The sequence below is a fragment of the Equus caballus genome, chromosome 30 (genome assembly GCF_041296265.1).
Source record: "Equus caballus isolate H_3958 breed thoroughbred chromosome 30, TB-T2T, whole genome shotgun sequence".
NCBI classification, from domain to species: domain Eukaryota; kingdom Metazoa; phylum Chordata; class Mammalia; order Perissodactyla; family Equidae; genus Equus; species Equus caballus.
Genome location: NC_091713.1, coordinates 34,739,242 through 34,883,420, shown reverse-complemented (window position 1 = coordinate 34,883,420; position 144,179 = coordinate 34,739,242). Strand labels below are relative to the sequence as shown.

Sequence of the window (144,179 nt, the reverse complement as noted above, 5' to 3'; positions counted from 1 at the left end):
AGAAAAGCCTTTTTGGACTTCCCTTGTTAGATCAAATCCTAGGTCAAATTCACACAGCATCATTTACTATTTTTTGTTACAGTACTGACTTTATCTTTTGTGATTGACTAATTTTTATCTCCCCCCACCCCCACCAGACTGCAGTTTGAATGGAGGCTCTCTTTCGGTTCATTGTTTTATGCCCCAAGATTTACAATGGCAGGTGCTCAATAAGTGCTAGTTCACTGACTTGACTGACTGACTGACTGACTGGCTGAATAAATAAATATACAATGTCTTTAATAGCAATTCTCTATGACTAGAGGTGCTCAGAGACTGGAAAGTCACTTGTTGGGACTACTATAGAAGTGTTGGTGTTTGAACTCAGTGGACTATTCATTCCGCCATTCAGTGCATATGTATTGAGCATCTGTTACGTGCCGGGGACTATTAGACGGGAGAGACCTATCTAGAACTCAGTGAACTTGCCATGAATTGCCATCCTTGCCCTCATCTCCTGACCTCTGCACTCTTCCTTCTTCCTGGAACACTCCTTCGCTCTACCTTTTCTCTGACTAATTCTTAAAGATCCTAAGAGTCCCAGCTTAAATGAATTTCTCCTAGGTAAACTTCCATGGACCCCAAAGTCTGTGTTAAAGGCATGGATCACTGAGCATCATTGATGACTGTAGCTGTCAGAGATTATAGGTTGGCTGACAAGAGGTGTCGCCGACTACTACTGGTCACCCAGTATCCGTTCTTCACTCACCTATGACAGACTTCTAGCTGACCCCAGAGCCAAGGGTTAAAGGTTAAAGGTTAAAGACTACATTTTCCAGCCCTCTTGCAACTGGGTGAGCCATGTGGCTACATTCCCATCAAAGGCATGCGAGTAGATGTATGTCTGATCCTTTCAGGTCTTTTCCTCATATATAATTGTCCATGATCTTCCCTGGTCTCCCCCGGTGATCTCTCCCTTTACATTGACTAGCAAATAGCAAAAATTGGAGCAGACTCCTTGGGTCTATAGGTGTTGAAGATGGCCTCACCAGTCTATGAAGTGGTACAGGGCAGAAACAAACATTTTCTCATTTTTTTCTCTGTACTGTGGGGTCTCTTTGTTACAGAAGCTTAGCCTGTACCCTGGCTAGTACAACAGAGATCATATTTATGGAGTTTACCTTTGTATCCTTAGCTTTTTCACAGGATCTGGAATATGGTAGGCATTACTAATTACTATTTATTGAATAAGTGAATGAATGAATGATTATCAAAATAAGTGGTATGATCCAGGCTGGGGAATGGACCATAACCTGGTGAATGTTTGAACCAAGAAATAATGATTGGACTTGATTATCCCCTGAAAAGACAGACATATAACCTGGAGATTATATATATATAGAGAGAGAGAGAGGGAGAGAGACAGCTAGAGATAGAGACAGATACGCAGATGTAACTCACACATATCTATATCTATTATTTTTCCCTAGAGGAAATCAGTTTATTATTTAAGGGTTGAGAGATAAATGGGAGTAGTTGAAATGCCTAAGTCCAAAGTGGGAGCAAAAAGCAGACTTTAGCAAGTTATTGAAGTTTTCCTGTTTGGTTATCTTTTTTTTACGTGTAAGCTCATATTTCAGTAAGCTTAATTTGTACACATCTTGAAGATAAACAATGAAGTTTCTTTCTTTTGTAGATAATTTGTGTTTTCTTTGCCCTATTTGAGGCTCTTGGCTTAATTTGAGAGTCCTGTATCTACCTCCCCAACTTGGCAGCAGGACCTTGTCTCAGACCCTCTAACCTGGAGCCACGATTGGGTATGAGCAAATGCTACCCAAACAATGCCAATTTCCTTCCATTCTTATTTAGACTTAGTTCACTCTCTAATTGTCTTCTATTAAGTCCTTTTGAGCCCAGGAATGTTTTTAAGTGCGTGCATGATTATCCAAGATCTAGTTAATACTAGCAGGAAGGACTTCCAGAGTATCTTACTCTTCAGGTTACTTTTTGTCCTCTAAATACAGATTATTCATTCCTGTCACCTTTATGTTCTCTATAGTCTGTATTTAGTGGCGTTATTCTTTCCACTGGTGGTCACAACTACTTTTATGCAATGACTTCATTTATCAATCAATCTGTTACCTTCTTTGACAAAAAAATCTTAAAATGGTTATTCAGATCTGGGCAGGGTGTTACCGCAATGTGACAGATACCAGACTAGAAAGATGCACAATTCACCATAGATGCTGAGTGTTGGGAAAATCCTTGCTCTTCCCTGAGAGGTCAAGAGAAGTAGTCTTTGCTGAGGTAGTATTATTTGAAGGGAAGTAAAAGCTGTTAGGCCTCCTAAGGCCTGGGCTTGGAAGTCCCCAAACCTCATCTCCATCCCAGGTTATTAGTGGAAGCCAGTCACAAGGTCAGCCTTGATTCCAGGGAGCAGGAAATACGCTTCCCTCTTGATGTGAGCAGTGGTACGTGCAGAGAGAAGAGGGCTTGGTGTGCATCTCCTCAGACTGTCCACCACACACAGAACATCCAAGACATCCAGAAACTCATCTCCCACTATTTCAGCAAAATGTGCTTAAATATCAATTCTCCTTCATTTCCTCTTTATTAATCACATTTTTTTTTTTTGTATATTGGCTTTCATTGTCTATTTTCTGTAACTATCCTTTTTCATATTACTTGAATTATTTTAAAATACAGATTTTTTAACTTTTATTTTTCTCTCTTAAAATTTCCATCTGTGTTCCTCATTTGATTTTCAGCTTCTTTTCCATTTTACTTCTTGACGGCTTTATTTTCCTCCTTCATTTACTTTCTGATGTCTGCCAATTCAACATTTAGGTGTCATTTTTGTCTTCAAGATCTACTTTAAACAGTAGTTCTAATAGACATTTCCATAAATCCCTTCGAGTTATTGAGGAATGACTTGGGGTGTACTATCCAACTATTTCTTAGTGGTGATATTTTTCACCTCTGTTCGTCAACAACCACTTTCTTTTGCCATTCCTTGTGTGCTCTCTCTCTCCCTCTCTCTCTCTTTTTTTGGCGAGGAAGATTGGCCCTGAACTGTCATCTGTGCCAATCTTCCTCCATTTTGTATCTGGGATGCTACCACAGTATGGCTTGATGAGTGGTGTGTAGGTCCACACCCGGGATCCCAACTGGCCAACCCAGGGCTGCCAAAGGGGAGTGCACGAACTCAAGAGCTACGCCATGAGACTAGCCCCTCTTGCTCTCTTTTTTTGGGGAATATTTATGTATACATGTTACATGGTTTCCCTTTTGAGAATTTGAGTGGACTATCAACTTTGGGAGAAGATTGTGAGAAATTATCAAGGCATCAAGAAATTTACTTTGCTCTCAGTGGCATGTTCTCTAATTCAAGGCTTCATGTCTACGTATCTGAAAATTCATTTAAACATTCCTAATATTTTCAGCTGATGAAGATCAGCAGCTGCATGTAGCTTATAAATCCCGTAATCTCCACCCTGCCCCTCAGTTGCACAGATGACACACCTACACTCCTGCTCCCCTTGTGGACGTGCACTTCCTGAGTGCACACTGCTACGGCTCTCTGTCTCCTTCTCTCCTCTTCTCTCTTCCTCTTCCCTCACCCTCAGGTTTCTTCTTTACCCTCAGGCTTCTTCCACTGGCATCAGCATGCCCCACCCCCATCATTGCTACAAACAGGAAATCAGTATTTTTAGCCCTCAGGGACATGCAAGGCACTTGGAGAAATCCATTCTTTTCCATTTTTTTTCCTGAGCGTCCTCTTCCAATATCTTCACTCACCCTGATTGTCTTCATATAGACAGAGCTTCCAATTTCTTCCAGAATCAGTGAGATCAATACATTTTAAGAGCTCCAATTATTTCTTTAAATATTGCCGGTTACAACTTAAAAATAATTCTTGTGCTCTCTCCTGTGTGTATATGTATGTATATGCATATACATTACATATACATTTATACATATTACATATACATTCATATACAAATTACTATACACACACACACTAAATATTTAATGTAAACAAAAGAGGGCACAAATGCAAGAGTACAATTCAAAGAATAATAAAATGAGGGGCGGGGCCAGTGGTGTAGTGGTTTAGTTCTCATGCTCTGCTTCAGTATCCTGGGGTTCGTGAGTTCAAATCCCATGCATGGACCTACACATCTCCCATCAAGCCACACTGTGGTAGTGTCCCACGTACAAAATAGAGGAAGATGGGCACATATAGATGTTAGCTCAGCGACAATCTTCATCAAGCAAAAGGAGGAAGATGGTAATTGGGGCTGGCCCGGTGGTGAAGCAGTTAAGTTCGCATGTTCCACTTCTTGGTGGTCCAGGGTTCGCCGGTTCCGATCCTGGGTGCGGACATGGTACCGCTTGGCACGCCATGCTGTGGTAGGCATCCCGCACATAAAAAAAGTAGAGGAAGATGGGCATGGATGTTAGCTCAGGGCCGGGCTTCCTCAGCAAAAACAGGAGGACTGGCAGTAGTTAGCTCAGGGCTAATCTTCCTCAAAAAAAAAAAAAGAGGAAGATTGGTAACGATGTTCACTTAGGGCCAATCTTCTTCATCAGACAAAAAAAGAAAAAAGACCAATAAAATGAACACCTAGTACCGAACATCCAGCTTAAGAAATAGAATATTAGCAGAAACCTTGGTGTCCTGAAAGTTGTATCATTAATTTGCTCATATTTATAGAATATATGCATGTATGCATAGATATATATATGTATACAAATCCATAAACTGTGTATTGTTTACTTTGACCTGTTTTTTGTCTTTATAAAGAGGAAAGGACTGTAAACGCTCTTCTACAGCTTTTGCTTCCTTATTTACTTTTGCTCACCTATAGGTGTCATTCACTCATTTTCATTCATTCTATAATTATACAAGAGTTCCTCAAGTCTATACGATATCACTGGGTTATTGAGCATGTGCATCTTTGAATTTTCATATTTAAAACTAAGTGTTCATCAAAACAGTTGCAGCAAGGCCCACCCAACAGGGGGTTAGGGTTCTTAATCCTCACCGGCATCTTGGTCATAGCTTTAATTTCTGTTTTCTTTTTTAGGTATAAGGCTAAATATCCTTGCACACGTTTAGAAACCACTTTATTTTTCCCCTCACTAATGTAGAAAACCTGCTCAACTCTTTCATTGCTTTTTCTTTCTTTATCATCCCGTAAGACTTATAAACATGGATGAGTACATGTATGTGTGCGTGTGTATCTGGATGTTAATTATACATAGATCATACATGTTACAAGTATATACTCCAAGTTTGTGACTTGTCTTTTCACTCTTAACACAGATTTTTTCGAAGAACAGAATTTCTTACTTTCAATGTAATGAAATGTATCGAGTTTTTTTCCTTTTTGACGGTGCTATTTGTATCTTGTTTACAAAATCCTTCTCTATCCTAAAACAAGAAAGTTATTCTTCTATTTGTTTATCTAAATTTTTTCCTTTCGCATTTAAATCCCTATAAACTAAATGGAATTATCATTTGTGTGTGCTATGAGGCAGGAATACAATTTCATTCTTTTCCATTTGGCTATCAGTTGCCCTGGTAGCTTTCCCCACTGACCTGCAATGCCAAGTCTATCCTGCTTTATGCTCCCTACTCACTCACAGGTCCCTTCTATTGGTCTGTTCTTGGTGCCCTGCCACACTCTATTAAATTGAGTAGCTTTCAAATATATTTGTATATCTGGCAATACAAGTTCTTTGTTTGGTCTTCGTGTTGATCACCTACCTCCTCCATCTTTGGGGTCGTCCTTACCCTTCTCTCCTCTGTCTCACTCTCTCTTGTTCCCTTCCCCTCCTCCACAGAGCCCTCTTTTCTCTTTTCTTCTCTCCCTACAGTCTTTCTGCTTCTCCTTCTACTTCTGCCTCTTCATTCCCTTCTTCCCATTCCACTCATCTATTCCTGAAATGTGTAAGAACTCACTTGCCACTCACATAAACTGTAACTGAGGAGGGGGATAAAAATGCGAGTGGGATTGGAGTTGAGGCGGAAATTACTTCCAAGAGGGAGAAACCCAAAAGGAGAGGTAAACAGGGATCCAGAAATGATTCTAGTAGTGGATGGCATTTGGGTTAAGACTGAAAATGACAGCTAAATTTTAGCGTGCATGTTTCCAGGGTCAAGGCCTTCCAAGCAGGGGGAACACACTGGAATAAGTTCTGGGAACATAAAAAGGGAGAGGATAGTTCGCATGCAGAGGGTAGACCATTGAGCTAGCGCACAGGGTATAGATAGTAGGGTATCTCAAGTCAGTGGGGGAGAGCAACCTTAGTGACCTTTCCTTGTGAACCATGGGAGCAACACAGAAAGATAATGTTTTGATTAGAGATGTATAACAGGAAAGTTACTTGACAGCAGTGTGTGGTATAAACCAAAGATTGGAGCAACTGGAGTCCAGGAGGCCGTGAGGCAGTATTAACATGGTCTAGTCAAAGGCTTCTACCAGGGCTTTGGCAGCAAGGGTCAAAATAATGGACACCTGCCAAGCCCTTTGCAAAAGGAGAATCAACTGGTCTTGGCGATCCTGGGCAGTGAGGGACAGGAGTCAATCAAAAAGACAGCACTGAAGACTTGAGTCTGGGCCACTAGGAGATAACAACTCCTCTTACCAGGACTAGATGGGACTACCCAGTAATTAATTGAAAATGTCAGTTTTGTCCCTCAGAGGAGTAGCTGATGCCATCTATGTTGGTTTAGAGGCTATGTATGTAAACAAGATACAAATAGCACCATCCATAAAGGAAAAAAATTCATACACTCCATTACAGTAAAAGTAAGAACTTTTGTCCATTGACTATACCATGTTAAGAGTAATGCTATATTGCAGAGGAGGTTAAGGAAGAATTCACCTCATCATTGAATGTGGTCAAAACTGAAGTCATCACTCTACAATTAGGAATAGGCCAGCAGGACCTATTGTCCTTGGAGAAATCAGTGTCCTTTTCCTAGGTCTAAAGCTCAATGCCAGGCCATGGCATTGGAGAGGGGGCTGTGGGCTGGCTGCTGATGTCTCCAGGTCCAGGTTAGTGGGGGTCTGGGGTGGGGGAATCTGTGTGCATAGTGTCACCTATTACAGAATTCCAGTAGCACGAAGACTAAAAGAGATCACGGAATCTGATAATCCGAAGGTTATCACTAAGTTTGGAAAGACTAGTTTCAGGAGTGGGTTTGGGGATAGATGCTGGATTTCAAAGATTTGAAAAGTGAATAAGGAATGAGGAAAGGTCAACAGCTGATTTACGCTACTATTTTGAGAATTTGGAGTTGATTAAGAGGAAGCTACGATGGGATGAGGTAGAGAGAACGGCAGAAATAGAGCATTGTTTTTAGAATGGGAGAAAACTTGTCTGTAGCTCAGAAAGATCAAGAGAAAAAGCGAATTTGAAGAAGTAGAGGCTGATAAAGTTGTGGAGGGCGTGAGGCTGTGGAACCAACACGGGTAGAGAGGCCTTGTATGAAAAAGGGAGAAGCGACACTCATTCTCCAGGAAGAAGGAGGCCTCAGGAATGAAGACAAAGGGATTCTGAGTTAGGAAAAGGCTCCCCAAGGAGACACCTGGACCCATCCTGCTCTGAGCGAAGCATAAGGAAGAGTCGTCTGTTTAGTGTGGTGTGGGGGCTGCGTGGCTGTGACCACTGAGAATCCCAAAGGCTTGAAGACAACAGCTTTGCAAAGTGTGATGGAGATTTAATCACTGCTCTGCGGCAGAATCCACAAGAACACATCTATTTCTCTTTTCTTCTTATTGTTGTTGTTTTGCTGTTATTGTCACATTTTTGCATAATTTCAGATTTACTTTCCTAAGAATATTAGCCCTGAATAGCCGAGGGAAAGATTTCAGTTTTCTGCCTCACTGCTTATAAAATATGTTAATAGGCAAAAATAGAAATCAAAGCCATCTCTTTTTTTATGTGAAATTACAGAGTACACGTTTAAAAAACAAGTTTTCCTTTAACTCTAGAGGCAGACCTAAATCTTGAGGGGTATAAAAAAAGGTTTCACATGGGAAGCTGGATTTTTAGGCTTAATGAATGCAACTCTATTTTTGATACTATGCTGTGTGTTTATATAAAATAGAGGATCATTTTAGGCCAATTAGTGGCTTGCAAACCCTATACTTTTTCCAGCAAGGGCTAAGCTTGACGAACTTGAGAAGTTAATACAGAAAGGCGTTGGCAGGGAACCATGCGGTTGGCTTGATTCAAGGCAACAAAGCTTTAGCATAAATTAGTTTTTATTTGTTAAAAGAAAAACAAATTCTGTTTGTTTTTGTAATACAGTTTGTTAGTTCTTTTAATTTGGGGGAAAATTTGGGGAATTCCAGTCCTCAGAGAAGTGAGAGGCTCAGGCCAGCATGAGCCAGGCCCCCGCTCACAGGCCCTGTGTAAACACCCACACGCATCTCCCTCAATGCACCTCGGTCAGAGGCAGCAGGGCGGGCCTGTTATGCCTGGACCTCAGCTGAACCGAGAGTGCCAGCCAGGCGATGACTGGTGTGTGATCCACACTAGATTATTCAGACCACCAAAACGGAGCCGCTGGCACTTCCCCAGCAGCCTTTCGTCCTGACTTTTATGGAGTAGCTCTGGAAACCAAGATTCACAGAACGCTCTTGCTTCCATGGCATTTAAAGATCGTTGCCTCCTTTCCCTTCATTGTGCAGATAAGGGAAGTGAAGATGGCACATATCGTTTGGTGTAGTCAAAGCGGATTACTACAACAGTTGACAAACCCAACGCCCAAGTTGAAGGCTCTTGGCTATAAACTGCACCATGGGCAGCCTCCTTTGTTGGATGGCCCTGTGAAGGGAACGGCAGGAAATGAGAAGATTTTTAACCCCATTCTAGAAAAGAGGACACATCTGAAAATGAAATACTCGCAGCGCAGCTCACGGTAAAATCTTCGAAATTCAGAATTCCTGTGAACGTTTTGCGCCTCACTCAGGCCTCAGCTGCAATTCCCAGCTGCAATGAAGCTTGGTGCTCCTGGGGAAATTTGCTGGGATTGTTGCTACGTCTTACTTATTTTTATGAGTTGGTGAAATTTCGAGATTTGTGGTGCAAGGGTTTCCTTCGAAGCAGTCTGCAACTAGAGTTACTTCAGTGCTTTTTGCTTAGGGTTCATAGAGCTCTCTCATATTTACAATGCACTTGACCCTCGTGACAATACTCTGAAGTGCTGTGGCATAAATGGCCAGTTGTCTCCAATTTCTATTTTCTTTTTCTATAGCAATAGAATTCCTTTATTTGTTAGGGTTCTCTGGAGAAACAGAACCAATAGGATATTTGTAGAGAGATATATGAAAGATTTGTTATAGGATTTGGGTCACGAGGTTATGGAGGCCAAAAAGGGCCATAATCCGCCATCTGCAAGCTGGAAAACCACGAAAGCCAGTGGTATAGTTCAGCTCGAGTCTGAAGGCCTAAGAACTGGGAGTTCTGGTGTCCGAGGGCGGAAAAAGATGAACATTCCACTCAAGAAGAGAAAGTCACTCTTTCTTTCCCTTTTTGTTCCATTTGGTCCCTTAATGGACAGGATGATGCCTGCCTGCACTGATGAGGGTAGATCTGTTTACTCAGTCAACTGAATCAAACACAAACCTCTTCCAGAAACCCTCACAGACAACCCCAGAAATAATGTCTTCCCAGCAATCTGGGCATCCCTTAGCCCAGTCAAACTGACACATAAAATTAGCCATTGCAATCCCTAATTTTTATATGAGCACAAAATAAAAACTCTATCTCCCAGCCTTCCTTGCAGCTAGGTGTGGCCATGTAACTAAGTTCTGGCCCACGGGATGAGAGTGGTGTAATGAGACATGGGTAGACTTAACGTGTGCTCCTTCTGGATTCTCCCATTAAAGGACAATGGTGGAGGCTGGCCTGGTGGCACAGCAGTTAGGTTCCTGTGCTTGGCTTTGGTGGCCCCAGGTTCGCCAGTTCGGATCCTGGGTGCGGAGGTACACACTGCTTATCAAGCTGTGCTGTGGATAGGTGTCCCACATATAAAGTAGAGGAAGATGGGCACAGACGTTAGCTCAGGGCCAGTCTTCCTCAGCAAGAAGAGGAGGATTGGTGGTTGGTGGTGGATATTAGCTCAGGACTAATCTTCCTCAAAAAAAAAAAAAAAAAAAGACAATGGCACACTCTCCTCTCCTCACCTTTCCACTTCCCACAGGAATATAGCCAGAACAGTACCAAGGTTGAGAAACTTTGTTCTAGGTGATTTTGATATATCAATGAACAATAAATGTCAAAGATTGTTGTTATTATAAATGTTAATGATTTTGTGACCTTGGGCACATTTAGTTAATCATTCTAAGTTTGTTTCCTCAATTTAAATTTGAGATTCTAATAGTTGCCATAAGGGATATGGTGAATATTAGAAGGGATGTATATATATAAATTGCCAACCACAGTGTTGTCACTATTGTTAGCATCAAGCCCAGCCTGGTTTTGTGAACTGCAGAGTGGGAAGGACTGGACGGGAAAGGTCCACCGAGGGGCTGGGACTAACAGGCTGTGGTCAGCATCCGAAGACTTTCCTCTCCTTTGTGAGACCACTGCGGGGGTTTCCTTAGTGAACAAGACAGAACTCTGTGGTTGGAGCTGGAACTCTTTGTCCTGAATTCACAGTAACAGGAAGAGTGACTCAGTGTCCAGTCTCAAAGGATGGAGAGGCTGAGTCTGGTTGGGAACTTCCTCCCTCCGGTCAGGATTGGTCTGGGAACTAGAAGAGTCGAGCTGCATGTTAGGATGATTCATGGTGGAGATGGGTGGGCCCAGCTAAGGCCGCGTGAGTGGGAGATGAGGTGAAGGAAATGAGAGGGCAACAGGAATTCTTATGAGCCTGGTGGTTTGAGCTAAGGTTTTTGTTTGTTTGGTTGGTTTTTTGAGGAAGACTGGCCCTGAGCTAACATCCGTGCCCAACGTCCTCTACTTTTATCTGTGTGACGCCTGCCACAGCACAGTTTGAGAGTGTATAGGTCCATGCCCGGGATCCGAACCAGTGAACCCCGGGCAGCACAAGCAGAATGTGTGAGCTTAACTGCTGCACCACTAGGCTGACCCCCGAGCTAAGTTTTAATAGATGATGGACCTAAGTTTGAATCCCAGATCTACTACTTAGCAACTGCTATTGGTACCATTTTTGACATCTCTAAAGTGGAGGGAGTAGCTACCTTTTGAGGACTGTTAATAATAGCCATCATCTACTGAGTTCTTAATACGTGTCAATCACACTTGTAAACATCTTTGCACATTATCTCAGGTACTCTTCACAACCAACCTGGGAGGTAATAACTCTTATGGTTTCCAGGTAAAGATGAGAAAACTGGGGCATGGAGAGGTCAGAAAATAGGCCAGCCATCACACCCCACTGCTTGGTTGCTTTTCACTTGAGGATTAAATGAGAAAATCTGAAGTGCTTAACACAGTGCTGGGGTTATTGCCATGAATAAATGGTAATTTTTTAATATTATCCAAGTTTTAGAGATGAAAACATTGAAGCTAAGAACAGCTAAGTAACTTTCCCCAAATCCTATGACTATGTTGGTAGAACAAGGCTCGAGCTTTCGGCTCCAAAGGCTTCACCTGTCCCGACATTCTGCTTTGCACCAAAAGGACATGGATGCGTTTGGCAGCAGCCAACTCACCCAGGACTGAGAAGCCACATTCAACCAGTTCTCAGAGGTCAAGACGAACCACCCACTTCTTAAGAACATGGCCTTATCCTCCTCAGAGAGGATGTTTTTGTTGTTTGATGCATCTTAAACACGGCAGCCAAGAGCAGTCTCCGTCCCACTGCCCCTGCCTGCCCCTCCTCTCCACAGCTCCAGCTGCCTGGAGCGCTCGAGTCACATGATCTCTCCTCACTTCTGTTTATGGAGTTTCTCAGCCAAGAGGAAAACCATTAGGTGTCAAATTGCAAGTAGAAAGCATCCAAGAAGCTCCCTATTCCAGCACAAGTTCCTGCCAAAGAACCTTAAATAAACTTGGTAGAGGGAAGATGTCTAAACCCATTCTGTATGCAGTATATTTAGTTTGTTAGATTAATACATAGAACTTGATTTCATCTAATTAATTAGTTCGAGTCCTAAAAGCAGATGAAAACAATAGCATTTTTTCCCTTCTGGTTCTCTTTGTGGGATTCTTTGGGGTAAAAAGTAGTCAATACACTACTCAGGATAAAAGAAAAATCTATGTAAAGAGTTAAGTAACTCTTTATTTATATGTTTAGCCAAAGGTGAGAGATAAAGTCGAACAGTTTCTCCAAGAATCCATGGCTGTATACAGCAGGAATACAGAGAGAAATGAAGACTTGAACACCTACGAAGGAAAAATCAATACAGTTAAGAACTAGAATTAAACACTTAAGATGTCTTACCGCCATTTTTAAAAAAGTCTACTGTTTCCATACAATGCTTTCTGAAGGAAAGTGAACAGTTTTGCCCTCCTTTTAAAAATCATTGTAATAAGGTAGAATCCCCTTATGTTTTATGCGACTTAATGGATTTCATGCCACCTGATTGATTTCCCCAGCACAAGGTGCATTTGTATAAATGACGCTCACTAAGCAATGGAATGCTCTGAGGTCCTCGTTAGAGAGAAGAGTGTGAAGAGTCAGGCAAGTCCAGTTCCCAACAGCTGAAATGGAGGAGAGTTGGCCAGGAAGGAGAAGAGAACAGGATTTGAGGTTTTACCTTTAAGCAAAATTCATTTTCTCAGAAAAAAATTCGCTTGGGAGAGACAACAGGTGTCTTCTACACGCAGTTATTTAAATGCTTCAGGAATAATTTTTGGAGGGACCTGGGTAGAGTTCAAGGCAGATGCTGAGGTTTTCTGGAAAACCAGAAAGTAGTAAGAGATAGTTTAGTAAGGAAAGGTCAGAAAGGCCAGAAGGAGATGCTCCAGGAAGACAGGGCAAGAGTTAATAATAAGAACAGGAATCATGCGCAAAAGTTGAAAGTTGGATGTTCACATGGTCAGACGTCAGCGTGTGGAGTCAAGAGTCAAGCACTGGACAGATACCTGAGTAAAGAGCGGGCAAAGGGTCAGAAGGGCAAATAACACTCTAAATTAAGAGGGAGAAAAGTTGCAAACATAAAAGCAGTGGAAAGTCCAAAATCCAAGCTGTGAAATCAGTTGGTTCACGGTGCCAGTCACAAATAGTGCCTCCAGGAAATCTTAAAGTACTTACGATTGATTAAAAAAAATTGCCCTTTCCTGGGACAGCAGTGGTTTGAAAAACAGAAAACGCATTTGTTTAAAAAGCAATATCATTTTGCCTCTTGGCACGAAGCTGTGGAAAAAGAGAGAATGTTTGTGAAAGAAGAAAAGAAGAAGACCTGAAAGAAAATGGTCTCCCTCTCTAGGACTTGCTTCTCCTGGTGGCATCTCCTTCCAGCCTCAGCCTGGGGGCAGCAGACATAGAGGAGAGGCCACGGGCTCTAAAACACAGGATCGGCATCTTTGGGATCTATAAATCAAGGAGGCCATAGATATGCGACGATGGGTCCAAAGTCAATACAGGTCATAAGGACAGGTGGATTGATCTTGTTAAGATGCTCTGCAGACCACAAACAGTTGACCCAATGATAAGTGACCATGGGGCTAAGGAGCCACATTCTCTATGGTAGTGCTTCCAAAACTTGTTCACCCTAAGAGCACAGAGTCAATGAAAGTAGTTAAAAGGCACATTGGAATAAATAGTAAACTGGAGAAGATGTAGTTCTTAGATGAGGCTTCTTATGCCCGTGGATGATCAGTCTCAAGGTTCTTGCAGCTTCAGAACCCTGTGAGGAAGATGGGGAGCAATGCAAGGTAGACCTAGGCGCCCAGCTCACGTGGGTGGATGCTTGCCTTGGGGGATGATTTGAGATCTCCTGAGATAATTACCCTTAAAGGCAGGTAGCCACACAGTAAAACAAAGGGATACAAACAAACATCAAAATTAAATAGAAAGCCCTAACAACTGCTGTGTAGAAAAACTGAGCCTAGCCCAGACTAAAGTGATGTTTCAAGTGCAAAGTATAACATAGCAAGAGAAGTCATTGTTTCCCTGAGTAAAACAGAAGACATTTTCCTCTTCCTCCTCCTCCAGTTCACATCTTCCTCCTCCTGCTCCTCCTCTCCTTCAGGGTGTAGAATTTACAATGTATAAATGTGAAAAAACAGAGGCAGATGAAGAGCAGAGCAATCTAGCAGACCAACAGCAGCAGCCTCATGCAACAAAAACAGGACTGGTAAAACGTAATGCAGAGATGGCAAGTGTTCAGGCTGCTGGTGTGTTTTGTCAGGCCAGGGCCATGTTTTATAATAATTGAATTTGAGTGCTTTTAGGTAGGGTATGCATTTTCTATGTTTTTGAAGCTGCCACCACTTATTATTTTATCAAGCTTTTTCATTCATTTTTGTTTTCCTAACCTCTGAAGATATTTGAGTTTGCCAGCTCCAGCTTTTGAGCAGTTCTGGGGAGACCTTGAAGCCAGCATTTTTAGAGGCATAACCTCTAAAGATGATAGCTCAGTGGAGATAAGTTTGGGACTCAAGGAAAGAAAGGTACAAAAACAAGACCACAACTAGCGTGAAGACAGAAATGATTTCTAGTAATGAAATACTGTTGCTCAGAGATAGCCTAACAGCTTCAAAATTTTTATAATAAAAAACACATACATATTTTTCTAAAATTCATATTTTCTAAATTATCTTATTGAACATGTATCTAGTTTACCATCATATTTTGTTATTCAGTTCCCCTCAATTAATTCTTTCATTTCAAAAGGTATCCAAAGAAAATGATGAAGTAGATGTACCTAAACTTACGTGAACTCAATCTCCCATCTGATAAATACCTAATTACTTTTGCAGAAAAGACCTTTGATTGAGTCTTCCAAGTAGCCCAAAATGCATTACACAAATGGGAGTCAATAGATGGATTTCTTTCTTTCTTTTTTTTTTTTTTAAAGATTGGCACCTGGGCTAGCAACTGTTGCCAATCTTTTTTTTTTTTTTCTGCTTTATTTCATAGTTGTATATCTTAGGTGCAGGTCCTTCTAGTTGTGGGATGTGGGATGCCGCCTCAACATGGCCTGATGAGCGGTGCCATGTCCGCGCCCAGGATCCGAACCCTGGGCCCCCACAGTGGAGCGCGTGAACTTAACCACTGGGCCAGGGAGCCGGCCCCAATAGATGTATTTATATATCTGTTAGATACATAAGGCTTTTGCAACATTGTTCTGATTTGGAGCAAAGAAAAATATGACTCAACCTGGAGCTCCTTATATGCTTTTTCTTAGAAAAGAGCTAGTTTCACGCGGAATAGATAAAGGGATATGTTTATAATGATTCGCAGTATGAGATCTACATATGGAAGCCCTGACCCTAAAGAGAACTCATTTCCCAGGGGTTCCTGCTGTCAGAGCCCTAAGATAGGAGTGGATTTCTATAATGGGTACGAGGAGATATCCGGCTGGTCCACTTTGGGAAGATTGTATGGAATGTGACCTGGAAAAAAGTCATTTTCCATAGTAAGAACATGATGGATTTATCCTAGTAGTACCATTCTTAAGTGTGAGTAAGCTCGATGATATAAAATATCAGCATGCACACAAAAACCTGTAAAGCAAGCATGTATGAATGTACCGTGACATTTATTGACATAACACACATGTTAGTTGTAGCATTGAGAGGATCTACCCACCCCTCCCCCCACCCACCACCGCCATCAGAGTAAAACCATTGCAAAGGTTTTAGCGCAACCTGGTGGTCATTCTACGTTGTACAACAAGATGATGAAATGCATTCATACACATCTGTGTAAAAATACTTCACTATAACAAAGTTATCCCGGAGAAAAGGCAAATCTTTCCTATGAAATTTATGATTCTGTATAACCTCATAATAAAATATGAGCATAAATCCGTAAAATAAAACATACATTTTCTCAAATTTGTTTTTATTCTGCACTCATTCAGAAAGGAAATACGTATATTTTGATGAAAAAGTGTCCTGGGCTAAAAATATAGTCTTTATAGACTTTTTTTTCCTTTTTCTCAGAGAGTTAGTTATTTCCATAGAATTAATTTTAAAAATTATTTTTAAAGTTAACCATTTGGTCTTAGTCAAAGAAAGGAGAAGTTGGAGTTTAAAAATAAGTTAGTGATGGGGCTGGCCCCGTGGCCGAGTGGTTAAGTTCGCGCGCTCCGCTGCAGGCGGCCCAGTGTTTTGTTGGTTCGAATCCTGGGCGCGGACATGGCACTGCTCATCAAACCACGCTGAGGCAGCGTCCCACATGCCACAACTAGAAGGACCCACAACGAAGAATATACAACTATGTACTGGGGGGCTTTGGGGAGAAAAAGGAAAAAATAAAATCTTTAAAAAAAAATAAATAAAATAAAAATAAGTTAGTGATAATTTATCTATACAAAGAGAAAGTCTTAGGAAGTCCAAATTTAAACACTGATTATTTATGTTTGGTTTCACTAATAAATGAACATTCCATTGAGGGTGATAAAAAAAAAATAAAGCAATAGTATAACTTATTTGTCTGGTTTTCTCACCCTAGCATACACCCCACTGAATTCATTTATATTGCATATGAAGTTTATAAGCTTAAAAAAAAGTTTTCTACTTCTCATAAAGCAAGGGGTAGAATGTCCAATTTGGCTGAAACAGGGATCAAGCAGCCAACTAGGCAAAATTTACTTTCCAGGGAGCATTCAGGGACTTATTTCCTCTGACATTTTAGATTCTAAATTATTGACGTCAGAACTGTTTAAATCTAGGACTTTTGAATCTTCTTCCAAGGTTTTCTTTACAGTTTTTGAAGAAAGTTTTTTATCAAGCAAAGGGATAACAAAGTGCAGAGTTTCCACATCATATTTATTATGAACCCACAGCCATATCTCTCTGTTAATCTTTACATTTTCCTTAAAGATGGTATGGTTTAAATATTAGCTTTATTTCTAAATTAACGAATTAGTGTTACTCTTTGAGTCAGTAACCCATTAGAAATTACTATTGAAATATGATTATTTCAATAATTGAAATATGACTATTTTACTGAAATTGGGGTGGAACGTGTACTTGTCTCTCTACCATGGGCTAGCCCAATGTTGAAGATCTTCACACAATGGACAAAAATAAAGCTTCTTTTTTTTAATACTGCAAAGAAATTATTCTTTCCCTTGGTAGAATTCACTTCTTTGCGAGCTTATTTCTGTGAAAATCATATATTTCATTCTCATAAATGATTCGTTTATTAAAAATACAGATTGTCATGAAAAAAAATTCACCAATGTTTTAAATGCTTAATTACTAATAAAGTCACTTCGCTGGGACTCTGTAAAATTCGTGAAACATTACTTTATCTGCACTATATCTTGTACTCCAATGGGGCTGTCTGTCGAGTCAGGTAAAGTGGAATTGCTAAACAGGCATTCATATGGAAGTTAATCGTGTATTTGTTTTTGCATGTGTCTGATGGAAAAAACTCCAGTTGCTACTTCTGCGCCATTGTTTGTTATTAGCCTCTTTAAAGCAATCCCCTTTTCTTATCTGAAAACTTGATAGGTAGAATGGGAAATTACTTTTAGGTGAAGTGAAAAAAACAGGCAGACAGAATCTAGAACCAGATGCTTCCCTCCAAGACAACAATTTCCAAACAATGCTAAGTATACTTAGATTAGTTTAGTCACTCCTTCAAGTTCCTCTCTCAGTTCTCCTCACTGATTCCTCCCCTTCCTGGCCAATGGCGGGAAGATCTCCCCACGGTTGCACGCCACGGGGATGCATGAGCAGTTAAGCTCTGCTCTCTGGATGGGGTTTATGACAGACCACAGAATCCCCCACAAGCTCACTTCCTTCCACTTAATAACACTTTCATTAAGGCGTCCCCAGAGCCTATCCTGTGTGAGGTGCTTGAAATACAAGTGACGTGCTCACTGAGGCAAGAGCTCCGTCGAGGTGAATCATAGTGAAAAAGGACACAGGGGTGAAAGTACGCAATGAAGGAGGTGTTGGAAATGATCAGTGGTGGTGGAGAACTGAAGCAACTAAGAATTCTAGAAGCTGGGAGAAGAGAACTTTTCTTATAAAACACAGAATTTAATGTGAGTGACTTGGCTGAGGAAACAGGATAATGAAGGCAGAGATCATCTATAATAAATATTTTACTTGAGGCTGATACAAATTTATACTTAAAAAAAGTTATGCTCGTGACTGAAACAGAAGTTGACTTATTCCAATAGCATTTAAAACACGCTAGTGACCACTCTCTGACGTTCTCGCTATTGCAAGTTGCTACAGAAAGGATACACAGATAGGTTCAGACAGAGTTCCTGATTTGGAGGAGCTTGGTTTCCTGAGAGAGACACTTGTAAAAAAGATACAATGGGATATGATATGTATACAGGGTTATAGTCACCTTGCTATAAGGGTAAGAAGAAGGGAGCAATAAATTCTGGCTTAGGTAGTAGGAAGATATTTACAGGTTTAGTGAGATTTGGGATGGTAGGTTTAGTGATGTTTGTCTTAAAGCCATAGATGTTCACCAGTCAGTGAAAAGATCTCAAGTTGTCTCATCAGGAAAAGATAAAAGTCTGGAGTTGCACAAAGGAAACACAGAGACAGAGACAATACCTGGGAAAGGAAAAAATTATAATTAAGATGCTCAGAGAATTATTCCCATCATAAAGCATCCACATGGGTGATTAAAAATGAAGACCCTGAGAATAAATAAATAAGAATTTGTAAATAAAATTGTATTTTAGAGGGAATAAGACCAAAAAAGACAATGAGATTTTAAAAAGTGGCAGACTAAGTGATGCGGGGTCGGTGAGCCGAGGAGTCGAAAGAAAGATTTCTTAGACTCTCAAGATCTGGCAGTAGTGCTCTTTTATTTAGAGAATAGTGTGGAATAGCATGGGGACAGGACCCATGGGCAGGCAGAGCTCCTGCTGCTGCCCCCGCTGGCATGGGGACAGGACCCATGGGCAGGCAGAGCTCCTGCTGCTGCCCCCGCTGGCATGGGGACAGGACCCATGGGCAGGCAGAGCTGGTGCGTGGGGACAAGACCCACGGGCAGTCAGAGCTCCTGCTGCTGCTTCTGCATGGGGACAGGACCCACGGGCAGTCAGAGCTCCTGCTGCTGCCGCTTCTGCTGCCCCCACTGGCATGGGGACAGGGCCCATGGGCAGGCAGAGCAGCTGCTGCTGCCCCCGCTAGCATGGGGACAGGACCCATGGGCAGGCAGAGCTGGTGCGTGGGGACAGGACCCACGGGCAGTCAGAGCTCCTGCTGCTGCTGCCCTGAGTTGAGGGTTAGGGCTTATTTTATAAGGCATGGGTACGTGACTTATTTTTACTGGAAAAAAAAAAAAGAAAAGATGATGTAAAAAGTCATTAAATGATTTCAGTGCAGATGGGGTCTGGTTATTGTGCGGTCATATAACTTTAGATACGAATCTGGCCATATAGATCGGCATGTAGGTGAGGATGCCCTGGGCTTCTCTCCCTGGGGCGGTCCTAATTCATACCATAAAAAAAGTCCACTGGGTCGTATAGTTTGGCATGTAGGCCAGGTCACCTTGGGCTTCTCTAGCTGGGGCAGCCTTAATCCACATCATAAGTATAAGAAAATCAGGGATTTTGGAGATTCAATACAAAAGAGAGGTAATTCTCATCTGTCCCCAGCCCCCATACACACACAAAAGGATGAACTGGGAGGGGTGGGAGGAGAGAGAGAGGAGAGATTGACAATTATGGGAGAGAATGGAAAGGAGAAAGGGAAGAAATCATCAATGATATAATTTAGGGAAATTTCTCCAAGCACAGCAATATTTGTCACCATATGAATGGGTCCGCCAAGAGACTAAAACAGCGACATCAAAAACCAGCCAAAAGAACCTGCGCCCATCAAGGTACCAGATTGTGAAATTTTCAAATATTGATGACTAAGACTAGATCCTAAAGATCTGAGGAAGAAAAACAAAAACGAGATCAGAAACCAGGTATCAGGAACTGAGTGGCCTCAGCCTTCTCAGAAGCAACCGTCAGTGCTGGAAACAAGACAGAGATGCCTTCAAAAATCTGAAAGCATCCGATAGATGTTGATGGTTGAAAAAGTTTCCCTGAAAGAAACCAACTACACAGAAGAGAAGTTCAAAGATAAAGCAAATGATTAAAATCATGAAAACATTAAAATCTGAACATAAAGATTGAAAGTGCACGCTCTGTCCCGAGAAAGACTTCATAGAGTAGATCAGCACTAAGATTGGGCAGGATGAGTTTCTGAACTTCAAAGATCAAGAAAGAATCATGAAATTATCCAGGAAGAAAACGAAATTTAAGGTTTAAAAGAAGAAAAGTTTGGCTTGGCTCCAGCATTGCGCAGCAACAATCAATAATAGAATCCAGTGAAACAAATTCTATAAAATTCTTTAGGATCAAAAATGTTACTCCTAAATTTTATACCTGCTGTATGCTATCCTTTGAGTGTAAAGACAATTGTAGGCATTCTCAAGTATCAGATCAGAGGAAAACAGCACCATAAAGAAGATCTGATAAGACCCACTTTGCAACGAAATCAAGCAATTCAGGAGTGGTGAAGCCCTAGAAAGGATTCTAGACGCTGACTCAATTTAAACATAGGTCTAAGGCAGTGCTAATCAGCTCAACGCTGTGAAATTAGCAATACAAACAGAAGATCACATCAAGAGGTTCAGAGAGACAATGTTGGAGGAAGTATGTATATGACAAATCATTATCTTTAGTAGCAAGAAGATAAATAATGGTAAGTGAAGTTCAAACATTTTGAAGTTTTTATGATCTTGGTTTGTCTTAAATTCAACATGAAGACATTTAAATTTAGTATGTATTGTAAAAAAGAAAAGTGTAAGTTAAAATATTTTTTTAACTCATTCAAGTCCCTTTTTCTTTAGTAAGTTCAACTAGAATAAACATAGTTCTTTTTTAAAAACAAAATGAAAATCTATATTGTGACATGTTTTCAAACTTTTTTGCTATCCTAAATTTTTCTACATTTTTTCTAATCTAAAAAAATCATTATTTATTTTGGCCTTCTTCCCTATCTACTATCTGTCTTTCCTTTTTTCTTCCTCCTTTCCTTCCTTCCTTCTTTTCTAACTTTTATATATAGAAAAATATTCACCAAAATCTAAAGATGTTTATATCTGAAAGTACGTTTGGGAACTTTTAAAAATTTAATTTTTTTAAACAGATTATAGATTCACAGTTTAAATTCAAAGAAGTACACTAATTTCCTACCCATGTCACCATCCCCCACCAGCTCTAACTGGTAAGTACATAGTATTTCACTGAATGAGATTGCCTTAGTTTATGCCTCCAAAAGCCTATAGATGGACATTTGGGTTTCCCATAATTTCCTATTTCAAAGAAAGACGTAATAAATGATTTGTATATGTGCCCTTTTGTAACTGTGTAGGTATTTCTAGAAGGTAAATTGATAGATGTGATGATTCTAGATAAAAGTGGAAATGCATCAGTAAATTTGATAACTATTGACACATTACCCCCTGTAGGGTTGTTTATTTTGTACTGGCAAAGTCACAGAAGTCCTTATTCCCCCCACAGCCCTGACAACATGGTGTGGACAAGCTTTTGTATATCTACCATGAAGAACATTATCTCAATGTAGATTTAATTTGCATCTCTCTTATGTGAGTGAGGTTGAGCATCTCTTCATGTATTTGGGGGCTGTTGTGGCTCTCCTTCTATGAACTCTGTTCTCCTTTGACCAATTTTCAATTGGGTTTGTGATGCTATTTTACTTTGTCACTGATGCTTTCCTGTATTACTTGCTTTTATATAATAAGAATGTATCAGTTTTACAAAACGAGACTTACTCTAAAAATCATAAAGACCATAGATGAAGAGTTTGTCCTCATAGGGTGTAAGCAAACCTTTTCTGAGAGAGGACAGGAAAAATAAGCATAATAAGGTAGGAATATATTTTAAAATGGACAGGAAGAAATTCAGGCAAGTGACGTCTGTTTATTTATTTATTTATTTTAGTGAAAGTGTCCACGGCATTTGATGAAAGCAGTAGCCATGGAGATGGCTCAAGTTTGGATGGGCAGTAAGGAGGATGGTAAAGGAGATCAATGTAGAACAGGAAAATCATCCATTCACCACATCGAGGTCCTGAATCAAGTTTGGGATCGGCCAACAGGTAAGGTAAATTTTTTAAAATTATAGTAGCTCCAAGCAGAGAAGCTGCAGGAGTGCAAGTGGAAACAGAGATGGAGAAATCTAACACAGGCTGAAGAGTCAACAGGCAGCAGTGGCAGTGGGTCAAGGTGGTGGAAGGAACTGAGGATTTGTACAAGTGTTTAGAGTAGGGGCACAGAAAGCAGAGAAGAATCCAGATGGGAAGAAGGATGAGAGTTCTCCATGGACTAAATACAAATTGCAGACCAGACCCAGTTCTTATTTCTTTTGTTTCTATTTTCATTTGTAAAATTATCAGAACATGTCTTATGCTTGTAATCTTTTCAGCGGCTACATAAAGTCACAAAACACAAATCACAGATAATATTCCTGGAGAGATATCTTACATGTAAATCTCCCTAGAATTCTGTTAAATAATGAATAGCTACAAAGCATGTCACTTGCAATGCCAAATAAGATTAATCTCTCCCTTTAACACTGTATAAATATAGGGTTGATTTTATTTCTGAAATTCATATGCCCTCTGAATGACTACAGGGCATTGAACTAAAACTTACAATAAAATTTTTTACAGAGAAACTTAGTGGGTTTTAGTAATTTGACTAAGCTTGTCAGAGATTTGACTGATTTTGACTTTTTTTAACTTCCTGCCTTTAAATTGTGAACAAATATTTTGCTGCATCTTGAAAGAACAAATAGAATTTATTTCCCACTGACTCTCATCAAGGAGAAATTTGACTTCCATGATTTAATGCTACTTTAAACAAAGAGAATGCTGCCAAAGCATGTTTTATTTACAAAATAACTTGTTTCATTTAAGAAGTCATTTTTTAAAACTAAAGCCGACTGTGAGCCCAGATGAGAAACACCAGACTCTCTTAGAGAAAAACCTACACACTTGCATGCACGCTGAAAACTCCAGCCAGCCTAAAGTTTACTGTGAATATATCACTGGTATGTATTTTTCCACTTAATTCACCCAACTTTACCTATTGAAATAAAACGCTTCCTGCATGTTGAACTAAGTATAATCCTTTATGATGTACTTCCGGAAGAGGGATGCAGAATTATGTAGGATTACCAGATATTCCAAGATATATGAGGATCCAAGTCAAGATGCAACTTCTAGGACAAAGATCCAATGGATTATTAGACTTATAAGCAAGTCAGAGTGCATCCCTGTGGGAAAAGAATAGTGCAGGGGGAAAAAAGCATATTTTTAAAAGATGATGCCAAAATAATCATTGCTAAAGTGTTCCACAGAGAGTTACCTTAAATAGCTAACTGCTTTTTCCTATTATCTATAAAGATCCACCACAAGGTATGAGAAATGACAGGAGATTTATTGACCGAGTCAATTCAAAGTAACTCAAAGCAGATGCTAGCTGCCCAGTGAGTATGTTAGTTTATTTCCATTAATTATGACAAAAATATCCAAACTTTTAGTTTTAAATCTTCTGCATATTCTTTATTTTCCATCTGTCTTTAGGTTAAATTGCCCATGTCTTTAGGTTAAGTTGTCAATGCAATGAAAGCTAATAGTTAAATATAAATGGAAACTCCTTTATAAAGGAATTTACTACATGTCAATTTTTTATAAATATAATAATCCATTTCTCTCCTCTCTGTTTTACGACATAACCTATAACAAAAGCCATGAAATGTAATTCATTAGGGATAATGTTGTTTGAATTAATGAAAAATTTGAATCATTGATTACCAATAAAAATTCTCAGTACACAGTTGCCTAAGTATACCATGAGGAAACCCCTACGTCGAACCCATGTTAACCAGAGGGGGACAGGTTCTGTGGGTGATCCAACTCTATCCCACCTTTTAGCCCATGAATTAATAGTGGGCATATTTTTTCCTTTCTAACGTCACATCTTTTCCCCACTTCACAGAGTGTGCATGAAAAGCCACATAATCTTACACAGTCCATGAAAATTCAAGACAATATTTTTATTCTTTGATATGTAATCATGACTCCATGGATCTGATTTGTCTGCTATACAAGAGAGATATTATTGAATTCAACACCTTCTTCTTTTCTGGAAAACTAAGCATAAGCGTATCAGAGGTCCCAATTTAATATGGTAAAAGGGTGCATGTTAGTAAAGAAGGCAATGATTTTTCTAGAGGAAAATACGTATGTTCTTTTACAGAGAAGTCCACTGCTAGCTCCCTGGCATTTGCAGTTTGGGGACAGCTAGGTTAGAAGAAGCAAGCCCCCTTGGACTCACCCACCCGAGAAAGTGAATGAGTCATATTCTCTATAAACGCGGTTTGCATTTTGTGTTGCCCTGTTAATTTGTTTCAAACCCTGATTGATGGGTCCTCTGACAAACGTACTGAAATGTGATCCAAACAATAAGAACTTGTTCTGATTACCAAATTGAGAGACAATGGAACAATGACATTTCTGATTTATTGGTGTGTTTTATGTCCTGGCACTCACTTGAGTGATGAGGTGATCTTTGTTTGTATGTGCATTACGAGAACAATACTTTCCCAGGGATGTTTCAAGAGTGTGTCTATTTTTGTATAATAGCTCCAGTGTTGTGAGTTCAGCTCAGCTTGCTGTGCTGTGCAGTGTTGTTGAGTGCCTATATTACACGCGCTTTGGTTTTGGTTTTGGTTTTGGTCGTGGGATAAGGAAAAGACAAAAAATAAATTCAGATAGTTTTCTCCACTAATTTTTCAAAACACATGAACAAAGTTGATACTCAGGAAGGCGGAAGGGCAGAGGGGTATGAATACAGGCTCTGGTGCCAGTAAGAGCTGGTTCAAATCCTGGTTCTGTCACTTACTGGGTGTATCAGAACAGGCCAGGTACCAAACTTTTCCAAGTCTCAGTTCCTCATATATAAAGTGGAGATACTGAGTATGTGCTGCCTAGAATTCGTCTTGAGAAACAAATGCAGGTAAAACAATTAATAAAATACCTGGCATGTATTATGCCTCAGTAAACGTTAGTTATTATAATAACAATTATTATTTTTATTTATAAGTAATGATATAGGGTGCATACCCTTTGAATGGGTTAGTATTGAACAACGAAAATTTATTAATCAAGAAAATGTAAAGGGAAACAAAGAGATTTACAAAAGCATGATTACAGAAAATGGACCCTTAGCAGAAGATAGCTTTTTTGTCTTTTTTAAGGAAGGTTAGCCCTGAGCTAACGTCTGCTGCCAATCCTCCTCCTTTTGCGGAGGAAGACTGGCACTGAGCTAACATCCATGCCCATCTTCCTCTACTTTATATGTGGGACACGTGTTGCAGCATGGCTTGCCAAGTAACGCGTAGGTCCACACCCGGGATCTGAACTGGCGAACCCCAGGCTGCTGAAGCAGAAGATGTGAACTTAACTGCTGCACCACCGGGCTGGCCCCCGCAGAATATATCTTTGCACCTGAAATAGGAAATGAAAAGCCCAACTTTGAATACGTCTCTTTGAAGAACCTACAGATCTTTCCAGCTGTAAAATTTGTAGAAGAGAATGAAAGCACGGTCTTTTCTATTTGTTCTGACAGATATTCTTTCCCTTTGAAGTTGTGCATTTGAAGGTCTTCATATCAAGAAACATGTTGCAATTACCCAAGGGCAATTCCCACCTACTTATTTGACCTAACATGGTGATATGAGAACATTTTATAACAAATCTCCAGTGCAAATTAAAAATTAAGATCAGTTCCAGGTAGTTACAACCAGTAATCATCTTTATATTCAATGTTATAGGAGGAAAAGAGCAAAGTCAGATATGAAAAATTCTCTGCACAAGTATTAGAGCTCTGAGTAGCTTACACTTTTAAAATTATCACTGCGAAAGCATTCAACTAATCACTTCACAGTTTTACCATTGCAAGGAAATATTAAAATGCATTTCTCTTTTCTGCAACTATTTACTTGTCACTATATAAAAAATTAGCAGCTTAGGATTTGAATTTTATGACTACTGCATGTATCTTTTATTTCTGATGATACCAGAAATAAAATAAACAAACTTTAAAAGAAACCTAAGAGAGTTTCTTTCTGCCCTGTAAATAAACAATGGAATCCAGAACCTTAACCCCAAAATGGAGCAGGCTTTAAGTTGGAACTTTTTGCTTAATTTTCTGACTAGGGTCTCGAAATTACTAATGGCAGTGCCAAACTTTAGCAAATGAGTCGTTTATATCTCGTGACAGATCCCTTAGGAATGCAACCCATGGTCATAGATTTGGGTCTATAATTCACATTTTGTTTTCTTTTCTAAGATAAAAATCATAGACATATAGCTCCATGTTCCTGTGGAGTGGGCCCGTCTGATTGATACACATTCTCACAGAGTAATGACCTTTCTGACTCACCGCTCTCTGTCTCCTTTTACCACAGTGTCTCCTATGCAGAAGAAAAACAATGCTTTCAGCTTGCTTCTTAAACTAATAGAAAAGAAAATGGCTCTATTTTCTAAGTACTTACTTTGTATCTTCTCGAATGGATAGACTTTAGTGGTAGTACTTAAAACACACAACATCCACATGTGGAAGGTGTCACTTGCAGCCGAAACCTCTGAATAAAAACTTTACTTGCAGATTATTTAAAAGTTAGAACTTTTTGTGATTTGTATTCTGAAGCAGCTCACAGATTAAAAAAAAAAAAAGACACCTGTAACACTAGTCTACTGAACATGAGTACTGCACATTTTAACCACATTGTCTAGTAAATGGCAATTGATCAAGTTTCAGTTGGAGAAACTGAGGCACAAAAGTTGGAGTGACTAATGAGAGAAGTGAAAGCAAGTTCTATTTCTTTTTGGTGCCCATAATTAATGATTCCCAATCCCCCTTTTCTCATTAATAAGTAAAGAGATAGTGAGTAAACAACATAAATTAGAAACTAAGTGGGCTGGCCCTGTGGCTGAGTGGTTAAGTTCGTACGCTCTGCTTTGGCAGCCCCAGGTGCCCAGGTTCTGATTCCGGGTACAAACCCAGCACTGTTCATCAAGCCACACTGAGGTGGCATCCCACACAGCAGAACTAGAAGAACCTACAACTAGGATAGACAACTAGGTCCTGGGACTTTGGGGAGAAAAAAAAAAGAGGAAGATTGGCAACAGATGTTAGCTCAGGGCCAATCTTCTTCACCAAAAAGAAGTGATGGAACTAAAAAAAAAAAGGGGACTATTACTTCATTCTAAAATTCACTTCTTTTCATATGTTAATGACAAAACTCCATAGAATAATGTACGGATTAATTGCTCATTTTGCATGTATAATAATAAAAGAATTAGGAGGATGAAAAAATAAATGCAAGTTGAAGGGAAAGCAATTGATGGTGTATAATTAAGACATTAAAAATTGATCAGGAGAGTAAAGATACAGAAAAGCAAACCAATTTAAAGCTAGTACGTGACTAATGTAATAGCTGATGAAGAATTCAATAAAAAGGAGTCGTGTCTATTACTTTTTGAAAACTATCATTTTTCTTGAATTTTTCCTAGATGCTAAATAATCATTTGACTACAGATCTTTAAAAAAAAAAGTGGAGACCTGTAAAATTGTTCTACAAATGTTAATTGCATAAACCTATATTTTAATATGTGCTTCCATAAAGCAAATGTGAACATGTAACATACTTAAAATATTATGTATGACAAAAGATAATGATTGAATTTTATTATGATTATTGATATTAATTCCTGATAAAAGCAGTCTCAGCATTGAGAAATTCAAAGTGAATGCACTTCAATGAAAGTCCAGGAGGACATTTAACATGGAAAATATGGCTATGTAATATTATACGTCTCACATCAATGCTTTATTCCATAAAAATAGCTACTTGAGGTTTATATGTAAATATTTAGCACAGATACATTTACATGATTCTGTTTTTATCATATGGATTTGATATATATTGGGTTTGTTTAAAGATCTTTATTTAAGTTCAACTGTAACAAACATAATTTTGGGTCAAAAGTATCAAGCAATGAATTTCACATATTATACAGAGAATAATCCACGTTGCAAAATTGTAAACACCATGTGAAGATGATAAGATAGGGTTGCTTGAAAATTTTAAATTAGACTAAATAAGGCTAAAAAGATGTTGGAATAAATGCTAACATATGGAATAGAAGGTTTCCAAATGTTAATTTTGCTAACTTTCGTGTAGTTAAATATTCACACACAAACTACTTTTAAGTCTATTTCTAGAGGTAAAATAGTAAACTACAAGATATAAATGAGTAGAACAAGGAGGACATCTTGAGGTCATTGTAGAAATGTACATGTTATTCTTAGAACCCACACGCAATTTATGATTTAAAACAGATCCTTTAGGCTAAGTTAACACTTTCAGTAGAAAACGTTTTTTCTTCAAAAAAATAAAAAGGCCAAGTTTCTCAAAAGCATCTACATCCACCTGAAAGAATTGTCTTTCTCTCTCTCTCAGACACACACACACACACACACACACACACACACACATGCAAAGACTACAAAGAAGTTCTATTTTGCCGAGGGATGGGTAAAATTTTAGAAGAAGCATAAGACTGTACAAAATGTTTTAGCAAAACCATCTTAAATATTTTTCTACAACAGTAAAAAAAGAAAGCTTCCCATAACATTGTTCCAATGCAATTCATTAATCCACTGTGTTCCTATTTCGCTCTCCTACTTCTAGAAAAATAGAAATAACGTTTAATATGAGGTTTTGAGTTGTCCCATTTACGTCTTTTACTATGCACTTTGAGTTAAAGCTGGACTTGCTGGACCATTGGCAGAATGTTCCGGCTCCTCGGGATCACTCGTGGGTTTAGAACCTTCATCCTCTTTATTTCCTTCTTGGACCTTATCTGGGGCATCAAGTGGACTAACACAATTAGCATCCTGTTTTTCTTTGTCCACTTCATTATCAAATTCAATTTTATCTTCTTGACTGTTTTTCTTTACTTGTCCATTCTGGGCAGGATAGGTGCTAGCTAGGAAGTCATACAGGAATTGGTACTGCTCCTAGTAAAAGAAAGAAGCAAGAAATTAGATAAAGGAAATTTACATGATTATTTTATATCAGATGAAGATTAGCGAGAACTAATCATTGACATGTGCAAGTCTTGGATAATAGAAAACTATTCTTATGTGTTTTCATAAAAAGAACATTTTAAATGGCTTACTCTCCTTACAGTTCTACAGGATTCACTGCAGGGTACTCTTCACAACTTGCCTTGTGGCCACACCAGCTGGTGTTCATTCCTCTCCCAGGTCATGTGGTGTCGCATTCCCAGGTCCTTGCCCACGATATCCCCTCTTGTGTTTATTCTCTTAGCTAATCATCTAAGAATTTACGCATCTAGGTATCATCTTAGTATCAGAGAGGGGGGTCATTTGCTTCAGGAAGACTATCCTGACCCCCAAAAGTTCAATTAAGTGCCCTCATTCATGTCCCTATCATTTCTTTGTCATTTTACTTACCACTCTCTTTAATAAATATCTGCCTTTTCCCCACACTATAAAGTGAGTCTCTTCATGACAAGAGCATATAGTAGGCACTCAATACACTTTTAAAACCGATACATGAAAGCTCAGTGGCATACACAATGAAAAGCTGCATATATTTGAGTGAGTAGCTATGTTTCTATTGAGACTAGTTACTAATTCCAAGACTATCATCTATGGTTACTACCACTTAGAGAGGTCACATTTTAGATTGATTTCAAAAAGGCCCCTTATTATCCTGTCTGTACCCACACCTCTTGGCAACGTGACTTTGCAGGCCCTTTCGACAGAAGGTGGAGTCTATCTCTGCACCCCTTGCATCTGGGCTGGCTTTGTGACTTGTTTTGCTAACAAAATGCAGAGGAAGACATGTCACGCCAGTTCCAAGTCTGCGTCTCAAGAGGTCTTGCACACAGCTGCCCTCCTGCTTAGAACTCTGCTGCCTTTCTGTGAATACGCCTGGGCTGGTCAGCTGGATGAAGTGAGACACGTAATCCACTCGCCCCTGTTGTCACAGCTTAATGTTAACCAACCACCAAGCTCTTGGCAGATGAGGTCATTTTGGACCAGCCAAACCCCAGAAGACACATCAGCAACACTAGACGTATGAATGAACCTGGTCCAGATTGGCTGAGCTGAGCAAGAAGAGCAGAACTATTCAGCTGATCAAATAGACTATTGAACTAAAATAAATGTCATTTTTTTCAGTCATTAAGTTTTGGGGTGGTTTGTTACACAGAAGCACAAATTGATACAGGATTAAAGGTGGGAGAAATTAGGGAATTCATGAGCACTTAAAGAAATGTTCTTCATAAACTGTAACAACAAGTTGCTGGCAAGCTCTAAGTAGGTCTCTCATTTATATTGATAATAATTCTATTTGAATTATTATGTAAAAATGGAAGATAAAAAGGAAAAATAAAAAAGTAAATGGAAGAGAAAATAAGGAAAAGGGAGGGAAGGAGAGGATGGGGAGAGAAGGAAAGTGGAGAAGCAATTGTTAAAATGAAAATGCAAAACATATTAAAAGCAGTGGTGAGATATGCTTGAAGCCTGGTACTTAAGGGTTACTGTAAATATTCCGTAAGATAAATGGTTACTCTTCTACCTTGTTCCCAACACAGCCATGGATGAAAAGAAGTTAGTACCCACATAAATCCTGGATAAATAACCTTAATCCCCATTAGATGTATTCGCTGAGCCTAAATGCTAGATTCGCAGCCCAAGCGTAATTGTAGCTTGCTAATATGCTGTTTTCTTGTCCAACCAGAGGGATGACTCAATGGTCACGAGGATTTATCAGCTTGTTTTGCAGAAGTAAAAGAATACCTTTAAGGAAGCTCTGACCGCTGGATGACCTGATCCCAGCTGCTGCTGACACCAAGATGTCTAGTAGCTCAAAGTCTTATCTGAAGTGAAAGAAACGTGGACTTCCCCTTTGTTTCCCAGAAACTCCTCCTCCCAAGTCCCTTAGCCCCATAAAGACCCCCTTCTTTCTTCTTTGGTTAGGACAGATCTGAGAGAAGCTGCTCTCCCACCTTCTCATTTTAGCCAATTTGAATAAACCTTTCTCTATCTCCAAGCACCTGAGTCTCAGTGATTGGCTTCTACTGCGCATCGAGCATGGACCTGAAATTAAAAGGTTTGGTATCATACTTACAAATGTGGGAATCATCCCAGGCCTGGCTTTGCGTAGAGATTTTACTACTTGAAAAACATCTATCACTTCTTCTGTTTCTGCGCTTTCCAAGAGATTCAACAAAGCACAAAATATTCCTGTTTGCTGAGATCCATCTCTATAAAAGGAAGAAAAGATCAACAAAGAGAAAGTGATATTAGACTGAAAATGGAATGAGAGAGGCAGAATACATTCTTTACTTCATGTTTATTGTAATTATTTATTCCAATCTCTTAAGAGCAAAATAGTTCTGTTAAATGCAATTTTTGGACAAAACATTTTCAATTTGGGAAAAGAATAATCCTATAGTTTAAAAAATATTTGTCTTAGGCTAAAAAAGATACTTTCTTCTCTTTAGTACTTACAGATTACAATAGACTTTTATTTACATTTGAAGTTACTAGGACAAATATCAAAATGCCAATTTGATAGATGAGGACATCAAGATTTAGGGAAGATAAAGGCATGACTAGAAAAACTGATGCTAACAGAAATACTGAATCTGCTATTTTGCAAATTACCAGATCTCATGCTTTTCTCCTTTTCTCCTCTGCCTCTCTACCACTTTTTACAAATGTTTACCCTTCTGCATCAGTAGAAAAATGATGCCTGGTGGAATTATTCATTAAAAAGAGAGCAACCAAATGATTTACAAAACTATGAGAGGTATGTTACATTTTCACAAAGCTTCTTCTTAATATATTATTAGCAAGACTTTATTTATTGTATATAACTAAAGAACATATAGTAGGCATGCAACTACATCCCAAGAAACACATGTAGGTTAAAGCCTAAATTTCCCCTCTTCAGCTTTCTTTCCATGTAAGTTTCACCTTTGAAAACTCAACAAATGCTGAAAAATAGCATATCTCTAAAAGATTGGTTCTAGTATATGCAATTCTAAGAATAATAATGAGGTTTTCTCAAATATCCTAAAAGCATTTCACTAGATTTACATTTCTCATTTTACGTCTCTATTTTTCATTTCTCATTTTCTTTATATGTTTATGTAAACATTTTATATTATGCATCCTTCTTTCAATATCTCTTATTTAAAGTCGGTATGTAGGCATCGATCATAGGTGAAAGTTAAGGGCTTCCATAAAATTAATAAAATCAAGTACTATTATGTATATCATTAAAATCTTTCCCTTTTGGGTCAGTTTAGAAAGTCAAATGATGGGTTTCAGGTCAAAGTTGCTAAGCATTGAGATTTGAGTTAATACATAACTTAAGATATGTTTATCGAAAGCAAGGCATTCAGTCCTCTGGATTCTCTTAACGCCTAATACAGTGGATCACTGCCTATAAGCATAAACAAATGTAATATCCATCCATCTATCTGTTCATGCATCCTTCCGTTCATTCACTAATTTATTCAGGACATATGATGTTCCAGGTTCAATGTTAGGCCCTGGGGAGTCAAAGATGACATGACAGTAGTATGAAGGAACTCACAGCCTAAATTTATTGCACTATAATAGTTTCTATTCTATTTCTAAAATAGTTATGTGATGGGAGCATGACAGAGAGAGTGACTCCCTAAAAGGCCTTATCTGTGGTGATGTATTTCATATATCAGGATAAATAGGATTTAACAGGAACTTTGAACCAAGAAGTCAAGTATTCTGATAATTTTTAGAGCATATCTTATCAAATCTCACCCACCTGCAGTGAATGAGGAGAGGTGCATTCTTGTGATGCTTATTTCCTTCTGGGCCATTCTTCTTGGGAAGTTTTTGTTTGAGACTCTGAATCATAGAGATTAAGTCTTTGGGCTCTGCAGGAAGCTCTGCCACAGTCCAGCTATCATATTGGTACTGGTACACAGTTCGAGGCTCTTTCCTCTAAAACCAGAAGCGAAGGGACATTAACTCAAGTGAAGTTCAGCTCATTTAATAATTTCATAGTCACGTTTTCTCCACAAGAACTTTCATTCAAATCATTTAAAGATTTTATTCTGAAAATATTATATAGATAGTTGCTTTGCTTTCATAGAGTAATTTCTATTAGTTTTTCTATCAGACCAATTACATCAAAGATACATACTTCTGAAATTATTTAAATACCTTGGAATGCCTCAGTTCAAATACACGGAGGGTATAAGCTGCAGATATGTTGGTTTCTTTCATATCAACTTCTATTTCTCCATATGTTTTCTTCCCTTCTCCCCAGTACTGAGCACAGGCTTCCTAGATAAGAAAGAACATGATTCAACAACTTCTATAAGTGTTCTATTTGCTTTTTAAAGCCTTCTAAGAACCTGTCTCTCTGTCTATCTGTCTTTCTCTTCTTCCCTCTGTTCTATTAAATTGAAATTATTAATTGTGTTCTAAAATTGAAACCTACCCATAAAACTCTAAAATCTATTTTATGTATGTTGCACATCCATTCGACCATTACTTGGTGTTTCCTTGTGCAAATCAAGGGAACCTTGGAATAACCAACATGGCCGGGACACCACAGGAACAGCTCTGTCATCCCCAGTGTAGGTCTTTGGGACTTGTTCCTCCCTTCCTTATCATCACCTCCCTTATCATCACCTCTTCAAAATTTGTAGATTGAGCTGATGTCTGTCATGACACCTGCAGTAACTGAGGTTTCACTGTCCCTCCAGTGGTCCTTGAGGAAGGAGCCTGCATGTTTGGGACTTTGTCTCTGTATGCTGATGACCAACCCCATGAGCAGCTCTATATAAGTTAACTGAGAAGTCTAAGTAAAGGGTCAGATGGAAGAGTAGATGAATCACAAAGGCATGGCCTCCCTTTGCAAATGGTTCCCCACCGACTACAGTCCCACAGTTGCTGACAATGACTGGCATTCCTGCCTGCACTCCTGTTCCATTTCCTGGCTTTCACACTTTACATGAAGAAAAAGATTTCTGGAACTCCATGTGGGAAATTTGAACATATATTCATTAAAAAAAAAAAAAACCATAAAAATAAAAAATAACTTTCTATGTGCAGTGGTAGGGGACCAGGGAAAAGAGAGAGAAAGAAAAAGCATATAATATAATATAATATAACATAACATAATATAATATAATACAATTGCATGCTTAGGAGAGCATTCATTAAATAAGCTTTAATATATGTCATATAATGTGTTGAGTGCTAACACAAGGTAAGATTGACTGTCACGGAAATTTTGAGTACTCAGGGTATTGAAGAAAGGATCAAATACACATCACAGGTATTAAGCAGGAGATCAAATTAAATCTCAGGTTCACTTCCAACTCTAGAATTTTATGACAATAAATATTTCATGAACATAAAGAAGGCAGGATTTAGATAATTTTTTCAGGAGTTTTGTCTTGCTAGGAGAATAGAATTAAAATGGGAAGAGAGGACACATTTAGAAATACAGAATGTCAGTAACTTGAAACGCAGTGATGAAAATGCAAATGGTGTGCTAAGATTCAGTCAGTAAACCTACTTGTCTGGAATGGAAAGCATGTAAAACACAAAAATATGAGGAAAATGGAAGGCTGTTTGTTGTATTTAGCAAGGGGTGACCCTGGGATTACTATGCATTAGATGATCTGTGAGCAGTGTGCAAGACTGGTGGGGGCAAAGGTAAGAGACTGTCAGATCCAGACACAAGATGTTGGAGGCCAACACTCAGATGGAAGATGTTAAGAATGAACAACTGAGGGACCAGCCTGGGGGCATAGTGGTTAAGTTTGCGCTCTCTGCTTCAGTGGCCCAGGGTTCATTGGTTCAGATCCTGGGCATGGACCTACACACCGCTCATCAAGCCATGCTGTAGTGGCATCCCACATACAAAATAGAAGAAGATTGGTACAGATGTTAGCTCAGGGACCATCTTGCTCAACAGCAACAAAAAGAATGAACAAATGGAACTGTGTGACAGAGGGATCAAAAAGACTTGGGTATAGTAATCAAGTAATTAAATGAAGAATGGAGAATGATATTTTATAACAGAAAGATTTGAAAAAAAGATTCTTAAAAGTACAAACCTGGTCTCCACTCTTCAGCCCTGTCAGCATAACAATAGCTTTGACTTTTCTTTGGAATATCATCTGCCAAAAGTCTCCAATGGTCTCTTTTAGTGGCCCCTGAGCAGCAATCATCACATCAGGTTTCCAGTAACTCTGTAAAAAAAAAAGTGGCACTCTGTTACTATTGCTAACGGACGAGGAAGCAGTGGATTCTTAAAATAACCATTTGGAAATATAGTCACTTAATTTGACATCAATACTCTTATATAAAATTATTAAGACCTAAAATTCTTGGGTCCAAGAAACAATGTGTTATCTATATGTAAAATACTTACTTAGCTAATGAAAATACTTAGCTAATAATGTGAAATCAAGTTTAGGACATATTATCTTACGAGACTAACGAGTTTTCCCTTCCAAAAATACCTTTTTTCGCTGAAAAGCTTAATGTGAATATAAAAAGAAATTGCATAAGTATTTCAAGTCATCTTCATCATGTCTCTACTTTATTGGTGCCTATGTATTTTTATTATATCTCATAATTAAACTAACATTCTATGAATGTGTGCTGTAGGAAAATTTGGAAAAGAAATCCATTTGTGTGTATATGCAAAAAGTATTTACTAAATGACTAAAGTTTCCTTGTTTGAACTCTCAGTTTACTGAAAAAAAGTATGTGACACAGACTCACCTAATAATTCAGATACTCTGAATGGAAAGTTTCTAACTATACAAATATGCAAATTTGGATTTGCTTACAATTTGGATATCTAAGTATAAACATTTTCAAATCCTTTGATTTGCTCAACATTTATTATTTTGCAAATTAGTATGATTACAGTCATATTTTTCATAAATTGTAACTACTAGCATTGTCTTATTTTGTAGCAATTCATCAGGTTTTAACATCTTTAAGTCTTTCAATAAGTTAAAATATAGTATTGAAAATGGAAGCTTTGGTCTTAATCAATATATAGTTATGGGAAGCTCATTATCATTTTATGAAACGACTTAATGAATGTCCATTATAACGTGGATATATTTTTTAAAGGGTTGGATCCTGACCTTTGGAAATCTCGGTACCCACCATTATGAAAGATGCATTGATGTATTTGCTGGTTTCCTCCGAGTCACTGTCATCATCAGATGATTCATCCGAATCATGCTCACTCTCTTTGCTCACTTCCAATTCATGTTTAAGTGGCACTCTGTTAAAGTCATCTGTGTAAAACAAATGAGTAGTAAGTCTCCCTTTAAAAAATGAAATTTCTGCTTGATTGTCATGTGGAAATTAGAAAGTAATTTAGAAGTGACAGATTGCATTAGGTAAATTGATTGATCTACATGGAATGAGATCCTACATAAAATTCAATTCTTATCGACTAACAAATTATAAAAAAGAAGTCTAAGAAAAAGAAAGCCCTAAACAGCTCCAGGAAGAATCATGGGACATAACTCTACGTTAAACAAGAAATAGATACCATAACACTCCATATGATTATTCAATCTTTGATTCATATATTTTAGTTTTCCATGAATATCACCATTCTGCTTAAGTTAAAAAAAATACATTCGTAAGCTAATAAAATACCTAGCTTAGGTAAATACCTAATTTTTCAACTATATCCTATTAACGTTAAATTAGCCAGCTTAGTTAAATAGGTAGCTCTGATAAATTCTCAAGAAAATTATTTAGTCCATAATTTCTCATTGTTTCTTAATTTCTTTAATTTCTAGTAACTGATCATATGATCTGGTTAGCTCCATCACTATCAATTTCATATTTTAAATGACATTCATAAGGAATCCTTCAGAAATTAACTAGGTCAACCATGCCCTGATTCAATTTATTTCTCTGTCTAGTTTATTAGCTTGGGTTATATTTTCTCCTTGTTAATGTTAGTGTACACAACTGAATAAAATTATAGTTGTACCACATGTGGTCCTATCAATACACTTAAATAGCAGAATTCAAGTCTTAAAAACTGTGCATATTTTGATTTGTTAAATTTGATGATTAACAGTTTGTGGAGTACCCTCCACCTACATTCAACCTCCCAGATATAAGGAAGGGGTGAAAAGAAAGCAGAAAGGGAACGAGGAACATAACCTTTGCTATTTGGCAATTACTCTGGAGTAAATAACTGAAGTAAACTAAAGATAAGAGAAATTGGTAAAGAGGACTTGGCCTTTTTTCTCCCAGCTTCACAGGTTACATCTTTCTGACAACCCGTTTCTGAAATAATTGGTAGAAAGAAAACATTGTACATAGTTTATCCTCCAAAGCCTATTGTGAATTTTGGGTTTGAAAGTGTTTGCTTTAACGAAAATTTAACTAGCCTATTAACTATTCTCCACTGTTAACCTAATGTTGAAAACTTGCTTCAGGATCATTTGTGCGTGTGCGCGTCTTACGTTAAATGAATCCAAAAGAGAGCTTAACTTTATCTGACACAAAAAATAAAATAAATTACATACATGGAATGATGGAAGAATTCCTGTTTTTACTTTTATTTTCTTCTTGGTTTCCAATGTGCTGTGCCCTCCAGCTTCTATATGTAGGAAGTCTCTGAGGGGAAAAACAAATAGAATAGAAAACTCCTTTAAAAATCTCAGTATTTGGGGGGCTGGCCCCGTGGCCGAGTAGTTAAGTTCACGTACTCTGCCTTCAGCGGCCTGGGGTTTCTCCGGTTCGGATCCTGGGCGCGGACATGGCACCCCTCATCAGGCCGTGCTGAGGTGGCATCCCGCATGCCACAACTAGAAGGACCCACAACTAAAAATACACAACTATGTACTGCGGGGATTGGGGGAGAAAACCAGGGGGGGAAAATGTCAATATTGGCTTAGATTATTATTGCGGCCTAAGACGCTCCCTGAAGAGAAGCATTTCATCAAGCTTTGTGAAATTTGCATACATTCCCTACAGGTCACAATTTTTAAGTTTGCCTCTGAAGTTTTCCTTTTAATTGCTCAGGCATTTAGTGTTTTTGACATGGTGAGTTTGAACTAAATAGATACAATTATATAATAGAATATGCTTTCTACTTAGGAGTTCCTGGAAAGCAAAATAGCATGATTTGCTCTTGTATACGTTGAAAGTACTATCCAGATGTTGATCATTATCCATCTTGCAAACGCAGTGGTAAATTATTTTTTTAAAAATCCCAAATAAACCCTCCAGATACAGCACTCACAGAAGACTTGGCTCGCTCTGAATAGTTGATACTCGCTTGCTCACGCCTTCCAGACCGCTTTCCCTCTCACGGGGGCTAACCAGTCAGCAAGACCCATCATTTCTACTGGCGAGGCTCTCAAATCCTTTTACTTTTCTCTCTTTCTGCTTCGTCCGGTCCACTTTCATTTCTCACTTGAAAACATCAACAGTTGCTTACCCAGCCTCTTTAACTTCAGTCTCACTTGCTCTAACCCTTTTAAAACACCAAATAGAGCAAGTCCCTGTCGAGGTCTTCGGCAGCTTCCCGGCACTGCTCAGAAGCATCTAACCTCATAATAACAGCACAAAAGTCTTCAGGAATATGCCCCTGACTGTCGCTCCAGCCTCATCGTCTGCTGGGCCCCTCACGCTTCACCCAAACCAACTTCCTCGATTCTCGGCAAGGCCAAGCTGTCCTTTCATTCTTGGCAGCCTCACATGTGTGTTTTCTGCCTGGATCACCCTTTTCCTTTTGTCACTCTGCTAACTTCTACCTGCCCTGTAGGTATCAGTTTAAATGTCGGTTTCTTTTGGAAGATCAGTCTGCCTGCAGCCCTCTCTTCCCCTAGTCCTTAAGTAAATATTTGTCAAGTAGATGAATAACCTAAATGGAGAGAGCTCATGATGTACAATTCAGCAGGATTTTATGTTTGTGCGCGTATGTGTACATATATATATATATTTAATACAGTGCCTTCTCTCAACTACATATGGCAACGTGTTTCAAACCCCATTGACCATAACTGAATGAGTGAAAACCTCATCATTGACTACCAGTTCACTTGAACACCATCATGAGCTTCATGGAGGCAGACGCTTCAGAAAGCATCACAACACTTGTTGCTCCTGTGGGAACGGTCACCCAATGGCCCCTGCCTTCTAGCCAAGACCCAGGATGATAGGGGAAACTAAAGGCTCATCTTTGTCTAAGACGCAAAGGATTTTTCATACCTCAATCCCTGCTTGTTCAGTTGCTACCACAAGTCTAAGCCTCCCAGTGCATCCATATTCCCCAGAATTATTTCTAAATGATTACCTGCATCCTTAAATACAACTCCATCTCATGTCTCACCAATCAATGCCTTTCTCTCTGCCACCCAGTGCTCATGGTCTGTCATCAACAAACTCCCATCCATTTGAATCCTATTCTCCCAAAGGTCCTTTCACCTTCTTATTGGGCGGGGGGCACCAAGTGAAAACTGGATGTCCCTTGAAGACATCACCAGGAATTTTGTAGCTCTTTTTAAGAAGCTTTCCCCCCTCACATTCCATTTGCCTCACAGGTAGAAGAAAAGATATGTGCTGCCTTTGCTTCCAGCTTCTACTCGCAAACCAGTTCTACACATTTCTCCTTCCAAAAACCCAACTACTTTGATTTTCCTGCCATCGTACTATATTCCTTGCCTTTCAGTTGGAGGTGTCAGGTACCAATTTCTGGATCATCCCACCTCATTTAGTTTTCAACTTGGCTAATTGTGTGCTCTTCTCAAAATATGTCATCATTCTTGGTTACTTCAGCATTGACAAGGACGATCTATCCAACACTCTGGTCTCTTCAATTCTTAGCTTCTTTACCACCTATGATCTTTCTCTCCACTCCTCAGCATCCACTTTCTCCATTCTACCTTTGTAGCTTCATTCCAAACATTGTGTCACCTTAAAAATTTTGATTTCATCCAACCCTGTTATTGACAATTACCTCTAGACTTCCCAGTCATTTATTTTGGGATCTTCAATCTAGCCATCTGGAATTCTACCAAAGCCTCCAACATATTGTTACTACTTTCTCTATGCACCTCACATCCATCTGTAGCCAATTTGCTCTTTATCATTCACCACTATATCACTCATTTGCAAACACCCTCAACTCCTTTGACTTCTGACTTCCAAATAGTCACTTTTAAAGATCCTAGATGGGTTTAACCCAGTAATCTGCATACACAGGATTTACCCCTAGAGAACTCAGTGTTGCTGTAGAAAACAATAAAACCAAGTGACTGACTTCTCTTTAAATTCATGACTATAAATTTTGAATGATCCACCGGTAATGTCTGGCAATCCTACTACCTTGGCCTGGAGATATTGCTTTTCTACTTTGATATAACTGTTTCATAGCCTTTCCCCTTCCTCAAGCATAAGCTCTTCTTTGCCCTACTCCCTACTGTCCCCCAGAAATCCCAACTGATGGTCTTGCTTCATATTTTCTTGAGAAAGAAAAGACAAGTAGGCAAGAACTATGACTTCTCATCAACAAACCTTCCAACCAACCTACATCTTTACTCTCATTTTCTGTCTTCTTTTATGCTTAGATGGAATAATTTCACTGTTTCTATCAGAGTTATGGTCATTACCCATCCTCTGAGTCACACTCTCTCCTCATATCCACTTGTAAATCACTTTGACTCTGGTGCCCAGAATTGTACTTGGCACAGAGCAAATCATACTTGTTTCAGTGAAAGAATTTACTCTCTTTTTTAGTGAGTTTACATATGAACATTTAAATTAAATTTATAAGTGTTTCCAAACAGCATATGTGTCTATGTCGTTTAGTAGGGTTAGTGTGTTGAATACATTTGATTTATCAGCTCAAAGAGCAAGAAAACAACAAGAACGCATCTCTCTGTTTAAGGCTAGCTGGTAGCCTGCTCCTTCTTCCAGTGTAGTGCGGGTTTTCTGGAGGATTGGCTTACTTGGTGACTACCACATGCTCCACCCACACCCCCACCTTCACCCACTTGGATCCAAAACGTTAAATGGTTCTGCATGTGATTAAAAGCACATTCCTGGCCTTACCATGAAACTCTCTAAATTGACCGGTTTGGTAGTTTACAGAAAGGTTCAGTAAACTGGAAATCATGGGTGAAAGAGAAAAGTTACAAAACATTCTTTTTGACACCTGAGCAATTTGGAGATAGCTATGCCAACGCTCTGAAATCACAGTGAACTATATCCTTGGTTAGCTTTCAGAGTAATTGCCTAATAAATAGGTTAGGACATATGTATTTATCCTTCAGTTTCTGTCTACCAGCTCCAGCCAGTTCAACTTCCTAAGTAGTCATAAACTCCTCTAATTATTTCCTTTACAAACCAAAACCAGATGTCGCTTTTAAAGGTGAGATGCGACATTGCCTTTGGCGAACCGATTTTGTGGCTATATACTATTATTTTGACACTTTATTTTATACCAGCTTAATGAGGAATGGTTAGAAGTGTTGGCTGTAGAATCAGATTTCTAGATTTAAACACGTCTCCTACGTAATGGTTGTGGGGTTTCAGGCATTTCTCTTAACTCTCTGTGCCTTCGTGTCCTCGTCTGTGCTTCCTTGGGTATGGTGAGGCCCAAATGCAAGAACTGTGTCAAGTGCATAGCACAGCAGGGGAAAACAGAAGCACTCAGTGAAAGTTGTCTGTGATCATTATGATTGCTACTGTTATTAGTACCTGGAATTCAGCCTCCAGTGGAGATGGCTCACTGGGTGGATCTCTCTTCTTCATGTTGGGCAGATATGAATGTAGTTCAGACAAGTTCACTTCTGTTTCTCCAAACTGATTGTATTCCACCAAGGCCTGATGGATCAAGATGTACTGTGCCTGCAATTTCAAGGAAAAATACAGATAATTAGCTGATAACTTACCTATAAGTCACATTTAAACAAACTACATATTCCCATAATTTTGTCTTATTGGGACAATGTATGGAAAAGAAAACTGATATCTATAACATTTATCTACTTTTTTAATTGAGGTAATATATCATTTAAATATTCTGGAAGTTGGTTCTCACAGTTCTCTAGAATATGAGCAAATTCCATCTCAAACTATTTTTCAAGAAAAAAACCATAGCTTGCTAAATAGATTAGGCATCTACTGAGTGATGCATAACTTTTATCTTATTCCTAAAAATTAAAAAATAGTATCTATTACTTCCTTCAATGAGTATATTGAGTCAGGTCAAGTTACTAATATATAAACTATAATAAGTTTCACTCCATATCTGAGAGGAAAAAAGCAAGTTAATGTTTCATAGTCTTTAAAAAAGACATGTTAGACCTAAAAACACAATATGCCAAACCCAGATTTAACAATTCCTAACCTTTTATCACATTTGAATGGAGTTTTTAAATAAATTTTAATTTATTTTAGATAAGTGACATGTTTCTGATAAAGTTCAAGCCTCTTTAACCACCCCCTCCAGTCCTCTGAGTTTCGTTGTATCCTTCCACTCTATTTAACTTTTCCACAGAAAATAATTTCTTTTTTTTCTGGTTCACGATCTGTTTTTAAACTTCTACACTAACATCTATGTATCTGTAAACATTGTACCTTTTTGTATGCTTTCTTAAAAATTACATAAATCGTACCCTATAAGCTTCATTTGGTGACCTTATTCACTCATTGTTTTCATCTGGGCATCTAACGGCAGCGACAGATGCAAACCTAGATTATTCCTTTCACCTGCAGCATCACACATGCTGTACAGCGTCCCATGTCCACATTTTGTTTGCTCATTTCCCCTGTTGATACGTATTCAGGGTGTTTCCAACCTTTTTTTCTATTCTAGCAAGGCTGAATGCAACGAACAATCTTGCACATGTTTCTGATTGTGTGCATTGGCAAATGCTTCTCTTGGGTTTCTCCGTACATGTGGAATTGCTGGATCGAGCGCAGACATTTTCAATAATAACCATCACTTACAATTACTGAGTACATGCATGTGCCAAGGAGTGGTTTACATGCTTTACTTGGATGGCCTTTTTCGTCATAACTCTGAAAGTTAAATACGATCATTATCTCCATTTTACAGATGACTTAACTGAGGTACGAAACATTAAAAACTTGCAAAAGGGTGCACAGCATTAACAATTAGAGGCAAGATTTGAACCTTGGAAGTCTAGTTCCAAAAACCAGGCTCTTAATCACTCTATATTCTGTTCCCTAATTTTAATTTTATGAGATATTGCCAAACGGGTTTTCTGTGTTTCTATTTTTTTCACAATCCGATATTTTTAAAAATACATTTTATAGTCATCCTTCCACAGTACTTTCAGCTGCTCTTGAAAAATGCTTCTGACTATGGTTGGTGATTACCGCTTGCTTTAGTTTTCAGGAAATTAAAAGAGAACTATTTTCACCCCCTGTTTGAAGCTGAGAAGAACTGGGATTTCTTTTAAGATCACAACTCCCATCAGAAAAAGATTTAAACCGGAAAGCAAAAATGAGAATAGTGGCTGAAAGGTAGAGCTTACCTCCACTTGCACCATCAGGCATCTCTGTCGCCTCAGCTTGACGACGTAACCGTAAACATCCACTTTGTTCTCGGCCTCCAGGCCTTCCAGCATGGCGTCAATCCCGATGTAGGTGCCTGTGCGTCCGACACCAGCGCTGACATGACAAACAAGAAAGTGAAGGCATGATCGGGCAGGGAATGAATGGAAAGCCAGCCGACAGGGGGGAAGCAGAGAAAAGAATATAAGTTTCTTCTCATGGACCGTTTCCCAAAATGGCAATTGCCAAGGGGAAGGATGTCCCCAGAAGCCCGAGGCATAGGTGCTGGCTCTTGGGGCTCTTCCCTTACCTGCAGTGCACCACAATGGGGCCACTGAAGAAGTTGCTGAACGCATTCACTCTCCTTCGCAGCTTGAGGAGCAGGTGAGGGTCTTCAGGCACCCCGTGGTCCGGCCAGCTGGTGAACTGGATATGAGTCACCTCTCTTCCAGTTACTTTTTCTTTTCTCTAGTCAAGAGATAATATTTTCTTTGAGATGACTGTTTTTTTCAAAGCAAATGACTTGACATAAATAAGTAGAAGGGAGGACCAGTACAGAACACTCCTCATGCACGGATTTTCAGCTATGATTACACTTTCCTTTCCAATTAACAGCCAGTCCTTGAGGTGCCATGCAGGATTGACATGCACTAACCAGTATGCGCTAACTCACCAGTAAGTAAGATATGGTAGGTGTAGCTGAAGCTGCTAGGAACTTTCATGCTGCCAAGCCAAAACCAGACAAACAGAAAAACCGAAACCAAAACCAAACACACAAAAAAAATGAGGGTTGGTGGGTGGGTGTGAAAAGATATAAAGTAAAAGCCATTCTCACAGCTTTTTGAAACACTTCTTCTTGGTAGGCCAGCAAACAGGACTATTTGTCACGTGAAGAAAGACTGATTAATTAATCAAATAATTATTTGATTAATGCTATATTTTTGAAGCCCTCTCATATTAGAAGTGTCAACTCAGACAGTAGAGAGAGAGCTGAGGAAAGTCAGTCCCAGATTACAGTTCATGTTTCTTCCAGCTCCAAGGAAACCACCAGAAGATGCATAATTCCTAATTTTCTGACCAGGTTTGAAGGAGAGCCACCTACGTTTAGACAACAGAAGAACCAACAAAACTTGGTTGGTTGTAATTTTTCAGTAGGAAATAACCGAGTTAATAAAGAACAATAATGAAAGACAACTCAATGCACCCAGATCAACTTCGACCTTTACGTGTCACCCATATCTATCGATTGGGGCCTTTGTGGCTTATCCATCATGAATTTAGCCATGAAACATTGGTGGAATTGTTCCACAGCCCTCCATGGGCGTAGTGGCTAGTGATGCCATGAGAACTTTGGAAGGCCTTGGGAGAAATACACAATTGGTGTTTTTTTCTTGCAGAAAATGTGTCTGGATCACATGGAAACATGATTTAGATTCCCAAACCCCCCCAATAAATGGAATTCAGAGAAAATTTCAACTCTGTATATAAAGACCTCCATTTTCTAACAGTTTTATTAAGACATTTTTCATATACCATAAAATTCATTCAAAGTGTAAATTTTTTTATTATACTAAGAGAATTGTAAAATCATCACCACTCTCTAATAATAGGACATTTTCATTACCCCCTAAAAAAACTCATACTGATTAGCGGTCATCCCTATTCTTGCTCCACTCGCCTCAGTCCCCAGCAATCACTTATCAACTTTCTGTCTCTATAAATTTGCCTGTTCTGGACGTGTCATGTAAACAGAATCATGTAATAAATGTGAAGACCTCCATTTTAACTATTGTTTAAGGCCACACTGACAGTTTTCTTTTCTGAACTAAACATTTTCTCTCTCCTGAATAGTTAGAACTTTAGACTTCTTACACTAGTCTCTAATTGTGCCATTTGTATAAATATTCTTTCCATAAAGATAATAAAACTTATTGAGAATAGGGGCCATTTTATCATCCATTCAATAATTCAATCATTTGTTCAACACATTTAATGAGTCCTTTTCTTTATACTTCAAGGATCACAGCATTGTAAACACTTTTGGTGTGACCTGGACAAAAACTTGTGACTTGACCTGACCCTCTTGTCTTGTGTTATTGTTCTAACCCAGCTCTTCCTCCTGTAGGTCACCAAAAATAATTTTTCCCACGTGAAATTTAATTAGCCACATTTAATATTTCACAACTGTACTTTGACAAACTGTATGAAAATAAAAATTATGCAATAAAACAAACTCACATTAGTAATGTTCAGCTTCTGAATGATATAATCTGGACATCTTTTGTGCTCATTGATCTTTACGACAACATCTCCAAAAGCCCGGCTGCCCTCTTCCATTGATGGCCAGTATTCTGCACACTTGTTCTACATTTAAAAATATCATTAAGGATTCCATTTATTCATTTAAAGAAATTTGTTTATTAAAGACTTTTTTAAAGGAACAAAAGAAAAATTTATTCATCTGAAATTCTCAAAACATTTGTATGTTCTCCTTTAAGCACATACACATCTTAAGCTGTGACGCTTGAAATGCATTCCATCTCTCAGTAATATGTTCTAAAGGATTTCCTAACTATCTAGCAGAAGGATGATCTTCCCAGGCTTAGTTGCATCTTAAAATGCAACTTTTATGTGCTTGGTGGTCAGCAGAAATGACGCTGTTGCGTGTGGTTAATTTCAGGCTGGGGCATGGGCAGGCTTTCAAACTTCCTAAAGTCACGTTACATGAATTACCACTTATCTGCTCAAGGTCAGCTTTGTTTCAAGTATTCATAACTACTTCTGAAATCTGCACATAGAAATGTACAGAGCTTATGAGAACACTACAAAGAAATAGGAATCGAACATAAGTCCAGCAATTAAGCAGATACATATAAAACACTTATTATGTTTTATAGCAAAACACATGAAACATTTATTCATACATACATATATTTATATATGTACAAACTTTCTTTTTCTATGTATATGAAAAATTTAAATCAAGTGATATACTGATTAAAATGGAGAACTGTCTGTTTTAGCCACCAAGCACATTTCTGTGGCTTTCGAAATGCAGTTCAACATTCTCTTTTCCTAACCCCAACCTCCACTTTCTCAATCTTCTGAGTCCTCACCCTATTTCCTTCTTCACATCGAGTGACCATGACAATGACTGTGGCTTTCTGTTCCCAGATCATCCTCCAGAAATCATCAACAGTTTCATCTCTGGGACCTAGGAAGTCAACACATACAAACGGATAAGAAATATCTTCTTAAAAATGTTACGAAACAATTTTTCAAAAAGAATATTGGACTCAGGTAAATTACCTTGGGCAGCAATGTATTTCCTGGGTTCTTTGAAACCCTGTTCAAAAGACACACAAAAGGCATATCATTTACTGAGCACTCCACTATTCATTTATATGTAAAATTGTGAGTTAAAGGAAGTTGCTTTAGACCCACCATTTCTTGATTGTGGATTTCCCTGGGTGTTTTCAAATCATAAGGGAGATTTTATTAACTCATGATCAGGCATTTAACTGTGCCAAACATGTTAGTTAGCATTTACACACAATATTCATGACTTTGATGTCTCTTTGATATATATCCAAAACAAATGAAAAAACTAGACTTCATCCTTATCTGGGACGGTGTGACGATTTACAAGAGGAATCCAGGCATTCCTATATTTTATATCCTGCCAGCCCTTACAGCACCATCCACCACAATCTAAACCTCCTTACCAGCCCTATAGTTATTTTGGGGATTTTTACTCAATTTCTTTCAATAAATCACTCTGAGATTACCCCACACTTCCACCTTGTAAGCAGAGCTGAGAGACGCTGATGATTCCCCAGACTCTTTTTCTGCCATTCTAGGTAAGAGAAACAATAACTTTCACTTCATTATCTACAATGTCTGCCTTCTCCACGCCTGTTATCAAGGCAAAGAAGAAGTACAAAGGCAGATATGAGATGAGCTAATTGCTTCCAAAATTATCTCATATTCCTTAAATTCACCTCAGCCATCAGAGAAGCCCTTCAGAGAGCTAATCTTTGCCATTAGATGACATTCAGTCTCATGGGCCACAAGAATTCATGATTAATTTCAGTAACTCTTGAGACTTCGCTCATGACATAGTGTTATTCATACATCCATTCGTTCAACAGGAGTTTGCTGAATGGCTACAATATGGCACATACCTATCTAAAAGCTGAAGACACCTGCTTTCCAGGAGCTCCCAGCTCTACTGGAAAAATGTAAATATAACTTGATAGCACAATTATCATATATATTTGAATAGAAAATACATATTTTTTTTTCCAGAGACTGTTTAAATCCTTATAAAATCTGCTCTCAATTACTTTACTTTGAAGAACAAATTATTATTTGGAAAAGACACTGTACACTAAAATAAACTTGATCAGGGGCCAGCCCCATGGCCAAGTGGTTAAATTGCCACGTGCTCTGCTTTGAGGGTTCAAATCTGGGTTCGGACCTACTCCACTCATGAGACACACTGTGGATGCATCCCACACACAAAATAGAGGAAGATTGGCACAGGTGTTAGCTCACAGCTAATCTTCAAGCAAAAAAAAAAAAAGTGAGGAGGGTTGGCAACAGATGTTAGCTCAGGGTGAATCTTCCTCACCAAAAATAAAAAAAACCCAATAAACTTGATCACTGCTAATTGTGAAGGCCTACAGAGGTCACCTGCACAATCAGTTAAAATGGAGGTCAAAATTATGACACAGCACTAGCAATTATTTTTGGCCTATGACCTCACATTTGTAAGTGTTGGTTGTCATTGTAAACTAGCCTTTTAAGGATCATATGAAAAAGGAATAGAGGGGCTGGCCTGGTGGCCCAGCTGTTAAGTGTGCTCGTTCCATTTCGGCCACCTGGGGTTCGCTGGTTCGGATCCCGGGTGCAGACATGGCACCGCTTGGCAAGCCACGCTGTGGTAGGCATCCCACATATAAAGTAGAGGAAGATGGGCATGGATGTTAGCTCAGGGCCAGTCTTCCTCAGCAAAAAGAGGAGGATTGGCAGCAGATGTTAGCTCAGGGTTAATCTTCCTCAAAAAAAAAAAGTAAAAAGAAAAAGGAATAGAGACAGAACACATTGCATTGTAGATAACATGAACACATATCAGGGGAGGAGGTAGTTTTTGCTTGGGATAGAATTTCCAGGGACAACATTAAGCAAGAATACACAATGTATTCTGGATCAAACACAGTTGATGCGAGGCAGGGCACTCTATATGTTAGAGTGCTGTCTCTAGGGAGAGAACACTTGAGAAAAAAATTCCAGCTCTGCTTCTACTAGCTAAGTGGGGAACACCTCCCAGAGTTGTGGTGAGATTTAATTGAATTAGCATATGTAAGGCACTTAAAATGGTGACTGATAAATAGCAAATATATAATAAATTGTATTATTATTGTCATAATAGTCATCATAATCAAGAAAGCCAAGAAGTTTGCTCTGGAAAATCACTAACTGTCCCAGAAAGGAACTTAATTAATGATTGGGACACAGCTATTTTCTATATAAGTAAAAAATATGCCTAAATTATTCTATAACTTTACCTAAACTACATGTAGTGAATAGTGTTCCTCAAAAACTCATGTCCACCTGGAACCTCAGAATGTGACCTGATTTAGAAATAAGGTCTTCGTGGATGTAATTTGTTAAGATGAGGTCATACTGAATGAGGATTGGCCGTAAATCCAATGACTAGTGTCCTTGTAAGAGAAAGGAGACACAGTGACATAGAGACGCTCAGGGAAGAAGGCCATGTGATGATGGAGGCACAGCTTGGAGTGACAGAGCTACAAGCCAAGGAACGCTAAGGATTGCCAGGAGCCACCAGAGGCTAGAAGGAGGCGGGGGAGAATTTTCCCCACGGCCGTCAGATGGAGCATGGCTCTGCCGACCCCTTGACTCCAGCCTTTTAGCCTCGAGAGCTGTGAAAGAATAAATGTTGTTTTAAGCCATCTAATTTGCAGTACTTCATTATGTCGGCCCTAGGAAACTAATACACAGTGCAAAGTAATAAATAAATTATTATCATTTGATCACTTCACCTGCTCCGCTCAAAGTTTATATACTTAAGTAGAGCAAAACAAACAAATAAACAAAAATTCTCAATTTCAATTGCTTTTCATTTGAGAAAACATTGGGAACTACCTTATAAACCAGCACATATGGTAGCAGGACATTTACTTTTTCAACTATTTGATCACCAAAAAAAAAATGTCAATAGTCACTTTTTTGGCAGGCTGTGTGGAAATAAGTACTCTCATACGTTGCTGGTGGAATGTAAATTGGTACGAGCCCAGGGTAGGACTATTTGGAAACCTCTTTTAAAATTATAAATGCATGTTCTTTTAGCCTTAGCACTTCGTCTTTTAGGAATTTATCCTGTGAATATACTGAAACCCATTGTGAAATAGTATGAGTCAAGATTATTTATTAAACCATTGTTTGTAGTGGTGGAAAATTAGAAACCACATTTAATGTTCATTAATATAGGAACTGATGGAACAAATCACAATGCTGTTACACCATGAATTACTTTAAAAGTATAAGAAAGATGTAGAAATTCTCAATGTCTGGGGTCAACAAACCACAGCCAGTGGGCCAAACTTAGCATGGCCTGATTTTGTAAAGAAAGTTTTTCTGAAACATGGCCACATTACATATTGTCTATGGAAGCGTGGCCACTCAGCTGCAGAGCTGAGTAGTTGAAAGAGAGATTATACGCCCAAAATATTTACTATCTGACCCCTTACAGAAAAAGTTTGCCAACCCCTGCTCTTTATAATGATATTATATATATCCAAGATACATATTATAGGTGAAAAAAGCATGGTACAGAACAGTGTGAATATTATGTTAAAATTTTGGGGTAAAGGAGAGGATAATAAGTGTTGGTGTTTTTTATGTATAAAGAAACTCTGGCTGGATAAAGAAGAAACAACATAGAGATTACCTTTTCTGGTGGGTGGGGGTACTGGGCAAATTGTGGGTTGGGCATGAGGAAGATTTGTTTTCAGTTCATATATATTTTTAGAGTACTTAAAAATTTTTCTAATTCATGATGCATTATTTATTTAACAATTATATAATAAATTAAATTTTAAGATATTTTGGATAAAGTAACCATGTACCAATATTTTGTTTTGGATAAATACAATGTACGGATGATCTGGGCCAAGGAAGATCATCTTGGCTGAAATGCAATGTTGTGTAGCTGAAACACAACAATTTGGAGTCAGACAGGTCTGGATTTGAATCCCAACTCAAACCTTTACTAACTGAACAAGGGCAAAGCAACTAGTTAACCAGAGTCTCCCAGACCTCACCTCTACAGCGAGCATGGTGCACATGGTTGGGGGAAATGTGGGCTCTTAGGAGAAAGACACACATGGATCCTTTAGTCTAATATCCAGCACATTATAGACATAGAGTATTTTAATTCTTAGTATCATTTTGTTTGTAGAGAAAAGTCCTATATTACACCTACTATCAATAGGCAAATAACAACTCTTCTGGCAAATATTGGTGATTTTGTTGTTTATATCAGTGATATTATGGGCTTATTGCAAAGCATTTTAATAACATTTCTAAAATTTTGCCATGACAAAGGAGAGCTGAATGGAATGCATAGATACAAGAGAAATGAAAATGATCAGTAACAAAATGATGAAGATATAAAGTAATCTGGCAGTTACACATTTTTACTCACATCAATGTAGCTGGCATTGATATAATTTGACCCTGCATCTCCATTTATGTCAGAGAGTTCAACACGGTTATAATCATCTGTTCAAAGAAAAGAAATACAAATAAGTGAAATAATGAATAATCAAGTGACTTAGATATATGCAAATCCAATTCTTAATGAGTACTTACAAGGAAGGATGTCAACATAACGGTTTTTATTTTGGTTGAAGGATTTTCGAGCATCTTTGATGGAAAACTTGCTGAACACCCGTGGAATACTCTGAAAGACACAAAGATCCTTTGGGTCACAAGAGATTCAAGAAAAATAATTTATCCCTTAACACTTATCATTTTGGGCAAATGAGACATCCTCTAATATATTCCTTTTACACTGATGAACAAGTTGCCTATGGTAATTGAAATTAACATTATTAGAAATTATGCAAAAAACACTTTTTAAAAAGAAATGAATGATGGACTACTTTGAGAATAAATCCCATAAGTAAGAGCAAATTGAGAATTAATTGCTCTGCCACTTTAAAATTCATTTAAAAACACATAATTGAATCATTACCTAGAATACAAGTACAAAATCAGCCAAATATGTTTTAGGACACAACTTCATAACTGGTAATAATATAATGAGACATTATTTTGAAATCTTTACTAGTTCCAAGACTATGAGTCTCTCTTCTGATCTGTAAATATCTGCTAAAAACGTCTGCTTTGACTACGTTGCAGTGTTACGTGGGATAAAATTAGAAAGGCAAATGGTTATACAGCACATTTAAAACAGAATTATCTTGATAATTGAGAAAAATTTCTCTTTATCTATCAAGAAGAATACACACCTGAAATTCAGCCAGAAAAAGCCTTCCTTCATCAGCAATCTTTCTCTTGTAAGTGTCCAACAAAATATCTGCATGGATTGGCTCCACATTCATCAGTTGCTTTTCATCATCTTTAAACATAGTAAAGATTCAGGACTAGTGTTATGTCTGTCTTCCAAGTGTTCATATAAGTTTTATTTAATTTATATCTCGGTTCAAACTTTAGCTTCTCTCCTCCACACATTGCACCTGGAAAATCTCACTCACATATGAAGATACACTGATAAACCTATGACTTCTAAATCCTGTGCTCTGGCCTTTACATTGATCTTTCTAACCTACTCTCAGATTTTCCACCTAGTTAACTCACAGATCCCTCAAAGTCAAGAGGTTCAGAATGAAAATCATTTTTCCTTTATTCTAGCATTTCAAATCTCAGTAACGCGATCACCATTCTCAAAGTAATTTAAGGTCAAAAATTCCAAGTCATCCAGGATATCTCCCTCTCCCTATAGCCAATAGGTTATCAGGTCCTTTTGATCACTCCTGCCAGTGGTCACTTTTTTAGGCAGTCCTCCTCATACATGTAACTACATCTTCCTAACTCCTCTCCCTGTCTCTAGTCTTTTCCCATACTGATTCATCTTTTAAACTGCCACAAATTAATCTTCTGAGATACAAATATGAGCAGGCAACTCTACTTGTTTAAAAAAAAATCCAACCCTATTGGTAGTGCTCCATTGCCTAAAGGCTAAAGTTTAACTGCTTAATGTGATATATGAGCTGTTTCGTAATCTCACCAGACCTATTGTAACCATACTATTTCCATCTTCTCTCTTTACACCTGGTGTGTGAATATTCTCCCAGTGCGTCACACAATTCCATGCCCCTACGTCTCCACACATACCGCTCTCTCTACCTAGAATGTCCTTCCTCATTTTCTATGTTTACAGCACAGATTCCAGGGCATAAAGCAGTGAGTGAGAAAGGAAAACCTCCCTAGCTCACATCCTAGTTAGGGGAGGAGAGTTAACAAATAAATGAACTATCGCACACGATGCCAGGCAGTGATCAATTCTGCAAAGGAAAATAAAGACTACTGAGGAGCTCCAAAGAATCAACCCTAGCTTCTGCTGATGGATTTGGTCCTCGTCTTCTCAGAGGGAAACCCTTCAAAGACAATTTAATGCAAGATGGTGGGGTTCTGAAATTCTTCCTGTCTTGAGTATGAGAAAACAAATCATTTTCTCTATTGTAAACATAGTTTCAATTTCTTTAACTCCATCCCTTTTTACTGGATCAAGTATCACATTTGAAAAAAGGAAATTAAAGAAATAATGTAAAAGTTGAAAATAAAAAAAAGAGAAAGTAGAATTTGTTTTCCTCTCCTAAGTCAAATTGCAATGTTTTGTCATGTCCGTGAATGTGCCTTTAGTGGGAACACCCAGCACTCCACCCTTGCAGGGACTTGAGCACACTTCCCACCTGCTTTTCTCTGCTGTTCAATCTGCTCTTCCCTCCATCATTCCCTCATTTGTTGGTCCAACGTTTTCCCACAATCTTAGGAGAGCTAAATTCCTTCAGTTTTCTATCTTCTATCTTTCTATAGACTCATACACATTCAACGACTATGGCATTTATTCAATTACTGTCGTATTTGTCAATATTTCTTTCTTCCTCCATTACATTCTAAACCCTTTATGAGCAGAGTCTTGGACCTGTCACTGCCATATTTGCAGTGTTGGCGCAATATTTGGCATACAATGGGAAATTCATAGATACCTGCTCATTGAGTAAATAAATAAATTAATTCAAGTTTCATCACTCTATCCACAGAGGAAGTCCAGATTGGATAAAATATGTTGAATTCTTATTTTAAATGAAAGGATTCAAATGTTGGTGTGGGGAGGGATATTTGCCAGTAAAAAAAAAAATTAAGATACTTACCCCTTTCAACAAGTTCCTGTTGTTCATCTAAATTGCTGTGAAAATAAGAAATGTAAGTTTCTGTATTCTTAAGAAACGGAGAATTCCATTGGCATTCAATTTATGTTTAATGAGAACCAACCAAGGGTGGTCTGCTAAACTCAGAGCAGTGACTAAAGTATTTTCAAACTCTTCTTTGTCATAAACTTCATTGTTCTTGGCAAAAGGATACAAACTCTTCCCCAGGTATTTCCCTCCCTTCTTTCGCCTCTGTCATTCCTAGATCTTTCTGACCACTTTGTACTAAAAGAATAGGCACACGTTCTTTTCATTGGCTATTATTAAAAGAAATCCACAACATTATTAGTGAATGTAGAAAATACTAAATTTAGTGTAAACCAATCAGCCCATACTAAAAGCCTTTGATCAAAATTTCAGTGGTGACCTGAACTTCATGCTGTCTTTTCATTTTTCACTTAACTGCTTGCAAACTTGCCTCATAAATGGGTGCTTTCATTGTTATTACTATTATTATTTTTTTTTCATTTTGAAATCAGCTCTTACCTGGACCTTTTCTTATGCAGATCATAGATTTTATAGAGAACGACCAGCAAGGCTATTGATGTCACAACAATCAGAAACACCAAAAATATAATCAGGGCTTTAGAGTTATCTAGGAGTAAAAAATAACACACAAACAGAATTTACTATGTTAAATATTTTGTTGGGTTCTTTGAATAATCACCTTTAAAGTACTTTACATTTTAAAATTTTTATTTGTCTTGAGGTTTCAAAAAAGTAAAATTCTTAGAATGAGACCAAATACAAAAAATTCCTGACTTTTCGAATTTTGCCTCTATCATTCAGAACCAATAAAAATATTTTATATTTTAAGAGAATAATTAGACTATAGGAGAGCAATTCTCTTCCCTTCCATTAAATAGTGTACTTTTAGGAGATGCTATCATTTAGATTTAAGTTTCTTTCAGTCACCCATTTTGAAGAGATCAAAGAGGTAATCGAGTTGTTATAATTCTTGGAGAGAGTCATAGTTTTGCTTTCTATACAGAAGAGGGGAGCTGCTGAAGGGGATCAGAAAGGCCTCTGCTTCACAAAGATAAACTTTCTTAACTACTTCTTGAGGTAGAAAATCAATTAACCAAGGGACAAAAATTGTTTGATCCTACATATAGAATTAGACTTAACCTGAGGTGAATTTTCACTAAGGTTTAAGGTAAAACCACGCGTTTTCCTGGAGGAAGGGCAGAGAACGGAGAGTGTATTGGAAACTTCCCTTGCCCTGAGTTAGTATATGATACTTCTCACATACAGTAAAAATACCACAAAATAATGCAGCAATTAAGGGCCTCAGCTCCAGAAGCAGACGGCTGAGGGTCCAATCCCAGCTCTGCCACTTCCTGATTGGAACCTTGGCCAGAATCCTTATTATCGTTTTGTCTCCATTCACTAATTCCTAACGTGAGGTTAAATGAGTTGATTCATAGTAAACACTTAGCACAGTGTCTGGGACAGAGGAAATACTAATTATTCACTATTCACAAAAAATATTTTTGAGTCTCACTGTGTGCCAAACACTGATTTAGTCGCTTAAGTTGGCTCGGAGAACAAAACAGACAAAGATCCCTGTCCTGGTGGAACCAACCTTCTAGGGAGGAAAGACAGACAGTTCACAACATACATAATAAACAAGTAAATGGTGGAGTAGGTTAGAAGACGGCAAAGACCGTGAGAAGGAATGGGAGTGAGTTATACAGATATCTGGCGGAAGCATGTTCCAGGCAGAGGTACAGTCATAGCAAGAATCTGAAGGCAGAAGCATGCTGGCACATCCAAGCAATAGCAAGAAGGCCAGCATGGCAGGAGTGGAGAGAGTGAGGGGGGAGCTGCACTAGATGTGACCTGAGAGCGTGGCAGGGAGTGGGGAGAGGACAAGGGTCAGATTTTCAGGGTCTTGTAAGCCATTTTGAGGACACATTGGTTTTTGAGTTAAACATGTAGCATCTGCAGGATTTTGAGCAGAGGAGTAATGTACTCTGACTTGTACGTTATACAGAGTTTTATGACTACTTGTTGAGAATGCCATAATCCAGGAAAACTATGACAGTGGTTCAGACCAGGCTGGCAGCTCTGGAGTTGGGAGAAATAGTCATATAGATTTACAATTATGGAGATCAGGAAGGCTGTGGGTGGAGCAGACTTCGAGGAGAACAGGAGCTCAGTTTGGGATTTCAGAGTTTGAAAGAATAATTAGACATCCAAGTGGAGATGCCAAGTAGGAAGTTGGATATGCAAATCTGGAACTCTTGTACCATAAATCTTAGGAGCAAAGGTCTGGGACTGGACATAAATTTGAGAGTCTTCAACATAGAGCTGTTATTTAAAGCTATAAGATTGAATGATTCACTAGGAAATTAAAATTAGATAGAGAGGGCAAAAATCCCAAGACTGAGTCCTAAGATACTCCAATATTAAAAGGTTGCAGAGGAAAGACAGAACAGGCAAAGGAGACTAACACACGAAATAGGAAGAAAACCAAGAACGTGGTGTCCAGGAAGCCAATTTAGAAAGTGGTATTTCAAAGAGGAAGGATATCAACTACAACAAATGCAGTTGATGAGTCAAGTTTGATGAGGACTGAGAATTGACCTTTTGCTTTAGGTCCAGGGAGCATGTTGCGGAATTTGACAAGAGCAGTTCTAGCAGAGTAGCCAGGCCCAAGAGAAAAAAGAAGGAGAAGAACCAGCAACAGCCACAACAGGTACCTTTTTCAAGGAGCTTTACTGTTGGGAGGTATTCGAGGTAAAGAAATACATGGTAGCTGAAGAGGAAATAGGGTCAAAAGAAATACTGTGGTTGTTGCTGTTTGTTTTTAACATGATTGCTTCCAGAATTTGGGGATAAAACCTTCATCAGAGAAGCAGTCATCTAATCTCATCTCTCTCAAGTAAATTATTAGAATGAAAGGATGTTATTAGCAAAACAGAATATCCCGAACCAAGATTTTGCAAGAAATTGCACCAAATGATGATGAGTAATTATTCCAATCCAAGGCAATTAATCAGGGTTTGCTCTACAAAAACATTAAGTAGCTTCAGACTCGCCTTGATAAACTTATTAATAATAAAACAACCAAGTCTTCAGATAGATCTGGTGGCCTAAGCACATGTGTTTTTTCTTGCTTCTCTCCAGAAACTCCACTAATATTAAAGAACTGACAGTGGCATAGATCCACAGTGGTAGAAAGGAAGCTAGAGTTTGAGAGATTTCAACAAGTTTTGGAAGGTAGAAAACAAAGGAGAGGAAGCCACAACCAGAATAGCAGATACCAGTTACTCAGAATGCCTGAGTCTCAAGTTTGGAGGTTCTATACTCAGTGGAAATGAATCATTGGACCAAAAATGGTACAGTCAAATGTCTACTTACAGAAAAACCAAACACCCCTTGAAAAGACACTCCCAGGGAGGAGACAGAGGTTATTCTCTTGGAAAGTTAAATGGAAGAGGTCAAAGACTCAAGGCAAAGTCAGGCTCAGAAGAGAGGAGGGATGAAGCCCAGGACTGACATTAAGAGGGCAAAGTAGATGTCTGCATATGAAATGGTTGGACACCTGTCCCTCTGCCCTACCATGAGACGCACCATTCCCCCACACTTTACACTGCTACAAAGAGTAGTACATTGGTTAATTTCTGGAGATAATGAATGGCACTGGAGAAAATAAATCAGTTATACCACAAGGAATCTTCTCAATCAGTGAGTGCCTGTTAATCACCTTTTCCATTGTCTCACTTGTACTACGATCAGACAGCCCGTAAGAACCAATCTCTCAAGGAAACCCTCAACATGAAAGAGGGATGCCAAAATAATATATCAACCTGGGAGTTCAAAATGTGACTAACAGGAGGTCCAAAAAGAAAATGGAGCAAAGAAATAAGTCTCCTGGTCATCAAGCCAATAGTTTCCAGGAAAACAAATGAAAAAGACCCATGTAAGGCCAAGGACAAAGAGGAAAACTTAAAAGTTCCAGAAAGAAAAAATACGGGAACAAAAGAATATATGCAAATATATACAAAATGAATGAGGAGCAGGATGGCATTCAAAAGTAATACTGGATGCAGGAGAACAAACCAGAAATACTTCGTAAATTCTAGATTTTTAACTTAGAATTCTGTATGCCAGGTCAAAATATTGATCAATTGCCAGAGTAGAATAAAGATATTTTCATAGATGCAAGAATTAGAATATTTTCTTCTTATACTGGAGGATATATACCAGTAAAATTAGAAAAATAAATACATGAGATTCAGATGTAGAACTTCTAAAACAGGAAACTGGTGAAGAAAACTGATGGCAGCTGAGTCACACACCTAAAGAGTCCAGATCAGAACAGGAAGAAGAGGACCCAGGAATTCAGTTGAGAAAGTGTCAAAATACAGAGGATGGAATGTTACGGTGGGGAAACTCAGTGATACATTTCTAGTAGGTATCCTCTTGGTAGTTCACAACCCAAGACCTCCCCTGGAGTAGATGTCACCATTAAAAAGAAAACGGATTATTTATCTCTTAGGAAAATGCTATTGTGAGCAGAGTTAATGAAACTTTTTCTGCTTTATGGATAAAAGACCATGGGATAACTCTCCATCTCCGTTGACGTGGAAATCTGATAAAGGTGGAAAATTAGCTGTGTTACCAGGTAACATTTCTACAGATAAAAATTATCCCTGATTGCCAAGCTGTCTCTGTACAGGGAGGGTTATGTATGAGCTATACTGTCTTGGTGGGAAGTCCCAGCTTTGGGCACATCCCTACTGATGTGTTTGGAAGCTATGTCCATGGAACTACTATAAGAGATACTGGTTCCTTCCTTACTGTGGCACTTCTAAGCCAGGGCAGGTCCCACACCCACACATGTGTTCTCAATTCTTTTACATCTCAGTTGCCTCCGGGAAGGTCAAAGAGTAGTCCATGAATTGCCGTGTGCACTGCTACCAGGATTCATGCTGCCAGACTTTCTTGCTAGCATGTTGTGTATCCTGCTCTGTGTTTCTCCGAGTGACATGACGCCAGGTCTGGCCTACTACAATGTGAGTGTGAAATGTCAAGCTGAGTCTATGACCCCCAAGAGTGGGTGCTGCAACTATAAATTATTTAGAAAATCAGAAAAATTCAGCGAAGCTCTTTGTCTTGCAAGGGATTCTAAAAGAAAAGTATTTAGAGGGAAATGAAAGCAAAGATATCTGGCTGAATTTATTTGGCATTTAACATTAAAAACTTTTATTTTACGAATCTGAGCAGGAAGAACTAAAACTTTATGTAGGACCTCGTAAAGCAGTTTGGAAAGTAAGCTGTTTTTGTATCTTCCCTCTTTGGGAAGACTTTGGAAAATAAAGCATTGGTGACTGTGCACGTGCGTACGTGTCTAAGAGAGAAAGACTGAGAAGTGGCAGCATCAGGAACGATCTGTGGTTGATAACACAGCACAGAGAACTTAAAATAATTTAATGTTTTTTTGCAAGGCTAACAAGTAGAGAAAACTTAACACAGTGTACTATCTTCTTCCTCCATAGGCTCAGATCAACGGGCGATGTTAGTAACTCTAGAAAGAGCAGCAGACAATAGTGTTGACCCATACAGAGGAGATTATAAGGAGAACCGAAAAGACAAGTGGTGAAAAGTGGTCCCTCTGGTGAGTAGAACAATGGATGGGGAGTGATGGCACATAGCTGTGATTTTCATTATTATCATAACATTTTAATTTAAGTAATTTTTTTCTAGATGCACCTTTATTTTGATTAAATATTTTTAAATATTAGTGATGAAAAAGTAATAGCCATATGGTTACTAAGGAATGTTTAGCTTAGCTTCAGTTAGGTAAATTAGAGCAGATTTGTATGAAACGCCCACTTCTGCCAAGCATACCATTGAGGGATGGAATCAGATAAATAGATAAGCAACTCTAAACAGTACATGAAACAAACATGTTTTGCTACTAACATGAAGAAGTGTCATAAGCGTAATCATAATTTAAAAGTCTACACGGATAAATCCTCTTATGAATTATTTTATGAAATCAATCCTTTAATAATTGAATCTCCTAACTTGAATTTAAGATATTGCATTTTAAGATGATGTTTACCTAGACATGTGTTTTCTTCAGACAACTTAAAATATTATGTTTATGGAAAACATATAATTTAAACATTTAGTAGTTAAACATGAGTATGAATGTCAAATAGTAAAGCTTTGAAAGTGCTAATACATATGCTAATATAAATATAATATAATAAATAGCCAAGTAAAGACTTACAAGATGTTGTTTCTGAAACAGTTGTTGAAGGTCCACGATGTTTCCCATTATGAAAATAGACCTAAATTTCAGTGATAAAAGAGAAGATTGTCTTCTAGTGTAAATTTATATATCATAGTGTAACACATACATTATTTATCATGCAATGCTGTTTATTTTTGTTAAAAATATACTGGTTACGGGTCAGCCTCATGGTATAGTGGTTAAGTTCAGCATGCTCTGCTTCAGTGGCCCAGGTTCGTGTTTGGATTCTGGCTGCAGACCTACACCATTCGTCAGCCATGCTGTGGTGGCATCCCACATACAAAATAGAGGAAGATGGGCACAGATGTTAGCTCAGGGCTAATCTTCCTCAGACAAAAGAAGAGGAAGATTGGCAACGAATGTTAGCTCAGGGTGAATCTTCCTCACCAAAAAACCCCAAACTGGTCAGCTTTAATTTAAAGTTGCAGCTTCAGGTTATGTTGATTTTTTCACCAAATATTTTTAAAAAGAAAACACTTAACAGTGAATCAGATATAAAGAAATCTTAGCCCATTTAGTAATAATAATAATTATAATCAACAAGAATAAGTGAAACTAAAGGAACAAAATCCAACATATCAAAATATTCATAATTTAAAGTTAAAATTCCCTATTAACAGACTAATATTTTCATATTTTATTCAAAAAGAAAATTCTACCATTTACCGTTTCTACGAGTTATACATAAAATTTTTTAAGGGTAAATGGAAACAGTATAATATAAGAATGACAATGTTTATATTGAAGTGATATTTAGTTCATGAAGGCTAAAATGATAAAGATTGATGCCCTGAAGTGATAAAGATTGATGCCTTAAAGTGATACAGGGTTGAGTCTACAGTATGGATGTAACTAGCATAAATACCTACGTCTCATGATATTGAACACAAATAAACCAAAAACAGTTTAGATAGGGGCCAGCCCCATGGCCGAGTGGTTAAGTTCACATGCTCCGCTTCAGCAGCCCAGTCTTTCACCCTTTCGAATACTGGGCGTGGACATGGCACTGTTCATCAAGCCATGCTGAAGTGCCATCCCACGTACCACAACTAGAAGGACCCACAACTAAAATATGCAACTATTTACTGGGGGGATTTGGGGAGAAAAAGCAGGAAAAAAAAAACCAGTTTAGATATACAAGGGAAACCGCAAGGAGCAAGAAAGCAATAAAAGTCTTTGGCAAAAATCAAATTTGAGTAAAAATAAATCTGAATAATATCGTTCAAAGAGATGAATGACAAATATGATAAATCTGGAAAATATATATCTAAGTTTTTACCCTATGGAAGATATATAATTTCTCCAGTATTCACAGAATATTCTTAAACATTTATCATATGTTGAGCTGTAAAAAATACTTCATAAATTCCAAAAGGCAGAAGTTGTAAAACCCAATTATCTTTGTAAACTAATAATTAATAGCAGGAAAAAAAATTCAAGCAGTAGAAATATAGAAACACTCTCTTAAAAAGACAGAGCAATTAGAAACTCTTCCAAATTATAATTATAATGGCTTTAGAAATTATCAATCATAAGAACATTCTACTCTAAAAATCCACTTATTAAATTTTGTCAGTCATTGAGAAATTAGTGATAAATAATATAGACATGAAGGACAGTCAAAATTTTACCAAAGGACAATTCATAGCTTTCATTCATTTTTTAGTTCACTAAAAAAGAGACATGACTGGGTGAAAAACACTTTCAACCCCAAAACTATTAGAACACCAAGATAGACCTACAAAAAAAGTACCAAATTAACAATAATAAAGCAACCTTACTAATTTATTAACCAGAGATCACAATGATGAATAAACTGAAAATGACTGCTCCCTCATCAAGGTGTAAATGACAGAAGCTGTGGGTAACCTGGGAACTCACTCCTTGTGATTGGCATGTGAAGTAGAGTGGGGGCAATCGTGCAGGACTGAGCCCTTGACCTGTGGGATCTGCTGCTCTCTGTGGGTAGACAGTGTCAGATTTGAATTAAATTGTAGGACACTCAGCTGGTGTCACAGAGACTTGCTTAATTTGGGGGAAAAAACCTCTATATGTTTGGTGACCACAAGTGTCGGACATGATGTGTTTCCTGTGAATAGCAAAAGAGGCTCACAGAGAAGAAGCACACACAAAAAAGATCAACTAAACTGAGGATTTTTCCCCACAACAGGAGAGAAAGACTGACTTTTTCCATTTTAGAAGCATATGCAAAAAATATGACCAGTAAAAAGTGATTTTATGAGTGAGGTTTTTAAGTCTCTATGTTCACTGGTGTTTCCTAATATTTATTTCTACTATTTTCTAACCTCAATATACCTGTGAAAAAAATTATTTTAAACAGAAGCGTTTTTTTTTTTTGATGAGGAAGATTGGCCCTGAGCTAACATCTGTGCCAATCTTCCTCTATTTTATGTGGACACCACCACATCCTGTCTTAACAAGTGGTGGTAGGCCTGCATCCAGGATCCAAACCCGGAACCCCAGGCCATCAAAGCAAAGCATGCGAACTTAACCACTACACCACAGGGCTGGCCTCTTAAAAAATTTTTGTAATTAAAAAAGTCACGTTAGTAAAGACAAAAGCTCAAAGTAAATAAAATATCTAGCAGAGTAATCATCTACTGTGCATAAAATGTTGTGCTTCTTGACAAAGGAGCAATAATTTAGCTATAAGTAAATCATAAGGAAGGTCAAAAATATTCTAACAAAAGTATTTGCTTAAAATCACTGTTTTTAGGTCTAGGGATGAAAAGTTTAGAGTCAAACTTTTGAGACTTTTAGTGTGTGATTACATCAGACATCAGAACTTCTCAAGCTCATGTGAGCACTGGTCTTAGTATTATTTAAGTACAGCATAATAATCATTGTAACGTCAGTAAATCAGTACTATAGTGATTATGGAAATTATAACCATACCTCAAATGTATATGTTGTTGAATATTGAAGATCTGGTACAAAAAATAAGCACTTTTCTGTTTGAGGGTTAGCCAGGTAATCTTCAGGTCTGACTTCCAAATGGAACTCACTTTTGGGGCCATTACGCTCCACAGGAGCATCACAAGTCACGCGCATGGTATTATCTGAAATCCGCGAAGCCCTTAGGTTTCTGACCTCGCCTGGAGCTATCAAAATGAAGAAAGAATTATTACTGTAATCCCTTGGTAAACACATGCTTAAGTTACTTGACAATATATGTGTACAATTTAAAGTAATTTAAGCGTTAATTTGGGGATAATGGTTGGGAAGTTATGATAGCATATATGTGAAAAAGCTGTAAAAAACATCTAAAAATAAATCACCTATTCAGTCAATGAATATTAGCATATAAGCTGTCCTTGAAGCCATAGAGTTTATGTAATCCTCCAAGGAGACGGTGTAGAGTTAGAGAGTGGAGGAAAAGAGAGGGGAGCGGAGAGGGAGCGAGGGGAGGGGAGAAGGATGACTGGGAAACCCCCAAGGCCTGCACACAGCCCAGGTCCTTCCTTCCTGAAGTCCTTGCAATATCCTGGTCAGCACCTCCCTGGCTGGATTCTTCAGGAGCAAAAACAAATTGTCTTTGTTGTCTGTGATATCATAGAAATTCAGGAAAATAACACAAGCGTAAGCTTGAGGACTTGAACTTTTAAAATCAGAACCTAAATGACATTAAGAGCATTTTATGTCCAGTCTTGAATAGGACAGTTTTTCTTCATGAGCCTCGTGCCAGCTACAGTCTCTGGAGTTATAGACGGTGCCTTACACAGGGGCATCTCGTTTTGCTGACCTAGTGGAGTTAACATTCACCTCAGGGGCAGATCCACCTTTGGGCCTGGAATCTGTGCGGACATCATACAGCTGAAAAGAGCCAAATGGTATTTAAAGGAACCATCAAGTGGAAAACGTGACATAAAAGACTAAATGGTTCAGTGTAATGAAGAGAAGAAAATCTTGACAAAATGTTATGTTTTATGAGGTTTGTCAGGTGAGCAGAGGTCAACAAGTGAATGCTTTGTGAGTGAGACATTATTGGATGTCTGATTGCAGTTCACATTTCTAGAGAATAAAGAAAATAATAGATGATTCATTTTTATGTAGTTGGTTAGATAATTAATTACCTGAAATCTTATAAATTGTACCAGTTAATATGCCCTCATGCTTCATTCTGACAATTCTACAACAATATCTGAAGAAACAGAGAACTCAAGATAATGGTATTGAATTATTTTAAACCCTAGAGGTCAACAAATGTGCCAGGTCAGCATGTTTCCCAAATGAAGCATACAGATAGATGTAGTGTGTGCTACAAAGTTCATACTTTGGTCCTTGCCATTCATGCAAAGTGGCACTAAAGCATATAACTTACCTGCTGCGTCTGTTTCAAATGTGCATGTCTTAGCAGATCCATTACGTGGCACATTTCCATAGACAAAGGCACGTAATGATACATCATATTTTGTAAAAGGTTTCAAATTTTCCAAATGATGTTCGCGCCTAGTTTTATTCAGGAGGGAGCAGTTTCGATCTCAAGGAAAAAAATATAAAAACATTTATTAAGTCATTAAAAGTTGAGATTATCACATATTTAATTTATTCTCCACAAGAAATCATTCTAAGCCAACACCAAACTGAGTGACTGAGAAATAAATACATCCCTGGTGCTCAGAAGCACATACAATTATGAGCAAAGGTATTGAGCAAATTCACTTACTATAAACAAACTCAAATATTCAAACATTATTGTTTCATATCATTAATTTGGCACATATAATATTTAATAAGTTCAAACACATTTGTAAAAATAGTCTCTTTCTTTTCTGAGAAAACAGAGCCCACAGTGGATATTAGGAAAGTCTTGAGTTGTGATGTTTCAGAAAGACTATTTTTCAGTGAACCTTTTTCTGATACTTCGAACACGGTATTAGCCACTGTTATGCATTTTAGATGCAGAATCTATTTGATCACCAATAATCAACCCACTCCACTCTACTAATTTAAGCACGACAGTAATTCATGGCGGCTGCGACAATGAGGGAAAACTTCACACTGACAGTAGAATCTGAGCTGCTCATTGAAAGATGAGTGAGACTGCACAGGTGTACAGGAGAAAAGAAAACATTACAAAGGAAAGAAGGAGCATTTTGAGTTTAGGGACAAGCCCAACTAGGGCAGCAGATTCTCACTGGGGAGGTATATGAGAGATAGGACCTTGTCTGAGTGTGTTTTAACATCAAGGCAGAAGAGTTAGCATTTGTTAAGCTGAAAAATCACTAGCCACTGACTATTTCTGAGTAGTCAAGTGACATCAAGAAAGATGCAGTAGTGGCCAGCCCAGTGGCATGTTGGTTGAGTCTGCACACTCTGCTTGGCAGCCCGGGGTTCACAGGTTCAGATCCTGGGTGCAGACCTACATACTGCTCATCAAGCCATGCTGTGGCAGCGTCCCACACACAAAATAGAGAAAGATTGGCACAGACAATCTGAGATTGGCTCAGGGCCAATCTTCCTCAAGCAAAGAGAGGGAGATTGGCAACAGATGTTAGCTCAGGGACAATCTTCCTCACCAAAAAGAAAGAAAGAAAGAAAGATACATTAAAGGAAGATTAGAGTGACAGGATGCTACTGGATAGCAGTTACAGTAATGATAATAATAGTACCAATAATGATAAAAACAGTAAATAGATAACTCCATGTGCCAAGCACTGTTTTAAGTGGCGTACATGAATTAATTAACCATCACCATAACCCTACGGGTTGGCACTCTTGAGACCATCTGATTTTACAGGTAAGAAAACTGAGCCATAGCGACATTAAGCCATCTCTCCATGATCTCACAGGAAATGAAGAACAGAGCCAGGATGGGACCCAGGCATTGAGGTTCCAGAATCCATGCTGTAGTCCTCACCACTGTGCACAGTGTATGTGTAGAAGAGAGGACAAAGGTCTGCAGTGGGGCCAAGCTTTGCCTTAGTCTTAGATACTTCATTTCTCTACCTCCCTGTACGTGCCTTTGGACTTTCGGAAACAGTCTAAGAAAAGATCTAACATATGCTCACTTCTTGTATCAGTTACCTATCCATCAAGTGCAGATTATGGTAATATCTCTACCTCACCATGGGGTGCCAAATAGTAGGTGGGATAAAGTGTCTGTTCTAGCCTGGTTAAGTGTCTAATTTCTTAGAATTCCCCCAAGCTGGAATTAATTATTTACACAAGCCCAGTCCCTAGGGAGAATTCTCTTTGAGGGTGGGAAAATTGTGAGTTCAAGAGGGTCAGGAGGCACCCTCTGAGTCATGGCTTCTGCCTGCTCCTTATAGGGAGGTCTGGCTGCTGGCACAATGCCCGACTTCTTACTCAGCTGCAATCCAGATGTCAAGATGCCATTTTCAAGATCAATCTGGCTTCCATTCACTGACCTAATTTTGTATGTTTGCATATGTAACCTTACAACCATTCTTCATCAAAATGTTTCATTTATGTAGTTACGAAGTATTTATCTTAGCTAATTTGACAAAAGTCAAATTGTTGATTTAATTTTGAGCATTACATTGTTCAAAACATAGTGCTTTGGGGGATAAAAGTTTTCAGAGCTTAGAAAGGTGGTTCAGAATGTTCATTTCCATTTGCCAAGGGATTCAAGCTTTGGTTCAAAGGCCCAAATACTTGATATGAACATCTCTGTCTCCTCTGTGTGTTTGAACACTTTTTCTCAGGACTCTGACGTCAGAAGCACAAACTGTATGGGACAAGTTAAGGACTTGACTTAGTGCCTGAAATTCGTTTTCTCTTAGGGCAACAAGGACATACCCAGCCTTCAAGTCATGCAAGTTGCACTGGAAATGGCTAGAAAGACACTGGCTTCCTCATTTGTCATTTCTCTTTTTAGAAAATACCTCAGGAAATCCATTAACAACTTCCCAATTTGGATTCTAAAGTATCTTCTTGAACACTATGCCAAATAGTATAAACCCGTTGATCCCCAAACGATTTTGTGCTGGCAAAAAAAAACCTTTATACAAAATAATTTCCAGCAACATCATTGTGATCTTGAAGTGTACACACTGGTTTCAAACTTTCGAAAAACAGTCCTTTGAACGCAACAAAGCATAGAAATCTCTTCCTCACTATTGAGGAAACTTCATCGTCATTCAGCATCATTACGTTAATACACAATACTGAAATTCTCCCAGGTGTCTCATGCTAAAAACATACCCAACGCAGTAGCAAAAAGAGCACAATTCAAGCTGTTGAATTTGAACATTTATCTGAGTTCTGTGATCCTCAGTTGCATCATATAAATATGAAAATATTCATGCACCACTCCTCCCAGGGTTATTATTGAAATGTTTAACAAATTCTTATAATGTTATGAAAACACCCTGTAAACAGAGGAAACTAAATAAATGTCAATTACATTTTTCCTCTTTTAATGCCTAGCTTTCAGAGACTTTGAAATGATTAAATTACAAAATAATAAAATGAAATTTAATACCTAACTGAAAAGTAATATAAGCTGCAATATGGTTCATAGACATTTTTCCTGTGGATTTTTAACAGTGATTTTACTTGAAATAATGAGAGTATTTGAAAGAATTTCTTTGACAATGCTATAATCCTGTCAACTCTCTTTGACTTCCATAAAATGGAAGATGATCGCATTATGGCATAAGTTTGAGATGAACCAGAGAACAAAAGCAGAGCACACTTCTTTTTAGGGTAGCTGGGTTTGATTTCCGTAAGGGAGAGTGGACTGTGTGTGGGATGCTTCCAAAGAACCCACTAAGGAGGGTCAGTGCATGATGCAGCGTGGAGGCTGGATTCAGTTACCAGTCAACGGTTTTGGAGAAAAGAACACACAGAGTCAGACATAGTCCAGCAACCCCTCCCCACCCAACCTGTTCAAGCGTTATATTGAGATGCCAAAAAATTTGGGCAGCACTAAAGAAGAAGGAGCTGTACTAGTTGCAAACGACAACAACAACAGTTGTCAGACTGCTAATCACTAACTCATTACATCCTTCTTAGCCTAATTATGCAAATAGAGGTTTTAAAAACTGTATAGAATACAAAGCAGCAATAATCCTTGCTTTGTGAATTTCCACCATATACAGGGCATACAAAATACCCTGTAGTCAAGAAAGTATAGAAAGTGAGAAATGCAGCCAAGTATAGTAAGTAGAACATTCAGCGAAGAGAAAAGAAAACCAAACAATGTGTTCATACAGAAGCCAAGCAACATGAGTTTGTACAAGAGTTGCCCAATGAGGCGAGAGTATCTAATTGTCTTGCTGTTTCATCTTCCTGTAATTCCCATTTTTCCTGTCTCCGAGACCTAGCCTTTGAAATTACCATAACTTTAAATACATTGCATACATTTCTTCTCCATAGCTTTTGAGTCCTCTTATGCTAATTTGAAAACTACATGGGTATGTAACTTTGCATTAGATGTTTGATTATTAAGATCCAAATAATCAGCAAAAACAATGTTATCAAAATATATTATTTTAAGTCTATTACATTATTTATGTCTAGTTCTTACCTACCAAAGAGATGGAATTCTGTGAGATAATCAGTTCAATCCTACCTGAAGCTAGTATTAGTAAAGGATTAGTAGTGGGTTGTCCCAGGTGCTGAGGCTGCTCTGAGATTGTCCTTTCATGCTCACTCTTTCTACAAGCACTTCACGTGTTGTAAGTTGTCCAGAAGATGTTTATTCTCTTAAATAGTCCGTCACTTGCAGGACTCATGATCAAACCAGTCATAGCACATATTTTGGACTACATTTAATTCTGCAGCAATAACATAGACCTAACTAGATCTATGTTCCAGGATTCCACCTCCCATCAAACTGGCCTCCGTGAACAAATGGGTATATGTTCATTTTTATTCACCCAATATTTTGTGTGTATCAACTGGAGCAAGTTTTGGAAGCTGTATGTTTATTTGTTTGTGTGCTTAAATAATGGGTTCTAACCAGTGCCGTAAAGAGTATTACTATCCAGAGACTTTTTTTTTCCTCAGGCTTTGGAGTGTAAAGACTGGAACTAAGACAGATCAAGAAAGACAAGCAAATGTTGGAGATGTTCAGGGGCTGGAGAGCCCACAGTGAGTGGAAGCAGTTCTAAAACCAAGGCATATAAGATGCCCATCACAGTCACTATATAGAGAGCTCCGTGGCTCACTAGCTCAACACACATTTCTAGTACTTTCCAATTCTTGATTTCTCTTTCTTGATATGGAATTAAATTCTATACAAATTACCTGAAACATTCTGATAACACAAAGTAAAACCGTGAAAAAAATTTTCAGGAGGGTCCCAGGAAATCGTTCTATTCTTGGCACCTTCAGTACCACATCTAAGATTTGGAGGCGGTTTTGGAGCTGTTAAAAGAATAAGAATATAAAATATGAAAACTAAGGCATGGAGACAACATTCTTCATATTTTAAACAAGCATTATTAATAACCATATCTTGATTTTATGAATAATAAAATTAAAAGAAATATCTGACCTTATTAAATTTGATTTAGAGGTCATTTAACAGAGTAAATGTCACTGCAGAGGGACATTGTGGAACCTAAGGATTCCACTGAGATATCTGAGAACTCGCTCTCTGCCTCATACATATTATTGTCCAGCTATCTTGGTATTTCTAGATTTCACTACGCTGAAAATCTCTCATTGGTGGTGCTGATAAATTTAACAGTCATTATTCAGAGCAGCACTTCTCATTACTTCCAGTAACTAGTCATCAGAACTTGAGATGAAGAATGTACTAGATTCTTAAATCAAATTTATGAGGTACAATTTATATGAAACACAGCCATTTGAGGTATAGTTTGATGTGTTTTGACAAATACACACATCAACAAAACCACCATCACAATCATGATGAACATGATTACAAGAACATGAACATGATGAAGACACAGAACATTTCTATCATCCCCCCAAATTTCTTCTGTGCCACTTCCCAGTCAACTCAGCTCCCCTGCCCAACCCCAAACCCCCCCTGAACTGCTTTCTGTTACTATAGATTAAATTTGTCTTTCATTCATTTCATATAGATAGGATCAAACAGCAAGTACTTTTCATACAGAAGCCATGTCTAGCACATCGCACCTAACACAGTGTTCTAGAGATTCATTCAGGCTGTCACATGTGTCATTAGTTCGTTCTGAGTCGTATTCCGTTGTAAGGATATACCACATTTTATCTATTGATCCAACTTTTGATAGACAGTTGGGCTGCTTCCAAGTTTTTGGCTACTATGAATGAAACTGCTATGAATATTTGGGTAGAATTCTTCATGTTGTATGTGTTCTTTCCTCTTTGGTAAATACCTAGAGTGAAATCTCTGAATTATTACTTTACATTCTCACCAATACTATTGTCAGTCTTCTTAATTTGAGCCATTTTAGTGAGTGTGTAATGTCGTCATCATCTCATTGTTATTTTAATTTGCATTTCCCAGAGGACTAATGATATTGAGCATCTTTTTACATGCTTATTGACCATTCGTATGTCTTCCTTTGTGAACCATATGTTCAAAATGTTTGCCCAGTTTTATCAGGTTACTTGATGTCTCATTTTGCAGTTGGCGGAGTTCTCTACATAGTCTGGGAAAACTTCCTTTGTTGAAAAATTAGTTATGGGTAAAAAAAAAATAATTACACATAATTAATTTTTCACAATGTGTGGCTTGCTTTTTAATTTCCTTAATGGCATTATTCAAAGAGTAGGAATGTTCAGTTTTGATGAAATCTAACTTATAAAATTTTTTTTTATGATTCTTGCTTTTCATGTCCTAAGAAATCTTTGCCTACACTAAACTAACAAAAAGATTTTTCTCTAACGTCTTTGTCTAGACATTTTACGGTTTTAGCTTTAGTGTTTAGGTCTGCAATTCATTTTGAGTTAATTTTTGTGTTTGTTGAGAAGTAAAGGCTGATGCTCATTTTTTCTTCTAGAAGGTACTTGGATCACTTGTTGAAAAAACTACCCTTTCCCCCTACTTAAATGTCTTTGCACTTTCATAAAAAATAATATATATTTTTTCTGGAATTTCTATTTCATTACATCGACTTGTGAAGACTGTGGTGATTTTAGTATTTAATATCCAAAAGTATTAGGTTTTTCGAGTTGTGCAGAGGACATAGTGTTTATGTCATTTTATTTTTCTTCTTGTGGTTTTGAATTGTTTTGGAGGGTTACTGGAAGACATAGTTTTAGGTAGCTTCCTTAGTCCTCAGGTATTCCTGCCACATGAAATTGCAAATCATTTTAGTATGTTCTGTCAAAAATCCTGTAATATTATAATTAATAAACAAGTTCAGTAACGTGGCAAGCTGTAAGATCAATACAGAAAAATCAATTGGATGTCTACACACTAGTAATAAACAATTTGAAAATGAAATTAAAGAAAATACCATTATAAACAGGAATAAATTTAAACCTAGTAGTAAATTTAACAAAAGAAGTGCAAGACTTGTGAACTGAAAACTACAAAATAATTTTGAAATAAATTAAAGGAGACCTAAATCAATGGAAAGACACCCCATATTCATGGGCTAGACATCAACATTAAGATGGCAATACTCCCCAAATTGATCTACAGATTCAATACAGCCCTTATCACAACCCTAGCCGAATTCTTTGCAGAAACTGACAAGTTGATCCTAAAATTCTTATAGTACATCAACAGACCTCGGATATACAGTCTTGAAGAAGAACAAAGTTGAAGGACTCATACTGTCTGATTTCAAAACTTTATAAGGCAACAGTAATTGACAGTGTGGTACTGGCATAAAGATATATACATAGATCAATATGTAGATCAATTGAATAGAACTGAGAATCTAGAAATTAGCCTATGATTCCAGTTAGTTAATTTTTGATAAGGTTGCAAGAACATTCAATGGGGAAAGAATAAGTCTTTTTAGCAAATGGTGCTGGGACAATGGGATAGCTACGTCAAAAGAAGGAAATCGGACCCTTACCTCACATCATATACAAATATTAACTCAAAATTGGTTAATATAGCTAAATTTAAGAGTTAAAATTATAAAATTCTTAGAAGAAAACATAGCGATAAATCTGCATTACCTTGCATTTGGCAATGGATTTTTAGATGTGATATCAAAAGCATGAGCAACAAAATTAAAAAGTGATAAATTGGACTTTATCAAAATTAAAAACTGATAGGCTTCAAAACCTACCAATGAAGTAAAAAGACAACCCACAGAATGAGAGAAGATATTTGCAAATCATATATCTGACAAGCGACTTTTATCTAGAATAGATAAAGAACTCTTACAACTCAACTACAAAAATTAAAATGGGCAAAGGATTTGACTATTTGGACTATAATTTTAATTCCAATTTCTAAAGCTTCCTAGGTAAATGTGCATAACTCATATGTTCTAGAAAATCATGCATTTTGTCTAACTTTTTGTGTTGGATGCAAAGTTGCTTTATAATTTGTAAAATTTCTACTTTGTCTCTAGTTTTCTTTTTTTATCCATGTGGGAAGGTTGTTTTGCTAGAGGTCTGATCACTTTATTATTATTTTCAACAATAAGGCTTTAACTTTTCAAATAAATTCTTAGTACTTTTGTTTGTTCCCTCGTTCAATAACATGCACCTGAAACTTTGTTAGTTCCTTCCTTCTACTATCTTTTGTATTTGTTTTTTGTTTTTTCCAAGCACTTTCTATTGATTTTCATCAATATATAGCAAAGTGATCAATTTTCCCCTAAAATATCACTTGATCTTCCTAAAGGCCACAAAATTTTCCCAAAATATGTCTTTACTCAAGTCTGAGTATCTATATTTCAAAAGGTGAATTTAGACCATTTATATTTATAGTGACTTTTGATATACTGTGACGTGTTTCCATTATCTTGCCTACTGTTTTCTACTTACTATTCTCTCTCCCTCACTACTTCCTTGCTGCTGCCCTCTTCTTTTCCTCCTTCTCCTTCCTCTTCTCTTTCTTCTTCTTTTTCTTCTCTTTCTTCTCTTCCACTCCCTCCTTCTCCTTTCTCTGTCTTCTCACTCTTTCTCTTTCTTTTCCTCCTCCTCTTCCTCTTCTTTTTCTTCGTCCTTTTCTCCACCACCTTTTCCTCCTCTAATATGTAGAACGTTTTTTATTCCATAACTTTCTTCTACTGCTTGTAGACAATTCTATCTACTTCTCTGTCCTTTTTTCGAGTGGTCACTCATAAATTGTCACACACATAATCAACATCCTTTTTTTCCAGAAGATTCTAAATTTAATTGGAATCTCTATACTTCCACTAAATAAGAGTGGAATTTTAGCACGTTTCGCTTTCCTCTCTCCTCCATCTCCCAAATGCCATTATTTTCCAAAATTTTATTTTCCAATTATTAGTTGTTATAGTCTTGTTATTATTTATGTTGCTGGCACTTTAGCAATAATAGTTACTATTTGCCATCAATGCTTAGATTTACCACCATGTTTTATTAGCTTATGTGCTCACTTTACTTCTATGAAAGGCAGGATTTAATGGAGGGGCAAAGGATGCAGCAGCAGAGCACTAAGGGAACAATGCTGCAGGAAGAAACAGGAAAGGAGTGGACAAAAAATTTCACTTACCTCACAATTTGGTTTCTACCACAACCTCAAAACACAGAGGATTGGATCCCCTGTCATTTATTTTGAAATTCTACCTTAAAACTGGATCCAAATCCATTTTCTGAGATCCTTTTTCCAAATCTACAACATCATTTTCTGTGATTCCCAAAGAATCATAAAAACATTAAAAATTTTTTTACATAGAAATGTAAGTAGTACACTCACTTTTAAATAAAGTTTCAATAGTTTCTGTTTTATTAGTAAACTGATGATGATTATAGAATACTTGTGAAACACAAGTATAATTACGGTTGGGTTCAAGGCCGTTCAATTCAATCTTTGCCTCAGTAGATGGACCCGATTCAGTTTGTTTCCCATTAGAGGCAGTTGAGATATCTGAAAGAAAAAAAAACAGTATTGAATACATGAGTATATTAATAAAATATATCGCATTTAACTTTCTTTTTAGAATTCATATCTATAATTATTTAATATCTATTAGATTTAAAACCTATGCAATAAAAATAACTAAAAGATCCTGAAAATTACTATAATAATGTATGATTTTGCTACACTCAATTTTCAAAAATATATTAGAAAGTACAATTTGAGAGTGTCTCTAATTTGATGGAATGAGGCATTAGTTTCTGTTCTCTGTTCAGAAACTGAGATTGCACCCGAGTTAGCCTTTGCCTAATAGATATTTTAGATTCATCACTGTGTTATCATTAGTCCATGATGCTTGTTCTTGCTCTCCTCAGACTGCTTCTATCACAGCCGTGCATCTTCCTCGTAACATGATCATTGCAACCAGCGTCACCCTCTATCTTTTGTGTGTGAATGTTTGTGGGTCTGTGTCTGTCTTGCCAAATATGGCCTAGAAGATGGCTGTTTGCCAATGGAGGGAGATTGCATCTCAATAAATTTTTAAAAAAAGAAGAAATAAAAAGTCATTAAACCATGAATCATTTAAAAGAAATGCTATCTTGATTACTGCCCCCAATATGAACCCAAACTCATATTCCTAGAATCATTTACTGTTCTTTTCCCATTTTTCTTTCATCTAGTGTCCTTGAAGTTGTTTATGAATTTTGTTGATGGAGGGTTGGCCAAGTAGACTCTTGAATTGTATCCTGTACTTGTTTTTCCTCTTATCCTAACAATGCGTGTATCATAATTTTTTATGACACTCTTCTTCGATAATCTCTTCAACAATGCCTTGTGATTAACAGTTGCCAAGAAAATTCTTGTCTCTATTTTGAGCGGTATAGAGAATACTATAATCTGACTTCAAACATACCAAGGACCCAAAGACAGACAGAGAGAGAGAAGGAAGGAAGGTAGGAAGGAAGGAAGGAAAAAAAGGGGGAAGGTAGGTAGGAAGGAAGAAAGGAGAAAGAAGGAAAGGTGGAAAGAAAGTATAAGACAGTATCTAGAACAACTCCCTACCACAAAAAAAACTCTCTGATCAATGCTATATTCTTACCACATTGAAATTTGTATGTAATGTTATCTTTTTCACAAGTAAAGTCTTTGTTTCTCCAATCTAAACAAATAGAAGTCTCTACTTTTTCATTCTCTACACAATTTTGCAGCTGAAACTTTTCAGGATCTGTCAAGAAGATATAGAAATAGATGATTAATATTTTATAATGTGTGCCATAAGCTCAAGTATAGTCATTAAAATGATATTCATGATATATAATTTGGCAAGTATTTAGATTACTTTTGAAAAAGTCTAATAACTCTCAAGGTTTGTGTTTCTTCATTGTTTAGTTCATCCTTTTTCCAACATCACACATTTTGATAGTGTTTCACTTAGAATTTATGCTAATTAAAAAAATGGGACCCAAGCAAACATCTAGATAAAATTGCAGGTTTTTTTTGCACATTTTAAAACACTCACTCCATTTTGCTTTCCTATTTATATCTTCAGTCTTTTCATTTACTCTTTGATCTTTCATTGAAGGATTGTTACACAGAGTATGGGGGCTTCCCTCTTGGAGAACATATTTTTAAAAATTGTCATTTTCTGTTTTTAATTGATAATTTACTTCAGTGATATTTAGAGGAAATGAATAAGTTAAATAGCATTTTTCAAAAAACATCAGACTTTAACCTACTTAAACGTTAATAAATCGATCAATGATCTTGAATTATTAAGTGATGTGAGAGATTCAACAAGTTTACGCAGTCCCTCAATCCCTTTTCCAAAGTGCATTTTGTTAAGATGTGCTTCCCCTGGGTCTGCTGACACCGTGCTCCTTTCTTTTTCCCAGCAGTAGCTTAGCTGGCAAAGCCAGCTTGATTACCTCAATGTGACTATAACACTCCCTTTTTTGGTGAAAGCATTTTTTGTGAAAGTATCCTTGATTTTGTGTTTTTCTCCAATATATTCCAGACACAATTGTATTTAAAAGGAGAAATATGTGTACATACATATTTAATGACTTGAATTAAGTAGAGGAGAAAAAAGAAAGCTTGTGGATAATCACTTATCCACGGTGGGATAACTTATGTCCAATCTACAAGAACTATTCTGTAAAAGAAGGGTAGGGAGTCGGTAAAGTATTAAGACAGAAGGCTGATATGAGTTTATAATTTTCACTGGGTTAGGAGAGCAGAAAGTTCACCCACTCATGACCTGCTAACTTCCTTTCTCTCAGCCCTGCTCTCTCACCTGACTAATTCCTGTGGCTGCTAGAAAACACACCACGAGTAATTGTACTGTTTTTGTAAACATACAAATAGAAATCAGTGGATATTTACCTGGTGGTACCTCTAACTTGAATTCTTTATATGAAGAACACGAATTATGATATATACGAACAGTGAAAATTTTACATTCTGGTAGGCCATGGAACATATTGTTTACACAGCTAATATATCCATTAGGTTCAGTGGAGTTACATTCTACTTCATCAGTGACATTTAGTTTTGCATCATAAGATTGGTTTGCATGGTTATAACTGTAGTTCACAGAGATTGTTGCATATTTTTCATCTGAAAGAAAATAAAACAGTGGGGATTATCTTTTTTATTTTTCTGAATGAATTTACATTAAATTCAAATGCCACGACATATATTTTCAAAAATATCCCCATGAAAAGAGAAGGAACACATCAGATGCCTCCATATTATGATTTTATAATTCTCTTACATCACTGCCTTATCAAGGATCCAGCTTGCAAGTTTATATTTGAATGATTATTGGGTTAATGTCTATCTTCCTATCTGGAGTGTATATTCCATGAGAGCAGAGTCCACTTGATTTTGATCATCCCCATAAATCCAGGTCCTCGTATAAAACCTGTTGTTGGCAGGGGCTCAATAATTACTTGTGTTGATGCACAAATGAATGATGCAGCTGACAAATTCCTTCTTCTTGCTTTATAATTTCCCTTGCTTTCTAAAGTGTAGTTCTTGATTATGTTTCTTCAAATATGTGGAACATTAATGATTTAGAGACCAGAGGCCTCATCATTCCTTTACTTATGTAAAATTATTGATAATAAATCCTTTTGAGCCCTTTCCTCAGCATCATCTCACACTCTCACTTTTATTTAGACAAATTCTGTTGGCTGGTAAAAATATCTTTTCAACAAAGATTTATTCAGTCATTTTTTTTTTCAGGAAGAGTAGCCCTGAGCTGATATCTGCCTCCAATCCTCCTCTTTTTGCTGAGGAAGACTGGCCCTGAGCTAACATCCATGTCCATCTTTCTCTACTTTATATGTGCGACGCCTGCCACAGCATGGCTTGACAAATGGTACGTAGGTCCTCACCCGGGATCCAAACCAGGAAACCCCAGGCTGCCAAAGCTGAACGTGAGAACTTAACTGCTGCGCCACCAGGCCGGCCCCTATTCACTCATTTGTAATGCAAAAAAAATTGTTACACCCTTATTATATTTAAGATGCTGTCCCAAGCACTAGGCATACAAAAGATCAGCTTTTGGAAACATACGGTCTAACATGGAGAAGACACAGACATGAATTGCAGAAAACATGCAAATGCCTAAAATAAGATAATGCACAAGACAATATGAGAGTGAAGAGAGAGAGAAATCTATTCAGATCGGAGGGATAGGAGAGGCTTTCCAGAGGAGGTGACTCAAGATGTGATTTAAAATATGGGCAGGACATATAAAGCTGATGGGAGGAGGGGCGCTGAGTGAGGATGGGGTGGAACTCCAAGTGTAGAGGAAGAGGGAAGGAGTAACACAGAGGCAGGAAGAAATATTACGTGCTTATGAAACTGTGAGTACTTCCATATTACTTTAGTGAAGAGAGTAAGGAGGCAAAGACCCAGGAGGAACCTGATCATGAAAGACCATGTTGATAAGCAAACCAAGGAAGGCTCATCTTTACACTAGATGTGTGGAGAACTCCTGAAGGCAGCGACTTCAGCCATGAGATTTAAATCTATAGAGGGATAAGCCCTGACTGGGAAGGACTCACCTTCCACTGGGGAGAGACAAAGAAAATAGAAAAAGGATGGATACAAAAACTGTTCTTGAGCATCTGCTTTGAGCCAAAGCCTGGCAAGACAGAGACACAGACAGAGACAGAGAGATTTCATCTTCTTGATAAGCCCCTCGAAGGTAATATCCACATTTCATATTAATCATTACACTGAATCCTTGCCCCTCACCCTCAGACAAACTTGCTATCATTCCATTTTACAAATACCCAGACTGAAGGGAAGTGGCTTCACCAAAGTTGTTTAGCTAATAACTATTAATTATTAACGCTGGTACTCAAAACCAGGTCTGAATATAACATCAAAGCTTCTTGCCCCTGAAGGACACTGGCTGTTAAGATTTGGAGTTCGTCACTGGTGAGAAATGAAAGCCAGTGAGTTTAGCTTGCTCGTAGGTCTGGGAAGCTTGGAATGAAGAAGGAAATAATTAAAGTGCTATTCTAAAGTGATATATGCTGCTTCTGGGTAAACAAACTTACCACATGATGGCCAAGGTGTAGTAGGAGCTGTAATAGAGAAAAAAAGAGAAGGTAAATTGTTAAAATTTCATCATAGCATATCTCTGCTATAGTTGTTTTGGGGAAAGGAGGTTTCAATGTTTCAGCTTCATAGACCGTAAAGGCTATCCAGCTAGGGTTAACAGACCGTGCAGGGTTTGCTGTGTCTAGGACAATGGCAAAACTTCAAGAGTTATAAACTAATCAGCTAGTTCTATAAAACATTTCCATGAATTTACACAGCAAACACAATTCTGATAACAACGTTGAGACTTTTGGGCACACATCTGATCATGGTATGGCAACATGGCCAACATTTCACGCAGTGACAAACATTTCAAAGGTCCTCACCCCCTTGACTAATCTCAAAATAGATTTACATAATTACAACCCCTAGAGAGGTCTATTTACATCTTCATTAAAAAAAAAATCAGAAAATGGGCCAGAGTGGCTGCATTCTCTAGTTTAACTTTTGTAAACTCTTTGCACACATACTAGATCCAGAGTAATCGATTGTATGCTCAACAAATTGAGACATATCTTACATGAGTATATGTATTTAGTGGAAGAATTGGGTGAAAACGTGCTTCGTGGAAGCTAAGAGATCTCTGCTAGTCTGATGTTTGAGTTGGAAGGATCTGGGGGAGAATGTGGGCTCACAGGCTCTGTCTCGGCTGATCCACCCACAGACACTGCCAGGTGCTGGGGCCCTTCATTCCCTGGAGGCCTGTGGTGTTGGCCTCCACACCCCATGGAGCATGGCTGGAACTCTGCAATCACTCACTTGGAATGAAGAGTCCCATTGACAGAACTAGTCTTTCTCACACTAATACCTAAACCCACTCTTAGAGAAAGAAGTCTCAGCATATTTGGTCATTTCTCTATGCATTTTCATAAACACACAACTCTTTGGGGCTGCTATCACAACGATCCGATAGGTTATTACAGTAACATTATGCCCTGATCCCATCAGCTGTTGCACGGCTAACATAGAGAAGCGTTTTTGACTAATTGCTGTTCCATTGCCCTCATGATTAGAAGACTCAATTGAACTTCTCAAAGAAAGGAACCCAGGATAGACCAAATGGAAGACCCTTCTGTGAGCACATCCCAGGCTCATGGTGGTGGTGTGACTGCATGACTGAGGGTGAGGTTGTCACCTATTGTGAAAGCGGCTGTAGAGGCCGTGCTTGCTGCAGTGCTCAGAGAGGATGGTGCAGTGGGCATAGTGCTCGGATCTGCAAGGAAACGAACAGAAGGAGAGAAGTTAAAGAGCCTGTCATATTGAAGGGCGCGGGAAAAACTCTTTAGCAAAGATAATTCCCTAACCAAATCTTTGCTGCAGGAGTCCTTGTTTGAATTGACACTTGCTTGTTCTTTAAAATAAGAAAGTGAATCAAAGATTTATCCACAAACGACCCTGTAAGATAACAAATGGTTCAAATAATCTGAACTAAACATTGTATAAGTAGAGAGGAAACTATGCATTCCTTGGTATAGTTCTTACTCGATGTGTGATCTTCCTCAAACTACTCCTTTCACTTTCAATTACAACTCCCCTTATTTTAAGTACTAATAAGGATGCTAGTTACTCTTTTGTACTATTCATTGCATACCAAGCTATTTACATATTCAGTCCTCTTATCAACTCTATGAAATAAGTATTATTATATCCATTTTTACAGAAGGGGAAACTGACACACAGAAAATATTAGTAACTTGTGCTAAAGTCAGCTAGAAAGTTGAAGAGGCTGCATTTGACCCCAGAGTTCAAGTTTCTATTTCATCCTCCATAACCTGAAATGTCTAGCACATCATAGTCAAACCTGAGGAGTTATCTTTGGTGGTGGAGCTGGAGATGCGTGCAGGTAAGGCAGCAGAGCTGCTGTGTGCAGGGCTGAGGGTGGCTACTGATGTCAAAATTGTGTCTGCAGGGAAGGTGGTGGTTGTAATTCTCTCCTCTGGAACACCTGCAATTAGAAACGCCATCAGCACTGTCATCCCTTCCTGCCACGCAAGGGCAATGGCCAGTGAGCCAACAGAGACAGGATTATTGAAGCTAAGCCTGAGCCACAACCCAGCCCTTCTGCTAGTCCACAATCGACACATTCTGCAAAGCTGTACAAAAAACAGCACGGTTTATGGCAGAGATAAGTTTAAGGTCAGATGACTTGAAACCTATGCAGTTTTGTAATCAGAGCACACATTTTTTAAGTATTTAGGACCTCAGGAGATAGCTTGGACAGCCCAGTGAGGCCAGGCCTTCTGGCTGAGGGCTGCTGTGGGCGACATTGAAAATGCATCAGAGTGACAGAGTGGGGTGCTGGCTTGCTGATGCTGAGAGCAGAAGGCTGAAGTGGAGCCCTGAGTGTAAAAGGCTGTGCTAAGGTTGGCACAGGAGGAAGTGGAACCTGCCACGTGCTGAGAGCCTCACATGGGGTGCACCTCTCTGGGGAGGAATCCCTGGGTGCAGGTGCTTAGCTCTGATTTTCTTGTAATAGTACTGCGTGGGCTCCTGTCTGAGCAGCTGCTGAGCTCAGGGTCTTTTCCCTTCTAACTGAAGGTTACGAGTCTACTCTCACTATGTGGACTCCCCAGCCAGGAAAAACCAAAGTGCTTTGGAACCAAAGAATTTCCATCTTATACTGATGTCATTTCATTAGTCTCCAATCCCATACGAGCTACTTAGAGTAGAAGCAACTATTTTAGTGGAAGAAACTGCACATTGCATTTGGTTAGGACTTTTCAGTGTCAGGCTTCAAAACACCTGCTGTGAGTTCCATCTCCCCCCAGACACCACACCCAGAATTACAGCATAGGCAGTCGAGACATCGTCATTGGGTGCCTACGAAATGACTAGCACGATGCTAGCTGTCATGGCAAAAGCAAAAGAAACAGGAGTCAGCCCCTGTTTGAGCTTGTTTGGTTATTTCACTGTCAAGATCCCTGGGGTCAGCAGTTCAACGATAAGAGGTTAGTCTTACATTTACAGCCTGATTCTCAATGTGTCAGTGGAGTGACAGCTGCAGGCACATTCTGAAAATGGCTTTGACGTGAGCGTGCAGGCAGCCTCCGATTACGAAGGGCGGGCAGTCCATCACTTCACACATTTACGCCATTATAATTGAAACTGCACCTTCCAAAAATTTGAGTTTGGGTTCCCAGCTTAATCTTTAAAAGCCGCTAAACCTCCAAATTTAACTAAACCATAGAATGAGTAACGTAAACTTCAGTTCTTCAGTTCTGGATCCTCAGAGGGGCCCCAACAAAACAAGGAGAAGAGAAGGAAGGTGTTTCTAATCTTTCAAAAAAAAAAAAAAAAAATCAGACATGGAACTGGCCCTCTGCAAAGTTTTAAAATCAGCCAGGTTCATCTTCAGCCTTCTTTGTGCTTTTCGACTCCCGCCATCACGAGCTGGTCCTCTTCGCATCTTCCAAGTGCCCCTTGACCTCATGCTGTTTTGAGGCCTCCACACTCACACTCCCCAAATTCCTTACCTTCTCTGTTCATCTGGAAACCACTTTTCTCTGTGTGGGTAATCCCAGGGATGACTTAGGAGTGGTATTTGCTTTTTTAATTTAGGTTAATTAATTCTAATAGAGTTTTAATGAGTGGAATTAGCCACTGTGAGAGGAAGAGGTGTTGATCAGGGCAAAGCAGACCCGTCTAAGTGACAGTCGGCCCTGACATGTCCGTCCTCTTTAGTCATTTTATAGCTATTTCCATCCACGACTTCTGAATCTGTGGATTTGCTAAAATCTCCACATCTTTTTACCGCGGTCCCATCTCAGCCGGAGTGAGTGGAATGAGACAGCGAGGGGAGGGCAGCTCTGTTCCCAGTTGTTTCAAGTTTGTAGATTGCCTGTAACGACTTTTATGCCGAGGGAACAGTTTTAATACCTCAAAATAATAATTATTCTGTTTGATATGTTTGGCTTCCATGTCTGATTCATACTTCATGCAAAGCCACTTCAGCGCCAGCCCTGGGGGCTCCCCCACTCATATCTTTAACTTTCAGGCAATCAGGTCACTAAATTAATATATGGGGCCGTGTGGATTTGTAACCTGAGAAATATGCTGTTTTTCAGGATAAAAAAAGGGCATCACGAGGTGATTTAGACACTGATTTTGGAAAGACAAGGGAGGGAATATTTTTCTTGGTTTTGATAAACATGGGGATGCTAAGCTGAAAGAATCCTGATGTCGGAATGCGGAATACGAGCATCTATTTCTTCTTTCTGATTCTTTTAAAAAACAATTTAATCGTGGCGACAATTTCTCAGTGCCCTTCATTGACCACGGCAGTCTTCTACTCTTCATTATTTGGTTGATTGGTAGGAGGTCTTTAAGTAAAGCTTCATGGATATTATTCCTTATTACTAGCAAAAAGAAGTTTTCACAGTACAATGATATTTGCCCAACATATAAAGAATCATAGAGGACCCTGAATCATGGGTTTCCTCAGGAACAGATTTTTCCTGTGTTCTCATAATGCTCCTTCTTTATTATTTCATCTCTATGACAAGGACCTTTGTTAAGTGGCCTCATAGACTAAAGGTCACCAGGAAAGTATGAAATTCCAAATTCATTCACACCGCTCTTAAACACAGCCGTTGTTATGCACTCTTCATATTTGCACGTCGTATTTTTTTTTTTAAAGATTGGCACCTGAGCTAACGACCGTTGCTAATCTTTCCTTTTTTTTCTGCTTTTTCTCCCCAAATCCCCCAAGTACATATTTGTATGTTTTAGTTGTGGGTCCTTCTAGTTGTGGTATGTGGGTAGCCGGCTCAACGTGGCCTAATGAGCGGTGCCACGTCCGTGCCCAGGATCCGAACCCGCCGAAACCCTGGGCCGCAGAAGCTAAGCGCCCAAACTTAACCACTCGGCCTTGGGGCGGGGCCCCTGCACAAGTCTTAAGGACCAGCCAACCTGATGTATCATTCCTGCCCGGAGCAGGGGTGCGTGTGAGAGGGCCAGCCTGGCTGCTGGGTGTCTGAGTGTCAGATCCGTCAGAGGGCGCCTGCGAGTCTGCGTGCGTGGGAAGGTGAGACGTCGGGGTTGGGGCGACACCTAAGATGAGAAAGCGAGAGCATTGCATCAATATTTCCCCACTGCAGATGAAAAATCCAAATACTAGGAGATTATAAGGAGAAACCTGCTATTATGGTTTACCAAACTGTGAAATGACGCAATCTATTAACGTGAGTCTGCCCCTCTTTAAGTTCCCTGGCAGGAAGGTGGCACCTGAGCTCTCCGTTTAGATATCCTGAGACGCTTTCTGGGCTGGGTGCAGCACGGACGGCTCACGCTTCCAGGCGACTTTTTTGAATTCCAAGTCACTAGGAGCTTTTTGAATTCTCCATCAACTCTCCAAACTGAAAGTTGGAATCTTTACTTTGTAAGCAGAGTAAGAAAAAAATTCCCCCAAGGTACAGGGTCTCTTACAAATCACAAAGAAAAGAAGAAATAGAAAAATGGACAGTAGAGTAACAGAGGTCCATCTAGGACATACAGTGGCCAAAAGGTGTTTGCGAAGATGTTCATCGTTCTGAAAAATGTTTAAAATGTGGATCAAAATGAAATATTTTTAGCTATTACGCTGCTGGAAGAGATATGGGTACACAGTTTCATGCACACACACACACACACACAGACATTCACAGAATCATATGCCTAGAGTCTTTAGAATATACAACCACGGTTAAAATTTTATCTTTAAGGAGCAGGATTAGGTGAGATAGTATTTTCATTGTGTATATATGTAAAGTATATATAAAGTATATATGTATATACCTATAGAAATCTGTATTGATGTTTTGCAACATGCATAAGCTATTTTTATAAAGATATCACATAATTAAATTTAATGTTATGCTTGCGGATGCTTATTTTAATCATTTTCGAGAAAAAGAACAATTTTGAAACAGTGCATATTGTATTGTTAGAAAAATGGATTAAGAGATTTTTCCCCCTAGGTATATGGGTAAGCAAGAAAAATTTGATTGCATTCCACAATAGAAATCAATCATAAACATAAACTAAATAACACATGCAGGTTTTATCCCAGTAGATAACTGAAATATCACCTCATAGCAAGATTATTTTCTAGCAAAGAAAATGTACTTTTTTATTTGAAAGCATAAGAGACTTTCCAAGCTAATTTCACCAGCAGGATTACTGTGCCAGAGCAAGTTAGTATTTTTAAAGTATTCATCCTTATTTCCAGCACATTCCATTTTAAAGTTTTTTTTCTCACACTTTGCTTCCTATGTAAATCGCTGGCTTTAATGTCTTGCAGGGGGGGGGAAATTGGTGGCAATAAAAGGGTAGGAATGTTGTAAGTGTGTGTTTGTGAAGGTGAAGTGAAATGTGGAGGCTTTGAAATGGAAAACTGGGTGACATCACTCAGTCAATAAAAACAGTGAGCATGAAATGTTGCACCCAGCCTCGGCACCCTCATCCTCACATTCCTTTTGTTAAAACTAGCGGCAATAAATTCAAACGTTTGCAATGTTTAGATCAGTCCTAGCCACTACTCTGCTGTGGTGGCAGGGAAAAATGGAGTCAAGATTAAATATACAGTCCTGTAGTTGATAGAAGAAGGCACTGACCACTTATTTAACTGCTTAATATGGCCAATAGACTTCATCAGCATAGTACTCAAAACACTGCAAGGTACCCTAAACAAAATGTCTATGGTGACGTTATACAGGCTTGTGTTTCAAATTAAGATTAATGGCATTGGTAAACAAATAGCTTAGTTTCTTTAATCAGACTATGTCTATAAACCTGTTTGCTTCAGAAAATGGACACATAGCACATTATTTCACCAAAGGAATAAACAACCCTCATGCTGGTCGATTTATGTACTGAATACACTGGGAGACACAACATTAAACATAGAATGTGCAAATCGCTGGTGAGTCTGGATTCTAAGGAGCGTAAGCGGTCTTCCCTGGCAAAAACACTAACCACATCACTCTGATATTTGCTGTGAACATGGCCACAGTACCTTCAATTCCACCAGTAGGATTCACAACCTTAATTAATTAATATTTCATAAACATCTAGATGTTCTATATCTATACTCTAATAAAATCACATACATAGAAACTGAACACATAATTTAAAAAAAAAAACTGTTCTGATAACTTTAGAATTAATAACAGTGAAAAAGGTCAAGTTTTCCTAAACCCCTTTTTGGGTAACATCTCTGTGCCAACCTGTTACATTAGGAGCACGACCTGTCAGACCAGGAGCATCACTTGCCACACCAGGAGCATGACCTGTCACACCAGGAGCACTGGCATTATCCAAAGAGTTCAGTGATACTTCAGCTGAAGTGTTGACGGGCCTAGGAGGAGAAGTGGTCTCTGAGGAGTCATTTCCTCGTTCAGAGGTGTTTGCGAGTGTGAATGCAGTGGTGCGAGCAGGTAAGGGGTCACTTCGAGGCAGAGTTCTGGCCTCTTCTGTTGCTTTCAGTTCTGGTACATTCATGGGAAATGGAAGAAGGAAAAAATAAATATGTGAATCATATCCTGAGACATATACCCATCTGAGTTTACCAAGTCTTCAGTTCATTATGGTGTGTATATAAATATATGTACATATACGTGTGTGTGTGTATATACACACACTGCACACCTATGATATATGGTACATAAATGTGTATGGTGTGTGTATATATATTTGCAAATGCACATACTTATATACACATGCATATATGCAAATACAGATGCATACAAAAGTATAGATATATAGACTTAGATAAGAAACTAGCTACAGGACAGTGACTAAAGATCAAAACGGAGAAATGAAGTTGAAAGCAGCTGTTCTCTGCCCTATGCCTACTCACTTACTGAATTCTCAACGGTCTAAAGCAATTCTGCTCAGAAGGAAGAAGCACAACATAGAAAGACAGTTAAAAGAAATTGTAAAGTACTTATCAATGAAGAATAGAGAAATACAAAGTCAGAAGGGGATCCTTAGGAGGGCTAGGGTTCCAGGAGAAAACAATAAAAGACAAAAGTTCTAGATACACACTGATTTTTCTTTTTAATTGATCAAATTCAAACAATGCAAAGACTGGGTAAAAGACTAGAAAACAAAATTCATAAACAGGTATACAAATGACCTACGTCTACCAAAACGTTTTCGGTGTCATGACAACAATAGAAACACAATTTGAGGTATTGAAATCCCATTTTCCACAGTTTTAATTCACTTTAGAAAGAAGAAAAATGTGATAATGTGATGGTGACATAGTTACATGTGCAGCTGATGTGAGTAGACAAATCGTAAAAGCTTCTGCAGGGCAAATTAGCACCATGTATTAAAGGCCTTTATATTTTTTCGTACTCGCTTACTCAGAAAGTGTATTTTTTAATAAAAGAATGGGAAAATACACCAAAGTTGTTTTGTGAAAAACCAAAATCACGCTGTAATCTCTGGATATTGGAATTATAGAGGTGTATTTTTCATAAATTTTCTGTTTAACATTTATTTACTTCTATGAATAACAAAATTTATGTTCGAGATTTAATTAATGGAAAAATGAGTTATATCACAAGTACTTTAATTAGTTTGGTTCAGCAAGGTTGGATAAGGGAGAAAGGCGCAAATATGGAAGAAGGAGAGAATGGGAGAAACCAGAAAAGGAAGAGAAGTGACCAATTACTAGTTTGTTGTTTTGGGGTTAAACTAACACTGGTGTTGGTAAGGTTCCAATTAACCTTTTTGCTTTGAGAGAAATGCTGCAACATTCTCCCTTTATTACCCACTCCCACTCTTTTGCTAGATTTGAATTACAGAGAGACTAGAAGGAAAATCACTCCAAATACCTCTCAGAATATTGCTATATTATTTTGAAAAGTAGCATTCTTAAGGGTTACTTCTGGTCCAGCCAATTCAGCCCAGAGTATATGACGACAGTGTATTCAGAGAACTACCCTCTGGCCTAAAAGCCTTAACATCCTTGCACAAATTTTAATCTCAGTACACGTTCTCTAGTTTCATAAATAAGAATTTAATTTAGGATTAGAAAACATGCTTCAGTTGCCAATTCCACATTGTCCCTGTACTCCCACTTTGGAGATACTTTTGGTTTCCACTGATTTATATCCTTGTTGGCAATATTTGGGAGAGACCATTTGCATTTGCATTTAGCGTCTCTATTTTAACTTACCTGGTTTTATCATTTGGAGGCTGGTTATAAGAGAGTCAGTGCAGAGATAATGGAAACTCTCTCAATGAAGCGATGAGTCATCTACCATTTTAAGCATTCACTCCCTAATTCACCCCATACCCCTTGCCCTCCTGCAAAAGTAACCAGTTCATATGATAGAGATGAACTCATTCTTCTGTAACAGATGCAGGTGGCAAGTAGCTTGTAAGTAGGTGGCATTAACGAGTCACAATCTGCTATGCATTCATGACTTTCATATATTTATAAATGCCATAGTATAAAACTATAAAATTCTGATGTTAGATCTTTTACAAAATAAGAGAATATGCTGCTTACGTACTATTTGCATAATCCTCTGTTTCTGTAGTTTGGAATGAATTTTCATTTAATTATAAAAATAATTCGTGTAGTAACTCAGTTCTCGGAACATTTTGAATGTGCATTATAATTATTAAATCAGAATTGTCTTAATAGCTTTACTTACCTTCTTGATGCATACTGTCAACCAAATGATTAATCAGGAAATCAATAATACATTTTCAATAATAATAACTTTTAAGTGAAGTAATTTATTTTTAACTGGATGGAACAGAATTTTCCCCCTATTTTGTATTAATATGTATGAATTTATTTTTGGCATTTTCATTGCTTAAATTTAATTTATCAGAGGATTAGGACACTTGTTAAGACTGTTATTCAGTTGTGACAGTAGAATTTGGAAGTGATTATTACAAGATATATTAATAGTCTCAAAGCTTTTCTCTTGGACGAATATAAATATATATAGTTATGTTTAAAATTCTCTCTAATTTCTCAGGTAATTCCTTAACCCATTTTTGAACTCTGAAGTTTTGTGATCTAACTTAAATTGACTTATTTGTAGTGTTAAAATTTTTAAAGAAATTGGAATTCTGTCATGTGATTTACTGTCAAGTTTAAGAGAAGCTATAATTTATACACAATAATACATATACAAATAATAATATGTTCAGATAGTTATCAGACTTTTATCTCGTAAGCAGGAATATTAAGAACAAGAGAATGTCAAGAACTGTTCATGATTATAACATTTGTCCTTACAAAATGATTTCATTAGATAATAATAGAAAATTCTATCAACATTAAATACGCAAACTTGGCAACAAAAAAAATGAAATAAGCAATACAAATATTAATTCTTACCAGGAGTGGTAACATTTTGGGCTTGTCCTGCAAGAAGGAAAACAAACATTCTCTTAGAAAGTTTCAAATTTCATACATATGTATATAAACAGAAGTTAGATTTATGTATATATACATCATCTCTATGTTAGTTAACATTCACAAAGTGGCCATTTTCCATACCTTTTACCCCAATGAAACCATATTCCTTTTCTTAATGTCATTTTTACAAAGCCCAAGTGTGTCGAAACGATGTTATTGGTTTTTGAATTCTCAGGTAAAATAAGAAAAAAAATAGAATAAAGGAGAGCTATTGGAATTAATTTCCAGCCTGCAAAAGACTTTGGAAAGACCTTGGGTAAGTTTTTCCCAAATGCATTGATTTACTTAGAAAATGAATACTTACTGAGTACCTACTATGTGCTAGAATTATGCCACATTCTAGGGATATAATATGATCAAGACAGAGAAATTCCCTGCCACCAATGAGCCCAGTTCAGTGTGAGATATAGATTAAAAAAAGAATAAGCCATAGAGTGTGATGAGCAAAGAGACAGAATGAGCTATACAAGCACATAGAGGGACCACCTGGTTTAGACTTCCAGAGTTAGCGGCTGGCTCATGGAGGAGGTGCTAGAGAGGGTTTCTTGGATACTTTGAAGCTGTGACCCAAAGGATTATGGACAGCCAGCATAGTCCTAGAGGAACAAGAAGTTGGGATTTATCCCCCAGGCTTGAAATAGCCATTGAAGGGAGGTGTTTAAGGGGAGGCGTAATGGAGAGGCATTTCAATTTTAGATCAACCTTGTTGAGAAATAGAAAAGAGATTATCAGAAAGCAAAGCTGTGGGCAGGAAAATCAGGCAACTTAAAGTAAAGCATAAGAGAACGATGACGTCCTACATGAGGAAAATGGTACCAAAAAAAAAAAAAAAAATCCATGAAGCCCTTAGGAAGCAGTCGTCCAGATTCTGTAAATGTTTGGAAGTGATGAAGACGGAGAATGAGTAACAAGGAAAATATTTGGGGTGATAGTGTAACATACGAGGGAGTTGCCGTAGATAGATTGCGGGAGCTTTCTCTCAGCTGAAGAAGAAAGAAAAGCAGATGGGAGAGGAGAATTTGATATGCTTGAGACATCCGTGTAAAGATGTTCAGTGGCATTTGGATGTAGCATTTAGTAGCTCAGGATATCCATCTGGGCGGAGGCTACAGATCAGCATATAGATGTATATTGCAGGTACGGAGGTGAAGGAGAGCCTCCAGTTATAAAAACAAGGAGAGTCTTGGATAGAACTCTGTAGTTAAATAAATATTTAAGGAGAGGGCCAGCAAAGGTGACTTGATTTTCTGTGTAGGAGGGAAGCTGAAGTCCACAAGATTTAAGAGTAGAGGGTGTTTCAAGAAGGAAATGATCGCGTCCAATAAGATGAGGACTAACATGGGCCGATTGGATTTATCATCTAGGTTCGTGGGAAAATGTTGGAAAGGCCACTTGTATTGGTGCGATAGGAACTGGATTCTGTCCCCAGTGGAGTGAGACATGTTTTCATCCTCCATCTTAATAAATGACTATTAAAAAGATCATAAAGTTCTTTCTCAAATGACAGTCAACTGACGTTGTGAAATGGAAGCAAGCATCAGATGGAAGAATGGATTGACTAGTATTTATGGTACCTTCCTGCGTTGATACCTTATTTTCTGAGGACAAATTAATCTGAAACAATTTTCTCCTCTCAGAGGCTCCATCAGAGGGTGTGACTCAGTATTCTTCAGTGACGTTACCTGGTTTATTCCTTGAAGTAAAATGTATTTGAATGTATTCCTTGAAATAAATGTGTGTGTAATTATTGAAATATATATAAAATGTTTTTGCATTTTCTTATTATAATTCTCTACTTTTTCTTAATCATTCATACTTAAATATTGTTTTAATTTCCATTATTTGCATTTTCTTCCCTCCTCTTGCTCAGTGTTTTTTTTCTTTTTTTGAGGAAGATTAGCCCTGAGCTAACTACTGCCAGTCCTCCTCTTTTTGCTGTGGAAACCTGGCCCTGAGCTAACATCTGTGCCCATCTCCCTCTACTTTTTTATATATGAGACGCCTATCACAGCATGGCGTGCCAAGCGATGCCATGTCCGCACCCGGGATCCAAACCATCGAACCCCAGGCCACTGAGAAGTGGAATGTGTGAACTTAACTGCTGCGCCACCGGGCCGGCCTCATCTTGTTCAATTTTTATCTTTCTATCCCATATAAAACAGCATTTTTATTTTTAGTTTCCTGTTAATAGTTTTCTCTCTCCTCTCATTTATTCTTATTTCCTTCTAACTTAACTTCTTAGAATTGTGGTGATTTGCAAAAGAAGTAAAAAGAAAGATAAAATATTAGTATAGCAGTAACTAACAGCTCCTCTGTGTTTTTTCCCCTAAGAATTGGCCCTGAGCTAACATCTGTTGTCAATATTTTTTCTTCTTCTTCCCAAAGCCCCCCCATACATAGTTGTGTATTCTCGTTGTAGGTGCTTCTAGTTCTGCTATGTGGGATGCTGCCTCAGCATGGCCTGGTGAACGGTGCTGGGTCTGCACCCAGGATCTGAACTGGTGAAACCCTGGACCACTGAAACGGAGCACACGAACTAACCACTCAGCCGCAGGGCCACCCCCAGCAGCTCTTGTGTTTTAATGGAAAGGAAAAAACCTTCATGGTAATTATTTGGTAAATAATCTAGCTTAGTGCTACATTCAAAATATTCAAGTTGGTTTGAGTGTATGAACACATTTCACGTAATACACCTCTCCTCTTGATTTGAGAAATATGTAAGCTTTTAAATATCTAAAACTATTTTGATATGCTCTTTCTTAATATAAATGCCTAACCCCTTGGAACTTTAAGCAAGTCAATTCGATTCAGTTAGATTCAAGAAATATTTATTGTTTTGCTGGCATGCTATTAGGTGCTGGGTGGGAACATTATAAAGGCATGGTCCTTTGCCGTGGAAAAGTTTATAATCTGTAAGGTGAGATGTATATATACATCAAATAATCATCTAACTGAGCCATTCCTACTGCAGTAAATACTTATTTGCTCAACAAACAATTGGTTGAATTAAAGATTACTGCACATGATTATTGGGAGTAAGCCACTGGCCAGAGGAAGGGACCCAATGTGCAGCTTCTTGGCCTTTGCAGACTTTACTTTCTTGCCTCACTTGAGTTATCAACAGAAAATAAATGAAAAAGCCAAGTGGGAGACAACATAAAGATGGCTAGTACCAACACGGTTTAAGGAGCGGTATTGCGCGCGCTCCCGTCAGCCTGGAGAGCATTCGCATAAGAGGGTACATCTGCCGCGTATATATGTTGGTCTGCAAAGACTTTGAGGTCATAGACATAGCCAGTTACGACTAATAGTTAAAGTTCCTTCCGTCTGAGATCAGCCAGAATCGCATGTGGATGAGGAGGAGGAGGAAGACAGGCAGTCGTACCTACGTAGCTTAGAGTCTTGCATGTAAGAAGTGGTTGGTAAGTAGTTGTTGAATGATTTTGAGCATGAGTAATTGCAAGGGAGAACTCAAACAGAGCTGATGACACAGCGTTAGGAGAGGAGCCAAGAGCAAGCATCATAGGGCGCGATAAGGAGATTGAATTTTTTCCTGCATGTGATGGAAACCATGGGATCAATGAATATAGAGAAGAAATCAAATAGCAGATTTGATGATAGAGAAAAGAGGAACCTTAATGTTACCTGTACCAGCTCCATCACTAATTCCTCAGACCACTGTACTCTACTGTTCTGATTTATTAGCATGTTGCCACCGAAATATGTAGCACAAATGTTATAGAGCATTTTATGAAAGGGAATTATAATTTGTCACATATTCATGGAAATGAAAAAAGGAATACTAAGACAATAAGGAAACTATTTCTTTTTTAACCGAAGAAGTATGAATACTAGAGTAAATATGCTAGAAATCTTTCCAACCAGTAGACTGTTCTTTAGGCCACATACCTACGAAATGCCTCAGAGATATTAATTCCAACATGTTCAAAAGCACTGGATTTATTTTTAAAGGAAATACATGATGTAGAGTATTTTAATCTGTTTTGAAAAGGAGGGCAAGGTAAGTTACCAAAATGGAGAAGACAGTTTCTAGAGATTTATCTATTTTAGAGAATAATTCAGAAATGGTAGTTTATTATTATTAGTTGACAATAGTTACTGAGTGTTCACTGGGTGCCAGACACTATGTTAAGCCCTCTGCCTGGATTTTCTCCCTTAAGCCTGGCAGCGACCCTAAGGAGCTAGAGAAGTCAAGCATCTTGGCGAAGTTCACAAAGCTAGTACGTGCTAGCCCAGGCTTCAGCCTGAACCTGTCTGGCTCTGCAGGCCGTGCTCCCCAACCTCAGGCATCCCGCTTTCCTCATTAACTTGTCCTCATAGCCTCTCCTCTCCATCTGACGGCTCACTGTGGAAATCCTTTTGCCCAGCATTTTAGGTTCCAGAGAGACTGGTGTTTATTAAAAGCTCATAAGTTAAGTGAAAAAGCGTCTTAATCAGGATTGGACTACAGAGTAGATGACTAATAGTGCTATAAATGCTATGGTAAACTTGATCCTAAATATAGGTATTCAGATGGAATTATAGTTTGCTGAGTGAATGCTCTATGTATGATACGGACAAATAGTAGAGGAAATTCAGAGGTATGTCATTTAAATTTACTACAGAATATTATTTTGACAGATGAGTCAGTGCAACTATGGTAACATCAAACAAAAGTATTACAACTGACAGCCCTCTCGTCTAGCTGTGAAGAGGCTTCTGGAGCTTGGGAACAGAGTAATAAAACATCTATCTATTTCTGGTCTAATCATGGCCTCACATTCAATATTGCCCCCAATCCTTTAATCTTCAATGCAACAGAATTTAGCATCTGTGGAAAGCAACATGATAGCTAAAGATTGGTCCCATCAGTCGCATTTTCCTTTCTTCCATGTTCATGCTGAATTCTCAGAAAGCCTTCTCCAATTGACTAAGCATTTACTTTGTACCCATTTATCTCAGAATCTGATTCTAAATTCCTCCACTGAGTGATTTTTAGGCTATATAAAACATTGTAGCTTATCTTATGTTTTATTTCATTTTCTTTATAGAGTACTACACAGACATACACAGCCTTTTATCTTTCAGAAAGAAAATTCCAAGCTTTCAGCATCACAGTTGATACTCAGTGTAAGACTAAAATTGCGTATTCTCGGGGTCACAAAATCCCTATAAGCAGATTTTGAGTCCCTGTAACACTTTTAGTCAACACAATAAATCAAATGAAAATTATTTTGGGACTCAAAAAATCTTATAGAAGCTCTCTAAAACAAAATTTAAAAACTGCAAGCCACTCCCAAATTTAAGCCAATGTCCTTAAGAAAATATTCAGGGACTACAGCAATGCAACTTGAAATGACATCAATTTCAATAAACCATATATACTAGACTACATAAATATTTTAAAATATTTCCATTTTTAAAAAAGTCATAAAATTTAACTACAAATCTCAAAGTAGGAACACACATAAAGGCAGCCTGTATTAAAATAGCTTAGTTAAAAATCTAACTATAGCTAAAGAACATCTCCCCCCAGAAAAATCATCTAATGTCTTTTACAAAAATGTAAGCAGTATGCTAACAAATACTTCTATGGAGACTGTCTCTGCTTAAGAGATGAGGTAGAGGATAGGTGAAGTCACTTAAATATTTAGAGGAGATGATACTACCAATGTCTGCAATAATTTGTCAGTGTCTCATCACATTTTGTGATTCTTCTCAAGTCGTCTGAGCAATGACTTCAATTGTCTGTTGAACTTCATATATGCAGACATTACCAAAATCATAGATAGGACTGTGCTGAATCCTTATTGCTAAACAAGAAGACCTGATAATATTGGGTCTGTCAGATCCGTAATAATTTCATGACCTACCCATTTGGCTACAGTATATAGTCACGGAGTGCTGTCCTTGGCCAGGGCAATGCAGAAGAACTAATGTGGTTATCTCTGTTGCTTGACCTATGTGGACAGCCCTGTACGCTTTATACCCTAGTTCATATAGTACTGAAAAGCAGCCATATACTGTGAGCAGAGGCAAATAGACCTGGAAAAGGCAAATAAAACCGCTGCTTTTAAAGTACTTAATAGAATAGTAAGTAGCACAATAAATACCTATTTAATATTAGGAGAGTATATTCATATAACTAGCACTACAATTTATGTAAACATATATATGAACAGTGTGGGAGGGTGTGGAAAACAGGTAAAGAAAAATATATGAAATAGCAGTGAGAATTAAGCAGGCACGTGTATAGGTTTGGGACAATAAGGAGAAGGCATATTTCTAAAAGCATGAACTGCACTGAACTCTCTCTTAAATTCTTTAAGCACACCAAATAAATATAATAAAACAGAGCATAGTATATACTTGGGTTTCTATATGTTATACTCTGACTTTACTCTTCTGAGGACAACATTTTCTACTTTTTTTCTTTTAATATAAGTGCCTGTTTCCATTCTTTAGACAAAGGAATATTTAGAAATGTTCCAGCAGGTGGCACCATGGCACCAAAAATCTGTAAATCATTTAACCCAGAGCTCTTTTCTTCTTATAATCCTGTTGTGAATCACCAATGGAATTGACTAGGTACATTAAACAGATGAAGATGTAGATAACAGAGCACTTGATCTTCAAAGCTGTGTTATTCTAACACATGTATTGTTACTGAATTTACCTTTCCCAATATGTTTCTTTTACAACTCAAAATGTTTAAGTGGTCGCAAATCAAAGTTACCTTGAAGTCACACCCCTAAGTCCCCAAACAGAGATTTCAGCAAAAACTAGGTAGGAATCAATTGAATGAAAATGACATTTCAAAAGACATACTTGGGCTTCAAATACCACCCATTCCCACCTCACCACCCACAAAAAAGAAATGGAATGCCATTTCCAAAGGGATCTAAACCTGTCCATTTCCACAAGTCTCAGGAAAGTACAAGGACAGAGGGTGAAACTGAATAGATGAAATAAATACTCATTCTCAGCATCTGCCCTAAAATGTGGCATGTTTTGAAGGTTGAGAATGCATCCCTGACCTCCATAAACATAAAGGTCATACAAGACTGGAATAAGCAAATCAAGACAAAAGATAAGGGTCAGCTAAAACAGACATGTGAGCATGGTTTTCCTTGCTTTATAAGGCATGTAACAACACAGCACATACACAAAATAAAAGGATTCTACTTTTATTTACTCTGTACACCTGATATATGGTCCACAGACAGCAAATCCAACAAGTCTTATATCAAATTAATAAGTATTTATGGAGTAAGCACTCTGTGCAAGTGACAAACAAGGTATTATCTGGATTTCAGAGAACCACAGGAAACAGTCTTTCCCTCCCGCCATTAGCTTATCAGTAAATCTAAGGATGATAGCAATAATTTACTGAAACATTGTATCAGACACTATGCAAATCTCTTTACATATGTTTTTGCATTTAATCATCCCAGCAAGCCAATGAGTTAGCAATTATTATTCCTATTTTATAGAGAATGAAACTGAGATTTAAACAAGTTTAGTAAATTGTTCACAGTCGCACACTTGGGAAGTGTTAGATGTGAAGGAGTGTCTAATAATAATTTTCTTATTATTTACGCAGACTTTACGTTAAAACATTGGTTATAGTGTTATTGTGCCTGGAATCTCATGAATAAAACGGTTGCCGCTTACCACCAGAAAATAATTTCAGAGATTTCAACTCACATAGAAACGTGGGACGTTAATATCTGTTGATATGTAGTTCCTTTGGTAGATAAGCAAACTAAGACTTATTAAGCTTAAATGTCTTTCTGATTTCATGCAATTTAGGAAGGTCCACGATTTACAAGCTCCACCAATTACTAGAGAATTTCAACTTACAGTAGTCCCCACTTACCCGAGTTACCAGCAGTCAACCCTGATCCAAATATATTAAATAGAAAATTCCAGAAATAATTCATAAGTTTTCAAGTGCACGACATTCTGAGTGGCGGGAGGAAATCTTGTGCTGCCCTGCTTCATCCCACCCGGGACGTGACTCGTCCCCTTGTCCAGCAGATCCACTCTGTATATGCCACCTTCCAATTAGTCGCTTAAAAGCCGTCTCGGTCATCAGATCAACTACCCCTGTGTCACGGTGCTTGTGGTCAAGTAACCCTTATTTTACTTAATAATGGCCCCAAAGCACAAGAGTATTGAGCCTGGCAATTCAGATATCACAAAGAGAAGCTATAAAGCGCTTCCTTTACGTGAAAAGGGGAAAGTTCTCGACTTAAAGAAAGTAAGCTATACGCTGAGGCTGGTAAGGTCCATTGCAACTCTTATAACAGCATATTGTTATAATTGTTCTCTTTGCCTAATTTATAAATTAAACTTTAGCATAGGAATGTATGGATAGGAAAAGACATAGTGCATATAGGATTTGGTACTATCCCTGGTTTCAGGCATCCACGGAGGGTCTTGAAACATATGCCCTCTGGATAAGGGGGGCCGCTCTACCTTTTTTGGAGTCTCATTCTTAATTACTAATGGACATCAAAGAAACACTGGCGAACCCCTTAAGAGGACAGACAGAGACAAAGATAAACGGAAGAGAGACCCGAGAGAAACAGAGACGACACAAGGAGCAGGAGAAACCCTGAATCGACTGTAATTCATATTCTCAGAAATGAGACAACATGGCGTCCATTAACAAGGAGCAAGGGGTAATAAAGAGCAACGTTTCAAGATCAAGAGAAGAAGTCAATAGACACTGGCTAAAATGTTTGAAAACAAAAAAAGCAGTACGACGGAAAATCTCATTTAAAGACGGCACAAAATATCTTAAAGTGTGTGTTTGCTTCTGGCAAGCAGGAATCGAGACGGGGAGTCAGATGGAGCAAAGGACTGGCCTTATTTACTATAGACCTTATAGTACCGTTTAAACTTTCAACCTATACACACACACACACACATTTGAATAAAGATACAATAAGAAAGAAAGGGATCAGTATATGAAATTGAGTTGAGGAGAAAAAGAGCAAATGCACAAGGGTGGAATAAAATCAAGGAATTTGTTATTTTTAAATCCAGCAGTCATAAGTAGCTGTCTCCCAAAGGATTGTCATGAGCAACATCACAAATATTCCTGTTCACATGTGAGTACATATAGTATGCACACGCATACACCTCTAAAACCAGGCATGTATTTGTCTGTCTTATATTTGGCTTCAAACATCATGTTATCAATTTCAGCCATGTTGATTAACTACACAAATAACAACAAAAAATTGATCAATGGAAGACGACCCTCTGTAAAAGATTGGTTACTTTGCCTTATTTGCTATCTTAAAATGCTTATCTCTAAGTCATGGAGAAAAAACACTAGATTATCACTTCCTGTGTGATGATGGCCAACCTGATTTGGTTTAGAGTCATTTGTCTTAAAATGTCCCTTAGTCAAATTTGTGTCAGAAGTATTTCATGCTACGTGTCCCTCAGAGAGATTTATAAAGCATGCTAACATATGAAAGGCAAAGAGAAACTTACGTAGATTTATTTAACCCAGAATCTCCTAAAAGTATTTGCCACAAGCCAGTGTTTACCATGGACACACTGTAGACACTGTGAGCACCATGGAAGCCAGTGTGCCTGAGAACACTGGAGACCTATGATTCTGGTTTGCATCAGTAATGTGTAACTATGTGTATAGATGTATAGAGAGAGAGAGTATAAACAGTATTATAACCATGATTAAGACAGAATAAGAATTTGTATTAATCTTGGCTGTGCAGAAGATTAAAAATACAGATTAAATCAGATTTAAAATCCGGACTCCACTTCTGCAAATTCTGATTCAGTAGATTTGGGGGGTGATGTGATCTGTGCACTGGCATTTTCTGAAAACTCTAACGGTGATTATGGTGTGAACAAGGGTTGAGAAAGATTGGCAAAGGCACTTTCTTATGTACATACTCTAAAAACATTTCTCAGAGTCAGTTTATTTCCATATTAAATGTCTTTTTGTTTCTTATGAAAATGTCTGTTTCCATTTATCCAAATCCAGGGATAAATACCTAATTTATAAAATATACGTCATACAACAAACACTTCTTAATTATATTAATCCCTTAGTAAGTATATTTTTTTTAGCTCTTTGCTTCCTCTAAGATAGTGTAAGATCATAGTTAAAGAAATAGAAAGAATCATCAAAGGATGTTTGTGCAAGTGGTGAAATTGTTTTATTAGAGTCTTCAGTATTATTAATAATATTTATTGTTTAATAACCAGCTACTATGCTAAATAATTTTACATATTACTTGAATCATTGAAGAAACCCTGCAAAGTAGATAGCATTACCCTTTCGTTACAGAAGAAACTTCAAAAAATAAATTTATGCAAGGCTAAAGAGCTCACAGCAAAAAGAGGTTGGTTTTAAATGCAGATCTGTCTGACCCTAAAAAGCCCCCTGCTTATTCAACTATACTCTACTATAAGGGAGAAATATTTAATGCTAAATCCGGTAGGTATGCTAACGAGATATCAGAGATCCTCCGATGAGTGAAATATCACATATGAACCATCAAAATGGGATTCAGAGGAAGTCAGACATTAAAATTTACTTTTAAAAAGGGCAAATTGCTGAACAATGACCAAAAGAGGTACATTCTTATTACCTATGAAGAAAAGGAGGGGAAATGAGAACAGGCCTGTGACACACTAAAACCACAGTGTGGACTTGTCCCTTAGTATTTTTACCCAAATCCTCAAGGAAGAAAAAAACAGAATATGCTTGGAAATGGTTTACTATTATTGCATCCATGCTTTAAAACAAAAATCTTGTGATCGTCAAACCTAAGTCTTGTACAAGCAGCGGGGTGAGGGGCGAATGGGTGAGTCAGGCTCCCTGCAGAGAAGAAATGGTGCCACGAGGCTGAGGGCTGTGCATTGCGTCTGGTTCTGTCGTCAATTACTTACAGCGCCACCCCCAGAGTTTTTTAAGCGAACCCTGAGTGAAATCTAAATGACACCATTCTTTTGTGAACTGAACACAAGATAATAGGAAATAAACAGAAAATAAATACTGGGTTATAGGGATCCCGCCTGACAAACTGGTCTCCCATCTCCCAAATAGGACGAACGTCGGCTGAAGCTGCATGAAAGCCTTCTCTCCTGAAGCGAAGGGTCATAAAGCAAAGGCTGATGAATGCACCACTAACTTGTTCTCATTTCCCCTTAATGAAAACTCTGAACAGAAACACTTGATTTACTCTCAGAATCATTAAAGGAACCCAGGCCTAATGGGAAAGCTGCACTTTCAAATAGAAGAGGTTTTTCAATGTGTTGTTCTCGCAAGGCTGCTGTTTGCACAGCTAAAAGCGAACAGCAGTGCCCTTACGACTTTGTGGTTTCTCCTCTTCAGCACACTTCTGTTTTTCTTGTTCTGAGTCTTTATAGGAAAGGAAGAGGTGCAGCTTTTGTGGTTAAGCGCACAGCGCTTCCAAATGGTGCAATGGGTTGCCATAGCACCCGCGTAATCGGCCCTATCTCGGGGTTAAACCACAACTTCTCCAGTTTGTGTTGAAGCTGTCTGATTATACATTTAACTGCTACCAAAAAACTGAATTTCAGGTCGATTTGTTTTTGTGTCCCCGAAAATGGATTTCAAAGATAGGGTTGATCATTACGAGGATGGCTTGTTGCATTTCGGCGGCACTTCGTTTTGAGGAGCACGTGCAAAGGAGATTTTAACGAGGAAAAAAAGGTAAATCCAACCTTATCTCCCATAACATAAAGTCACCCTCTCTTTGGCTAGCAATTAAATTTGATTAATTAATTGCGTAATGAAGCTGGGAGGAAACAGATTACAAAGACAAAAGTAAGACATATGTGCGTATTTGTAAATAAAATTCTCGGTCCTTTCACCTCAAGATTATGAAATGACCAAATGAGTCAAAGTGAGGATATTTCACATTTGTGCAGAGGCCTCATCATCGTGAAGAATATTACTCTAACACCACGACATACCCCATCACAGCCTTTGCAAGCCAATGTACTGGGCTAAGAAAGGTGGAGTGACTCGCATGATTTCACCCCCGAAGTCTCAGGAAAAATATTGCCTGGACACACAGAAACGTACCGGAGGATTTCCCTGCTTTGCCACATTCCCTGTCAGCTCCAGCCCTGGCTGGCGACAATTCTCCTTGCTGAGTATTTCTACCAATTGCATATGTTTGGGCTAAAAATAATTGTTTTATGACATAGAAAATATGCCAATAATATATTAACATCCGTAAATTATAAACCCTAGAAAAAGGTTATGAGATAACTTTTTATTTACCTTATTTGGAAAACTTCACATTGAGTCAGTTTTTCATGCCTTTTTATGTCAGAAAATTTTTCCTCTAGCTCGAGTAAAAAAGGAACACTTTTTGAATACTTGCTATCCTCCTAATATCTCCATGTTGTTACTGTTGTTTTATAAATGAGGAAATGAAGACATCAACAGTTTAAATAAATTGCTTCGATATAGAGTAAGTAACAATGCAGAAACTCAATCCGAGGTCACCAGGCGCCAAAGCTCCTGCATTTCCGTCTAACCACATAAAGCCACCTCCTGGGAGCTGAGGATTCAGCGCGTTCATTTCACATCGCTCTCCTGACTTGCGTAGAGTCCTTGAATGGGTAATATCTGGGGATTCTGCTTCCTTTGCATTTCCTTTGCTTTCACCCTCATCCAACCATTATCATCCCCTTTCACCAACCTTTATACTCAGTTTTTAAACTCCAATTTCCTCCCTCCCGCACCCATGCACACTAGATACTGCCTTTTCAGTCTACGTTTAAAATGGACTACTCCCTTCTTGTTAAAATATTTTAGTAGGAGATTCCAAAATCTTTCCTATGATATTTATAGCCCTTCACAATTCATCTCCAGCCTGCCTTTCTAATAACATTATCAATATGCTTAAGTGGAATCACTCCTTTCACTTCAAATTCACCTCAAATGCAACTTATTATAACCCAATAAGACTTCAGCACAACGTACCTCCCTCCCTCCCTGTTAATGTAACATCACCCAAGGCTGGAATTCTCTCTCCCTCTTTTAATGACCTTGTATCATAGCCATCCTCAAAACTTGGTTCAAATTCCAACTTCTTGACAATCCTCCTGGTCTCCCCAGGCCATTGAGGTCTTCTAACATTTAGAACAATGATCGTATGTACCACTCATGGGAATGCATATCATAAATTCACTTATCTAATTAGTTATCTGTTTACTGAGGGCTCCAGTTAAGATCATAGGCTTTGGAAACAGCACACAAGGGTTTGAATCTCTCCATTGCCATTGTCTAGCTGTGTGACCTTGGAAAAGTGACATACCCTCTCTGAACATCAGCTCCTCTTCAGCTAATCTGTAATATCCACTCAGAGGGCTGTTATGGCTATTAAGACAATGTTTGTGAAGCACTGAGTAAACGCGCTTAGTAAGTAAGTAAGCATTGAGCACTTCTTGCTTAGAACTCAATAAATGGTAGTAATCCTTGTTATTGTCATCATCATCATGATTAGCACCTTCAGGCATTTGACTTGTTCACTTGATTTCTTTCTTAAAGACACTGGTGGAATTAGCATCCTTTGTATCCTACACAATGGCTGGCTTATGGGAGGTAAATAATAAACATTTTTGGTTTGAATCTTTTGTTTGCGCCTGTGGTCCCACGGTAACAAAACTTTGAGCAACATAATTTTGAAACTCATTGTAAGACATGGCGTGTGTAATTTCTCATTTCATAAGATAGTCTTGCAGTTCCTCTTTGCATTTTCATATGCTTTTGAATTTTCATATAATCTATATTTATGTCATGCAGTGAAGAACGAAATGCAAAACTCTACCCAGAAGAGCTGGGCTTTGCATTGTACTCAAACGAACCTGGTTTTGATCACCAGCTCAGCCAGTTAGGACCTCGTGAAGGTTAAATAATAGTTGTGGGCTCGATTCTCCTTGTCTATAGAGACAGAAGCATCACAGGGAGCGTACAGGCAGGTGATATGAGGATCAGATGGGGCAGTGCTTGCAGAGGGCTTCACAAAATGACTAGCAGGTACATGGTCGAATAATGTTCGTTACAGTTAGCACCAGTCCATCTCTCTGCCCTTTCCACTTGGTAGCTATTAATGGTCATAATTTTTAAATGAGATTCAAGAATCTAGTGAGAGTTAAAACTATTCGAAGAGGCTATCAGCGCTGAGCCATCTATTCATTTAATTGGCCCACAACATCTCATTTTATTTTCATTATGAGTTAGGTAAGAGTGTACGTGTGCCTACTGTCTTGAATTCTGGATTTTTGCATAATTTTTCTATGATTATGCAACTTGCGCTGGGCAAGGAAGAAGAGAATCTGAGTTACATTCCCAGGTCATAGCAGTTCATGGGCCCTGTAGCTTATTACACTCAGTGATGCATTTTATCATATTCCTTTTGCATTTCCCCTCATTCCTTGGAGGGCTTTGAAGAAATTTTATCAAAAGCAAGGCTTGTGAGTGACGATAAAGATACCAACTCTCAAAAACACGTGAGTTTCCAGTGACCTCTCATCTGCGATACCATCTCTATGCAAGATCGACTGCATCCCATGGTTCTGGATCCCAGGCCCCCCCCACAAAGATGCTCAGACAACACCAGCGCCTGCAGCCTTGAGGACCTAGCTTCCTGGCAGCCATCCAGAAAACTACCTCAGAATCCCCCCTCCCCCCTTGCCACTGGCTGATACAGATCTACCATCTGTTTCTTAAGTTTGACAATTGTACAAAGGAAGTTTTTCACAGCTGGATGGAAAAAGATATGGCCTCCTTTTGGCTTCATATTCTGTTTACTCTTCCTCCTTATTGATTGGCTGAGGCATTTCCAAAAGTCAAAAGAACACCTTAGACTTATGTTACACCTGAGCTAAAATAGTCTCCATTTCAAAACCTCAGGACGCGGCTTCCTTAGGCCTGGGTCCTCGTAGCATCCAGCACCAACCTGGGCGCTCATCCAGCACGTCAGCACTCTGTGTGTTGAATTAAAACAGGTTTGACTGAATGAAGTTATTTAAAAGCAACAACAATTACACGTCTTGTAGCAACATTTGGAGTTTGGGCATGTAGTGGCCTAAATAGAATTACTGATGACTGGTCTATTGCTCATTTCAACCATTTCTTTTACTTACTTTTAACCTTAAGGTACAATTTTAAATCTCAGCATGCATAGCCTCTATGTTGAGGTATAGTCCTCAGTTTTGAGCAAGAATGATATCTGGTTTATTGGCACAGTTCTGGAATAATGCTTCTAATGTTCTCCAGTTACCTTTATCTTTTTTGAGGAAGATTAGCCCTGAGCTAACATCTGCTGCCCTCATCCTCCTCTTTTTGCTGAGGAAGACTGGCCCTGAGCTAACATCTGTGCCCATCTTTCTCTGCTTTATATGTGGGATGCCTACCACAGCATGGCTTGATGAGCCGTGCCATGTCCACACCTGGGCTCCGAACTGGCGAACCCCAGGCCACCGAAGTGGAATGTGTGCACTTAACGCCTGCGCCCCCAGGCCAGCCCCTCCAGTTACCCTTTTAAATGACATCAGCAGTGACAACAGAAGTTACCCCACCCATTTCAGATACAGGAATGTAACCACTGGTCGGATAAAGCTAGACATGAAGGATGGGGTGCCTGCCATGCTTCTGTAGTCATGAAACCTTCCAGGGAAAATGAACCCCAGGTTTTTGAATTATCAATTCATTAACGTATTTCCATAACTTATACCTAATTTACAGAGATTGAAAAATAGTTTTTATGCCTTATCTATAATAAAGGAAATCCAGTTCTTGACAGAGTATGTCATTTCATGTCATAAAACGAAGAGCAAATTTGGGCTGAGATAATTCTTATGGGAAATCTTTTGAGATTCTCATAGATTTATTTTCATTTTTTTGCATTATTTTGTCTCTTTATAATAATTTATTCCAGTTGATCCTTAATTTTAAGGTAAAGCTTAAAATTATGTAGGTTCCTATTGTTAATGGGATGTTATCAATGGCGTACACTTTTTAAAAGAATAAAAGTTCAATGTTGGTAATAAAGGCAAATTTGAGACAAATTTCCTGATAAAGTGTTAGGACTTTTTTTCTATAATAAATACTTTTTTCATAATCTTTCGCCTCCCCCAATAAAATTGCATTTTCTTTAAAATTTAGATGTTTGTTTCTCACAAATTAATTCCATGTCAAAAAACTACAATTTCTATATTTATAAAATGAGTAGAACTGAGAAACAGTCAAAGTTCTTCAAGGATGACTGCAAAATTTGTTCCAGTCTTTCTTTACTTCTAACTCTTGAAATCAGGCCTTTGGATCAAAAAAATAGGTGAAATTCACATGCTATATGACTGTTAATAACTTTTTTAAAGGATTATGCAAACTAATGGAGGCAACGATCAGTCTACAAAAGTGGAGCAGGAATTCTGGTAGACTCAGTTTACAGCATATGGTGTGATTAAGTTTTCTGATAAATTAAATGCAGGTACGTTGGTGTATGCATGGGGAAGGAAGTCTAGAAGCATACGCATTATTAGACCAAGGTTAACTATTAAGTATTATTAACTACTAACATTGTTATCCATCTAGCTCACATATTTCTTTGTTTAAATTGTTATAATGAATCGATTGTTTGTAATTAGAAAATTAATATTGGTCATGTGTGTCTGAGAGAAATTTATTTAAAACTATAATCAATCTATATTTTTTGCTAGTTGGTTTTGATACAATGATTGAAAGAAAATAAAAAGGAACATAGATATGTTTTTAGAAGGTCAGGATCATGTTATATAGTATCCTCAATTTGTGGATGCTTAAATAATATGCTGACACCTTTATAATCAATCAGAACAGTTGCCCCATTGGGTATCCTAGAACACAGAGCAACATCTTCTAAAAATGAAGACTATGAAATAGCAGAATTAGGAAAATGAGAAATACTTAAAATGACTTGGAGCTTCCTCCCGTTGTAGAAATAACAGTCATGATAACAATGAGGATGACAAGAGTTAATATTGATTGAGCCCTAATTGTATGCTGGCATTACACTGAGGTGCTTATATAAATAAGCCCTCCCTTTATGTAGCGTCATGCCACTCTCTGCACATTCTTAGACTAATATTGATAATTTCCTCCTTTGCTGCTCCACCACATACCTCCCAATCTAATATCTCTTCAAGATTACTATATCTTTAATATATGTCCTGGGAGAGGCCAGGCAGTATATCAAAATCACCATGGACTGGAGGACCACGCAAAGAAAGCGCATGGTCCCCGGGTCCATGGTAATATGGTAAGAGGCCTTGTCTATTACTACTACTTGAGTTAGCCCCTAAGAGTGAGCTTTACCCTCTTATCTGAAAACTGGGTGGATCACACCTAAGTTGCAGTGGTATGGTGAAGATTAGAGAAGCGTAAAGTGTCAGTATATAGTTATTCCAAAAAATAGGCAACTGTTTTCATTGCCAGGGATGCAAATGTGAAGTAAGAAATGACCAGGTACAGAAACACTATAGCAAATATCGGTTGGAGGTTTCTAGAAGGAAATCTGCATTCACTAATATTGTGGAAGGGAATCTATGATTTATATTCAACTACACAAATTTCACAGAGGGGACATAAACGCAGTGTAGATAAGGAGCAACCACTATGCTAACGATATAGCTGAGTGGAAACTATGTAGTTAGGAGTCACAGATCTCCAAACTTCAGTGTCACTGTGAAAATCAGTGATAATATTGTAAATTACTCAGTCCTAAAAAAAGTGAGTTCTAATAATAAAATTCTCCTGAAAATTACTTGTGATTAGCAGCTATATTAAAGAAAGAGCATCAAAATTCAATTTGTATATCAGACAAACCCAAAATCAAAGATGTTCTACAAAATATCTGACCAGTAATTCTGAAGTTTCAAGATCGTGGAAAACAAGGAAAGATGGAAAAGCTGATACAGATCAGAGGAGAGTAAAGAGACAATGAATACATCCAATGTGATGTCCTGGATTAGGTGCTGTGAAAGAAAAGGACATGGGCGGACGTTGGTGAAATCTGAACGATTATTTCTTAGTTTTGAAAAATGTACTGTGGTTATATAAAATCTTAACATTAGAGGAAGCTGAGTGAAAAGTAAATGGGAACTCTATGACTTTTCTGTAAATCTGAAATTATTCCCAAATTAAAAGTTATTTTTAAAATTTCTGTTTCTATGGTGCAGAGGAAGATGAAGCAGCTTTTCTTTCATTTCTGTACAGAATATTTTTGAGATTGGGGCACTTTCACAGCACAGGTAATAAATGTTTGCAATCATGGCCCGAGTCATCATGAAGTCATAATGCAGATGCTGTAATAACAGTTACTAAAAAAACAATATTATACCTCTGGACATGTTTAAGGAATCACAAAACTTCATGACTGAAAGATATACTAAAGCTTACCTATCTACCTAAAGTGTTTTATAAAATCTCTATTCATTGGCTGTGAGTTCATTCTTAGACATCTTTACTGAAAATTCGCTCACAACTTCTTATGGGCGTCAACAGCAACAGAAGTGATGGTGAGCGTGAGTTGCTGCCCCAGGTGCAGATAAAAAGAGCACGTGGTCTTTAGAGCAAAAAGGCCGTGTCATTTCTACTGCATATAAGAAATAAGCAAATGCAGGCAAATAAAGGTCTTTGGTTTAAGAAGATAAATCTGGATTAAGTTGAAAGTGTATAAATACAATTTTTTTCAAAACACTTTGATTGCTGCTTTATAATATACTAAATGAATACACAAAAGTCAACTAATCAATTAAAGAAGCTTGTTTTTAGGCATTTTAGCCCCCCATATGTGTACATGATTCACCCCTAGTCTGAAGATCATTTAATTAAAACAATGGAGAGAAGTATAGTGTGAACATCTCACAGCTTCAAAGTTCTTAATTTGGGGTCTGCTTTTTAAAAAATACCAGCAAAGTAAAAAAAACAAAAAACAAAAAACAAAAGGCTTAGTCTGCTGTATTCCTGGGGAAATTCTCTTTCACTTTGAGAGTATATTATTCTACAGTCTTTCGTCATACTTTGTTTATTTTCCTAAGAGATTGTTTTCCTGAATTTCACCGGATAAGTGATAAAAACAAGCTCTTTCATTTTTCTGAATAACAAACTGAGAATGAGAGAGAGAGAGATTATGCTTCTGTAATGGAAACATCAAAACAATGTCTTTTCATTTATTTAAAACAACCACTTTGCTCTTTATTCACTCAACACATATTTTTGAATCCCTATTATGAGTAAAATACCATTTTTGATGCTATGGACACACAGTCCTTGGCCTCAAGCAACTTACAGCCTAACAGAGACAGCAAATTACAGAGGGATGGCCATAATAATAACTGGCATGTACATACCACCTATTGTGTATGAAGCACTGCACTAGATGATCTTTACTATCTGTGTGTACCATATATGTGGGCTTCCCCAATCATTGTAACCATACGGGGTATGTATAATGATCAGCCAGATTTTAGAGATGAGCAAAGTCCAATAAGGTATGTCAAATAATTTGTCCAAGATTATTCAGCACGTGAGTGGCAAAGACAGGACTTAGATGCAGACAGTACGGCTCAAACTCCATTCTTTTAACCAGCCGGCTATAAATAACCACATTGCAGTGTGCCAAGTACTGTAGTGGCACTAAGCACAGTGTGCTGTGGAAGCAGAGACAAGAGTGCCTAACCCATCCTTAGGGTCATGATGGAGGACTCCCCGAAAAAAGTCTTGTCTAAGTTGAGAAGGACACATAGGAGGTAGGCAGGAAGGGAAGATGAGTCTCAGAGAAAGAGAACAGCGTGGCCCAGAGTTGAGAACCCAGTACATTTCAGAAAGTGAAAGTTAATCTTCATGGCTGGAAAGCAAGATGTAAAGTAGGAAGGGGCTAGAAATGTTTCCAGAAGGGAAGTGTGATGCTACTGATGAAGGGCCTCCTATTATCTACTAAGAAGTTTGAACGTTATCCTCAGCCAACAGGAATTCTTGTAGAGCTCCAAGCAGGGGAGTAATCCTATCCGTGGTGTGCAGAGTAGAGTTTAGGGGTGCAAGATGAGGACATGGGTTAGGAGACTGTAAAATGCTCTTAAAATGCTGTTAAAATACGTTCAGCTCAACTAGCAGAAAAAAACTCAAACAGAATAAACACGAAGGAATTTATTATTTTACAAAAAAGAGTTCAGTGACTCAATAAAGTATCAGAGCCCAGGTTCCTTCCATATTTTTTTTCTGACATTTCAGGGTATGGGCCTAACTAGCCTCAAGGTCTCAAAATAAGTAGGCGTCACATTCTCATAAAATATCAACCAGAGACAGGAAAGGTGTCTTGTCTTCGTTTTATTTCTAAGACTCAAGGACAAAATTTCCCAAAACCCCTTCCATGTTTTATGGGTCTAAATTGCATCACTGTCAAAGAGAATGTGTTCACCATGATTCACTTTGACCCACGAGGACCTAAGTTCAGGTCCCATAGAAACAGTAAGATCTAATTGAACTTTAAGCGACATGGAAAGGTATGACAAGACGAATAATTAAATACATACAAAATAAATCTCTTAAAAAAATGAAGGTTTCAGTGGCAGGAAAAACACGGAGGTGTGGGGATAACAATCTCAGAGGCTAGTGTAGGAAGCCCAGTGGTCTGAATCCAAGTTGTAGTAATGGAAGTAGAAAGAACTGAACATTTAAAGAGATATGAAGACTACAGACTGAGTAATATTTAATAACTGAGTCCTGGTATAGAGAATATGAGAACAAAGCAGGGTAATGGAAGAAGATTTTGAGTTCAGTTTGGGTAAGGCTGTGTTTGAGATGCCAGCGGATACCAATTGGAGATGTCTGGTACGTAGTTGGAGAAATGGGTCCTTATACAGAAGAGACAGCAAAGCTGGCTATAGAGATGTAGAAGTCACCAACTTATAGAAGACAAAGGCATGGCAATTCATCAATGCAATGGGAGTGAGTGGTATTGCCCAGAAAGATAGCAACAGCAACACTGAAGAAGCCAGCAGAGGGACAGGAGCCAGAGCACTGAGGTGAGTAAAATCTAGACAAGGTGGTTTCATGCATCACAGAAACTAGACGAGGAAAGAGTTTCAAAGAGAAGGAGGTTGTCGATAATGTCAAATGTCTCCGAGAGGTGAAGTAAAGTAAATGCTCTGGTTTGGTCCTTTGGATTTAACTTTTTACAAAGCAGGGGGCAGAGGTGTTGACACTGGTGTACACATGCAGGTAGTTTCAGTGGCGTACTGGGAGAAGACACCAGAAAGCAGTGGGTGGATAAGTGAATGGGAAGTGAGAGAGCGCAGAGCATGAGGCTGGAAAAAAAATCTTTAAAAAGTGTCAAGGAGAAGAAAGAGCTAGAGAAGATAGACAGAGGCTTGGAGCGGAGGGAGGGTATTTATTTGTGAAAGTACTGCCATTACAATTACTTCTCTCAAAATTGCGTTTGGATGATAATATTATAAATCGTTTTGGAGCCCCTGAAAGAAAGCTCTAGATTTAAAAAACACAATGTAAATATTTCTGGAATATGTTATATACAACATCTGTAAAATCTTTTTTTTTTGAACTCTGTTTTTAATTTTAGATAGTGAACGTGTCCAAAGCAACCTTGTTTTCCTTTTCCTACGTATTTCTTCAATAGTGTTTCTGTTTATTACCAATCTCCAAACCACAAACTGATCAGGTTTCATATTTAGAAAGTTGAATATAATTTTTACACCCGATAGAGTCATATAACATTAATAAATTATTATAAAAATGTTATCTTGGAGATTTTGGGTTTCAGTGTCTTTCCTTAAAAATACTAAGGGAAATCAACAATAGCAACATTCATAGTCAGTATTTAAGACTAAGTCTGCCAAGCTATGCCATGGATGTCTTCCACTCATGACCTAATTCACAGAATCTCTTTATCACTATCAAAACTCCTGAGATAAGTATGAAAATGAATTCAAAGCAGAAATTAATAATAGTTTTAGGCTTCATTTAGCATGAAAAAAAACTAGCCTTTGTTCTTACAATTCTGAATTAAGATGCTCACAACAGGAAAAATAAAAGGGGAACACCTATGAGTTTTTCTTTACTAAGGTCTCTTGAGTGATGCCAAAGAAATATCTGATTAAATTCATTCCTTTACAATTGCAATTTTCAGAATGATGAGAGTGTGAAAAGAAGTGGAGAAGAAGATGTAGTTTGGAAAAAATGACTCCATCATTCACTGGACTTTACAGCTCAAAGACTAGGTTATTAGTTCAGTTAAATAAGATCTGAGTTTTAAAAATTTCCTAATTGTATCTGTGTACAAGAAATAGGTTCTTCATTTGCTTGGGGGAGAGAAGGAATCCTGGAGTGGCTGGCACTCCTCCTGGACTCAATCCTGGCTCTGCTTCTAGAATGAGCAAGTCAAGGATTCACATATCATTGGTTTCCGTACCTCTAGGATCCAGCAACGAGATGTTTAGCGAAGGTTGAAACATGGCATGAAAATAATGTGAAAACTTTAAAAATGAAGGAAACTATTTTAAAAGAGATATTTAGCTTTTAAATCTAATTATATAATTCCTTTCAAAAGAAGTAAGTCAATTTATGTCTCAGACAATAGTTTGAAAAAATCTTGATCAAACAATTCAATTATCTTCCAACCCTACATAAATGAAAACTAGGGGTATAAGTCATCAAATTATTTCTTAGTGAATCAAAGCCATTGTTTTTTCTAAACATGTAATAGCTTCTCGTTAGTCTCAGAAACAAATATGCTATCCTCTCCTCCATAAATACACACACAGCCACCAGCAAACACAGTCATCATCTGCTAAACAGGGCAATTCGTTAAATGTGATATTCAGGACTTACGAAGGTGAAGAATGAAGATTCTCAAGGTTTAAATAAAATCTAGTTTTATGAGTGCATAGGTAGTAGGGAGGCCCACACAGTGTGAGCAAAGAGGGCAGAAAGCATAAAAGGAGGACGTTGGGTGCAGGTGGGTGGGTGTGAGCACCAGAAAAGCTGGCAGGCACCAATGCAAGCATGACCAGTCAGAGATAAAGAACCTTGTAGAGGAATTTGGAACACTAAAAATTAGTCATTTCCAAACATACTCTAAAAGCTACCATGATTTGAATTCTGAAAATATGTATGTTCATCTTCTTGTGGTTACTATGCAACCACTTAGCTATTGCCTTGCAATTTTTGCCCAGTGTGCTAATTGTGGGTACTATGTCAGCCATGTTATTCGCACGGAAGTCATTCCTTTGAAACTACTGCCGTAGGCTGAATCATATAAAATGGCTCCTTTTGTAAATCAACAATGACTAAATATTGTCAGTCTTACATGTTCAGCCTATATGTCACATGTCACCTACTGTACATATGAAAATACCTTCTAGCTAAATGGATCATAGCCCTCCTGTGGTCTTGTTGCTGCTTGCAATATGCATGGATGGCAGGCTTTTGTTAAACTCTCTTAATTTCTCTTCAATATATGTTTGTCCACGGAAGAAGTCTAATTCTTCCATAGGGAGAAATGGATTCCCCAATTTTGAAAGGCTAAAACATCTACCTATGCTTTTTGAAGTCTGAAGTCTCTGGGACCCCATGTTTATCTCCTCCTCTGGCATTTACAGTCTTAGTCTTCTCTCTTCCTTTACTTTTGACCTCAAACATGTACCCTTCTCACCTAATCTGAAAAAATCTTATTTTTCCTGGAGTCCATTGTAGCTGCTACCGTAGTTTTTTCTTCCCTTTTTAAATCACTTTTCCTGGTACAGAACCTAATGTCTTATCATGCATTCTCACCTTAACTTTGATCATTTGTCTTTCTCCAAACCATGCAATTGGAATTATTATCCTCATTTGGAATTTTACTTCTCAAATGCGAGGGTCTTTTTGTAAGTCCTCAGGCGCCCTCACTTCCTTTTTCTAAGTACTGTCCATTCTTCATAGTGGTATGGAGGGTGCTTAGCAAAATTGAAGTACTCAGTTTGTATGCAAGTCCATACCTCTGATGTCTTAATGCCTTCTATTCTGTGTGTTATGCACGCCCCTCTCTTCTTCATCCAGCTAACTCCTAGAAGGTGTTTAAAACCCTAAGTTAGATAACATTATTTTTGGCTACCATGTCACTCTGTGCACATGTTTATATAAAACTTATCACACTGAATTTTCGTCTTTGATTTGAGAATCTGGAAGGCTCTTCCTTGTGGCTGACTCTCACCATTTCTGCTCCTTGTCCAATGTCTCTTTCTCTAAGGCCATCCTGACCAGTCTAACAATCAATATTCCACTATTAGGAGAGCACATTGTGACTGACTTCCGCATCCAGGGCTCGCTATAAGCTACATCCCTGAGTAATTTTCTAACATTCTCTCACTCACTCTGCAAACAAACATAGTACCAGTTCCTCACTCTCCCTGTGTTTATTTTTATTACCATATTTTCTCATGCTGTGTACTGCCTAGAATGCCTGTGACACAGCAACTACTTAGCCAAATCAGGATTTAAATTCTATCAACCACCTGAATATTTCTCTGAACATTCCAGCTTTCAGTGATATCTCTTTTCTGTATTTCTGTATTTTCTGTATTTCTATGGCACGTTGCTAATTGCTGGTTTGCATATGTATGTATGCGTCTTGTCACATGAACAGAGGAAGCGTTTTCAAGGCAGAGACCATGACTTCATCGTTTTTGTGCTCTCCCCAGTGTCAAGCTCACTGCTTTGGAGTTCTTAAGGATTCAACAGCACAGCTAGAATGAGTGAAAGAACAGATGAATCCCTCCACACTTTGTTGTCCATCAATAATGCAGCCAAGCCAAAATCTTGGCTTTCCAGACTCATTTGGCCAAAAAAGTTGGCATCTTACATCACCACTTGTTGTAAGATAGAATTATTCTCATCTGAGGCAAGCTTACTATTTTTCTTTGATCTTTGTACATTGGGAAGCTTGTCAGATAAAATGGCCTAATACAGATTTAATCATATGAAGTAACTACCAGCTATAGCAACTAACAGACAAGATAAATATTCAAAAGCTATGCATAACCCCATTATTCTTTGTCTATCTCTATAATAGAGGCTGGAAAGCTAAAATATTTTATTTCTCAGTGCATCCCTCCCACCTCTTATAGCTGTGGGTGGCCATATCATGCACTTCTGGCCAATAAGTATAGAAAATATCGCTGGGGAATGTTTCCATTCCTGAATAAAAAGGCAAAAAGCTCACTAGGAAAAATCTCTTGCCACTTTTCCTTTCTCTTTCTTCTTGCCTGGAATGCAGATGAAAGTTATGGATGCACAGCAGTCATCAAGAGACATGAGATAGCAAGCATGAGGACAAAAGCCTATAGGATGGTAGAAAAGAAACAAGAAAAGAGATTGAGTTTCTTATGGCATCCTTATGCCTCTGTACCATTCATTAATTCCTCTAGATCTCTAGTTGTATGGTTCCTTTTATTTGAACTTTTAGTGATCATATTTTATTGTGTTTGCTAGTTGAATAAAAAGCTGACTGACACAGTAAACTACAGGACCATTATTGATGTTTCTTGTAGTCATCTATATTCAAGCAAGATTGTATTTAACCTAGAAAGACAGATGAAAATAAATCTACTATTTTAAAAAATGTAGGGGAGAGCTTGGTGGTGTGGTAGTTAAGTTTGTGTTCTCCACTTCATCAACCTGGTGTTCACAGGTTTGGATCCTGGGTGTGGCCCTACATACCACTCATCAAGGCATGCTGTGGCGGCATCCCATATACAAAGTAGAGGAAGACTGGCATTTGTGTTAGCTCAGGGACAATCTTCCTCAAGCAAAAATAAATATACCAACCCTTGTACACCGAAGGTGGAAGTATTCTACCTTGAAAACAGTGTTATATTAAGATTACTTTGCTTGTGGGATATTTTATGCCCTCAACTTCTGTGTCTGGTCTTACTAAGGCTGGATAAAATCTATTCACCATCACTCTGTTGTGACCCCCTGCATATTTAAAGGCTGCTCTTATATCTGCTCTTAAACTCAGTTAATAGATTAACAGATCCTTTAATTTGACATTTACTTCAGCAGCTAGGCATGTTTAGCAAATGCTTCAATTACATCCTTTTCTTTATAAGATAGACCAGTCTTACCAGTTGTTTCTAAAAATTTTTGGCCAGAAAAGATCTATTAAATCCGAAGACTTTGTTGGGGAGCCACCATGACCACGAAAGAATCTCTCCCTTGTTCCTGCCCTCTCCTTCTACACAAGTGAAAAAACACACTATTCGAGACACACACGTTTGTCTACTTCTATTGTTCAGCCTCTATGAGTAGATGTCCACAACTCTCCCTCCATCTTTAAATGTGAATATTTGAGCAGATGGAAAAATAATGAGTTGTCCTTTGTAGGTAAAGATATACTAACGACCATATGAACAGGGCATGCATCTGAGCTGGGACTCAGGACCGGGAAGAGAGCCACTCATCCTTCTCCATGTTCTTATTTTATCCTTAAAGCACCAATCAGAATTTATTTGCCAACACTTCAACACTTTGTCAAATGCACTCCTCAGTCTGTGCCATGGTATTTACTGCCATGCACTGTATTGGACGTCTTTGGATGTTTCTCTTCTGTTCATCAGTCAGATGGTAAGGAACCAAGGAAGAGGGACACATGTACTAGGTTCAGGGTTTACCTGTTCTTGGAGACAGCTAAGTGCGCAGAGAAATTAGGATGACAGTCTCACTAAAGTTAGCCCACTTACCTAGAGGTGGGAATCTGGCTCAGACAGCCGTGAGCGCCCACCATGGCAAAATGTCTCTGCATGGACCTTGGGGAGCTGATTCTTCTGCTGCTTCACTGTCTTTGCCTGCAGCTTGCTCTCACCCCCTCCTGCCTAACTTGACTTCTTTGGCCCATTTTGATGTCAAAATATGCCCACCAAAATTATAATAAATAATTAAGTGTATTCCCATATATATAAAATATGATATTCAAATGATTTATAAACTGCTATAAAAGGCTGCAGGAATGACCCAAAACTGTACCCCTTGTACTAGCTCCAATCCAATTCAGTTTCAAAAGACATTCTCCAAATTGGGAGACTTCAATTTTTCATGATAGGCCCCCCAGAACATCAACCTTAAGAAGACAGAGAGAGCATTTTCTTTTCTCTTCTTATCATAAACCACTGTTGATAAGTGAGTATCACAGAGTCAAAGGGAAGGAGCTGTTCCAGCATTTCTTCCAGTTTTAGAATCTATAAGGGACGTTAACGGGGAGGCCAGGGCAGCGGGAGAACAAGACTTGACTTGCAGTAGGGCAACTCTCAAGGCCACAGGTAGGTTCAGAGAGAGGACATTTTGTTTTCCTTCCCAAACAGCCTAGTCCAGAGCTTCACACACACAAGCCTAACGTAAATATCTGAGACAAATCTGAAAGCGGCTCTTGCTATATCTGAATTGGAATTTTCCACATTTTCAAACAGCATTCACTGAATATCCTTTAAGGCCACTCTATCTGATTTTGTCATCAAGTAACATGACTGCTATAAATTATTAGTTGACAAAGGAAAAAATCGGTTGCTTTCTACAAGCAGAAGGTTTCTCCATCGGGCCCCAGCAAGGCAGTTCTAAGGGTGCAGGGAAAGCTCACGTCCTCTGAAGCCTCTTCTCAGAAAGGTGCGCAGGAACTTTGTCTTCCTACAAACGCAGCGTCTGTCAATCTCTTCTTGCTAACCAGATAATTTCCTTAGCTTTCTAAACACTTCACAATTATGGTGGAATTCATATCAAATGGCCATTTTGAGCAAATATTTTCCCGTTTTTGTACAGTTCCCTTTCAAATATGGGAAGATGGGCTGTTCCTTATTTCTCACAGCCGGCCACAGACACTGTCTGAAGGGAACAAAATGAACACCCACACTCTCACCTCAATTATCCACACACCAAACTTCCTAGACCACATAAGCTCACATGGATATACAAAAATTATAGTAGACACTGCCTTCAGTAACATGATTTCCCTTCCCGTTCACCCCATATACTCCTGCTATTTGATATAGTACTCCTTAGATGACCTGAAGGCATGTGGGGGAAGAAGGGTATAGTTCTGAAGCATCAGGAGTATTTATCGCTATTATTAATATAGAAAAATTCTTTTGTTTGTGTTCTTCTACTCTGTTGTTATGCAGGAAACATGATATCATACATAAAGGAATAATAATAAAATGAATAATAGCATAGCAATGATAATAATTACTAACATATATTCAATTCTCAAATTATCGCCATTTATGGATGGGGAAACTGAGGCACACAGAGGTTAAGGAACTTTCCCAAAGAGATACAGTAAGTGGCAGAGCAACGATTTAAATCCAAGATGTCAAGTTATTAAAGTCTGCAATTTTAACCAACCACAAAACTATCTCATAACTGATGCTATCTGCCAAGCCCACCTGGTCAGCTCTGGATTCCGAGGAAGGCTATGGGTCTCTAATGTCCAGATCAGGGCATTATCCGTTAGACCAAGCTTCTAACTGAAGTCTCCTTCAACTGCTTCCAGAAGCTTGCCAGTGCCTCAAATTATTCAGACTCTGGGTTGTTTCCTTGCAGTTCCACAAACCCCCCGTGCCCTTTTAGACTTCACGAGAAGTTTAAGCTTGTTTAATTAGATAAAGGAACCCTATAGCTAAAAGTGCTCCTCAGGATTCTATTTTTTAAAGAAAGATAAGAAGTTAAAGACCGTTATTATTCAAATTGTTACTACTACCAGCTTGCTTTGGCTCCATTAATGGACTGAAAAGAATAAAATTCTGCAAGGTATAGAGGTGAGCAGGTGTACTCAGCAGGGCTCAGGTCTAGGGAATTCAGAATTACAGAGAAGTAGTCGGAAGTTCAATCCTGCCTGCAGTGCAATTGTGTCGGGAGAATGTCTTTATTCAACGGTAGAGTGATCATAGACTTAGGAGTCTGTTGCATTTCCTAGGTGCAGAGACCTGGGAAGGAGGACACAGATGCTCCATTTCTCCTATGGCCGGTGATTCCTGCTCTGGCTGGGGGCCATGATAATTCAGCCTCTCCCTCCCACATTTTTACAGTCCACACACGACGTAGCTACAGCGACTGTACACAGAGAATGGTTAGTCCAGAAGGACGGCTTCATATGAAGTCCTTGGAGTCAAAGGAGAAACAATAATTTTCATAATTCCTATGAAAACATCTAGATGAGACAGTAACAAAGGCAGGCTTATTAAGAGAACAGAAACACAGCTGGAAAATGGATAAGAATATCTGTAGCATTTGTAAGGCTGTCCTAAAAAAGGAGAGGGTGAATCTGGTCAGTGTGTGGGAAGTCACTGGCAGATTTAAAGCTGAAAAAAACAGGAGTATCCAGAATAAGGAGAGGACTATTTTTTAGGTTTTTCAGTCCTCATAATTACTTTTTCCTTTCTTCTCTCTCTCTTTCCATCCTCTTCCATTCTTCTCATTGGTACCAAATAAACCATTTCTACTTATGGCATTCCAGTTTAAAATATATATTGATATTTGTGTTTATTCTAATATAGGCTTATTTCTATAGTTTTCTATATTTATCTAAACATAGCTCCCAGAAAATTCCCTGTCAAAATGACTCAGGAATCAAATTGTTTGGGATCAAATCTTGCCTGTGCCTCCTACAAGCTATGTAACCTCTAACAGCTGACCTAATTTTTCTGTGCCTCACATTCTTTATCTGTAAAATGGGGACAATAAATATATGCACTCATGGGATTATTGTAAGAATTAAAAGAATGAATGAATATATACATTAAGCATAGTATCTAGCACATTTCGAGTTCTGAATATTGTCAGTGTATAGTGATTATTATTATTGATATTTTAATTAAAATAACCAATACAGCCATACAGAAGGAAATAACCATATAAACCAATTAACCATACAGGAGGAAATGAACCTGGTTAGGCTGACTCTGAGATTGCTGGTGTTTAATACAATATGAAAAGTTGGCCAACCAGTTGAACATGGTAGCTTCTCAAAGGCCATCTTTTGGAAGAAATGTTTGTTGAGTCAAGGTAACAGGTACCTGAATTGCTATGTCCAGTCCAGGATACCACACATTAAGAATGGGACTGAAATTCAGGAGTATTCAGAAAAGGCTAACACAAGGGTAGGAGGTGAGAAGGGAAGCAACATAGCATGCCAAATATAGAAAACTTAAGAAAATATAAGATATTTTTTCCTAAGAAGAAATAGTGTAGGTGAGAATACAAGAAATACATTCAAATACTTGAGATACAGTTACATGGAAGAAGGTAGAGTCCTGTGCTTTGCTGCTGTAAGGGAAAGGATTTTATCCATTAAGTCCGTGCTTCTCAGAGTGTGTTCTGGAGACCCAGGAGTGTCCCCGAGAACCTGCAAGGTATCTTCAAGGTCAAAACTATTTTCATAATAATATTAAGGTATTATTTTCCCTTTCACTAGTAGCAAATGGATGTTTCCAGAGGGTATATGGCATACAATATTGCAACAGGTAGAATGTAAAAGCAGATATGAGAACCCAGTTATCTCCTACTAAGACAGACAATAAAGAGATTCTTTATTGCCACTATTCTTATTAAATCTTTGTTTTGTAATATGTGGCTATTTTTCATAAAAATATGCTATTTATATTAACATATTGGGTTTACTATTATTATTAAATTAATAGTAAATAAATACTTTTAAATTCTCAGTTTTAGTTTTTATTATGGTAAGTATAGATATAACCCACATCAAGAAAAACTCCTCAGAATGGAGTTTGGGGCCAGCCCCATGGCCCAGTGGTTAAGTCCATGTGCTCCACTTTGGTGGCCCAGGGTTTCACAGGTTGGGATCCTGGGCGTGGACATGGCACTGCTCATCAGGCCATGCTGAGGCAGCGTCCCACATAGCACAGGCAGAGGCACTCACAACTAGAATATACGACTATGTACTGGGGAGGGCTTTGGGGAGAAGAAGAAGAAAAAAAAGAGAGAAGATTGGCAACAGATGTTAGCTCAGGTGCTAATCTTAAAAAAAAAAAAAAGAATGGAGTTTATTTTATCTTTAAGAATGTTTAAGAAGGAGCCCTGAGACCACCAGTTTTAGTCATAGTGTAGGAGAATTTGAAACCACAAATTTCAAATAATTTGAGCTGTTCGCCACTAAGCTAGACTTTTCTCTTAAAAAAGTGGTTTTTAGAAAATATTCAAACAGTGAGGGTATGTGGTAAAAGGGATACATGCACTGACCTTAATGGCCTCTGAGATTTCTTTCAACTCAGATTGTACAATTCCCTTTCGGAGAGAAATGAAAAGAAAGCTTACTGAGAATATTGTTCACATAACGCCACTGTGAAAGTTAGCAGATTGGCAAGTGGTTAGAGGTGGAAGTTTTGGGGTGAAGCAAAAAGTGAAGAATGGCAGATCAAGATATGGTGCACTTCGAATCGCTGTGCTGGTGGAAGGTTCTCTGATGAAGGGGGAACGAGCCTCACGGGCTTACTGCCAAAGTCACCTAGATTTCATAAGGGGGCCTCTTCCTGGGAGGATGGAGATTGGTCTCCATGATGACCTCACAAGTCTCTCCTGAACATTCCAGAAACTAATAGTTAAGAGTTTTTCAAAGAGGAAAATTGACAGAAGCACATATCGTTCCTCCTCTAGACTATGTCACAGCTGACAGCCTGGTAACTTCTGCTCATTGTCCTGGTTCTAACATTTGTATCAACCCAGAAGATATAGATTCCTCTCCTTTTCCATATAACGTGATATTGAAATTTAAACACAGCTTCACAAAAGAAATGTGCAAACTGTGTGAATGCAATTCACAGAAGATGCAAATGACGACAAGCAAATGGAAAAAACCACAATAAAAATCGAATTAAATGCAAAACAGAAATTTTGAGAAATACCAGTTGTACTAACAAAGTCAACACATTTGGAAATGATGACATTAAACTCTGGCAAATGTATGTGAAAGGAAGCTCTCATATACAGCCGTGAGGTGCACAGGCAAGAACGTTTTTCTGAAAAGACATTTGTTAAAATTCATGAAGAGAATTAAAACGTTCCTAGGCTTTGACACAGACATTCCAAGTGTAGGAGTCTATCTTAAAGAAATGGTTATATCTACGGACAAGGGTTTCTGTACAGTGATATACATTTTAAGAAAAAGCTACCAAAATATTCTTTGACTACAAACCTATGAACTAGGTTCCACAGAAAAATGGAGTAAAATATCCTTCAGGACCAAATTAGTTTGATCATCAAACATACATTGTCCGTTTCCTCGGGCAGTCCCCATCTATTGTGGCCTCAGAATAAGCATTGGTCCCTTCTGGGTCTCCATGGGGGAGCACCTCCAGCGTGGGGCACGCCCAAGAAGCTCCACATGGGGAGAGGCCACACGTCTCTTGCCACTGTATTCTCTGTTCCCTGGCATAGAGTGACACTTACATGTGTGGAGCATTTGTAAGAAAGACAGACATCTCTCCTACAAAATAAGTAAATAATTACTATGACGTAATATATGTCTAGTGGTGACACAAGAGAACAAGGCAGGGGTCAAAATATGAAGAAACTAGTGCCTGCTTCTTAGAGACTTAGGACTCACGTGGCCACTACCTTAGGCCCAGGTATCTCCACTGGTCCATCTTATCAGCCTCTGAGTTTCCAACCTTAAGGAAATATAATCTCACATCTCTAAAAGTGTTTATTTTGCTTGAAATAACTTGGTCCTTAATTTTAAGTTCATCGTTAAGATTTTTTTAAAACTCTTATTTTGGAAAATCTTGCCTGTGAAGAAAATTGTTTTTCTTAGTTACCACTACAAAGGCAGAGTGTTGCCTGCCAATGCAGAGGTTTGCCAGACTCTTCTGTAAGATAGGACCGTAGCAGTTACTCAACAACATTCTCAAACGGGTGGAGTAAAAAATACTTTTCCTTTTAAAGACCTTTACTCCAAAGGGAAGGGAGAACTGGGTTTCTTTTCTACTTATTGTGAAAGCCAACCAGGAAACCTTGCTACTCTCTCTAAAGGCTTCGCAGGGGGTGCTTAACAATTATAATTTCCCAGAAACTAGCATAAGAAAAGAAGAGCAATTCCATCAAGTCTCATCATGTGTGTGTGTGCGCGCGCGTATGTGTGAAATATAGGTTCCACTTAGCGTCCCAGGTAACAAATACCAAAGTGCTAACCACCTTTTTGGGGGTGAGAGGGACAGGAAAAGGCGGAAGAAGCATAGAAAACTTGTACGTTAGTCTTTAAAAGGTCAAGCAAAAAGCTTCACATCATGGACCACTTCACACAGAGAAATATTTTTCTCATCTACTAGAGATTGTTAAGTCATGGGAAACAGGCTCGGCTATCCATGTCATTCTATCTCAAGGAGGTAAAGCACTTATGTATTGGGTTTCTTTCATGAGTACGATTATTCACAGTGCACACTGCTTTCTGTTATCCCCTCCTCATATAAGAAAGTAAGAGAAAATAATACTCAAGCTCAGTAGTATGCCATTTTTGTATCAGGATATCAGTCATCAGTGTCAGTCTATCCATGCAAAACAGTCTAAAATATTCCCATGATATCAGCTTATCTCAAAGAGTTATAGGAATTCATTCCTTCATTCATATCATTATTAATTCAACAGATATATGTTTAAAGGCTAATCTGTAATGTCAGGCACTGAGGATACAAAAGCAAATAAGGAAAAGTCCCTCCCTTGGAGGGGCTTACAGTATTGAACAGAGAAACTAAAAAGTAAACAAGGAAGGGCATTCCAGTGAGACTGGAGTCAGAAGGACGTCCCTGTGGGCATGTAAGACAGCTGCAGTACTCTATACTTCATACGTCTTCCCTGGTGAAAAACCTGTTGTATTCCACAAAGCTGATGATTTAGATACAGTTTAGTTTAACACATTCATTGAGTATCTAACCATAATTAGACTATTTCTGTATAATTATGAATGAGATGCTACCAAGGCATATTTTTAAGGGACACAAAGGAGAACAATCGCGGCAAGAAACCTAAATGAATTCATTCAGGAGGCGGACAGGGGTGTTAAAACGTCGTCAGCAATTCTGAATGGGTAGAGAGCAGCTGTAAGAAGGTAACCAAAGACCTGCAGTGGAGCTGTAACACTGCAGTGGGCATTTTGCAAGAACGGACTTTCCTCTCAGACTTCTGGTATTTCCATTTGGGTGGAGATTGAAAAAAAAAAATAGAGCTAAAGTTTTCTCACAATGTTTTGCAACTTCTGCTTCCGCACTCAGTCAGAACTCAGAAGTAGCAAGAGACTTAAAAATGAAAACACTGTTTATTTTTTCTAAATGGCAATTGATTTTTACCCACAAAACTGAGGATACTTCCTTCAAGTATGTTCGGAATTTGGGGGGAATATCTGTAATACATGTATTTTTATTGAAAGTGAAAAAGTAGTTTATTTATTCTTGACATCCTTTGTCTTAGTTTGGGGAGAAATAAAATCTCTGCCATTTGACTCCAATAAAAACAAAAAAACTCAAAAAAATAGTATGATTTATAAAAGTTAGATTTCTTTAATGAAAAAAAGTCTAAAGGACCAGTAATCTGGTGACAGTAGTCAGTTTCAGAAAAGGTACTTTTCTACATTAACAATTTATCAACTAGTAAACTTGGAAAAACAATTTTCTGAAAGATTAATTATCAACACTGTGATTAGGAAAAAGCCCCAGCTAATTTTCTCTGCTATAGTAATGAAAATCTTTTGGATATCAGTCCAAACTCTGCTTTACTGGAAAAAGATAAAGCAAAATATTTATTTCAGATATTAATACACATGTATACGATTGGTCTAAAATTATCACAATTTCATTATAGGTAGAGTTAAAATGTTCTATAAACACAAGAAACAGATCTCCCATTTTAAACAAAGTTGATTCTCCTCTCTAATTTAGTCATTTAATCTCCGGTCTAGTGCACTTTGCTATTACTCCCCGAGAGAAGGCTGCCTACTTTACCAATTTCTAGTCACAGGATGTGGCTGCCTCAATTTTTATCTCCATCTGGTAGAACACAACCAACTTGTTTGAGCGCTTAGCTCCCACTTTATAGCAACTAAACTTTCCTTGTGCACCCACCCCTCCATTTCTAGTAAAACAACAAGTCAGTCAACTTCCTCAGGGAAATTGTAGCAATGCATGACAAAGTAGCTGTGGGGCATGTAGCAGAATGCATCAGACTAGCTCTCTGGTCTGGCATCGATTGTTAGACAAAGTTTCTGATGCCCTTCAAAGCTCCTGCACATACACACTCTCATCTTCTGACAGATATCGGGATCCAATGGGGAAAAAATGAGGGTGGAGGAGGGAAAGAGAAGGAAGTAGCAATATCTTTTCGTTTAAAAACTGAGGACAATAGGTGTTTATTTCTTCCATGTGCAAAGGATGAAAATACATCTGTGATCCTTTGCACCATGAAACACTTAATGTTTGTTCTCTTATCAGAAACAATTGCCCTACACAGTAGAAACGGTCTTTGAAAGAAACATATCATAGTGAACCCCTATGATTTGAAATGAGTCCCCATCAGTCTGTGGAACAATGACTAAATTGTTGTACCATTCGGTACAATTGTTAAATACATAAATAATTCTTCCATAAAAAAATGATGCCACTTACAGTGAATAAATTTTTATATTGTTTTGCTAAACCTCTTAAACCTTTCTGATATTTAATATCTCATTGCTACTATACATTGTCACCTGTGAATATTTCTGACTTTTTGTTTTGTTTCTAAAGTTTATTTGATGTCCCTCTTGAGCACTGTAAAAAGTACCCGACAAACCTCATAGTGAGTAATGCTTAGTGAGCGCTTTCTGATGAAGCCTCCGACAGTGAATGATGTAGTCTAGGTTGCACAATGTTACTGCTGGGTGGGTTCTAAAGAAATGATTTCAACTGAACCGGTAGTTCTCAAGGAAGGTGGTAAGGGCTGGCAACTTTGCCTTCAAGGCCTGGAGACATTTTTGTTTGTCTTCACTATGGGAGGCGGTAGAGGGAGGAGGGAGAAGGGGGAAGTTGACTCTCTAAAGGCCAAGGAGGCTGATGGTCATCCTACAGTGCACGGGGTTATGGCTCAATTACCCAGCCCAGCATGTTCATCGGGCCGAGGCTGAAAAATTGGACTAAGCAATTCATTCTGTTGAAAAAGGAATTGAGGCTTGAAGAAGTCAAGTAGCCTACCGAATACCACACATCAGAATCTAAGTCTAGTGACAAGGAATTAGTGAGAGACAGGATCCAAAATTTGTCCCTGAATGTTAATCTGATACCCATTTCACTGTATCAGGCGAAGGGGTAAATACCTCGTGAGAGACTGGAGGACTTCTGGACCAGGTTCTCTCATTTTTGTTATAACACAGGACAAGTCACTCAATGTTTTTGGGCTTCCGTTTTTCCATTTGCAAAAGAGGTGAGTGAAAATAGATGATTGCTAAGGTCTCTTTTTTCTCTAAAATTGTATTATTGTGCAAATAATGAGGCATTACATGATAGCAGTCTTCAAATTGCCAAATTCCCTTTCTCTATCTTTGTAAACTTCTTCTCTAGAAATCCTAACCCAAATAAAGGCAGAAAACATTGCTGCTAATCCCAAAATAACTAGAGTCTTGAGCAATACTCAACTCTCAGTAAATAGTGGAGAGCATAATAAAATTCAAATGCATTATCTAAAAATAAAGTGACAGGAATAATAGGCGTTCTCAGTGTCTATTATTTCCATGGAAATACCAGTTCTTCTGGTCCTTTTATATCCTCTGTACGTATTAACCTATTTTGACTATATACGTGCAATATAAATACTATAAAAATAAAAAAAATCAGCCATGTAAACAGCAAAGTGTTGCCACTGGATTAATTGAAGTGGTTTGACAGATGCAATCCATTTATATATTTCCCCAGATAAAAGTTTCCCAAAGTATTCATGAATCTGTATTTCATTCTTAGTAATTTTAATATTGTAGACAAATAATAATCGATCAGTGTATAAAATTTTCATTTTAATACTCATGTATATGTATTTAGAGCAAAAGAGGGACCGAAATTGCCTGTTATGTTTTGCAGACTGAAAAGTTCAGTAGATTAATTGCTACAATTGTAACATAGGACAATAGATAAAAAGAGAAAATACATAACTGCCCGCTCTTCCCTAAAAACAAAACTAGTACTTGTCACCTGTGTGCATAAAATTTGGGGGTACCATATGACCCTTCATCTTAAATCTCCTTTCATTATAAAACAAAAGAATGAAATTTTAGATGTCAGATGGCTGTGTCATTCCACTAGCTAAAATTTTTTTCAGTCAGAAGAAAATGAGCTATCACTTCATTTCATTTTACTTTTTTGTACAAAAAGAATTTTAATCTGACCCATGAGCCATCATTATTGTTAATCTCTGGATATTTTAACAACATTTTGATAGATTTTAAATCAATTAAGACTGTAAAGGAAAACATCTGTGGTCCTAATACTTTTCGGATTGGCTCTTAATATTGTTTGTATAAGGAGTGTAAAATGCATTTAATCAAAAAAAGCCATTGAAAATTCCATAATTCATCGCAAATTAAAACAGTAGATATTAAAATCACATCAATTTTATTAACAAACATGAAGTGTGTGTATCTATTGGAGAAGATTATTAGAAAAGTCAACGGAAGGAAATGTTTTGCCCATCAAATCCAGCTGTTCAGTCAATGAAATGGAGGCCTGGAGGGAAAGGCAATTTATGGTATCTGATACCCTTAAGAAGTGTTACTTCTGAGAAAACTCACGGACAAGGAAAGCCAAAAGAGATTTTTAAATGAATTATGCTTTACTTTTGTTTTAAAGGAATGATAGTAATATTTCCTAAATTAAATATGGAATGGAATAGTGAATGAATGAACATAAAACACAAATGCATTTTTTCAAAAACACCATTATGTAAATATTTTAATTTAAAATATAAAGGTTACTTTTTAGCAAAAAATAGACCCACAAGAAGCATTTTCTTTCATAAGTGAACAAAACATAGACTTTGAGCAAAGATTCCACAAAATCACGACTGTACGGTCTGCCTTGATTTTTCGTCTTCCTTAGTCTATTGCTCTTTAGCAAATACAGATGTTTGAAGGATAGTTTAATCACAAAATGGGAGCCCACACGGACTGGTTGAACACTCCATATTTGTGTATTTTAATTTGTAGATTAATATGCAAACCATTTCTTGTTTTTTAAATGAAGATTTCAATTTTTATTCCAACTGTTAAAGTGAACACCCAAAAGAGAAACTAATTATAACAGTATTAACAGAACTTCTGCATTCCTTTATAGTTTTCCAAATGCTTAAAGAATATAACAATTCCTTATATTATTTCATTTCATTACACTTTATGAAGTGCTTTCATATTCATTTTCTATGATCATCCTATACTTAGAAATGTAAGTGTTAAAATTTCGTTTAAGAGAAGGCATTCTATTAGGAGAACAAAAAAAAGTGATTTGGGATTCTTTGAGCATAATGTGCTTTTTTTTTTTTTCTTTCCGAAAACTGACTAATTAAGATAGATGGGAAAAATATGTCTGGTTAAATTGATATTAGTTTTACAGTGCTCCTGTAAACTAGAATGTAACAAAACTGGCACAAAGTTTACATCTGACAACTAAGGGTATTTTTATTATTCTTATTTCCCCATCTTTGAAGTACTCCTCGTTTGTATCTGACTTGTTCCACTTCCAGAATTTTGAGGTTCTACTTGCCTTTGATCTCTCACTAGCAATTCCCAATGGTTCTTTCATCCATGCTTCCTGGCTGCCCTCGACCTAACACCATCTTCTATCCTTGGAACAGGGATAATCTTTCATTTCAAAGGCTTTGGTGATTTTCTGTCGTAGGTCACCCTGACGATATCTTTAATCTTTCTCCACGTGGAAACCTCTCTTTCTTGGACCCGTCGATGGACTTATGGGTTCCATTTGTTCTAAAGTTGCCATGTAGCAAGGAGGCATCTCAGCTCTTCCAATTTAAACGATGCTGACTCCCCTTTTACTTAGATGGAAAGTTATTTCCTTCATTCAAACTTTTATCCTTGAAACAATGAGCCAAAAAAGTGATATTTGCTTGCATAATTGAGCTAACACATCTGAAAATGGATAACTTAGGTTACCAGGCTTTTTATCTCCCTACCACTTACATACAGCTAGATTTTCTCCATTACAGCAAATATGCTTTCTGACTCACTGAGGATAGTGCCTACATGTGTGATTCTCCCTTTCCCATACATAGAAATACTGTTTGCAATAAATTGCTCCCCTCTCTCTCACTCCTTCCCTCCGCTCCCCACCCCCTTCTCGTGTGGGCACGTGATAAAGCAGATATGCTTAACCTATGCACTGCTTGATATCCTTACGAAAATGCAGCTGAGCCAGAGGAAAAATCTTCCCCAGTTTCTCCTGTGCTGAGCCTTTTCAATATGATTTCGTTATTGAGATCACAGTAAACTGCCAAAACATTTGATATGCCCATTTTTCAACTTAAGGCAAATACCATAATACAAAAGTAAATATCAATAATATTTAGATGACTCTCTCTTTTGGTTTAACTACGATTCTGTTTTCCTCTATTAAGACTAGTGACCAAGGGTGGTCTGAACACTGATTTGATGCTCAGAAGAATTAGAAAAACAGTGTAGAGACAGACGAGTCTTCACAGGTGACACATCTCTCATAGCCTGCCTGGTGCTAAGGAAGGGCTCGGTCTCACTTCTCTTTCCGCAATCCTTCTTTCCCAATTTTGTTACTTAAGAGTAGAACAAGGAAAATTAAATTTAAGTATTCCCTTCTGGGATATGATAATACGTAAATTTTATGAAAAATATTGGGAAACATGAAGTAAAAAAATGACATGTTGAAAACAAGTATAAGCTAGACTTCATAATGATTTGGATATGTCAGTTAAATGAGATCACATTTATAAAATCTTGACAATAGTGCCTGGCACATATTAAGCACCATTTTTCTTATTAGCTAAATATTTTTCTTATTAACTAACTACCTATTAGTACAAAAATAAGTTTCTCTAGAGATATGTCTCTTTTAAGAAAACCCACCAAGCCTGAAATTAAAATCTTACCTATGTATGTTCCCAAAAAGATAAATCTCTGTGTGCTGTGTAATTATCAAGGCTATTGGGTCTGACCTAACGTAAGCCTAAGTGATAGCCAATTTGTTTTTCAAATTTCTCATGGACATGAAAGATTTAAAATTTGATTTAGAAATAAGGCTTTATGTAGCTAATTAACTCTCAGCAGACCTCCCAATCTGTCCAAGTATTGGCTTAAGTAATATTCTAAAATATTTTTGTCAGTGTGCATTAAAACAAAATATATGCCACAAGCAACTCAACAGAGCATTATATTTTCAGGACATTTTCAGTTAAATTTCCAATTCATTAGTTTCTCAATATATTTTATGTAATTTTTATTAAGAAATTATTTTAAGTTACATCTTTCATTTTTACATCTTTTCTTTTTAACAGAAGGGATATATGTATTGAAGATACTTAATTCTTCCAAATATTGTTACAAATTCCTTCTCACTTACTTTTGTGATAATATTGAAGTTGCATAAGGATATTTGACAATAATCGGGATGTTCACAATCACTGTTCATCCACCTTTCACGAGGAGACATGAATTTGGATTTTTACGTAGAATTTACTGGCTTCTCAATATGCGCCAGCATGCTAAGCCCTTTACCACCATCAGCTCTTTTTTTCAACATCCAAAACAAAATATTTTTCTCCTTTTTATCATTGGCTATCCATTCTCATTTTCTCTTCCTGATCCTCCTTCTAACCCCTTCAAAAATGAAGTGTCCACGGCTCAGAATTAGGTCCTCCATACTTCTCCATCTGAGCATTCTTCCGACACCATCACATTCAGTCCACTGGCTTTAAATTCCATTTGTACCCAGTGATTTCTAAATTTATGTCTCCAGTCAAGACCCAGCGAGCCTGACACTCTTAACTTTAACTGATTTCTGGACATCTCTAGTCAGATGTCTAGTGAGAATTCAAGTGTTAATATGGACAAAACAGAACCCTTGACTGTCTATCCCTAATTGGGGTGTTTCCCATCCTACTTGCTTATGGGGAAGAAAATGAGTCATTCTGTATAACTCCTTTATCTCTTCCACACAGCAACTTCTCTTGATCCTATATCAATTAAATCTGACCTTTCTTTCCAACTCCACTGCCAATACTCAGTCCAGATTACCACCCCCTTTCTCCCTTCTACCAATATAACTGGCTCCTCACTGGTGTCCAGGCTTTGACTCACTTCCAGTCTATTCTCCTCACAGCAGCCAAGGTAGTTGCTTTAATATGGAAGCAAGATTAAACATTCCAAATGACTTCTTCCCATTACACTCAGGGTGAAATCCAAATTCTTTCCATTTCCAACAAGGCCCGACAGGACCCGCCGCCTCTGCTTCTGTCTCCAGCTCCGCTGCGCACCACTCAGCCTTTACCCACCATACTGCAAACACGTGACCTCCTTCCTGTGCCCTGAACCCATCAGTTTTTTGCTTTCTCCAAAGCACCTTTGTATCTGCCAGTTCCTCTTCACATGAATCTTTACATTCTTGTCAGCCAACAAGTAGCCTAATGGCACTTCTTCCAAGAAATCTTCCTCAATCACTCTGTCTAAAGGGACATTCACCCGCCCAATCTGGCCTCTGTCTCTCACATCACACTGTTTTATTTCACGACACTTATCAATATCCGAAATTTTCTCAATTATTTATTTGGTTTTTTGTTTTTTATCTCTCTTCCTAAGATGTAAGCTTCATGAGAGCGGGTACATTTTCTGTTTTATTTACCACTGTGTCAGCACATAGAATAGTTCCTGGCACATAGCAGGGACTCTATAAACAACTGGTGAATCAACAAGTAAATCACTTCATTTAATGGGAACTGCTATTATTCCCAATGCACAGGTAAGGAAACTGAGGACTGGAAAGGTAATTTCCCTAATGTTTCATAATTGGAAAGCTCAGAATGGAGACCAGGCAACATTTCAAAGAATGACTTCTCAAATGCTTTAAAAGTAGAGCTTGTCTGAATCCAACCTTTCTAGTACTCTGTCTTTACATTATTTTCATCAGCTCCCTGACTCCTTTCTTTTGCTTATTTACTTCCCTCAGATCATCATTTCCTCTCATAGTCAAAACTCGCAACTATCTTCTGTTTCATTTATTTTTTCTCAGCCATTATACACCTTGATCAGATCTAAAGTATCCATAAGTATTAAACTTAAACTCAGAAAATAAAAACATGGATCACTGAAAAGTAGAAAGACTTAGGGTTCATTAGGCAAAAATTAAAATCTTAGCTTAGAAACTGTGGAGGATCAGAATTGGCTGCCCCAAAATATGGCTCTTTGCCTTGATTATTTTTAAGAATAAAAGACTCTGAAAGAAACCTTGACCTTCCCCCTAAGTGCCTAATAGAGTTTAAGATAAAAGGCCTGTCCCAGGATAGGCCATCACCATAGATAACTCTGAGTATCTGTAGACTGGGAGGGTCCTTGCTAAGCCCATTCTTACCTACCAAACATTTGCTTTTCATTTCCATGTGAATTTCCTTCCTCCCCTTTGAGCCCCCAAAACCACTACCCCCAACATCCTCTTTTGTCGTTAGCTGAAGATGGTATTTAGGGTGGAGACTTTGGCCATTCTAAGGAGTTACTCAGCTTCCCTAGGTTTCTCCCACGTGTACATGTTGTAAAGTTCTGTTTGATTTTTCTCCCGTTATTCTGTCTCACGTTGATTTAACTCTTCGACCAGCCAGAAGGACATGAAAGGTAGACGAATTGTCTTCCTCTCCTACAAAACCAAAAGGGTATTTGGAAACCTATGTCTACGAAGTCAAAGTGGAACATTTGGCCTAAAGTATCTGATTGGCAGTCCACATTTATCATAGTAAACAGGCAATAAACGTGTTTCTCTTTACTTTCCCTGAAGTTATAAGCAACTCGTCCCTGGAGTAGAAAACTGTAAGATAGTTCTACCTGATTCATTTAAGATGCCTCTTGGATGACCATGAAAAGATTATCTGGTGTCTATATTTCCTGGAATAAGATGAGAATCTCGTGTGTTTTCCATGATCAAAGCGTTTAGCAAAGGTCAAGTTATTTCCCTTGCACTTCAAAAAAAAAAATCTAGATACTTTGGTAAATTATTCAATGACTTTCACTTTATGTAATATCAAAAACAAATTAGCTGGGGGAAAATCCATTCTTTCCATCATGTCACTCACCTTGAGAGAGACTCAGTCCTATATTTTGTTAACCTTCTTTTCAAGATGACAGTAACACATCACTGTTGCATTATTAATGTGGCATCAGCATTCATAGTAAAGATAAATGAACCAAAGATATCATTTTGCTTTTTGTAAGAGACAGATAGTGTTAGCTGACTTCGATCTTGCTAAAAATATGGAAGTGGCTCATGCACTATGGTTCGCCTATGTAGCTAAATCAGGTGGGTATGTTTCACACAAAAGACCTCTGAGAAACTACCAGCTATCTTCAGTCTTGGTGTGCTTTGCCCCCCATGAGGTAGTCATGTCCTTAATTACCTGGTTATTAAGCTGACCACTAAGAAGGCTGAGTAAGCCAGTGGAAAAAGAACAGCCTTACAATCAGACAGAACAAGGATGAAATCTCAGCCCTCATCCCAGAACTCCCACTTCTTATTAGCTGATGACCTTGGAAAATTACTGTGAAAGATCACCAAAAAAAAGCTAAGGATTTGTTTGTGTGATGTGCGTGTGTGCATGTTTTAACATTTCTCTCCAAACAAATCTTTTATTTTCAGTTTAAATCACAGAACAAACAAATTGCCTAGAATAATCATGGCTTTCTTAGAAAAAAATTGGGATATGCAATTTTATACACAGTATGTGACCGAAAGACGAGAGGAGAAAAAGAAAAACAAAATGTTGGCAAGAATTTTAAGCAATTTTTTTCTTTCTTTATTTCCTGAAAATTTCTATCCTGTAGAAACTTTCCCCATGAATAGATCACTTAACAACAACAACAAAAGGACAGAATAGAATTAAAATTGTTTTTGTGAGTTTTTAGTGTTTTCTACATATGAGGTTGGGGTGCATTGACAGACAATCCATTCATTCAACAAACAAATTCTAAGGATCTGCAGGCACTCACTGGGACATAAGCAGAGACCCAGGATAACCTACACGAGCTCATCAGCTACTGTGAGAGACAGCCAAGTAGAAAGATCTCCAAGAGGGTTATGCACAGGATCATCACAGCAGAAGAGCACTTACGCAGGTATGAAAGGAGTGGACGAGCAGTGGATGTGCGGGAGGGCTGCCTGGAACAAGTGACCTTTGAACCAAATTCATAATTTGCCGAGTAAAGAAATGATGTGGAGGGACGAAAAAACAGCATGGCCAACAGTTTGGAGACAGGAAAACATTATTTTTTAGGAAAATGCAAGTTATAACAAAATTGTAGAGTATATGTCACAAAGTAGTGACAGGTAAAGTTGGAGAAATCTGGAGAGATTAAACTAGAACTGTGTGTGCCCTGCTAATAACTTTCATTTTTCCTAAAAGCACAGAGGCCAAAGTAGGATGATTTGACACCTTATTTTGAGCCTGCCCACCATTGTACATTGAGAACATTTTAAATTGATCATGTTGATTCTTCTCTTTATTTTGTTGCTCCACCAATTAGTATGAAGTTGGTACAAGGTGTGTAAGCTAATCAGAAAAATGCCATGCAAATAAGTGAGAATTAAAATAAAACAATTCTAGATTATACAGTCATCCTACAAATGTTCCTAAAGTTTCCATTGGCTACTTAAAGAAATAACCAAAACTCTTAAAATTTCAAAATGAGTCTTGCTGAAAGGGCTCTCAATCACAAAATGAATGTTACTGATAGGAATATCAACGTAATATAAATTGGAGAATGGCTAATACTGCCCATCTAAAATTTGACAAAGTGGAAATTTACATTACATAAATGACATTTTATATAACACTGGAATGCAAAAAAAAAGTGAAACTAGCAGTGGCTAAAATTGCACATAAAAAAATGCTTCAAGATAAATTGAAGAATTAAAACTTTTTTGGGAAATTTAGATCCATATTGTTTGACAAGGAAAATTACACTTGGAGAAATAATAAAGGAAAATACCCAGAGGCATAAGCTATAATCAGTCAAATTTGATGTGGACAAACATTGGTGCATAAATTTAATATAAATTGTAAAAATTAAATGAAAATTAATGCTGTTGAACATTAGCTCCATAAAATAAAAATAAAATGGAAAAATTGGTTGATTTAATCAGATGATAGAAAAGAATACTCAGGGAATTAAGTTGGCTTAATAGAGTTTTTTCTGTGAAATCTATCCTCAAGAAAAACTCGTAAATGTTGGTATATTCTAATTAAATGATATTTTATGAAAATTGAGTCAAAACATCCTTGAGATCATAATCATGGGATCAGTATACTCTCTATCCCATAGGAAGCCATTGAAGGAGGGATGTAGGAAGGTAAGTTTTGCCTTTTACACAGGTTATCCTGGTAGGGGGAGATATGTACACAGTAGGGATTGAAGGCGGGCAAGATTACAGCCTACTGTTACAATAAGAAATGATAAGAATCTCTAGCAAAGAGTTGTAAAAGGAGGTGGAGTTACAAACCATTTAAAAGATAGAATCCAGAGTAGCCTGAAAATTTCTAAAAGAGAAGATGCAAAGAACTCTGAGATATATAAAGATTTATTCCTCTGCCCCATAACCTTAAACCTGGTCTCGAGAGTTTCTCAGAGGAAGAGCTGTGCTTTGGAAACACGTTTCAATGGTAAAGAGCTGTGAGCTGTGATTTCATGGGATCATGTACATATAATTTACAACTTTGCAGACAAGCTCATAGTTTTCAAAGCGTTTTCACAAACATTATCACTTTTAATGCTTATACCACTTTACAGATGAGGACGCTGTGCCACAAAGATGGAAAATGACTTGGATCAAGATCACACAATCCACAGAATTAGATTTCCAAAACCTTTCTCACTCTGAATGCCCTGGTATTCTCCAGCTTGGAATGGCTCCTAACTCATTTCCTATGATGCTTAATATCCCTTTTATCTGTAGACAAATTATTGTTTTTGTCTTTAAGTGGAGATATTGAAAATATAGTAACCACACTTTATTGCCATGATATCATATTTTAACCTCATTGGTATTTATACAGTTTTCTCTAATCTATTCTCACAGGTATCAGGAGAAATATGTGTTTTTAAATTTACAATACAGAGAATTTCTCCTTGTCTATCGGTGATGTTTGTTAAGTTCACTTCACCAGCTGATCATAGACTGATACATCTGCATGTGATGCTGAGCAGCCCTCAGCTCTTGATTTCTGGTCCTGCGTTAGCAGGTCACCATTTTGGAGGATTGGCGATTTTCCTCCAGTTGCTCACATATTGGTTGGAAGTAATTTTTTAAATATGTGAATGGGGATCATTTTCATTTGAATATCGTTGTATGCACTTATAATTTTATTATGTATGCAATACAGACAGAAGAGAAAAGTGAAGTTTTAGTAAAGTAACTTTTTCACTTTAGATACTTGGTCTCGTTTTTAGCAGGAAATAAATGTTTAATCTTTAAACATTGTAGAGCTAAGCACCATGGAAGATATTTGCTTGAGCTTGGGTCTTCCATAAAGAATCTAATAAAAACATTGATAATCTGCTGATTATCTTCTCAGAAAGGAATCAACTGAAGATAGCACAAATGGGCGTAGAAAGGACGTATTTCACTAACATTGACATTATGTATATTTATGCTTGTCCTGGCTGAAAGAGTAGGAAGGTTAGTTTCCTTCGTAATTTTTTCTTGTTTTTGTTGTGATTCCTGAACACACAATCCTCTGCTCACAACAGCCTTTCCCCAGACTCTTGACAGATTGAAATTGAAGTAGCACATTGACATATCAAAAGGAACTCATATTAAAGATTTTAGGTAACACTTAGATGTTTTGTAATCTAAATATTCGTTAGGGTCATGTAGACAAAATCTAATGGTTACTGGAATTTTTATTTCTGTATAATTCAGCATTATGTAGAAGTAGATATCACATTATATGCTAAATGAATAGCCTGCAATATATCATTTTTTTCCTTTATCCTTTCCTAAAGAATACTATCATTATGTACGCAAACTCACAGCACTAATCTTTTGATAATAGGCAACCAGTATGGGGTTAGGTGTCTGGTACTGACGAAGCTATTTAGACTAAATTGAACTTAAGTTGAAACTGAGATTAAGTTAAATTTCCATTCCCATTTTCTCCTGGGTAAATATTCCCACAAATTTATAAGATGACTGAAAAAGATCAAAAGTCTCTGGTGGTGACAGATTTCTTTCTCTGCACCAAGGTGACTTACATACACATGCTCTGAACACAAAACTTTGTCTACACTGATGCTGTGCTCTCTCCAACAAAATTAATTCACCCGACTACAAATCTCTGCTCTCTACCTACTCAGATTGAAATTCATTATCGTGTTGTCTACTAGAAAATGATGCCCAGATACTCTACAAACTTTCTGTGTGCACACAATGCTATGCATAGGGCGAGCCATCTTCCACTTGCCCTTGGGAACAGTCTCAGAGCATTATTAGTATCAGCATCCATGCCAGTACTTCCAAGGACTGGATCTGACTCTATTTGTCTTGTCACTCTGCTAGATGAGTATCTCCTTTCTCATTCCTTACTTTTCTTCCTAGAGACGTCTGTGTCTGAAGAACAAAATTGACCCACCCAATGAAATGCCATTAGCAAGAATGTCCAAAGAGTAGGGAAGGAAAATTTAGAAGCAACATTCTCAACTATGGATTTTTAAGAAGTCAGGAAGATTTTTCCAGATAAGAAGTAAAAGAAGAATAGGAAAGAAAGAAATAGCAGAACAGAAAAGTTAAAAAGAAAGGCAAAGCCTGCAAATATCTAGATCCAAAATTATTTTATTTAAAAGTCTTGATAAAATTGTCTTACTGCCTCCATCCTTCCACTTTGCCTCTGGCTAATCTTTTCCACTTATATTTCTCTCTCGATCTGTCCTCTCTTTCTGAAATTTTTCCTGTCCTCCTCCTTCTGCTCCCTCATTATTATAATCTGCAGTTTTGTCATAAAACATCCATTACTTTTTCAGTGTCCGGCAAGAAACCAGGTATAGATGATACAAAAAAGACATAAGACACCATTTCTGCTTTCATGTAGGTTACAATGGCAGTAAATGTACTGACTGGTAAATAATAATAATAATAATACCAACCACAACAACAAATTGAAATAGTTGGGAAAAATGCCAAGGAAAGGTGGTAAAAAGGGTGCAATCTCAATGGGGATAGTTTGTTTCAAGAGTGACGAAAGAGAACCTTCGAGAGGAAATAGGATTTGCACAGAGCCGTAGAGGTCTTGAGGAAGTGCAGAGAAGCCGGATGTTGACACTGCCTCCTGCTTGTTCTATTTTAACCAATTATAAAAGAAAAAGTAAAAGAACAGCTCCTTGTGCAGCTCCAAGCGCAGCTGCCAGCTCACTGGTGGACTCCGTTGCTCTGGCAGAGTTTAGAATGTACACCAAAGACAGAGAGGAGATCGCAGATGGGGTTTTTCCTCCTCTGTTTTACATTTTTAAGCTGTAGAATGTGGAAAGAAATGGATGAGAGTTCAGACAGATTAGGAAACTATTACACTGTCCAGGTGAAAGATGATAAAGGCATGAATTAGGTGATGGCGACGGAGCTGAAGGAGGGTGAAATGATTTCAGAGATTATTCAAGATCAAAATGACAGGACTTGGGGAGCATTTAAATACATATTTCAGATTGTACCTCTCTCTTTTTTTTTTTGCTAAATCAAGATTCAGTTTAGGAAAGGAGTTGGTTCCACATCTCTGAGGGATGAGTCTGGAGATGGAGAAGCAGGACCATTAACACATAGCAGGGAAGGATAAGGAACTCTGAGTGCAGAAAGCAAGAATAAAACTAACCGAGGATGGAAGTCCATAGATCCCCAATATTCACAAGTAGGCAAATATGGAGAACCAGTAGATAGATGATAGATAGAGAGAGAAAGATAGATAGATAGATAGATAGATAGATAGATGATACATAGATATGTGTGTGTTATATAGCTAGTATATATAATTACACATTTATAACTACTACGCATATATACATATACGTGTGTATATGTGTGTGTTTTTGGACACATACATATATGAACAGTGTAGTAATAGCTATATTCCTACACTCGTTGCCACTGTGGAAGGATGTCAAGTAGCCCAGAACAGAGAAAAGACCTATCTCAGGATAGCCCTTCTGACCGCGTGCTTAGTTACACAAAGCAAGAGACGAAAAGGAACAACAAACCCTTACTTCCACCTTCCCCCTTCCTCTAACAAAATCCCTTTCAAATTCTAGCAATGATAAGGGTCACAGGCAGATTTTTATTAGGAAAATACCATTAAACATTCAATAAGTGATCACGCTCGCACCTCAAGATCTCTAAATTATACAGTATTTACAACTTAATAGGATTGTTCATCAAATTCAATTCACAATTTGTATCGAACACTGGTGATGTGCAAGGCATAGTACCTGTGTGCAGCATGAGATATTTCTTTTTAATGTAGAAGTAGAAATGAAGAATTATGTCCAGGAAATGAATCTTAACTGTCATGACTCATAACTCACGTAGCATAACTCATGTACTCGTGGCTGTTATGCTATAGAGGGATAGATCTGTCTGGTGTTACACCTTTGTTAGAGCCAGACAACATTTCTCTCTACCTGCATTCTCAAAACCACCCTTGTCCCTGAGCATGACTGAGAAATTTTACACAAAGATTTGGTTTCCAATTATCATACCAAAGAGGCACAGATCAAAGAGATTACAAACTTTTGTGTAAAACTCAACCCAGTGCTGTTAATGCCTTGGCCAAGTTTGACTTTGGCCTTGCCCATATTTGTGTCGTAGAGATTAAACAAAACATCTGATTCTGTGCAGATTTATCCATCGGTATCTCTCTACATTTGGCTCTATTTCTTTATGCCTTTAGAGTACACAGTTTAAATATATTGCCCAAAAGTCTAATATTTCCTATAGACACATAAAACATATAGTCCAACTCATTTGTTGCTAATAAAAAAAATATATAATTTAAAGTATTGCCAGCTTCACAGATTAGACATTGAATCACAAAATGTCTCTCAGAATTCAAAAGTATGATACCAAGATTTGCAGATGCAAATGGTTATATCTCTATATTTTTTTACAGAAATAAGTATATATTTCAGGAAGAGTATCACCGCCTTTTAGAAAAATGTTTGCTCTCAACATTTATCTGAGCAATTGAAGTTAAACTTGATCTTTCAAAATAAATCTATGTACATCTCTTCATTCAGCTGTAATATAAATTATTCAGCAAAATTGACTTAAAGATTTCCAGATCATTTTATACTTTTATTTTGATTATGAATTCAAAGGCTTTTCTTATGGTTAACACCTTTCATAGACTGAGTTGAAATTTTTATGGTGGTTTGCTCTGGGGCCTACAGAATATTTCTGTATTTCTTTATGCTCGTTTAGAAATGTTTACGACAGCTTCTGAGTGAGAATTTTGATGGAAATATACTCTGATTTATGATAATACACATATTACCACCTTATTAAAATTATTAATCTTTATAATTTTTTTATTCTGACAAACAACTTTATAGGGACGGCAACTCGGTAAATATTTTCTGTACTAAGACAACATACTGTACCTATATAGATTTTTTTGTAATCCTTCTTTGCAGTTAAAAAAAAAACCAAACTCTCTCACACTGCTTTCCACTCTCCTTGATTGCCCAAAATACAAATTGACAATATAATATGCTCATGAGGTAGCTACCGGAAAGTCAAAAACGATTTCAAAGTGAATTCCAATAAGCAAGATTTTTAAAAATAATTTTTTTAACTTATTTGGAATTTTCTACAAAAATACCATTTTTAATGTCCTTTCAGTAATAGGACACAGCTTTTATATATAACCTTATAAAGAGTGATATTAAATATCAATTTATTAGTTGCATTCAATAATCAACTGAAATGTGTTCATGACCCAAACTGAAATTGTTCAAGAAATATCCATTACATTGACCATAAGTGTACAAAAATAACAAACTTCAATAAGTACCTGAGGTCCAACGGGTTACATTTTCCTACACAACACCACATTTGCATGGTTCTTAACAGTTTAAATATTTTATCTTGTCAAGGTTCTATTATTTATCTATCACCCAGGAAGGGCGGTGGCCCCACAAGAATTTCCAAACCAAAAAGTCATTAAAAGTATTAGTAAGGAAGCAAAAACCTGATTTAAAATACATTCTGTGATAAGAATATGCAAAAGAAAAGTTCATATTTTATTAAATACTCAGTGTATTAATTTAAACTACCTTATATCTATGTATTCAATAAAATATTTCGGTAGTAATGAAAATTTGAGGAAGGAGACTACTGGTCCGAAAAGAGGGAGTGGCTTACATGCAACCAAAGTTATATTAAGACTTAAATAAAATTCATTTTTTGTTAAAAAGATAAAAAGTTACTGATTTGGTCCTTAAAAAATTCCTCAGTCTTTCATCAACTTACATTCATGTTCTTGGGGGTTACACAATAATGTGGCTTTTGTCATACCCTTGAACAGTTTGTAAATAAAGATACAGATAAGACATTGTTTTCCTTGTAAATTGTGATTTTTCCCCCAAGCATTTATGACTTTTTAAATAGAAACAATGTATTCTGTCACATAGCAAGCCGTGTGTCTCTGAGCCACAGCAGCCGTGACCATTTTACAGCGGGCTCCCTCACTTCCAGGCACCAACACTTGATTAACATTTATGTTTATTTCAAACCAATGTCCCCCCACAAGAAAACACAATGAAAGAAGTATTACTATTCCCATACTTACCTGTAACATACGCTCCTGGGTCCAGAAAGGCAAAGCCAAAAGCCAAGAGTTTAAGCCACAAATACATGGTCATTTCTGGGAATCAGCCGTATTCCTCTGAAACGGCATGCGTCCTTCTGAAAGGCAATTATAATGGTTATCTCTGTAAAAATTTTTCTCAGTGGAACTGAATCAAAAAGAAAAGAAATGAATGCATACTCTTCACTGTGGTCTTATCAGACGGGGAGCAATTTCCTCCTCTGCTACACTGAGAGCAAACCGCTTGCTGGCTGCACGAACTACTGTGAGGTTGTGATGTCAGATTCGGTTTTACTAACTTCTCCAAAAATACTGTCAGGGGTCCTCTTTGCAGGAAGTCAAGAGAGTTGTTCAAATTCAGTGCAAAGACATTTTACTTCCTTAATTTAACTAATTTAATTCACTAAGTTAGTAGACCTTTTAAAAGATTTTCCCTTCCAGGAAGATGTTTTTTAAGTATCCAAATAGTATTCCCTGACGATATCCATTGCAACTTTTCTTTAAACATCAAATCCCCCCAAAATAATCAATAATTTTCTGGTCTAACGGATGATAAGACAGATTCAGCGTGGGTTTAAAAAAATGATGTTGTTGTCTTTTTACAAATGTATTTTTAATTAAAATAGCTGTGACTATGAGCGCAACTCCTCAGTAGGTAGGCCTAATAAAAAATATTTGTCAGAGCTCACAAATTTCAGTCCTCGGCCCTTCAGCCTATTTCTTAAACTACATTTGCAATGGAAATCTATTTGGGGGTTAGCTTTGAATAGCTTTAAGCAAATACCTGTGACCTGTTAGCTTGCTCTTATGGCAGTATATTTGACAAAACCAGAGGCCAGGAGGAAAGTGCATGACACACCATCTTTTAAAACGGAGCTAAGTATATGAACTATACTCTGTAACAAGCTAAAGATGGGGGTTTAGAAACCTTAAAGAGACATTTTAAAAAGGGCTTTGCAGATCATAGTTTGGAAGCAATAGTAAGAACTTAGGAGATTCCATTCCGTTTCAGTCAGATGGGCAGAGAGATTCTACCCGAGGAATACAGAGATTAATTAGCAATGAATGAGTTGGATTATATATTTTATTTTAATGTATTAAAATTGAATTTAGTGCCTACAGGAAATATTAGCGTTTGGGGTAGCAAAATTTACATTGCATACTATAAATGTATAAGGAAATGGAGCTCAATGAAGAGAGACGGCAATGATAAGTATGTGCACAGTTCAGATGCTCTAGAACGGAGGCAATGGCGAGCTGGAGTTTGATATCCCTGAGATGCAAGCATCAGGAGGGAGGCAAGAAGGAAGGCCCTAGCAGCGTGTTGGGGGACAGAGCACAGCTCCCCTTTGACATGGACAGCACTAAAGTGGATATCTAGGCTGGAATCTAGTCAGCAGCTGGTCTTTCAACAGGGCATTTGAGGAGGAAATCTCCTCCACTTTATCACATATGGGCCTGGCCTTCAGGCCCTGGGCACGCAGCTACAGAAATCTCTCATAGAAACAGAATGATGGGATCCACTCTCATTGATTCTGACGGAGAGACTGGATAAGTGGCTGATAAATGGTATTTTTTTTAAGAACAACTGAGGCTGGGAAAGGACCAGGAAGTGACAACGGAGTCTATAGGTGGTAAATACCACGATCAATCTCAAAGTTAGGTCAATAAAATTCAAAATAATCATAGCTGATTAACATAATAAATTTTTAAAATCTTTAATATTAAATTTTAAATATTTTATTTAAATTAATTATTTCCCAGATTTTCTTGTTACGTATCATAAAGTTTACATAAAGATAGAAAGAGATTACATGAGGTTAACTGCAGAAGCAGGTGGTATGCATTCATTCAACCAATATACGGTCATCTCCTAAAATAAGACAGTCATTTCTCCTGACGTGAAGGAAAAAAGGTAACAAAAACAGATATGCTCCCTGGCCTGGTGGAATCTATAGTTGAAAAGACAATAATTAATTAACTATAATCACCATGACAAGCTCAGCACACAGGACGGTCTTAATGGTATGAGTTAAGCTTGTAATAGGGTATTTGGTCTGGTTGTAAGGTCAGGGAAGTTTGCCTGAAATAAAAAGCAGTGAAGGTAGACTTGAAAAAATAGTAGATCTTAAACAAGCATGGGGAGAAAGAAAGAGTATCCCAGGCAGAAGAACTATATATTTAAGGGGATAGAGTGTGTTCAAGGAACAGAAAGAGGCATGTGTGGCTGGCATAGAGAGAAGTGGACCCTGGGATACTGCAATATATAAATACATCAAATCAATACCTTGTACACCTTAAACTTACACAGTGCTATATGTTAATTACATCTCAATTTAAAAAAAGTCAGGGGCCGACCCAGTGGCGCAGC

General features: G+C 37.8%; 1 protein-coding gene across 19 annotated transcripts; it reads right to left on the bottom strand.

Annotated features, from left to right (window-relative positions):
* Nucleotides 1-27,880: 27,880 nt before the first annotated feature.
* On the bottom strand, nucleotides 27,881-142,200 carry PTPRC (protein tyrosine phosphatase receptor type C). 19 transcript variants are annotated; one of them, NM_001309162.1, is made up of 33 exons: nucleotides 141,989-142,098; nucleotides 141,791-141,906; nucleotides 89,572-89,598; nucleotides 86,429-86,689; nucleotides 84,135-84,275; nucleotides 81,028-81,171; nucleotides 80,362-80,439; nucleotides 79,184-79,210; nucleotides 76,992-77,225; nucleotides 75,709-75,834; nucleotides 74,448-74,618; nucleotides 69,887-70,006; nucleotides 64,992-65,150; nucleotides 63,566-63,771; nucleotides 60,626-60,686; nucleotides 54,865-54,973; nucleotides 54,322-54,356; nucleotides 52,396-52,505; nucleotides 51,734-51,824; nucleotides 51,567-51,643; nucleotides 47,144-47,180; nucleotides 46,951-47,048; nucleotides 46,073-46,198; nucleotides 44,145-44,302; nucleotides 43,816-43,951; nucleotides 42,011-42,160; nucleotides 37,831-37,921; nucleotides 36,440-36,573; nucleotides 35,371-35,505; nucleotides 33,461-33,583; nucleotides 33,060-33,238; nucleotides 31,374-31,509; nucleotides 27,881-29,230 (listed from the first exon to the last, which is right to left on the bottom strand). In NM_001309162.1, the coding sequence occupies exons 2-33, from the start codon at nucleotides 141,861-141,863 to the stop codon at nucleotides 28,958-28,960; spliced, it is 4,026 nt and encodes a 1,341-aa protein (NP_001296091.1). In that variant the 5' UTR covers nucleotides 141,864-141,906; nucleotides 141,989-142,098; the 3' UTR covers nucleotides 27,881-28,957. The 19 variants fall into 19 exon arrangements, with proteins under 19 accessions (NP_001296091.1, XP_023488170.1, XP_070111665.1 ...); XM_023632402.2 differs by having other exon boundaries at nucleotides 28,139-29,230; nucleotides 141,791-141,903; nucleotides 141,989-142,091; XM_070255564.1 differs by having other exon boundaries at nucleotides 28,139-29,230; nucleotides 86,429-86,559; nucleotides 141,989-142,075.
* Nucleotides 142,201-144,179: the final 1,979 nt, after the last annotated feature.

What these genes read in the sequence shown, in the direction of transcription:
- PTPRC (NM_001309162.1), bottom strand. Translation starts at nt 141,863, where the DNA reads ATGACCATGTATTTGTGGCTTAAACTCTTGGCTTTTGGCTTTGCCTTT. An exon ending in CACCAAAGATAACTCCTCAG is followed by an intron (nt 80,440 to 81,027) that starts GTTTGACTATGA and finishes GTTTCCTTGCAG; the next exon opens with ATCCGAGCACTATGCCCACT. An exon ending in GGCTGAAGAGTGGAGACCAG is followed by an intron (nt 33,584 to 35,370) that starts GTTTGTACTTTT and finishes TTTCTTATCTAG; the next exon opens with GAAGCCTGTGCTCAGTACTG.